The sequence below is a fragment of the Myotis myotis genome, unplaced genomic scaffold (assembly GCF_014108235.1).
Source record: "Myotis myotis isolate mMyoMyo1 unplaced genomic scaffold, mMyoMyo1.p scaffold_m19_p_6, whole genome shotgun sequence".
In the NCBI taxonomy this organism is placed as follows: Eukaryota; Metazoa; Chordata; class Mammalia; order Chiroptera; family Vespertilionidae; genus Myotis; species Myotis myotis.
In genome coordinates, this window is record NW_023416368.1 from 81926321 (window position 1) to 82050610 (window position 124290).

The 124290-nt window shown below is 49.0% G+C and overlaps 2 protein-coding genes and 1 long non-coding RNA gene across 18 annotated transcripts; all 3 read right to left on the reverse strand.

Annotated features, from left to right (window-relative positions):
- Window positions 1-889: 889 nt before the first annotated feature.
- Window positions 890-83792, reverse strand: MLLT1 (MLLT1 super elongation complex subunit). Of its 13 annotated transcripts, none has more exons than XM_036312725.1 (12): window positions 83571-83792; window positions 74497-74677; window positions 65551-65633; window positions 21081-21224; window positions 17369-17494; window positions 12997-13548; window positions 8900-8987; window positions 6972-7080; window positions 4451-4550; window positions 4118-4189; window positions 3851-3922; window positions 890-3608 (listed from the first exon to the last, which is right to left on the reverse strand). In XM_036312725.1, the coding sequence occupies exons 1-12, from the start codon at window positions 83580-83582 to the stop codon at window positions 3480-3482; spliced, it is 1668 nt and encodes a 555-aa protein (XP_036168618.1). In that variant the 5' UTR covers window positions 83583-83792; the 3' UTR covers window positions 890-3479. The 13 variants fall into 13 exon arrangements, 11 of the variants coding, with proteins under 11 accessions (XP_036168618.1, XP_036168619.1, XP_036168610.1 ...); XM_036312726.1 differs by lacking the exon at window positions 83571-83792 and adding an exon at window positions 82152-82687; XM_036312717.1 differs by lacking the exon at window positions 83571-83792 and adding an exon at window positions 81066-82088.
- Window positions 83793-90392: 6600 nt separating this feature from the next.
- On the reverse strand, window positions 90393-111959 carry ACER1 (alkaline ceramidase 1). 4 transcript variants are annotated; one of them, XM_036313949.1, is made up of 7 exons: window positions 111733-111887; window positions 108721-108880; window positions 97277-97391; window positions 97054-97195; window positions 96208-96345; window positions 91735-91872; window positions 90393-91476 (listed from the first exon to the last, which is right to left on the reverse strand). In XM_036313949.1, the coding sequence occupies exons 3-7, from the start codon at window positions 97353-97355 to the stop codon at window positions 91308-91310; spliced, it is 666 nt and encodes a 221-aa protein (XP_036169842.1). In that variant the 5' UTR covers window positions 97356-97391; window positions 108721-108880; window positions 111733-111887; the 3' UTR covers window positions 90393-91307. The 4 variants fall into 4 exon arrangements, with proteins under 4 accessions (XP_036169842.1, XP_036169840.1, XP_036169841.1 ...); XM_036313947.1 differs by lacking the exon at window positions 108721-108880 and having other exon boundaries at window positions 111733-111959; XM_036313948.1 differs by lacking the exons at window positions 108721-108880; window positions 111733-111887 and adding an exon at window positions 105783-105818.
- An 8147-nt stretch (window positions 111960-120106) lies between these two features.
- On the reverse strand, window positions 120107-123032 carry LOC118658424. The gene is made up of 2 exons (XR_004968315.1): window positions 122837-123032; window positions 120107-120249 (listed from the first exon to the last, which is right to left on the reverse strand). It is a non-coding gene; the product is annotated as an uncharacterized LOC118658424 (long non-coding RNA).
- Window positions 123033-124290: the final 1258 nt, after the last annotated feature.

Here is a 124290-nt window from a genome sequence, read left to right on the forward strand (position 1 = left end):
GGCCACTCGGTGCAGCTGCCGGCGGTGGGGGCAAGCCTGTGGCAGGGGCCGGCGGATGGGCCCGAGTCTGGCCACCTGGCCTCTAGTCTCTCACAGATGAGCCTTGTTTTCTCCTCTGAACCCTGGAGATGGGGCTCCTGGGCCCCCAGCGGCAAGGTGAGAGTGACATGATTGATGAGGGTGAACTCCTGGTCCAGGGGGCTGGGCTTGAGGTTGCTGGTGGGTGGGCCAGGAGCTACCTGACCCCTCATCCCTAAACAACATGCCAGATCAACGCAGACACAGGAGAGCCTCGGGACAAATGACTAGTGGCGCCATCACTTCTGCCAGCAGCTCGAGCCCATCCACTAGCAGTCTGACATCATTTACGATGAGACCCAGTGACCATGGCGGCCTCCTGCATGCCCCAACGGGACCGAGCCGGGCAAAACACACCATACACACACTAGCAGGTGGCAGCCCAGCATCCAGCAAAGGGTGTCTTTGCCCACATTTCCCCTCTGTCTAGCTTTCTATCATCCACCTAGCCATCCACCCACCCTTCCATATTCCCATCCATCCATCCATCTTCTGGAGTCAGGCTTGCTTTTTTAAACCCAAACCTTGCTGCCAGCATCCAAGGAAAGAACACAACATCAACAGCAAGACCCAAGACCAAGTTCTCTGCCATCTTGTCCCTCCTGGATTTCTGGTGGCACTATCTCTAGTCCTCCAGGAGGCCAACCTGCTCATCCTCGCCTGCTCCCTCCTGCTGCCTCCCAGGCTTGGCCCCAACCCTCTCAGCTCTTCCTGGCTCTAGAACAAGAAGAGGGGACAAACGGCCCCACGGTATTTGGTGTCTCCCCCACCCACCAACTCCAAAACAGGAGGAACCAAACAGACTCATAGGTCTGCTTTCCCATCTGACTTTATTTCACTTTGTTTTTCCTATAAAATTCCTCCATAATTTCACAATTTAACAAAAAAGTTTAAAATCCAGGACAGAAACAATCCTGTAACTTATTACAAACACAATTCTCCTTATTCCTTTTATCCAGGAGTTGGTCTCAGGCTGATAAGTGTCCTAGTTCCTAGTGAGACACAATCTTGGTAAAAACCCTGACGGGTAAGAAAGGTATTCGATACCTTTTGCTTTCAGGTGTTGGTTTACATTTTGTTCAGGAGACAGCAAAACACAGATTTGCACTGGGGGCAGGGGGCTTAACACTAAACACGCGGCAATCACAAAGTGCCTGCCCCTTCCTATGGAAGCGTCCCCAGAGCCCTTGTGGGCCCAGCTGCCAGGCAGCTGGGGGGTAAGTAGGGGAGCAGCTGGGAATGCTATGGTCAGAGCCCTGGCTACCTGGCATGTCCATCAGGTGGTCACGGGCCAGCACTGGGCCCAGAGCAGCTCCAGAGGACAGCACTGGAGGCCTTCTGGCCAGAGGAGGTAACTGAGAAATGGGTCGGTGCTTCCGAAGGCCCTGGAAACAGCAGAAAGGGCCAGATGCTGCTGACACTGAGGGTGCGCCAGAGAGCCGGGCTCCAAAGCAGAGGGCGGCCTTGGCAGCCGTGTGAAGCCTGCAGCCCTTTCCAGCAGATCCTCAGAAAGACTAGTGCCCTTGAGCTGAGGCTCCTGCCTGTGACCCCTGGCAGCCTCTGCACAGAGGGCCAGGGAGCTGCTGCCTTTCGAGCAGCCCACGTCAGCCAGTTCCTCCGTCCAATGTCTTGGAGTTTCCAGAGAAGAATGGCGCCCACGTTGGAGTATTGCTGGCCTGGCAGGAGAAGGGGATGGTGACAGCACGGGGCCTGCCACGCAGGCCTGACCTCTTCTCAATGCCTCAAGGCAGTGGGGTCAGGAGAGAATCTGAGTGAACAGCGAGGAGTCACGATGGTTTCCTGTAAAGTTCTCGGGCTTCCCCCGAGCGTTCTGGGGACCTCACCAGGAAGGCTGGAATTCATGGAAGCCTTGGAGGTGGGGATCACCCGGGAGTGTTCAAGGTCTGCCTGACAGACGGAATCGGAGCACAGACATGAGAATCAGGGGTCACAGGGAAGGGTCACCCACATCAGAACTCGGGAACCGGGGAGAGGGGCTGACAGTGGGCTGGAGAGAGGTGAGCCCATCTCTGGACCCCCAGTCCTTTTCCCCACATGTTGTTTAGGGCAAAAGTTGGGGGGAACTGGAGGAGCCTTGAGTCAAGGTCTGGGAGAATAGAGGCTGAGCAAACAGGCTATCAGGAGCCCCACCCAAGGTGGGCTGACTCCATAAGGGCATTCTGACCCTGGAAGGTGGGCCAGAGGGAGGAGGAACCGGCCTGGACCTTGGAGAATCTCAGGCCTTCGAGGAATTGAGTCTCGGGACTCTGGACGAGTGTGAACGGCAGGTGTCGGAGGGCTAAGCCCAAACGGAGAGAGACAGGAGTGCCCGGGAGGGCCTGCCACCGGCGGGGCCCAGGCAAGAGGAGCTGGCTCTGAGTCCTCACGCTCCTTGAAAATACTCCACAAACTATCGTCTTATTTGGCAAAAGCTCATTTTTTTCAAAGTTTGAAGACTCGATAACAGAGAGGAGGAAGAGGATCCTATGGAAGAAAGGAGAGGCCGAGGCCCGGGGCACCATTACAAGTGGTGGCCTGCAGCTGCTGGAGCTGGGAGGTCTGCTCCTGGAGACGGCTGTCAGTCTGACTAGGCGCCTGAGGACCTACTGCTCCATCGTAGTGTTCACAGGCCCGGACTGTGCCTTTTGAGTCCCAGGAGGAGGACGAGGCGCCCTGGTACCACTGAGGGGGATCCTCCCTGCGCTTGGAGAAAGCCAGTGGGCACTCCGGCTCGGCCTCTAGTCCAATGACAAGACCAGTGGAGACATCTTAACCTAAAGTCCCACCTTACCCCCACCCCCCACGTGCACTGCTGCCACAGAAATGCACACCCGGAAACCGCTCTGGTACCTACAGTGCACACATACATACATAACAGAGAGACAATATACAGCATGGAGCCCCAGCACAGTGAGAGCCACGAGCGGGGCTGCATCCGGCTCACATGGAGGACGAGCCAAGGCCTGGCCTGGAGCAGCTGGATCCTCTGAGGTCCTGGGGTGCGGTGTGTCTGAACCGTTTGGAGAGGCCTGGCCAGTGACACCCAGGCCCCACATCCCACCATGGAGCAGGGCTCCCACCGCCGGGCACATTTCTTCCCCTATACAGGAATGAGGCCCAGTGCTGCCTTCAACACAAGGGGAACCCAGGTGATGGCCCCTGAATATCAGGGAGCAGCAGCAGCGCCCGCCGGGCCCCCTCGGCCCCAGGGCTCCCGGTGAGCTGGTGGGGAGGGCAGGCCGGGAGCCAACGAGGAAAGTGCAGCTGGCCATGAGGGCCGAGGACAGGGCGGTCACTAAGGCAGTGCTGCGGGCGAGTGAGTCGAGAGAGAGAAAGGCAGGCGGGGTCCGGATGTGGCCTCCCGGGACCCCGATGATAGGGGCCCGGCATCTGGCCCAGGGTCATGTGGCCACGGCCTCCAGGTAGCTCTGCAGCTTACGCACGGTGGTCTCATCCAGGGAGAAGAGGTCAAAGTCAAAGGTGGTGTTGGTGACATTGAAGTGGCCAGTCTCCTCGATGAGGTTCACAATCTGGAAGGAGATGGCAAGGTGGCTTCAGGAGATAGGAGGTTGGGCTGGGATGACCCCCACCCTCCAGCAGACCCCCAAGGAAGAGGAGGAAGAGGAGGAGGAGAAGAAGGAGGCTCCTTGGGGATGCAGCCAGGGGTTCTAGCAGCCTGCAGGCCTTACAGGCACCCCCTGTCCCAGGGACTCATGTGTGATAACCTGTGTCCTCAGCAGAACCGAGGGCAGGGCGGGCTCCGTCCTAGTACCTGCTGCAGCACGTTGCGCTCCCGCAGGGCCATCAGCCTCCGGTGCAGCTCCACCAGTTCATCTGTGTAGGCCTGGGGGTGGCAGACAGGCACTCAGCAGGTGGTCTCAGCCCTTCCAACTGCCCAGCCCTGAGGAAGCCCATCACAGCTGGGGACCCAGGACAGAAGTTGGTCTGATGCTGCTGAGGCCAGCACCTCAGCACACCTGGGCTGACCCATCCAGTTGTGGAGCCCCGGGGTAACCCCCACCCCACCCGAGCCCTCCACCTTGTCATAGGTGCCCCTCTTGAGGATCTTCTCAGACTTGCTGCAGGATTCGGGGCTCCTCCGGCCTGACGCCTGCAGGACAAACCCAGGTCTGTGCTCTCAGCTCTTCCCCATGCCTCTTCCGCAGCCTCCAAAGGCTCTCCCACCTCCCCAGGCCCACCTGCCCTCCTTCCTCTGGCCTCCAACTCTAAGGGAAGCCCATCATGGGGAGCAGAGCCTCTCTCTGCCTGGGACCCGTGGACAACCCCAGGCCCAGGACCAATAATGGCCCGGCCCTCAGCCCTGCCTCTAGAACATGATGGCAACCTGCCCACCAATGCCCTCTGGACTCACCTTGCTGTTGGGTGGGGGTGGCTTCTTGGGGGCAGGGGGCTCTCGGCTGGGGAGGCAGGAGTCAGCACTGTTGTCACTGTCGCTATCACTGAAGCTCAACCTGAACAAGGAACACGATGCTCTGTCAGGCCTCCGCCACCCTGCTGCTGCAAGACCTATGCCTGACTCAGACTCACCTGACAATGGGACACCCCTCCCTGTGGGCAAAGAGGGCTGCCCCTAAACCTCACTTGTCTCTAGGCAGCCATTACAGACTTAAAAAAGAATGTGCCGAAGCCACCTTCAAAGGGCAAAAAACCCTGAGCCACAGGTGTGCACGCTAAGAGACACGTCCCCATGATGCAGGTCTCCCAGGGCCAGCACACCAGATGGGACACCCTGCAGCTGGAAGGATGGGGCATGGTGCTGGGTTCTGCTCCTTCACATGTCCTCCTGCTACTCCTGCGGCCAGGGGGCAGCCTGCACATGCACTGAAGGGAACACAGTTTCCACCTTAGCCTGAGCACTTTGGATGCCAGCCTTCCTCAGTGACATCGAGGTGTTCCCATCTGGGTGGAGCCCTTGGAGCCCTGAACACAATGTGTCTGGAGGTGGCTCAACCTCAAACCTCCTGGGAGGCAGGGCTCTGGGCGAGTCCTCAACCTCCGCCTCCATTTCCGCACCTGTAAAGTGAGGTCCCGGGAGGAGTGCACAGGGGAGGAGCGGACGCACAGCGACACATGGTCACCACTATCTTAGGAGGCAAGGGTGTGGTTAATAAAAGTGCAAACGCCCAGGCTGGCTGGAACTGGAAAGCCTCTCTTTAGAGTCATAATGCTCTCTCATGGTCTCAGTCTAGATAGCACAGGTTGGTTCAGTCCTTGCAGCTTTTTCCAGAATTTCTCACAGCACAGTGAGGGGCTGTAGAGGTAGCAAATTCCTCTCCAGCCCCGCCCCCTAGCTGGGAATGGCCTGCTCCTCTGGGGGCCTCCCTGGGGAGAGGCCCCCACTGGGATCCCAGTCCCTCACAGACATTGTGGGCTTGATCCAGCACAGAGGAGCCCGACAACTGCTCCTCCACATCTGCAGCACCGGAAGCCTGCCTGCCCCCTTCTGCCTAAGACACCTCACTGTGAAAGCAGTGCCAGGGACGCAGCGCGGAGCCTGGGCTTCAGGGGCTCCTGTCCTATTCCTCCCAAGGTCAAGGCTGTCCATTTACTCGGGTACACTTCTTCCACTGTCAGCAGCAGGCCTCGGGGCCTCTGCTCTCCTGGGACCCAGACCTCTCTCTCCCCCACTTCCCAGTTGAGTCACTCCAGTGGGGAAGGCAGGTGGTGACTCCTTGATGCCCAGGTGACACTACCACATCAGCCAGACCCAGGCTTGGCCCCACTGCTCTGCACACCCCCTCGCGTCCGCCTCTTCCCAGGTCCACCAGGGGCAGCTGGAGGCCATGCAGACTGTGGGCCTCCCCAGAGAGCAGAACAGGATGGAATGGGACTTGGCTAGCTCCTCCCAACCAGCTGCAGCGCCAATGCAAGGTCTGTGTGGCCCCTTCCCTGAAAACAGATGTCCGGCTCCCTCGGCATCCAGGGAAGCCTCACCCAGGCTTTCCATGTCTGTCCTGCAAAAGGACACTCAACGTGCCTCCACACAGTTGGTCCCTGCACCACTGCACCTGGTGTCCAGCAGGAGTCCACACCGAATGCTGTCAGCACCAAAGAGGCAGGAGCTGTGGCCGTTAATCCTGTCCTGGGAGACAGGCAGTCTCCTTGGGCCCCTCCCCAGCTAAGTCGCCACAAAGCCTCCACAGCCACACTCTCAGGATGATGGGCTTAATCAGCTAGACTGACACAGACTGCCTGCAATCACCTGTTAGGCGTCCCTGTGTTGGTGGGTGTAGACCGGGTGACTGGCCTGGCTTAATGAGTTGCTGAGTCCTGGAGGAGGTGCTGAATCTGGGCCCGACTGGGCTCCTTGACCCCTGTGTCTGCCCCTTCCTTGGGCCTGGAATCAGGTTGGCATTTGCTCTCAGCAAGAGGCTGAGAATGCATAGCCATCCTCAAAGGGCGCGCTCTAAGGGTCTGGGGGTGTCCACAGGACATTTCCCAGAGTCTGTCCTCACCTATGCCACACACGTAGGGAAGGGGAAAAGATCTCAAGACCCGAGAAGAGAGGAACCAGCCCACCCCCCACCCCAACCCCAACTCCTGCTTCAGAGCAGGGCTGGCCCTAGGGCTACTGGGCACAGCCTTTCCCCGCTTCTCAAATGGTGCCTGAACTTCTCCCCCTCAACATCCCACCCCTTCCTGCCAGGTAGCCCACACCTTTCTATGACAGGAGGAAGGAAGACCCCTCCACTTCAGATAACAGGAGAGACTGTGTGAGCCCCAGGCAGAGCGCTGTCCAGCAGGCTCTGATGCTTCCTCTGCTTGCGCCCCAGGAATACTTCTGTCCTAGCCTCACCTCCTCAAGGCCCCACAAGCCCAGTAGAGCTGCCAGGGTCCCCCACCTACCCCCCAACCCCCACTGGCCCGGGCACCTGGAATCCCTCCCTGCATTTGTCTTGCCGGCAGCCTCCTCGCCTGATGAAGAGTCATCTTCGTCGGACTCCTCAGATTGCAGGTCCTCCACCATGGAGCGCAGGGGTCCTGGGGAGGGTGGCAAGGAAGGGAGGAGAGATAAAGAAGGAGGGGTTTAGGACTCTGCCTGGGTCCCTGCAGGGTCCCCTCACTTCCAGGGCCACATGAGCTTATTGATACCACAATCCCCAAAAAAGCACCCACACAAATCCACGTAGAAGCCCCTCTGGCCATGTGGGGCCTACCACTCATCTCCAAAGACTGTCCCCAAGGCTACCCTCTACCTAAAGGACTCTCTGGCTTCCCCATACCCCTACCTTCCTGGCCCTGCTCGCAGGCCTCTGGACCCTGGCCTGAGGCAGAATCACAAGGCCCTTCCATTGCCAAAGCCAAAGAGCACCCTTCTTCTGCTCCCAGTGCTGAGATCAGAGCCTCTGCCTGGAGTCGGGACCAGCCAGCCTTGCCGGGAGGGCAAGGCAGCCAGAGCCTGGGGCCACAGGATGCCTCACCAGCCTGTGCCCCTACTCAGGCCTGCCCAGTGCCTCAACAACCCCCTCCGCTGTTCCCAGCCCACCGTCCTCCCCTTTCTCCAGAGCACCCGTTCCAGTCCCCTACAGAGGCATCTTTGGTTTATATTCCTGTTACCAAGGCAACAGAGGGACACAAAGCCCTCAATTACCTTGGTCACATGATCCCACTTCAGCAGATTCCCCCTCCCTTCCCCATAGATAAGAACGGTTGGAGAGAGTGTTCACTTCCTGCACCCATCCCCCAGGCCCCCTCAGGGACTGCATATCTACATTCCAGGTCAGAAATACCCGCCTCTCTCCCAATACACTCTCCTCCTCCAGCTTTCTGCAACCCAAGAAAAAGGACTCCAGGCTGTGTGGGGAGGAGACTGCCGGCCCAATCCACCAGAAGAATTGCTTCCGATTTGCGGGTGAGTAGCAGGGTCGGCAGGGCTGGCGGATTTCATGCCCCCTCTCACACCTGCGTCCTGCAGGCTGGGAGTGTCCAGGCACCTGAGGAAGGCCCTCCCTGATCTGGGACAGCCAAGTGGGTTTTATGCCCTCTCCCCCTACAAAAGCCTCTCCATTCGCAGGGGTCCTGCAGGGAAAGGGCAGAAATGCAGACTGCTGAGTGCCAGCCAGACCCACTGCAGGAGCAGAGCATTCCTGCCCTGATCCAGGAGCCGTCCTCTAATGGGACAGGGTGGGAGGGCTGGCAAAGGAACTGATGCCTGCCTCCCTCTGGGAGAGCTGGCGAGGAGGGAGTCTGGCTATGGATAGGGCCCAAATCAGAAAGGGGCTGCTCTCCACTGGCCCGCAGGCACCAGCACCTCATCAACACATCGCCAAGCCCTCATCATACAGACAGTGTGTCCTGAGGCTCAGGAGTAGGTCACCAGGAGTGACATATCCCACACCTGGCTAGCAGTCAGGTGAACTGTTTCTGCTGCTTTTCTTTTTATACACTTCCTGAAGTTCTACAACCTACGAATGTGGATATCTGGGAGCCCAGTCTGGGTAAGCAGTAGTATATTGAAGAAATGCGCCCAGGGTGTTCAGCTCAGGCCCACAGCTCTTGCCCTGCCCTCCATCCCTCACTTCCCTCACCCCAGCCTCCCCCATCGTCTCCACCTTCCCCTTCACTCTAGGCCCTCCTCATCACCCCCTCCCTGGGGGTAAGGCACCAATGGGTTTTTCTGGCAGTGGCAGCAGCTGAAGCTCAGGCATGGAGTGAGTCCCCATAGAAGTTACGTGAAACTGCTTGTAAGTCCCTGTGATTGGATAACAAACCTAGAACCCCACCAGCCAGGTGGAGTCAGAGGCTCTCCCCACAGTAGTAAGCCACAGAAACATCCTGTCTTTCCTTTGTCATCACCCACCTTGACTGTGGTTCTGAGATGGCTCAAAATCCGAATCTGAACTGGAGTCAGAGCTGGAGCTGGAGTTGGATGGGCTCGACTGGGCGGACTTCACCCCAAAACGGGGGTGGGGTGGGACAGTGGGGAGAGAAGACAAGAATAACCTTTCAGTCCAAGGAAAAGGAGTGGACAAGAAATGCGCCCTCGCAGCAATGACACCCAGCTGAGTCTTTCCCCAGATAGGCACTCAAAAGGTGACAAAGGTGCCAGGCTCACGGCACACGGGAGGACCCCTGCACACACTCCTGAGAACATGGCTTTCTGAGTCCGTAGGCACCCAGCCCCAGGACACCACCAGTTTGCATTTCAAATGCAATGGCCCATCTTTTCTCACTGAGGATCTTTAAATTTCTAGTAGTTCCAGGAGAAGCTCTCAACAAGTCACTGGTTTTCCCATGCACCTCAGCAGGAGGACAGGGAACCAAGCTGTCCATGAAAGGGGGCTGGGTGTTGGGGAGCACATCTGTTTGTGGGCCCTGCCTTCCTCCTATGAGGGCAAGAGCTGGCGATGGGCGCTGTGGCGCCACAGGGAACAGAGAAAAGATCTGGAACAGGAACAGTGAGTGCAGAGACCCAGCTTCTCATTCTGCCCCTTGTTTCCCCACAGCCAGTCCCAACGCTGAGTGATGATAAAAAGCTGTCTGCTTGTCTCCCTGCCCCGTGCTGCCATCACCCACCACGTGCCCTGAGGTAATGATGAATGTGCCACCTGACAAGCAGTAGGGGACAGGGTGGACTCAACCAGGTCACATCCCCCACTTCTTCTTTTTTTTTTTTTTTTTAATATATTTTATTGATTTTTTTACAGAGCGGAAGGGAGAGAGACAGAGAGCTAGAAACATCGATGAGAGAGAATCACCGATCAGCTGCCTCCTGCACATCTCCCACTGGGGATATGCCCGCAACCCAGGTACATGCCCTTGACCGGAATCGAACCTGGGACCTCAGTCCGCAGGCCGACGCTCTATCCACTGAGCCAAACTGGTTTCGGCTCCCACTTCTTCCTGCAACCTTCCACCCTAAGCCCTAGGACACATGAGGTAAGATGACTGGGGGTTGCACCTCCCTGGGTGTAAAGGAACTGGTCACTTCAGATCCCTTCAGGGAAGGGGCCTCTGGCCTTGCTGCATGGAGCACTAAGCTAGAACAGGGGCCTTAGTTTCTGCCAACAGGCAGTTCTGAAGGTGCACATAACAGAGCAAGCCATGGGTCTATGGCACAGACTCTGAAGGGCAGAAGGGCAAAGTTCACAGCTCCAAGAGTCTACCCTGGCCCAGAGCACCCCACACACCTAGGAGGCTGCCTCACCCCCAGCAAGCTGCCCTCAGGCTGGGGCTTGTCTAGCCCTCTTGCTTTGGGGAGGACCATCTGGAGGAACGGAACACCTTGAGCGCTGGGACCAGCCACCTCTGGGCACCTCCCCTTTTCAAGAGAAGGGACCAGGAAACAGGCAGAGGCACCTAACAGCATTTGCTTAGTCCTGCCATGTGTCATGTGAGAGGAAACCCTAGGAAAGGAGTCCCGGACCCCCAAGGGATCAGGAAAGTCCCTCCTGATGGTCTGGGGGGCTGAGGGCAGCTCCTAGGCTGCAGAGGGGACCTAGGAAGGCACAAGTCTTTGCTCACTCAATAGACTCAGAGAATAATCAGGCCACCTAGGGACAGAACACTGTCACCTGAAGAGTTAAGGGGCCTCTTCTTTAGAGTTTACCTCGGCCTAAACCACCTGCTCCAGGCATCTGCTGACAGCACCCCCCCCACCCCCACCCCCACACACATGCCTTCACATCGGAGAATCCTAGATTACCATCAACCACTGCCCACTGTGACAGACCAGTGTGACACCCCCAAATCTCAGCCATGGGCCTGCGGACAAGTGGCCCTCTAGCATTCAGACCTGAGTTCTTATTCTGGTTCAGGGGTCCTGGTTCTGACCCTGGGTTTGTCACCAACTGGCCAAGGCCGCCCTGGCTTTAAACCTCAGTTTCCCCCATCTGTAAAAGCTGCCTTGCAGCCCAGCCAGAGTGGCTCAGGGGGTAAGCATCAACCTATGAATGAAGAGGTCACGGTTTGATTCCTGGTCAGGGCACATGCCTGGGTTGTGGGCTCGATCCCTAGTGTGGGGCATGCAGGAGGCAGCCAATCAATGAATCTCTCATCATTGATGTTTCTATCTCTGAAATCATTAAAAAAATATTTTTTCTTTAAAAGCTGCCCTGCGGCCCCACATGGTGGCCAATGCCCATTGTGCCTCTGCCATCTGGGGCAGAGAATATGGACAGACCCCCTGGGCAGAGGACATGAGCAGCAGGTTCTGCAAGGCTGACACAAAAGCAGGGCCAAGGCAGGAGCTGGACCCAGGTGGCGGCCACCCAGTGTGTAGGCTCAGGGCTGCAGGATGGGGAAGTAGGAGCCATGAGAGGTGGCTCCAGCACCTGTGTGGGGTGAGGGGTGGCAAGCAAGTCCGCCAACTTCAGATGCACTGCCCCTTTTCTTTCCACACAAATCCAAGGGGCAGAAATAATTTCAGCCCAAAGGGCCTAGAGGTGTGCATCTGAAAGCCCACAAGGAGTCCTGAGTGCTGCTGATGAGTGCCGCTGCTCAGCCACATGCCATGTCCAGCAGGGGCCAGAGGGGCCAGTGGGCTCTCAGCACTCCTGGCCCCTAACTGAAAAGGACCCTGCGGGCCAAAGAGACCACAGAGAAGCAGTTGGAGGAGCTGGGGGCTTGGCCCAGGGACTCAGACAAGGAGTCCCTCAGCCCCTTCTCGGCTAAGCAGGAGGCGGCAACTCAGGTTCCCTGCAATGTCAGAGCTCTCTGTTGAGTACCCAAAGAACCTGCAGCAGCTGAGCAGGATACTGAAATGGCCCTGAATGGCCAGGAGGCTTCTAAATAAGAGATGTTCCAAGTCTGGCCACCTTAGTCTCATTGTCTCCTGGCTGTGAGGAGCGCTGGGTGTGCAGCATGATTGGTCCCATGTCCCTAAGCCAGTGGGTACAGTGACCCATGGACCAAATCGTCACCCCCAATGCTGTTGCCTCCAACGGAGTACCCCTGGAAGCCAAATGCTCATGACATGGTGTTGCTGACACAAAACAGCTCTAGCTTCATCTCCGGAGCCACTTTCAAAGCCCCAGTGGAGCCCCAGCAGCAATGCTGCAGGCAGACTTCAGCCTCTGGGAGTGAATGGAGATCTGGAAACAGCACAGGTCACCAGGCATGGGGGCGGTGCCTCAGGTAAGGGGGTCACTCCTCATTTATCCACCCATTCATCCATTCGACCATCACTCAGGCACCTGTTCTCTGACCACCAGATGCCAAACAGTCTCAGAGATGATATCACCCCCCAAGGCCCCAGTGAGGTCTGGCTACCCAGTCAGCAGTCTGGCTATGTGCTCCTCTGGGATTCAAGGGGTCTCTCACAGCCATCTTCAGAGAACCACCTGGAAACACTGTTGCAGGAGCCCAGAGCCTCTCACAGCGAGAGGGGTACTGGCCCATGCTTAGAAGACAAGTCTTGCTGATTCAAGATCCCTGTGTCTACACTGCATGAGCAGCAGCGGATGGGTGGCAGGGGTGGTGGGCCCTCGGACTCCAACGGCCATCTGGGAATGGAGCCAGCATTAAGCTTCCAGACCAACTATGTGGTGGCTGAGGAAGGGACAACAGTAAGACACAATCACCCACCCTGATCCCCAACTGGCCACCAAGACCCTGGGCCATGCAAGGGGCTTCCACGGTAAAGAGCTCGGAACCCAGGTACCAGACCATCATGTTCTACCAGAACCATCCTTCCTAAGCACCATTTCCACAGAGACCTCACAGTCAGGCTTTATCATCCTTGACAGAAGGGGAAACTGAGGCTTAGCGAGGTGCTCAGGTATGCCCAAAGCTACAAAGAGCAAGTGGGAGCTCTGGGGCTGAGATCCCAATCTCCCCGTCTAACGTTTGGGCTAACAAGGCTTTCGATGGCAAAAAGTCAGAAAAGCTGATAAGGACAGGGGGTTCAAAGAGCCAGAAAAGAGGATAAGGGATTGATGGGGCAAAGGGGCACCTCACCTCTGTCTTGAAGGAGGCCTCGTCCTCCGAGTTGGACTCCTCCACCTCTGGGGGCTTTTTGATCTCCCGGGGCTCATTCTCAGCCTTGATCTTCTCCACTTTGGTGCTGCCCTTGTCCTTGGCCGACTTTTTGTCCGAGAAGGAGGATGAGGTGCGGGGCGAAGTGCTAGGGGCGCTCCTGGACCCCTTGGAGCTGCTCTTCTTCTGCTTTTTGGCACTGGGCTTGGGTGAGTCAGTGGTAGCTGGCCGCTTGCTGGAAGACTTAGATGGTGGTGGTGGTGGGGGACCACCCTTGGGGGACAGGCTCTCCAGTTTGGTCTCCTTCAGGGCCATCTTAGGCTCCTTAAATGCAGCCTTGGGTGGCGGGGCCTTCTCCTCCTTGGGTGGCCGGCCCTCAACCAGCTTCCGTGAGGCATCCTTGGCACTCCGGGCCTGCTCACGCTCTGGCTCCTTGGAGGGGCCTTTGCTCTCCGAGTCTTTGCGGGGCCGCTCCCGGTGCTCCTTGGCTGTCTTATGGGCCTTGCAGGCCTTGCCGCTCTCCCTGCTGGCATCCTGCAATGTCGGGTGGGAAGGGAGAAAGACACAGTCAAACGGCATCTCAGGCCGCCCTGCTCCACTGCCCCTAACCCTTACAAAGTATAATCCACCTGGATTCAGACTCAGCTAGAGAAAATCTTCCAAAAAGCAAAGAAGTAAGGCAGCAGGTGAGATTTTTAAATGGAGCTGTCCCTTTAAACTACTAGGAAGTGTCAGCAGGTCCCAGGCGACTGCAGGCTAAGACTCCCCTCTGAATTGAACTGACATTCCCTGAGGGATTCAAGAACAACACAGTGAGTCAGGCAAAGAAAGACAGATACACAGACCCCCTCCAGCTCGGACACCTCGCAGCTCCCACTGGGGGCGCGAGCAGACAGGCCCCTTTCTGTCCCTACCACTAAGCCTCCTGCCTGGTCGCCCCAAAGCAGGGCGACCTGGCAGGCATAACGGTTCTTTGATCCACAGTCAGCACTCATTGAGTGGCTGCTGGGTTCAGGGCGCTGCACAGGACCAACGACTCCTGACAGAACTGAAGCCACCTGGACAGCTTTTCTATAATGTGTACAGTTCCTGGGAAACTCAGAGGGTTCAGGGTGGATCAGCCAGGTCATGGAACTCTGGCTAGGGACAGAGGCAGAAAGCAGCCCTGCTCCAGGCTGCTGGGAAAGCTGGGCCAGGGGACACCAACCCTGTGCGCCCACACTTCCTCTGAACAAGGGTAAGACCACCTACCTCGCCAGCGATGGTGCAGGGGCCTGGCTGACAGCAAGCATTCAATCATGGCGGCTGCAGCCACCCCACCAACAGCTAGCGTACCCTTTGGGTAGAAGCCTTGCCTGACACCTTGTTTGCTTCCTGCCTGTCAAACCCCTTCAACATCCCACATGTCCTGGGTTGCTTAACAGGTGCCCAGCTGCCAAGGGCTCTGCCCCCAACTCAGTCAGCCAGGTGCACAGTTGGGCTCAGCGGCTCTCCAGATCAAAGCTCACCAGGAAATCAACAGCAGCCAGACCCTGAGAGTGGCATGCACCACCCGAGGCAGCCACACTTTACCAGCTCACCCTATGTGCTAAGAGAATGGGTGAGCCAGCTAAATGCCTAGCAGCAGGGCCTCTACTTCCTGCTCTCCCAGCCCACCTGACAGACTCTCACAATAAAGAGCTACAAGGACAGGCGGCACAGTCTTGACCACCTCAGATAATACTTGTTCACTGTCTTCTTGCAAATCCATAACCCACATCAGTGTCAAAGGTTCAGGGACAGCCTTGTGTGGCCATAGGCTCCTGCTGCCTCCCTGGAGAAACATCAGCCCCTGTGCCCTGGACCTGGCTCTTCTGTCTCCAGGGCAATGGGAAGGGTACTCATAACACAAGCCCAAGCTGACCATCTAAAGGGGCATCTCCCTTGGGGCTGGTGTGTGGAATGGGGTCAGTCCCTGGGGACTCCTCTCTCCAACAATCGGCTCCCCTGAGGAGGGAGGCAAGAAGCAGACCTCATATGTGATACCAGCCACTTCTCGAAATATCTATACACACCCCAGGCTATAGGAGTCGGCCCCAGCCCGAACAGGCAGGGCAAAAGCACACTTAATAAACATCTGTCAAAGGCCTCAGCACAGTTCCCACCGGGTCCCCCAGACCTGGGGTTGGACAAGCCTCCACTGCCGCCCAGAGTCTGCCCAGCAAGTAGGGCCTTCCTAGCAGCGGCTCTTTACCTGGGGGTCTGCACAGGTGCTGGAGAGCAGGCTCCCTGAAACCACACGGAGTTCCGAGAGTAATGTGATCGTTCACAGTCACGCTCTCAAAGCCATCAATGAAGCGAAATGTCTAAGAACCAAGTTTTGGAGAAAGGTCATCCAGGCCAACTGTCTGATGTCAGACAGGGAGAAGCTACAGGTATGAAAGTCCAGGGATGCTGTGAGGTGGGGACTAAAAGGAATACCATCCTCAAAATATGAGCCTTCAGGAGCCCCACCGCTCTGCCCGGAGGCTCCATCCAACTCCTGCCTTCCATGCTATCCTCTGAGGAGACATGAGATGGGGACAGATCACCAGTGACCAATCTGCCTAGGGCTCCAAAAGCCAGACTCTCCAGCGGCCTCCAGGTTGGGGACCCTGACAAGCAAGGCCTTGCATGACCAAGCCCTTCCCTCTCAGTCTCCTCTGTCTGGAGCATGAGACCTGGCAATCAGACTCTTTGGGTCTAGGCAGCAGAGAACCAATCTGGGTGGTACAGCCAGTACCCAAAGGGAGGTCCTCATCTGGAGGAAGAGGTTAGCACACAGGTTCTACCCTCCTAGAAGAGCAGGTGAGGCTAACGGCTCAGAAGGGAGGACAACAGGCAGAGGGGGCTTGCAGCAGAGAAGAATCTGCCTTGTGCTGCCTGAGAAACCCACAAAAGAGCCCCCTAAAATATACCACCCATGTGGCTGAAGAAAGTTTCTGGGACACGGAGAGGTGGAGACCAGGGACCCTGCCTACAGGCCTCTGAGCCTAGCAGATATGCCCATCTGGCCTGGGAACTCCTGGGGTGGTCACAAAGACATTCCAGTGAGAGAGGACATGAGCAACTCCAACAGATGCAACTCCACTGGCCACCAGAGTGTCCTCACTACCTGCAGGGCATCTCTTCATGAGGTTTTGGTTGACAAATGACACATACAGAAGAAATGACAATTTCTACCCTTCCTAGGTTGCATGGACTTCCAGACAACTGAGTGGCTGAAAGAGAAACTGCCAAGATCTCTAGCAAGAAGTTCTCTTCCATTTGATGTCCATGAGGCTCAGGAACGATGGGCCAGAAGGTTGGCATGGGGACGACCTTCAGACTGCGCTCCATACTTAAGGGCTTAAGTCGGATGAGGATTTCAGAGACTCACTGGCCTGGGGAAAGTGCCAGAAAGACTCTGCCTGGGTAATGTCGCTCTCCTCCAGCACTGCTGATGAATAAGGCTGTAATTTGGCCTGAGAGTTCAAGCTGTCCCATGTGGGATGCCCCAGGCCCACAACACCCAACAGATGAATGAAACGAGAAAAATGCAAAGTTGAGAAGTGGATAAACTTGTGGGGTCGGTGGCAGAAAGACAAACAGCTGCCCTGAGAGCCAGATGAAACCTAGCCTCCGGGACACGGAGCTGTGTAGGCGGCTGCGGGGGAATGGGACGAACACTCAGGAGTTTATGTGTACATCATGACACCACCAGAAGGGCTCTGGCAGCCACTCCGGGACGATTCAGAGAGTGGTCTCAGGAAGACAGAATGCCACTCACCTGATGGGGCTGAGAGAGGATGATAAAGCGTTTCTTCTTAGGGAAAATCAGCTCGCTCACCCACATGATTCTACCTGGCTCTTCCCGCAAGTAAGCTTTCTCTGCGGAGGTTTGCCAAAGAAAAGCCAAACCTGGAACAGGCCCCGGAGAAAGCACCAGCCCTGATGGACGAAGTGTCCTGGCTGCACTCAGGAGACCCGAGAAGGTAGACAGTGATAGCTGCAGTGGACACTCTGTTCATGGCTCCCAACCATGTGAGACTAGCTTGGGGTTCTGTCTGAGTGGTCCTAAGCCCACTGACTCTGAGGGAGGAGGGAGGACAGGGCAGGCTCTCTGGCCTCAAGAGGAACAGGGTGAAGAGCCTATGATTACCAGGCTGTTCTATGCACCCCCGGAGGGGCCGACCCTTCTGACTAAGTGGCAGAGAGCAGCCACAGGGAGCACAGAGAGCTCCAAGAGAAAGATGCCAAGGGACCGAGCCCAGCTCTGCAGAGGGAGCACCCTGAGCCCAGGACCCTCTGCTGGGCCCCAGTGCTCCCATGTGACTGGGCCTTCCACCTCACTAACCTTGGAGCCGTGGGATGGTTTGGTCTTCTTGGGGTCAGAGAAGGCAGAGAGTGGAATTGTGGGTAACATGGGGTAGTCAGGACTGGGCCTGGACACCGTTTCTGCTCCTTCGGGCATTACCATCACCTAGTGATAAAGAAGAGACAGATGTTATCAATGAGCAAGGAGGCAAGCTGGAAATCCGATGGGTAAGAGGAAGTTGGCTTGTGGGAGTGCAGCTAGAGGTGTCCAAGCTTCCTTTTGGGGGAGGGAGCCAGGGAGAGCCTGAGCATCACTTTCCCAAAGAGTCCACGGCATTTCCTAAAGGTCTGGCTGCTGAGTGCTCAGAGCGAAGCAGGCTCGTGGTGGAGAGCAAAGAGAAGCAGGGTCCCAGGATGGCTGGGTCCAGGTGCAGTTGGCACAGTCTCGGGGAGGAGGGCACCATGCTAAAAGACTGGCACCAAGACTGGCAATTTGTGTGAGAAGCACAAGGAGGCAGCTGTGGCCAAAGCGGCCTGCATGCTGCAGTTAAGAAAGACCAGAAGCATAAAGGTGAGAAGCCAGGCAGACACCCCTCTGGGAAGGCATGTGGCGGAGAAAGCAACTTCTGTGGGACGTGTGTGTCATGACTTCACCGGGTCCCGCATCTCCTGGGGGAGCCTCACTCCTCCACTCTCAGGTGAATGAAGTTGACTGAAACAGGGAGCGAGTAGCGAAGCCAAGGCAAGAGGAAATTGCACGGGGGCAGGCCCAGTTCTCTGCCAAAGCCACCTCACTGGAGCCTGCAGGAGAGGGACACGAGCTCTGCCTTTGTTAACTACTAGGAGGAAGGATCTGGGCTCCTGCCAAGAGGTGCTCCTGGTAACACCTGCCCAGGTCCAGTGAGGCTCCTGTGGCACCTGCTGAAGGGAGAGAAAACCCGAGGGCAAGTTCTCAAAATATAGACACTGGAAGTTCACACTACCACTCAGAGGGAGCCTTCCAGATGGCAACAAAACAGAAGAAAAGAATAAAGATCATGGAAAGAAAGACAAACAGAAAGAAAGGAAGGGAAAGAGGGAAAGAGGGAAGGAGGGAGGGAGGGAGGGAGGGAGGGAGGGAGGGAGGGAGGGAGGGAGGGAGGAAGGGAGGAAGGAAGGAAGGAAGGAAGGATTGATTTAGCTTTAATAACCTTGAGCACCTAGGATTCTTGACAAGCTCAACCTTTCATCTGAGGAGGCTGATGTCATGCCCAGTCATGGTCACGGGGACACCGGGTTGAAAGGAGGGCAGCGGAGCCTTTCGTGCCGCTCCAGCCCCCACCCCGACTCTGAGGCAGTGAGGCCCGAGGCCAAGTTGCCCATCAGGGCCCGTCTCACTATAATCCAGCGCCCAGAACCTGCCTGGCCCGGGCCAGCATGGCTGAGGATCACCAGGTCTTGGGAAATAACCACACTCTAAGGCCAGCAAGGACAATGCACAAGGTTAGAGAAGCGACAGCCTAACCCGGGAGAACAGACAGGTCCCTCAGAGGTCTGAGTCCATTCCCTTGAAGACGGTGCCTTTTTCCTTTGTTTTCATTTCTCTTCTCTCCTTCACAGGAATATCCTATCCTGATGCTATGCCAAGACAATTTAGTGAAGGCCTTGCATCTTTCTCTCCTTCTTTAACAATCTTTCAGAAAAAAAAAGTTAAGTGAATAAATGAATCTACTTCCACCTGCAGGACGGGGCTTCATGAGGACGCATCTCACTCGATGGAAATACAGGTCCTCGCAGCTGACGGGGCAAAGGATGAAATACGATGCTGAGGGGGCAAGCGGGGCTGGCCTCTGGCCGTCTGGCCGCTCCGGCCACCACTGAGGAAGCATCTGACCCTCCCGTGAGGAACCACAGAGCTCACGGCCCCCGGAGGGCGATACAGAGACAGTTTTCACCAACTCACAGATCGCATGGTCCTCCCGTTCTTCCAGCAAATGTCAACACAGATGGGTCTGTGGTCATTTGCCGCCAGATGGTAAATGCCAGCCCCACTGGGAACTCTCCGAGCTCCAGACTGGCTGACACAAGGGCCACAACTCAGGTCTCGGGAGCAGCTGTCCCATAAAGCTCCCAGGCTGCTCCTAAGACCCGAGAACACTGTTCTGCTATCAGCCCAGAGCAAGCCCCAAAGGGCAAGAAAGAAAGTTCCTAACGAGACAACCAGCTCTCTGGGCAGCCCTCAGCAAGGATGAAAAGTGCCCCCAGAGACCACCACACAAGCACCCAAGGGCCTCCTCTCCCTTCCTCTCTCCTGGGCTGGCCCTTCCCCAACTGTAAGGCGGACCTGCCATCCCAACCTCTCTCCCTCAATGCTTCATGCCTCCTCCTCCTCCTCCCTTGCCCCTCCCGTTTTATAGGGTTAGATGATGCATAGTGAGCCTTCATCTCTTCAGAGCAAAGAAAACCTGATGCAGGGGGATGGTCCCTTGGTCCTGGAGCTCTCAGAGGCCCATGGAATGCTCACTGACTGAGTGTCTGTCTCCCCGAGATGTGACTTTAGAACCTTTGTGTTACACCTCAGGGAAATACTTTGGAAAATAAGGTAGAGAGGCAGAGCTGAAGAGGATGCTGAACCTGGAAACTCCTCCCCACTTCCTTGGTTCTTTTAGAACTCCCAGGCAAACTTCCAGACAAGTGTCTGTGTCAATAGATTCCAACGCCCCCTGTTCTGTTACTAACCTCCATTAGCAATCACATGCTAGGTCCAAATCCCAGACTAATCTTTTGTTAGGAACATGGAAGAAATTACTCAAATTTTCTGAAATAAATAAATAATTCCTTTCATTTTTTTAAATAAAAGACAACAACTAAATTAAATGAAGAGAAAAGGACTTCTCCCTAGGCCCAAAGAAATTCAGCCCAAACTCCTTGTATTCACTGGGGAGGTGGGCCTGGCACACACACACATACACACATTCTCTCATGACCTGAACCTGAATCCTCCACTGCAGGCACCGCTGGCAGCAAGGCAAATGTTCACTAACAGGTGGCTTTGGGATATCCTGTGTCCTCAGCCTGCCACCTCCCTCGGCACACACAGTCCAGCCTGCAGCCAAGCGTCTTGCCTCCTCCACAGCCAATCATCCATCAGCACCAAGCACCCCACCCCCATTCTCCAAGAGCTGACACATGCTCCTGGCACTCTGCCATCATACCAAGATCGCTGGCCACACGACTCACTTGAGACCTAAGTTCTGAGAGCTGACACCTTCATCTGGCCTCACAAGGACAGAACTGCCAGGTGGCATGCATCATCAAGGACCCTGCAGAGAGCCACTGCTATTTCCCCAGGTGATGGGGCTCCAGCACAGCCTTGCCAATCTGGTTAAAAGCTGGCTCCAGCGCCTCGCCACACTGACAGGCTGGTCTCACACCCATTCCTTCCCCCACCCTCTCCCTACTTTATGGAAGAAGATGCTAATTAATCACAGCCAACCAGGAAGCTACAGGAATAACTAGCAACTAGTTATTCCCAGCTGACAACATCCCAGCACAGACTCGGGATACCTGGGTCCTATCCAGTGCTGCCAGGTGCTACCTGTGCAACCTGCCCCTCTGAGTATCAGGTGCCCAGCCATAGGCTGAAGAGACATGCCTGAGAGAGCCCAAGGTGCCCCCAGCACCAAGTTCCCAGTTCAGGGAGCAGAGGTGGATCCATGACAGAGAAGATGCATCCGTTCGAGCAGGGGCAGGGCCTGCTCCGGCACACTCACCCCGCCAGCCATCAGGAGCTTGTACCGGAACTCAACGGTGGGGTTGTTGAAGGTAAGCTTCTCACAGCGCAGGTGGTTTACAGGCGGGTTGCCCTCCAGGTTCAGGAACAGGTCATAGGTGAAGCAAACCTTCCTTGGCTCCTCCTTAAAGAAAGAAAACAAGGAAGTCTGTTTCAGATGATGGACGAGACACAGCTACAGGACAGTGGTGAACGCCTGCTCCCCAGTGCCAGCCTGCCTTTCTTTTTTCTTTGCTTGGCCTCCACATCTCTCTGTGTGCCTACTTCTCATCCACCCAGTTACCCAAACTAACTTATCTTTGCAGAGGACCCAGCAAAGCAGTCTCCACAACAGAAGCAGAAATCATTAAGAATGATGCTTCTGGAGGGTTAATGGAAATATTCTTGCTGATGTCTTGTATAGCCCCTATGCACACACTGCCCCTTGAGCCCTCTCAGTACTGGCCAACAAATGGAGAAACCAGGGCTCAAAGACATACAGCTGCTAAGTGGCAGTGCTGAGACCTGATCGCAGGCTCTGAGGTCCATGATTCTACTACCCCACCCCTTACCCGGAAGGGAAATTTCTCCAAAGATATATAAATTGCCAAAAGCACCTAAAAAGATGTTCAAAGTCACTAATCATTAGGAAATTGCAAATCAAAATCAGACCACTAGGATGGCAATTGTTAAAAACAACAACCAGAAAATAAATGTTGGTGAGGAAAAACTGGATCCCTGCATTGCTAGTGAGGATGGAAAATGGTGCCATCACTTTGGAAAACTATCTGGGAAAATGTTAAAATAGAATACCTATTAGATGACGCATATATCTCTCCTAGATATATACCTATGATAAATGAAAACCTATATCCACACAAAAACTTGACATCTATGTCCATAGCAGCATGATTCACAACAGCCCAAACTGGAAACAACCCAGTGTTCGTCCACTGATGGATGAATGGATAAATACAAAGTGGTCCATCCAGACAATGGAATATTACTCAGCCATAAACAGGAGTAAAGCTCTGACACTTGCTACAATGTGGATGAAAGACGAAAACATGATACTCAGTGAGAGAATCCAGACACACAAGGCCACACAGTGTGATTCCATTTATATGAAATGTCCAGAACAGGCAAATCCAGAGACCGGGAGTGGATTTGTGAGTAGATTCCTTCCCAAATCAAAAATACTGTAATGTGCAGGGGGAAAGTCTCAGCACCTCTTTTCTTCCTGCCAACCTTGTGAGGCAATGCCTGGCCATGTGGCGTCAACCACGGGAGGACTGCAGAGAAAGCCAGGAGAGTCTCAGGTAGACAGCCTTGACACCACGGAGCCATTGGCCCAAGGTCATCAGTTGTCTCCCAATGACTTGCCAAGGAGGAGAAAGATGCTCTGTAGTAAGCCACTGTTATGCCCCTAAACATGGCAGGTGCCCCTCTGTCAGCACTACCCCATGCCCACCCTTAGGAATGCACTTGTCACAAAGGGCATGTCTCCCCACTAAACTGGGAAGCTGGTGGAGGCAGGAGCTCTGGGGATTCCTGTCTTACACTCCCACCCCACCCCCCACCCCCAGGTGCTGGCCCAGGGGAGGTACCCCATATTTGCCAAAAGAATGAAATTTGAGAAGGGCCTGACCCCTCATTGGGAGGGAGGGGAGGAGCCAAGAACAGCTCCTGGGCCCTGTGACAAACTTGGAGAATGGCTGAGTTGGTGAAGTCAAAAAGGGTCTAGGAGGTGGGGACAGCATCCTCTCTGAGAGCCCTGAGAGTCACATGGCAAGCTGAACGGGGAAGATGGAGAGGAGTGACAGCAGGTAACTGGAAAGAAGGGCCTCGGCTGTCACTGCAGGGTGTTGCATCCTGGGGTGGAGAGGTCCAAAGGTTAGGCTCAGGAAGAACAAACCCAGATCCATGTTCTGGGGAAAAAACAATATCCAGCCTTCAGGACAGCATGACTAGGAGCAGGGTTTGAAACTGGCAAATAAAGGGAGGAAAACTCAAGCACCTGCCCTGCCTCTCCATAGCGTAACCACACAGAAGATGAGAGGTGAGCTGCAGTTATGTTCCAGCTCCTGTGTGGATAAGGACTGACCCATCACGGTTCCATAACCCCTTGAGTCAGTAATTCAGGTGCTGCTGTCATCTGTTGCCCACATCACACACAGAGACCAACAGACGAGATTGATGCCACCTTCCCAGGCAGATCTCAACTGCAGACTCAAGTTCATAGCGACACAGAATACATAAAGCAGGTTGGTCGTGCTAAATAAACACCACAGGGACTGAAGCAGCAAAAAGCCAGTATCAAACCTACAGGACAAATGACCCAGTTTCCTCAACAAACTACAAAGAAAAAAAATGGTAGAGGGAGAATCTACAGATGAACAGACACAATGTGTGGATCCCTCTGGCTGGTGTGGCGCAGTGAATAGAGCGCTGGCCCTGGTCAGGGTATGCTAGGGAGAGAACCAATCAGTGTGTCTCTCTCACATCAATGTTTTTTTTCTCTCTCTCTCCCCCCTCCCTCGCTAAAAATTAATGAGAAAAATATCCTCGGGTGAGGATTAACAAAGAAAAGGACACTGGAAAAGGGTATTCTATGGCTCTGCCAAATACGGGAGCACCCCAAGGCTCAGAGGCAGACCTTCCTCTCCTCTTTGCCTTCCCTGACTGACCTCATGCTCAGCCACAGCTTTACCTTCTGGCTTCGTGGTAGGTCCATACTCTTCCTGGCTCCTCAGCCAGCCTCCCCCTCCTCATCTCCCTGGACCACCCATCACCTCCAGCTGGTTGTCCAGCTGCTTCCACTATGGCCCCCCTTTAATCCCCAAAGTTGAAACCATCTCTTGGCTCACTCCCAACCCACTTCTTCAAAACCTGCCAATGGTCTCCCTCTGAGCCTTGAGCAAAGGCCAAACCGTCACCACACCCAGTGCCGTCAGTCATCCCAGGTCACGCCTCCATCTTCTATTTCCCAATCTAGCTCTCCCCTGGATGGCACTCATCCCTTGACAAGCCTTCTCAGACCATTGTCCCCAATCACAGTGTGCAATTCTCCCTCATAAGTAGGACTAATCAAGGTCTGTTTTCTGTCCACCCAGTCCAATGAACTGTGAGCATTATGGACAAAGGGAGACTTTTTGTTTCCGATCAGTCTGGCAGTGACCAAGCACCTGTGTCTGTTCAATGTGCCCACATACTCATTACCCTACAAAAACTTAATGGGTACCTGCCATGTGTTCACAGCAGTGACGGGGATACTTGGGGTCTGAAGGTGAAGAGTCACCACACAGCAGTGATACTGACATGACACAGACTATATACTATACAACATCACACTGTGGAGCATTTACAGTGGCCAGGCACTTTTCCAACCACTTATTTTGTATGAATGTTTCACAGCCCAAAACAGGTGCTCTTACTGTCCCCATTTCACAGATGAAGAAACTGAAACAGGGGCAGTAATCTGCCTGGTGCCACGTGGCTGGTCAGTGGGGAGCCAAAATTCACTATGGGCAGGCAGTATTCTCTGGAATCCCTTAGGAGGATTTCCTGTCCACACAAACCAAACAGGTCAAGGCAACAGCTCAAAACAAGAGACCCGGAAGAGTTCTGTATGACTCCCCAGAGATGGGTGGCAGGGCAAAGCTGGGGGCAGCATCAGGGCCAGGGAGAGTCCTCCCTGAGAGACCAGCGTGTGCCCTGCAGCTGAGGTGTGGCTCAAAGCACCCTGGGAAAGGCTGACCGGAGCTCCCTCTGGACAAGCCGGAGAAGCCTCGGGACTTCCAGGAGGACAGCCCCTGGGAAACCATCCTCCAGAGAAAGTGGAGACATAGGCAACACCACAGCACCCCGGAGAGGCAGCAGAATACTCAGTGAGGAATGGCCACATTCAAAGTGTATTTAAAAAAAAAATATATTTTAATTGATTTTTTTTTTTTAGAGAGAGTGAGAAACATCAATAAGCTGCATTCTGTAAGTCACCCATTAGGGGTCAAGCAGGCAACGCAGGCAACCCAGGCATGTGCCCTAACTGGGAATCAAACCATCAACCCACTGGTGCATGGGATGACGCCCAGCCAACTGAGCCACCCCAGCCAAGGCAATAGGATGGGTCTTAATCCAATATGACTGGTGTCCTTATAAAAGGGAGAAATTTGGACACAGGCTCACACAGAGGAAGAAGACCTTGTGAAAAGGAAGGCAGAAACCAGGGTGACGCTTCTATAAGCCAAGAAACTCCAAAGACTGCCAGAGGGGCCGGCACTCCCAGAGAAACATCCTTAGTCCAGCCAGACCCCTACACATGCCACACTTTCAGCAAAGGCAGCTGAGGCCTGCCTCAACTGCTTTCAGACCAGGCTGTGGGCAGCCACCCACTCCCCAGGCCACTGGCTACAGGCCAGCATCTCTCTCTGACCTCAGCAAACTAAGATGCGGAGGAACTCGCTAAACTGGTGCTGGCTACCAAAGCCAGTGTACGTGCACCTGTCCTCAGTGTGTGGGGAGTCCAGACCATGAGAGCTCGCACAGGCCAGGCAAGCCCTGGCACGGGGCACATCAAGGCAAACGGGGCTGGCTGGGAGCTCCCAATGCTGCTCTCTCCACCACCTCAGAACCCCCCTCTATTCCCTGGGTCTGCCTCCAGGACCCTGCCCCTTGTGCAGCTAGCAGGGCTGACCCTGGAGGACCTCTGGGTTTACTACCCAACCCTGGGTGAAAATGGAAGAGTAACCGCAGACTGTGGGCAGTCCAGAAGCCTGGCTCCTCAGGAACCCTGTGGCTGTCTCCTCACCAGCTTAACCCTGCCCACACCTGTACCTGGAGCCTGTTTGACTTTCCTTTATGAGAGGCCCTGGGTTCATATATGCTGGGCTTTAAAAAAAAAAGTCAAACCTGAATCTGATCACAGCCCTGGGATATAATCATTAGTTTACAGGGCTTCTGCCAGCAACATCCCCATAGGACCAATAATACAGATTTTTATTTTATTTTTTTGTTAATCTTCACCCCAAATTTTTTTCCCATTGATTTTTTAGAGAAAGTGGAAGGGAGGGAAGGAGGAAAGAGAGAAACATCGATCTGAGAGAGACACATCGATTGGCTGCCTCCCGCACACACCCTGACCAGGGCCAGGGATTGAACCTGCAACCAGGTTTGTGCCCTTGACTGGGAATCGAATCCACGACCCTTTCATGTGTGGGTTGATGCTCTAACCCAGTGGTTCTCAACCTTCCTAATGCCGCGACTCTTTAATACAGTTCCTCATGTTGTGGTGACCCCCAACCATAAAATTATTTTCATTGCTACTTCATAACTGTAATTTTGCTACTGTTATGAATCATAATGTAAATATCTGATATGCAGGATGTATTTTCATTGTTACAAACTGAACATAATTAAAGCATAGTGATTAATCAGAAAAACAATATGTGTTTTCCGATGGTCATAGGCGACCCCTGTAAAAGGGTCGTTCGACCCCCAAAGGGGTCGTGACCCACAGGTTGAGAACCGCTGCTCTAACCACTAAGCGCACCAGCCAGGGTGATTTGGCTTTTTCTTTTTATATATATCTTTATTGATTTCAGAGAGGGAGAGAGAGATAGAAACATCAATCTCTCTCACATCAATGTTTCTCTTTTTCTGTCTCTCCCCCTCCCTTTCACTCTCTCAAAGAAAAAAATCAATGAAAAAATATTTTCTGGTGAGGATTAACCAAAAAAAAAAACATACTTGCATGTAGGACAACTCAGAAAAGTACAGTGAATGGATGGAATCTACTGATAAAAATGCTACACCACACAATACAATATACAGATGATGTATTATAGAATTGTACACCTGAAACCTATATAATTTTATTAACCAATGTCACCCTAAGAAACACAATAAAAAAGTTTTTAAATGCTACAAACACCATTTAGTTGCCATCAATTAGATATTAACTTGTTTTTAAAAAATCCAAATGCTGACATTATCCAGAAAAGTTTAATAGGTTTATTTATAACTGTTATAAAGTTGAACTACTAAAGTTTGCAAATCATTAGTTCAGTGGACTTGTGAATACATCCAGTTTTACTGAGCTCCAAGGTACCAGACCAGGCCTGTAACCATGAGGTTTCTTCACTCCTCCAGCAGAGGGTGTACTCTTGTGAGCGACTTTTGTAGCCAGTTGCTTTCTTGGTACTTTACCACTGGTTGATTAGCGGGCAGACTGCTTTGTAAGAGCCAGGGTAGAGAGACTTTCTTACTTCCTCCTTCAGCTGGAGTTTGGCAAGCTAGAGGCTGTGCTGGCCTTAGAGAGTGATGGTGGTGCAGCAGAGGCTGTGAACACCTCTGTATGCATTTTTAAGTTTTCTACATTAAATAAATTTAATATATATGCTTGGCTCCACCCCCAGCCTTTCTCAAGGTGCTGCATCTAGTACCTACCTACTACCTGCAGTGACTATCCTGGAAAGGGATGAAGGCACAGACAGGGCAAGTGCCCATCCCATCACAGAGCTCAGGCGAGGCCCAGTGGAGCCCTCCATCTCAAGTCCTTCTTGGCCACCTGCCCACTACCAGCACCACTTAGCCAACCCTCCCTAGGGCTAGGCACTATGGTACAGAGTTTACCTAGCACAAATTTCAACCTCACAAATTCTCACCATCCATCAGGAGAGGAAACTGAGGTTTAGTGGCATTTAATCACTTATCAAGGACACAGGGAACAAATGAAGGCCAGAACTGTGAGTACATGTGTCTTGGCCCCTGACATCATCCTGTGGATGCAGCCCTGACCCACACGGTGAGCCAAAGCCGAATGCTCCAGGGCAGCAAGAGAGAACTGCTCACCACCAGGTAGACAGTAAGGGAAGAAACACGGAAAAAATGTCCCAAACCAAACCCACTTTCAGGATTCAATGCTAAGAGCTCATGAACAAATGTTTGAGGAGGGTCACCAGGCAGCACTGCAGTAGTGAGAGCTAGAAAAGGAACAGGAAAAATTCTCAACAGGGAAGTTGGGGGAATCACAGTTGGTCTAGCCGAGGGAAGAGCTCTGCAGATGTCACGAAGAATGAGGTAGAGTTATATGTGCTGACACGGGAGAGTCCAGAGCTCTTTAGGTTAAAAATGTGCCCACATGCACACACATGCCACAGAACAAAATGTTTCTGGGAGGATTTACAACTAATGCTCACAGTGGTTACTTCAAGGAAGTGGGCTGGAGACAGGACTCCAATTCTTTGTAGTTAGAAGAAAAAGCTTCAAAAAGCCTAAGAAAAACAGTGCAATGTAAGCTGAAAACTGTGGGTTTTAGGGTCTGAGACCTCCTGGATGCCAAAGCAGCTCTGCCACCATCTCACTGGTCCATCTCCTCGAGCCTCAGTAAAGGAGAAAATAAAACCACCCATAGGGTTCCGGATGCATGAGAAAAGAAAGGAGAAAAAAACTAACTCTAGCTGGCAGGACGGCATGGGCAGCATCAGTCTGGGCTCTTACCACATCTGAATGACCTGCCAGGAAGGCCGGGGAAGCCTCAGAGCCGGCCAGGACCAGGTACAGTAAGAATAGTCACCACAGCACTGCGGGCACGGTGAGAGGCAAACCACTGAAAGAAGGGGCTGTCTCTAGAGGTCAATGGTGTAAGGAACATTTTCTTTTTCTACCTTTGAATTCTGAACAAAACAGTGACAGAGGGGCAGACTCTGGAGCTAAAGGTGCTCTTGCACTTACGGAGTCACCTTGAGTAGTTACATCACCTATTTGTGCCTCAGCTTCTTCACGTGCCAAGTGGAAAGAACAGAGCCCACCCACATATGAGTGCTCAAAAATGCTGGTCATCATTACACACGGACATGAAAAGAGCTCCAAGACAAGCTGCTACTGATGAGGGGAAGCTAACGGCACAACTATGGGTCTAACTGGAATTCCACTGCTGCCAAAAGACTTTACTTCGACACAGTGTAAAACGGAACCATTCTGGATGACAGACACCCCTTCACTTCTTGAGAGATCAAAAAGATTAGGGGGTGTAAAGGGATAGAAAAGGAAAAATCCTTTTTCTACTCTGCATGATTCAGTGTTACCTGAATTTATGGTAACCTGAATACATTCATGTACTGTTAAGCAATTAGAAATTAAAATAAGGCAGAAAGGCACACACTACATTTTGTTTTAAAGACCTTGTGTCATGAAAACAGATAAATACTTTTATGCTGAAAGCAATCTTCTGTTATCTGGAGTCTTCATTCAATGATTCATCCCCATTATAACACCAGAAAGAATGAGAATATAAATATAAATACACACATGAACTGGCACTCTGACAAAGAAACCTGGACCAAAACAGAAAAAAGGGAAGAAAGAATATGATGTCCCCAGGATGAGATCATGAAGCTCAAAGCCAAGGGGACCAGAGAATCATTAGTCTGCTCCTGAACCTCACTCCCCCTGCCCAGTCTAAGAGAGATCACCACTCCCACATCCTACGGTGGCTGTTAAACAAAGAGACACAACAGCCAGTTATGCAAAACATGGGACAACCTCTCTCAAATCCCAAGCTGAGGCAGTCTGAACCTGCAGCTTTGACCCCCACAAAAGTGAGGAGCTGGGATGATAGTGCCAAGCACCCCCACATTACTCCCTGCCCCACCTCTACTCAACTATATCCCTCCCTCACTTTGCGATGAATCAGTTATGTGATTCCCATCTTTATAGGAAAACACATAGATCAGTCAGGGGAGAAGTTCTCAGGGAAGTTGACTCCTTAACGGAGCAGACAGGAGTAGGGGTGGACCTGGCTCTCCCGGCCGGGGTGCCAGTGATCAATCAGCAGGGGTCAGGCTGCGCCTCCTCTCACACACATGTGCTCTTTCAAGACACTTCTCTTTGAGGCATCTCCAGACACTGACTGCCCTCTTGAAAATACAGATACTTTTAGGGTCCCACATCAAGAAACAGAAAGATGCTCCAGGGAAAGACAAACCAAGCCACATAGCTGGCCGCATTCATGTAGCTTGTCACAACTCGGCAGCCCCCTAACCTTTCCCTGGGTCTCCTCGCACAATGTCCCTTCTGTTCTGGCTCCTCGGCAATTCACCAGTGAGAGCAGGCCCTCTCAGCCACTCAACCAGCTGATTGTCCCTATGCAGGCTCCTTGGGGCAGGGCCGGCAGCTCCTCCACCCACGGACCCAGGGTGAGGGGACCAGACAATGGTGACTCCAGAGGGGCATGCTGAAGCGGGGTAATCTGGGTTCCCACTTAATCACTTGAGACCAGTTCTCACATACCAAGTCTCAATTTAAACCGAGGGTAAAGCCCACCCAGGCCCAACATAAGTGGGTTTTTACAGCACAGAGCCACTTCCATTCTAGTGGGTGGGGAGGGATGGAGGATTTGGTGGCCCTGGAACCTACCACATCATGTTGCCCGGCCTGCCACCCCTTGCCAAGCACAAGTCAGCAAGGATGTGTTCAAGAAGCTGCAACAGAGGGCTTGAGGCTGAGAAACCAGTGCTATTTTACAAAACTCTTTCAGACAAAACCCGCACAAACTTCCTAATAAAATGTACCAAAATATCCTTTCTGGGACTTTGGGCAGCAGCCTTTGAGTAAAGCCATGGGAAGTTAGTGAAGGTTAGAGCTCCCTGCCAACAATAGCTTGTTGTGGGAGGCGGGTGGAGGGCAGGGAGGATGTCTAATATTAGCGGCAAATAACCAAACTAAACTTCACATTTTGCCTTTTCTAAATATTGGGCTATCTCTTAAAGTCAGTGTGCACACTTGATATGTTTATTTCTTGTCCAAAGTGTGTTATTAGATTGACAGTACATCCTAAATGAAGGACGTTGCAGACCAGAGGAAATGGGGTTAAGGTCAGCTGCAGGGAATGGTCGAGCTGTGGGTTTGATATCAAAACATACCCAGGCCAGCATTCCTGCCCTAACAAACATCCACAGGCACAGGTGGCACTGCTGGCCAGAAGTGGGCATGACAACATCAGAGCAGATTTCTTCAGTTCCCATCCTATGATTGATTCTCTTTTCTCCTCTCAGTGTCGCCAATCACAAGCCGGAAACTCACAACTAAGGAGCAAGTATCTTTAATTTAATTGAAAAAGCAAAATTAGATTAGCTGCCTCACACCTGCTCACAATCAGCACCAAGCCCTCCAGGTCCACTCCAAAGGCCCCCACCCCCCACACTGACCCTGCTTCCTAACAGACACCAGAACGCAGTCAAGTACTTCCTATTTGGCAGCCACTGAATTACTTCCTGGAAAGGCTGGTCCAGTCTGCTTTGTAATGTGGCTGAGCTGCCACAAAACAATCTGGGACAGGCAGGAGAGGGCGCCTGGCTTGGGATTCTGAAGCCGTGACCACAAGATCCTATGCCCAAAGAGATAGATGAGTCCAGAGGGATCAAAGGCATCAACCCTTTATTGAGAGTCTAACAGCACATCCCTTCACCACACCTAGACTAAAAGGTCTTTTTAAAAAGCATGATCATGTCATCTCCCAGCTTAACTCTGATAACTCCCAATGCTGGTAATGAGTGGCTCTGCCAACCTCACCCGCCTGTCCCCTGCCCCTTTCAAGCCCTGATGTGCCTGACTCTTCACCTTCACACTCCGCAGCTTTCACCTGGAAGAAGGTCTGCGGCGTCCTCAGTGCCCAGATGACTTTTCCCCACACACAAGTCTCTGAGTAAACCTCGATTCCTAAGGGAAATCTTGGCCAATACCTCCCAACCCTTTCTAGCTGGGACCCCGTAATACGCGCAGCATCCACCACTGCTGCTTCAGTGCATGGATGACTTGTTCTGATGTAGCCATGTTCATGAATGCCTGGTTAGTACCTCTTACCCCTGTTGGTCTGGAAGCTCACAAGACATGGGACCATGTGCAATTTGATTCCCAGTGTGTCCTAGACCAGTGATGGCGAACCTTTTGAGCTCGGCGTGCCAGCATTTTGAAAAACCCTAACTTAACTCTAGTGCCGTGTCACATATAGAAATTTTTTGATATTTGCAACCATAGTAAAACAAAGACTTATATTTGTGATATTTATTTTATATATTTAAATACCATTTAACAAAGAAAAATCAACCAAAAAAATGAGTTCGCGTGTCACCTCTGACACGCGTGTCACAGGTTCGCCATCACTGTCCTAGACTCAGTAAATATCTGCTACATGAACCAATCAACAAAACTGCAGCAAAGGGAAGAAGAAAAGCCACTCCTCCTCTTCACTGTAAATAAACCAATTTTTCTAAAAAACTCTCAACAGCAAAGAATCAAAGACAGTGGCATCCCCCTACTAGAAACCATCTTCCCATCACAATTTCCTTCTTCCTCTTTAAACAGCTGTTTTGGTGTGAGCTCCCAGTGGATAGCAAACAAATTTATGGGCCTGGATGGGGTCTGGCAAAGGATTTTTAGATACAACACCAAAAAAACAAGCCATAAAAGAAAAAACAATGGTAAACTGTATTATCAAAATTCAAAACTCTTGCTGGGCAAAAGAGACTGTTGAGAAAATGAAAAGACAAGCCACAGACTTGGAGAAAATATTTGCAAATCAGATACTAAATAAAGAACTTTAAAAAATAAAACTCGAACAGTGAAAAAACTAATCCAATCTTTTTTAAAGGCAAAAATTCTGAAAAGGCATTTCACCAAAGAAACAACAAACAAAAACCTTGCAAAGATGCTCAGCGTCATCAGCCCTCAAGGAAATGCAAATCAAAACCTAATGACACTACTCATCTACCAGGATAGCTATAATCAGAAAGACAGAAAGTGTGGATGAAAAACTGTGGAGAAACTGGAACACTCATACATAACTGGTGGGAATGTAAAATGGTGCAGCCACTGTGGAAAACAGTATGGAAGTTTCTCAGAGTTAATCACAGGATTGCCAAAAGACCCAGCAATTCCACTTCTCAATATATGCCCAAGAGAAATGAAAACATACATCCACATGCACAAAAGCTTATACACAAAATAGCTATCAGGTGGAAACAAATCAAATGCCCATCAATTGATGAATAAATACATAATATGTGGTCTATAAAATATATTCATCCATAAAGAAGTGAAGTACTGACATATACCACAATGTGAATGAACCTTAAAAACATTACACCAGTTCTGGCCAGTGTGGCTCGGTTGGCTGAGCACTGTCTCAGGCACCAGGAGCGTTGTCCCGGTCAGGGCGCATACCCAGGTTGCCAACTTGATCCCCAGTAGGGGGTGTGCAGGAGACAGCCCATCCATGTTTCTCTCTCATTTACTTCCTCTCTCTTTCTCTCTAAAACAATCAATAAAAACATATTTATTAAAAAAAACAAACACCACACATTACACTAAATAAAAGAAGCCAGTCAAAAAAGGCCCATAGCATTTGATTCCATTTATATGAAACTAGAGGCCCAGTGCACGAAATTTGTGCGGGGGGGTAGGGGGGGCGGCGGGGGTGTGTGTCCCTCAGCCCAGCCTGCACCCTTCCAATCTGGGACCCCTCGAGGGATGTCTGACTGCCCGGTGGGATCAGGCCTAAACGGGCAGTCGGACATCACTCTCACAATCCAGGACTGCTGACTCCCAACTGCTCGCCTGCCTGATTGCCCCTAACTGCTTCTGCCTGCCAGCCTGATCACCCCCTAACCACTCCCCTGCCAGCCTGATCGATGACTAACTGCTCCCCTGCCAGCCCAATTGCCCCTAACTACCCTCCCCTGCAGGCCTGATTGCCCCCAACTGCCCTCCCTTGCAGGCCATCTTGTGTCCACATGGGGGCACCCATCTTTGACCACTTGGGGGCGGCCATCTTGTGCGTTGGAGTGATAGTCAATTTGCATATTACTATTTTATTAGATAGGACTAGAGGCCCGGTGCACAAAAATTTGTGCACTCGGGGGGAAAGGGGGGGGTCCCTCAGCCCGGCCTGTGCCCACTCGCAGTCTGGGACCCCTTGGGAGATAACGACCTGCTGGCTTAGGCCCGCTCCCGGGTGGCAGAGGGCAGGCCCAATCCCTAGGTGCAGCCCCTGGTTGGGCTCAGAGCAGGGCTGATTGGGGAGTTGGGGCGCCGCCCCTGTCATGCACAGAGCAGGGCGGATCGAGAGGTTGCGTTGCCACCCTCAGTCACGCTCAGGGTAGGGCCGATTGGGGGGTTGGGGCACCGCCCCGTCACACTCAAGGCAGGGTCGATGGGCAGGTTGCGGTGCCACCCCGTCTTGCACAGAGCAGGGCCAATCAGGGGGTTGGGGCGCTGCCCCCTGTCACTCACAGAGCAGGTCCCATCAGGGGGGTGCTCCGTACCCTGTCATGCACAGAGCAGGGTCGATCAGGGGGTTGGGGAGCTCCCCCCTGTCACGCACAGAGCAGGGCTGATAGGGGAGTTGGGGCACCGTCCCCTGTCACACACAGAGTAGGGCCAATAGGGGAGTTGGGGCACCACCCCCTGTCACACACAGAGCAGGGCGGATCAGGGGGTTGGGGCACCGCACCCTGTCACACTCAGGGCAGGGCCGATGGGGAGGTTATGGCTCTACCCCATCACACACAGAGCAGGGCCCGTGGGGAGCGGTTGGGGCGTCGCCCTCTATCACCCACAGAGCAGGGCCAATCAGGGGTTGGGGCGCCGCCACTCTCACACTCAGGGCAGGGCCGATGGGGAGATTATGGCTCTACCCCGTCACACACAGAGCAGGGCCCGTGTGGGGAGGGGGGTTGGGGCGCCGCACCCTGTCACACACAGAGCAGGGCCGATCAGGGGGTTGGGGCGCCCCACCCTGTCACACACAGAGCCGCAGGACGATCAGGGGGTTGGGGAGCTCCCCCCATCAGGCACAGAGCAGGGCTGATCAGGGGGTTGGGGGGCCTTCCCCTGTCACGAACAGAGCAGGGCGGATAGGGTGGTTGTGGCCCCACCCCCTGTCACACACAGAGCCGCAGGGCGATCAGGGTGTTTGGGTGCTGCCCCCTGTCACGCTGATCCCGGTGCCGGGAGGCCTCTCGGCTCCGCTGATCCCGGTGCTGGGAGGCATATTACCCTTTTACTATATACGATAGAGGCCTGGTGCACTGGTGGGGGCCGGCTGGTTTGCCCTGAAGGGTGTCCTGGATCAGGGTGGGGGTCCCCACTGGGGTGCCTGGCCAGCCTGGATGAGGGGATGATGGCTGTTTGCAGCTGGTCACACACCCTTCAGGGTGGGGGTCCCCACTGGGGTGCCTGGCCAGTCTGGGTGAGGGGCTGAGGGCTGTTTTCAGGCTGGTGGGTGACTGAAGCTCCCAACCGCTCCTTTTTTTCTTTTTTTTTTAATTCTGGGCCAGCTTTAGCTCTGGCTCCAGCTCTTAGGCCTCCCACTGCTGAAAGCAGGTTTCTGGCCTTTGTTTACCTTCTGTATTTGAAACAATGTTGCGATCCTGCTGGCTGAAGCCCGGCGACTAAAGCAGGTTTCTGGGGTTTTGTTTAGCTTCTATATTTGTAACATAGTTACTTAGAGTTGCAGCTCAGAGGCCTGCAGCTGCAGGCGGGGAACGTTGGAGTCCTCCGTCACTGAAGCAAGCAAGCCTCATGTTAGTTTCAAGCTGCCTGGCTGCCGGCCACCATCTTGGCTGGCAGTTAATTTGCATATCGCCCTGATTAGCCAATGGGAAGGGTAGCGGTCGTACGCTAATTACCATGTTTCTCTTTTATTAGATAGGATGTCCAGAACAGGCCAATCCACAGAGACAGAAAGTAGGTTAGTAGTTGCCAGGGACTGGGGGAGGGGAATGAAGCGTGACTGCTAATGGGGACATGGCTTCTTTTAGAAAACATTCTAGAATTAGTGGTGATGGTTGTACAAATCTGAATATACTAAAAAACAATGAAATGTATACTTTAAATGGACTAATTATATGGAATATAAATTATATCTCAATAAAGTTATTTTTTTAATATATTTTATTGATTTTTTACAGAGAGAAAGGGAGAGGGATAGAAAGATAGAAACATTGATGAGAGAAAAACATCGATCAGCTGCCTCCTGCACACTCCCTACTGGGTATGTGCCCGCAACCAAGGTACATGCCCTTGACCAGAATCGAACCTGGGACCCGAGTCCACCGGCCAATGCTTTATCCACTGAGCCAAACCGGTTAGGGCTAAAGTTATTTTTTAAAAAGAGATATACAGCCTGGCCAATGTGGCTCAGTAGTTGAGTGTTGACCTATGAACCAGGAGGTCAGGATTCAATTCCTGGTCAGGGCACATGCCCAGTTGCTGGCTCAATCCCCAGTAGGGGTCGTGCAGGAGGCAGCAGATCAATGGTTCTCTCTCTGAAATCAATAAAAACTTTTTTTTTAAGAGGGAGATACGATTACATACTCATTAGAAAGGCAAAAAGAAAACAAATAACTTTATAACATGTTGATTAGAATGCAAGAGCATCCATTTTTTTAATTTTTTAATCCTTACCCGAGGACATTTTTTCCATTGATTTTTTTAGAAAGAGTGGAAGGGAGAGGGAGAGACAGAGAGGAACACCAATGTGAGGGAGACACATCTATTGGTTGTCCCACACACGCTGTGTGTCCCACACAGGGCCTGGAATCTGCAACTGAGGTACATGCCCTTGACCAGAATCGAACCCGGGACCCTTTGGTCCACAGACCGACACTCTATCCACTTAACCAAACCTGCTAGGGCAAGAGCATCTAGAACCCACTTCTGCTGGGGATAATGTAAAGGGGTATAGCCACTTAAGAAAATTGTCGGGCAGTTTCTTATAAAGTTAAATATACCTGTCCTGTAAGACCCAACAATCCCACTCCCTGGTATTATCTGCAAACTTACATTCATAAAATATCTGTATGCAAATGTTTAGGACAACTTCACTCATAATGACCAACATGAGGAAGCACCCAGGTGTCCTTCCCCAGCAAACAAAGTACAGTGCATACAGACAAGGACAAATGAACTGTCCGAACATGCCAACAATGGGGGTGCATCTTAAGTCCATCCTGCTCAGTGAAAGAAACTAGACACAAAGGACTGTACGTTGTGTGAGTCTATTTATATGACATTCTGGAAGAGGCAAGACTACAGGGATGGAAAACAGATGAGTGGTTTTAAGGGACTGAGGGTGGTAGGAGGAGCTAACTTCAAAGGGGCTGCATAAGGGGTTTGCGGGGGATGGTACTGTTCTGTACGGTACTGTCATGGTACAAGCATGAATGTCAAACCCAGAGGAAATTTCACTGAACACAAACTAAAATAATAATAACCAGATGGGTGGGGGTAGGGGACTCAAGATGGGCTAAAAACTGTGACTAATGCATGTAACTATAATATAAATGTATGACATACCACAACCATACAGGTGGAGGAAAAGTATCACAGATAACATTGTAATGAAGGGTTTTAATTAGACACTGAAAGGCCAAAGAAAAAAGAATGACATGCACTCGAGCTGGTCAAATCATTTGTCACAGGAGTGTGAGTACTGGTTAGCAATTCTGAAACTACTTTCCAGGTAACTAGTGTTAAACAAATAAGCAAATATACTGTGGATAATGAGAGCTTGGTTTCTTCTTTCAGAGAAAGCACTTAAACAATGGAGGAATGGCAGAATGAATTCAGCGGTGCTGGTCTAGAGCTGAAGGCATCAGTATGAAGTGATGTTTATTTTTATATACAGACAGACAGGGAAATAAACAGGGGGCAGTTATTATATACGCATACCTTTCCCACCTCTGTCATATGAGGGTGATTAAATGCAGTGACACCCCAGGAGCAATGAACACACTTTGTTCCCATATCTTGGCTTTCAAATACCATCTATACCTCCCTGACCGGTTTGGCTCAGTGGATAGAGCGTCAGCCTGTGGACTGAAGGGTCCCAGGTTCGATTCCAGTCCAGGGCATGTACCTTGGTTGCGGGCACATCCCCAGTGGGGGGCGTGCGGGGGGCAGCTGATGAATGTTTCTCTCTCATCGATGTTTCTAGCTCTCTATCCCTCTACCTTCCTCTCTGTAAAAAATCAACAAATACCATCTGTACTAATAAAAGGGTAACATGCTAATTAGACCAGGAGACCTTCTGGACATCCTTCCGGACAAAGCCATGGTGGCGGGGCCGAGGCAGAGGCGGTTAGGGGAGATCAGGCCAGCAGGGGAGGGCAGTTGGGGGTGATCAGGCCGGCAGGCAGAGTGGTTAGGGGTGATCAGGCAGGCAGGCCGCTGAGTGGTTAGGAGCCAATGGTCCCGGATTGCGAGAGAGATATCCGACTGCCGGTTTAGTGGGATTGGGCCTAAACTGGCAGTCGGACATCCCCTAAGGGGTCCCAGATTGGAGAGGGTGCAGGCCGGGCTGAGGGACAATACCCCCCCCACATGCACGAATTTTGTGCACCGGGCCAGTAGTCCTTTATAATAAAAGGCTAATACGCAAATTGACAAAACAGTGGAATGACCGGTTGCTATGATGCACACTGACCACCTGGAAGCAGATGCTCAATGCAGGAGCTGCCCCCTGGTGGTCAGTGTGCTCCTGCAGGGGGAGCACCACTCAGTCAGAAGCCCTGAGCTGGGTTCAGGGCTGGTGAGTGCAGTGGTGGTGGTGGGAGCCTCTCCTGCCTCCGCAGCAGCGCTACGGATGTCCGAATGCCATCAGTCAGACATCCCCTGAGGGCTCCCGGGCTGCAAGAGAGCCCAGGCCAAGCTGAGGAGTCCACTTGAGTGCATGAATATCATGCACCAGGCCTCTAGTTCTACAATAAAAGGGACCAGGACTCCTTGGAGAAATGGCTGATTCTAGGGCTGGGGCAGAGGAAAACTAAGATGAGCCTGAAGTACCCTTTGGTGCCAGAAAGTGAAGAAGCACCCAAAAAACCATGGGAACATGATGAAAAGGCACAGGGACCAACTTAAGGAAGATCCTGCCCATCAGAGTGAGAATAATTTGAACAACAAAATAAATAACAATAGGACTGGATTATAATCCAAAGGAAAAAGCACATACAAATATCCATGAATACAAATAAATGACTGAATAAATAAGTGGGGAAGAAGAGACAGCCTTCCTTCTTTCAGGGAAATCCTCATTAATAAATGTAGAAGGAATGACGGAAATAAAAGTCATTACAGAACAACAATAATGGATGCTAAACTAGTGGATAAAACATGAAAAATAAACAGGAGATATGCACAGTCTCAAACCATCTCCCCCGCAATGGATATTAGCTACCTGGGTGGTTCTAACTATGTCTACCTGGATGTGGGGATTAACTTCTCCCATAGAGTGTGGGCTGGACTTGAGTGACTCACTTCTAACAATATAGAAAAAGACAAATAGTAATTTTGCAGTGGAAAAACCTGGGAGATACCTTCTTAACCTAAAGATCAAGATTAACATCCCCAGTAATAAGTTAAGTTAGTATCAGTCCACACTGATGTGATGAGAGGGGCTCTTAAGCACTGTGCTTGCCTTACTAAAATAAAATCTACAACCTCAGTCTAATTGTGAGAAAAACACCAGACAAACCCAAAGTGGGAGGCATTCTACAAAATGTCTGACTAGCATATTTCAAAACTATCAAGGTCATGAAAGAAAAAGGAAGACTGAGAAACTGTCCAAGATTGAAGGAGGTAAAACAGACATGACAGCTAAAGGCAATGGAGGCTTCTGGAGTGGATTCTAGAACAGAACAAACATTTGTAGGAAATGGGGAAGTCCAAGTAATGTTTGTTCACAGTAAATATTGTACCAGTGTTAATTTCTTCATTTTGACCATGGGCCGTAGTCATATAAAGTGTTTACATTAGGGAAGCAAGATGTGGGGAATAAGAGCACTCTGTATAATCTTTGCAACTCTTCTGTGTTTCTAAAATTATTTCAAAATTCAAAGTTAGAAAGAAACCATGACTATGAAACAGTCCATACTTGGTTGGGTTACTAGAAGATCTTTATGTACATCTGGAACAATCTAGATCTGTGAATCTACTTCTTTCTCCGACTCTAAATTTTGTGGAACCTAAATACATAAAGTCTTTCTGATAAAATCTAGTGGTTAAATTGAGATATGCAGTAAGTGTAACACACATATATACCATTGCAAAGACTTGGTATAAAAAAAAGAATGTAAAATAGCTGGAAAATTAAAAAATACTGATTACATGCGGAAATCATATTATTTTGGATATATTGGGTCAAATAAGTTATATTATTAAGATTAGTTTCACCGTATCTTTTGGCCTTTTTAAATGTGGCTTGCATATTTCTAGTAGACAGCGAGGATATAGGATGTAAGTCACTGTTGAAACGAAGGGAGGAGGGAGGAGGGAGGAGGGAGGAGGGAGGAGGGAGGAGGGAGGAGGGAGGAGGGAGGAGGGAGGAGGGAGGAGGGAGGAGGGAGGAGGAGGGAGGAGGGAGGAAGGAGGAAGGAGGAAGGAGGAGGGAGGAAGGAGGAGGGAGGAAGAAGGAAGAAGAAAAAGAAGAAAGAAGGGCTTCAAATACCTCTTGCCAAATCCAGGACAATGAGCAGATATACAGAAAGCATTTCAGCACGACTCCATTCACTTGATCAGTCGTACTATACCTGGGAACCAATTTACTCATCCTGGACACACTGCCTTGTCTTGGGGAAGCACTAGTATGCTCTCCCAGACCACAACCAATGAATGCCCAGTTCACGTTCTAGAGCAGCGGTTCTCAACCTGTGGGTCGCAACCCCTTTGGGGGTCGAACGACACTTTCACAGGGGTCGCCTAAGACCATCGGAAAACACATAAAGTGGAACATTATCCATATACACTGAGTGGCCAGATTATTATGACCGGCCAGATTATTATAACCACCCCATAAGTACTTCGTTGGGCCACCTTTTGCCTTCAATACTGCGGCGATTCTTTGTGGCATTGACTCCACAAGATGTTGAAAGGTGATGCGAGGAATCTGACACCATGCCTGATGAATAGCACTGTCCAGTTCTGTGAGATTTGATGGTTGTGGAACCAGCTGCCTGATGGCTCTTTTAACTTCGTCCCACAAATGCTCAATTGGAATGAGATCTTGTGATTGTGGGGGCCACCTAAGCAAAGTCAAGTCTCCCTCATGTTCTTTTTTTTTTTTAAATATATTTTATTGATTTTTTACAGAGAGGAAGGGAGAGAGATAGTTAGAAACATCGATGAGAAAGAAACATCGATCAGCTGCCTCCTGCACATCTCCCACTGGGGCTATGCCCGCAACCCAGGTACATGCCCTTGACCGGAATCGAACCTGGGACCTTTCAGTCCGCAGGCCGACGCTCTATCCACTGAGCCAAACCGGTTTCGGCTCCCTCATGTTCTTGAAACCACTCCTGCACAATACAAGCACCGTGGCATGGCGCATTGTCTTGTTGGAAGAAGCCAACTCCATTGGGATATACCATCAACATGATAGGATGAACTTGATCAGCAACGATTCTTAGGTATGTTGTGCTATTCAGACATTTATAATGATCTGTCCCTCTAGCAACTTCAGTGCGAAATTATAGCTAATTTGCCTACAAACGTCTGGTGGTCATAATAATCTGGCCACACAGTGTATAAAAAGAGCCAGGGGCCGTCACATCCAAAACAACCGAATGGATGACCGAACAGGCTGAGTGGGGTGACAAGGCCGGCAGGGGAGTTAGTGAGGGACGACCAAACGACTGAACAGCAGGCTGCGTGGGGCAACCAGGCCAGCAGGAGGGGCAGTAAGGGGTGACCAGGCCAGCAGGGAGGGTAGTTGGGGGTGACCAGGCTGGCAGGAGGGGAATTTGGGGGCAACCCTGCTGGCAGGGGGGGGGGGGCAGTTAGGGGTCAACCAGGTTGGCAGGAGGGGCAGTTGGGGTGACCAGCCTGGCAGATTGGTCAGTTATGGGCGATCAGGTCGGCAGGCAGAGGTGGTTAGGGTAATCAGGCTGGCAAGGGAGCCAGTTAGGGGCGATGAGGCAGGCAGGCAGGCAGGTGAGCAGTTAGGAGCCAGTGGTTCTGGATTTTGAGAGGGTTGTCCGACTGCCAGTTTAGGCCGGATCCTAAACTGGCAGTCGGACATCCCCCAAGGGGTCCCAGATTGGAGAGGGTGCAGGCTGGGCTGAGGGGACCCCCATCCTGTGCATGAATTTTGAGCACTGGGCCTCTAGTCTATACTAATAAAGGGGTAATATGCTAATTAGACTGGGAGACCAGCCGGGGAGGGCAGTTGGGGGCCATGAGGCCAGCAGGGGTGAGAAGGCCAGCAGGGGGGCAGTTGGGGGCAAGCAGGCCAGCAGGTAGAGTGGTTAGAGGCAACTGGGCAGTCAGGCAGGTGAGTAGTTAGGAGCCAGCAGTCCCGGATTGTGAGAGGGATGCCCAAGTGCTGTGGGATCGGGCCTAAGCCAGCAGTCCCGGATTGTGAGAGGGATGCCCAAGTGCTGTGGGATCGGGCCTAAGCCAGCAGTCGGACATCCCCCGAGGGGTCCCAGATTGGACAGGGTGCAGGCCAGGATGAGGGACAACACCCCCACTCCCCCCCCCCCCGTGCACAAATTTCATGCACCGGGCCACTAGTTCAGTCATAAAAGGGAATGAAGTCTGACTCACTCTACAGTGTAGATGAACTCATAAACAGTTATACTAAGGGAAAGAAGCCAGACACAAAAGATCACATCAGAAACAATTGCTTAGTGGGTACAAAATTTCCTTTGGAGTAAAGAAAGTATTTTTTTAATATATATTTTTTATTAATTTCAGAGAGGAAGGGAGGGAGAGAAATAGAAACATCAATGAGAATCATCGGTTGGCTGCCTCCTGCATGCCTCCTACTGGGGATCAAGCTCTCAACCCAGGCATGTGCCCTTGACCAGAATCGAACCCGAGACACTTCAGTCTGCAGGCCAACACTCTATCAACTGAGCCAAACCAGCCAGGGCTAAAGAAAATATTTTGAAACTAGAGAATGGTGGGAATGGTGGTCATTGTACAACAATGTGAATATACACAAAATGCCGCTGAATTGTTCAATGAAAAATAATTTTATGCAATGTGAATTTTACCTCATTTTTTAAAAGTGGGGGTTGACTTACATACTGGTTGTTGTCAAGTTTCCTGACAGACAATAGCTGCTCCCTCCAAAATCAATTTGGTTCATCCATTTAGTCACTCATTCAACAAATATTTACCAAGTGCCACCTCTTGAACTAAAGGCCAGTATCACAGAGAACAAAACTGACAAGAGTTGTGCTCTCAAGAGCTTACATTCTAACAATAGAGCAAACATTAAACCAGTAAACACAAGTCCATTTAAGTACAATTGTTACTGTAGGCAGCAGCCCTAGTCGGTGTGCCAGGGATTCTCCCACATTGGCCAAGATGGCTCACGGAGGACGTTCTTGCAGCAAAAGTTAGAAAGATGAATGGACACAGATTAAAAATGGCAACAGAGTAAGTGGATGCTACACAGACATACTCCCAACTCCAAACTGGGATTACAACTAAAATACAGAAAAACTTACTGAATAATCACAGAAGGCTTGCTAGAGAGAACCCTGATAACCAAGGACCAAAAGTGGAGACTGCATAAAGGCTGTTAGGAGAGGCGGAGGCAAGAAAGGGCTGGCTAAGGACCCACAGACAGCAGCTGAAGTTCCAGAGAGATATATATCAGCTGTGGGGGTTGCCACTGAGAACTCTGGGGTGTAATTCCCAAGCTGGGCCCCCCAGCAGAAAGCACTAGAACTGAGAAGGGCACCCACATAATATTTGGCTGTGTAAGGCAGCGGGATAGCTATCAGTGAGAAACGGCTAGAAATTCAACCCTCTAAAAGGGCCAACACATAAAATTCCCTGTAGAGCCACCCATCTTGTGCTCTGACAGAGGAACAGCAGAATGGACTGGAGCTGGGTGAGCAGAAGCCAGGATCAAGGGCTCTAGGGTCAGAGCTCAGAAGGCAGACACCCCAGTTTCCTGTGCTGAGCCATTCCCTCATGCTGAGGAGGTAATCTTTCCCACCCTATTGGAAAACAGCTTGACCCTTACTAAACTTGAGATTAACAATTAGCCTCCAGGCAGAAACAATTATCCCACCCTGTTGAAAAAAACTCTTGCCACACCTGTGGATGATTGCCTGAGGGCAGATCAAGAGGAATCTTATCAGTCTGCAGCCAGAGGTGGTCTCTGGAGGCTTTGAGTCTTAGCCTGATCTAATCAGTCAGAAACAGCATTTGACACTGTCCTGTACTAGAGATTGAGAGCCAAAGCAGATTTACCTAATACATAGTCACAAACCCAAACAGGCAGCCAAAATGAGGAAACAAAGAAACAACTCAAAAATGAAAGAATAAGAGAATTCTCCAGAAGAGATAAATGAAACAGAGATAAGAAACTTATCTGAAACAGACTTCAGAATGATAGTAAAGATGCTCAACAGCATGAGAAAAGGTATAGTAACTATGAAAAAAGAACAGTCAGAAATAAAGAATGATAGAGCACAAATAAAGAACACATTGGAAGTAACACACAGCAGATTAGGGGAAGCTCAGGACTGAATCAGTGAATTAGAGCAGCGGTTGCCAGTCTTTTGGACCTCACGGACCAACAGTGGTCCATGGACTACCGGTTGGCGACCACTGAATTAGAAGACAGTGTTGAAAAAATCAATCAGAGAACCAAGAAGAAAAAACAATTACAAAACAGGAGGACAGCTTAAGGGAGCTGTGGGACAAATGAAACGAAACAATATTCGAATAGCAGATGAGCCAGAAGAGACAGAAAGGGAAAATGGGACAGAGAACATGCTTGAAGAAATAATGGCTGAAAACTTCCCTAACCTGGTAAAACAAAAAGTCACACAAGTACAGAAGGCATAGAGAACCCTAAGCAAGAAGAACCCAAATAGGCCCATGCTGAGACACATCATAATTAAAACAACAAAAATTAAAGACAAATAGAGAATCTTAAAAGTAGCAAGAGAAAAGCAAATTGTTACCTACAAAGATGAATGGACAGGGACCAAGTGTGCCAAAAGCTAGAAAGATGAATGGCCGAGTCAGTGTGGCTCAGTGGTTGAGTGTCAACCTATGAACCAGGAGGTCACATTTGATTCCTGATAAGGGCACATCCCTGGGTTGTCGGCTCAATCCCAAATAGGGGGCCTGCAGGAGGCAGCTTATCAATGATTCTCTCTCATTGTTGATGTTTCTATCTCTCCCTCTCTCTTAAACCAATAAAAGCATATTAATAAAAAAGAGAGATATATGGATGGGGCCTGAGCAGGCTGGAAGCTAGCAAGATAATTGAATAGGAAAAAAACCCTCCCCTCCTGCCCTGGCTGGCTCAGTTGGTTGGAGTGTCATCCCACACACCAAAAGGTTGCGCGTTTGATTCCTGGTCAGGGCACATACCTAGGTTGTGGGTTTCATCCCTAAATCTGGGTACATATGGGAGGCAACCAATTGATGTTACTCTCTTTCTCTTTCTCTCTCAAATAAACTAAAAAAACATATTCTCAGGTGAGAATTTTTAAGAAAGTGTTCCCTTCCCTATCCCTAAGAAGGGGAGATAATCTTTGACAAGTGAGTCCATAGTTCTCCCAGGTTGTGGCACCTGAATAAACCTCTTTCCTTTTGCACCAGCACTTGTCTCATGAGTTTGGCTTTCATTGCAACAGGCAGCAGACCCTGCGTTTTTAAGGACCCAGGTTGGGGTCCCAGCTGCCTGTGGCAGGCTCATCCTGGGAGCGGGACCGTGGGAACTTCCCAGTAACTGCCATGAGCTTTCCTAGGGGTATTTTCCTAAACTCCTTCTCAAGGCATCCGCTGCCTGAATCACTTGGCTGGTGAAAGGAAATGGGTTTCTGGGGAGCAGATGGATTCCAAGACTGGTTAAGCCAAACCAGCATGCAAACTGGAGGTCCTTTATCCCTGCCACTTGGTCGTTGTGCCACCTGGCGTTATGCCACTTGGGTCCAGTTAGGACCATTTGTGGTACCAGTTGGTAAGGGTATCCTAGGCTATCCTGACGCTTAGGCTTCGAGCCACTTAGGCTTTGTGCCACTTTGGCTTGGTGCCATTTAGATAGGGCTAGGACCACTTGCAGCATTGGTTGCCAGGAGATAAGTCATAGGACTTGCTTTTGAGTGCTCATTTGAAATAAAGGAATTATGGGTCTAAGTTTTGTTCATATGTTCCCATTTTGTCTGGGGTTTTTCTATGGTTATGGTTTTGGGTTGGTACTTTTGTGCTATCAGGGTTGTTCTGTTTTGACTCTTGAAAGGAGCCCACTGGGCCAAATTTTAGCAGATTGGTCCATGTACAGCTATAATCCAATGACTAAGAAGGAACTGATTTTCTATTTTCACACTGCTTGGCCTATGTATATGTTAGACCCGTGGTCAGCAAACTGCAGCTCTCAAGCCACATGCAGCTCTTTGGCCTTTTGAGTGTGGCTCTTCCTAGGCCTTAGGAGTACCCTAATCCTATATAATAAAGAGCTAATATGCTAATTAGACCAAACAGCAGAACGACCATCCAGATGACCTTCCGGACGAAGCCAGGGCTGCAAGGGCCCGCCAGGCATCCCTTGAGGAGTCCCAGATGAAGAGGGTGCAGGCTGGGCTGAAGGACGGACACACACACACACACACACACACACACCCATGCACGAATTTCGTGCACCAGATCTCTAGTTAAGTTAATAACAATGTACCTACCTATATAGTTTAAGTTAAAAAAATTTGGCTCTCGACAGAACCTGGCTGGAGATCCTGGCTAGAACCTGGCTAGAGAACTTGGCTAGGTGCTGATCAACTGAATGCTGTCTCCATGTCATTCCTTCTTCACCGACTCCGTCCACACCTTTGGAAATCCCTGGACCTGCTGGGGTTGGACCCCAACAGATGGCGCCCGAACAGGGACCTTTAGCCAAACCAGAGGGCACAGCTGACTCTTCCCTGGACACCGACACCACCATCGAGTGCGGTCCTGATGGACCCTTTGATGCAGCCCTTCAACTTGCTGACGCTTTGGGAAGCCCATCGCCAATGACACCGCCCGCTAGCCAGATCAACAAGGACAACCAAACCACCGACTTAAGGATAGCTGAAATCCCTTGACTGAAGAGGCCAGCAACCTTCTACAGGAACAAGACTCCTTGTGCACTCCATCCACTATGTTTATAGCTATGCTCGCTATCATTGCTTGTCAGTCTTCTTCCGAGTCTTAAACAACCCAATCCGAGAGGTGGCTGCTGATTTACATGCGCTATCATTTAAAAAATAAAAAAGGGGGAATTTGTTGGAAGCCGGTCCATCCTTGCTGCTTGACACAGTCGCTGCAGGGAAGAAACATCTGCACAGCATATGTTTCAAGGGACCTGGTGTATATGGCATACTGTTCTTAATATGTTTGCTCCCCTTCTTGGCGCTATGTGTTTTAACCAAGGTCACCTCTCCAAGAAAGGTTGTTTCCCCAGGTAGGGATTTTTCCCTGAAGTTAGGGAGGAAATAAAACCCCTTAAGTAAGTGCCAGGTAGGTAATTAATCATTTTATTTTATTTTTTTTGTAACAATCATATGTTACTTTTATTTTTAATTTCTTTATTGGTTAAGGTATTGCAAATGTGTCCTCATCCCCCCATTGACCCCCAACCTTCGCCCCCCTCCCGAAAGCTACATAATCTTTACTCCCTGGAACGGAGATAAGAAACGCCCTAACCTTTGGAATAGAAATTGATAGGATTAAAATCAACTGGTATAAATAGAGATGTAACAAGACAATAAAACACAGAGCCTGGCTGGAGATCCTGGCTAGAACCTGGCTAGAGAACCTGGCTAGGCTGCTGATCAACTGAAATTTAAAAAAAGAAAAGAAAATTGGCTCTCAAAATGAATTTCAATCGTTGTACTGCTGATATTTGGCTCTGTTGACTAATGAGTTTGCCGACCATTGCGTTAGACTATGAAGAAAAATAACCCCTTAGTGATTTCCTAAATTACTACACTATCATACAGTTGGAATTGCTTTGCCTACGTTCATGAAAATAGGACAAAATCTTTTATGTCTAGGCGTTTACGTCTTTAAACAATAAGGATTTGGCAAAGAAAAGGAACAAACTAATGATACAGAGAAGGGAATTGGCTTCAAAACTCCTCCCCTAGCACTGCAGGTGTGGCTCAGTAGTTGAATGTCGACCTATGAACTAAGAGGTGGCTGGTTCGATTCTTGGTCAAGGCACACACCTGGGTTGCTGGCTCGATCCCCAGTAGGTGGTATGCAAGAGGCAGCCCATTAATGATTCTCTTTCATCACTGATGTTTTTCTCTCTCTCTTCCTCTCTCCCTCTCTCTAAAATCAATAAAAATATTTAAAATAGAAACTCCTCCATAATAAAAAGACACAGGAAGAAAAGGAAAATGAGGAAATGCGCCTCTTTAATGCCCTGAACCTGGAGGACCCAGGATTAGCAGCAGGAAAATTTCACCCCACTACCATCCACACTGCTGGATAACCTTGAAATAGGGCCCAGAGGGATGACAGCCCCACCCCTCTATGATGAGGGAATGGTCTCCCCCTAGAAGACCCACAGGGCACCCAATATGGCCAGGGAGCACCCGTATCCAGAGCGGGACAATTCCCTTTGAGGTAATATCCTATAGGCGAAATAAACTAGAAAGGCCAGTCCACTGGCCATTACTTGGCCCATACTTCATTTTCTACTTGAGATTTACTGAACTGGGAAAATTCCAACCCCTCATATAGGGATGATCCTGAGAAAATGACAGATCTTAACACCTCAATTTTTGCCACTCACAATCCAAACTGGGAAGATGTGCAGGCTCTCCTTAACATCCTGATCACGGCAGATGAAAGGTGGCTAGCTATATATGATGCTAATGAAGAGGTTCATTGTCTCCATCAAGAGAATCCTAACAGGACTCCCCCTAACCCAGCCAGGGGCATTCCCTTGACAGAGCCCAGTGGGACCTGAATAGCAGGGACCTAGCTTTCCTAGAATATTACAAAAGTGCATATTGGAAGGGCTGAAGAAAGGGGTGCCTAAACAAAAGAACTTGAATATGATACAGGCAGTTCAACAGAAACCAAATGAAGATCCTTCTGAAGTTTTAGAAAGGATCAGGCCTATCAAAAGCACGGTGATGCTGACCCACACGCACCAGAAAATGTCCGGGTGGTAAATATGACTTTTATTGGGCAAAGTGCCCTAGATATCAGAAGGAAGCTCCAACATTTAGACTGGGTGTTGGATATGAATCCCTCCCAGCTGGTGGACATAGCCTTTAAAGTTTACCATGCCCGGGAAACAAGGAAATTAAAGTAGACCACCGTTTTTTTAAGAAACGGTGCGGGGAAACTAGAAGGAAAGACGGGACCCGAAATGAAAAGAGAAAGACCCACTAGGCATCAATCAATGTGCCTACTGCAAAAAGGAAGGCCACTGGAGAGAGGACTGCCTGAAACTCAAAAAGAAACAGAAACAGGATAGATGCCCTGACCAAGAATATTGGAAAGAAATAACAAATCAGTATTAAGGGAGAAAAAAGATGGCGGCTGGCAGGACGGAAGTGAGGGATAGGAAGTGAGTGAGTGAGGGGATTAAAGGAGAGTGTGTGGATGGGATATGTGTGTTGTGTGTGTGATTGAGGGAGGGACAGTGAAATCCGGCAGGAGCAGCAGAGGCTGGCAGACCAGGCTCTCTGGGACAGGGAGAGACTACCACCTGTGGACACTCCCCAGACTGCCGGACTTGGGTATGGAGCCCACGCCATCTTAAAGGGGAGAGTGGCCTCTTCTAGGAACTCATCAGCACCACCACCCAGACAGGCCTTGGACACTGCCCGCAACCCAGCAGCCACTCCAGCCAAAATCCTGCAGCCACACCGCAGACTCGCAGATCCTGGGATCTCCACCTCCAAAGGAGCACAGCGCCCGCAGCAGTAAGTGCAGCCTCCCCCTCCCCAGCGGCAGACCTCTAACATCGCATTCGCGCATCTCCAGTGCGCAGGTCTCCAAAGCGCAGGTCTCCGAGGCACACCACTCACTCCATAGACTTCTCTTGGGAGTCACTATAAGCCCCAGGTGGGTGTGATTTTGTACAGACACAGGTGCACTGCCCCCCAGTAGAAATTCTGAATTCCCTCTGCCTGAATAACTGCCACACACATCCAGTTGCGACTTCAGTGCCAGGGCCCTTCAGCGCCAGGGCACCTCAGTGCATCAGAGCTCAGTGCCTGGCAAAGACTCTGCCACAGTTACTCATTCCCCCTGAGCCCATCTATCCACAGGGCACTTTGGGAAGCCGCAGTGAGCCTCCACTGGGTCCGATCCCGGACAAATAGGGACGCACTCCCTGGGCAGTAGAAATTCTGAACCCACCCATCCTGGATACCAGCCCAAAGACGCCTCTATTAAGCGTGCCAGGGCCCTTCAGAGTGCTTCAGTGCGCCTGCGCTAGCAAACTCACTGCAGGTGCTCCTGTGTGCCACCACCCGGGAACGCACGCCTATCCACCACAGGTGCATTAGCAAAAACTGAGTTTCACCACCCCAAAGATGCAGAACTCTGGACACTACAGTTGCATACTTTTCCAGCATGCAGGTCTCCCAAGACCACCGCTCCACAGGCAGCCATGGGGCCCCACTGTAAGCCCCGCTGGACATGCACTTAAACAAACAGGGGTGCACTGCTGGGCTGCAGAAACACTGAATTCCCTCTTCTGGGATACCTGCCCAAAGACACTGCAATCCAGTGGCTTCAGTGCCAGGGCCCTTCAGAGTGTGTCAGTACACCCTGCTGGCAAATACACCACAGGTGCCCCTGTGAACTGCTGCTGGGATCGAGTGTATCCAACCACAGAGGGAGCAGCAAAAGCTGAGTCTGCCCACCCTGCAACTAGAGAACTCTGGACACCACAGTCACGCCTTTCCAGAACGCAGGTCTCCTGAGCCCCACCACCCCAATACACAGTTCCTGGGTGCCACTGTGAGTCCCCGCTGGGCACACGTGATTTCAACCAAGGGCGCAAGACAGCAAAAATTGGAACACCCCCTCCACGGCTGCTGACTTCTAGACACCTCAGTTGCGCCTTTCCAGCTCACAGGCCTACATCAAGAGAACCCAAATAGCTCAAGTAGGGAGCTACACTAGACTACCAAGCCCAGGAGACCTGAGAGGTCACACCAGTAGCACCACACCCTAAAGAAACTGGGTAGCAAAGCAATCGGAACTACAATTAAAACAGTACAGCAAAACATGGGAAGACAAAAAAGCAATCCACAAAGGAAAGAAAAAGAGAAATCACCAGAAAGGGAGTTAAATGAAACTGAGGCTACTAACTTATCAGAGAAAGAATTCAGAGTAATGGTGATAAGGATGCTCAAACGGCTGGATGACAAATGCACACAACTCAATGAGAATTATAAGGAGCTGAATGAGCATGTCACCAACATGAAAAGGAACCAAGAGGAAATGAAGAACGACATAGCTGCAATAAAGAACACAATGGGCCGAAACCGGTTTGGCTCAGTGGATGGAGCGTCGGCCTGCGGACTGAAGGGTCCCGGGTTCGATTCCGGTCAAGGGCATGTACCTTGGTTGCGGGCATATCCCCAGTGGGAGATGTGCAGGAGGCAGCTGATCGATGTTTCTCTCTCATCGATGTTTCTAACTCTCTATCTCTCTCCCTTCCTCTCTGTAAGAAATCAATAAAATATATTAAAAAAAAAAAAAAAAAAGAACACAATGGAAGGCTTAAACAGCAGACTAGAAGAGGCTGAGGACCACATCAGCGAATTAGAAGACAAGGTAGGAAAAAAACACACAAACACAGGAGCAACTGGAAGAAAAACTTAAAAGCAAGAGGAGAGCCTAAGGGAGCTTTGGGACAATGCAAAATGGAACAACATTCGCTTAATAGGGATACCAGAAGGAGAGGAGGAGAAGCAAGGAATAGAAAACCTGTTTGAAGAAATAATGACAGAAAACTTTCCTGATACTGGCAAGAAAAAAACTACACAAGTCCAAGAAGCACACAGAGTGCCAAACAAGATAAACCCCAAAAGACCAAAACCAAGACACATCATAATTAAATTGGCAAACACCAATGACAAAGTAAGAATCTTAGAGGCTGCAAGAGAGAGACAGAAAGTTACCTACAAGAGATCTCCTATTAGAATATCATCTGACTTCTCCACAGAAACACACCAGGCAAGAAGGGATTGGAATGAAATATACAAAGTGATGCAAAGCAAGGGAATGAATCCAAGAATACTATACCCAGAAAGGCTATCATTCAAAATTGAAGGTGGAATCAGGAGCTACACAGACAAAAAAGGGCTAAGAGAGTTTATTACCACCAAGCCAGCAATGCAAGAAATGCTAAAGGGACTGCTGTAAAAAGAAGAAACAGAAAGACAAGAACACAAACATTAATAATAAAAATGACCACAAACAAGTACTTTCAATAATAACATTAAATGTAAATAGATTAAATGCTCCAATCAAAAGACACAGGGTAGCTAAATGGATAAGAAAACATGACCCATATATTTGTTGTCTGCAAGAGACCCACCTCAGAACAAAGGATTCACACAGACTGAGAGTGAAGGGATGGAAAAAAAATTTTCAGGCAAATGGAAATGAGAAAAAAGCTGGGGTTTCGATACTTATATCTGACAAAATAGACCTCAAAGTAAAGGCCATAACACAGTGGTTCTCAACCTTCCAAATGCCACGACCCTTTAATACAGTTCATGTTGTGGTGACCCCCAACTGTAAAATTATTTTCGTTGCTACTTCATAACTGTAATTTTGCTACTATTATGAATCATAATGTAAATATCTGATATGCAGGATGTATTTTCATTATTACAAATTGAACATAATTAAAGCCTAGTGATTAATCACAAAAACAGTATGTAATTATATATGTGTTTTCCGATGGTCTTAGGCAAGCCCTATGAAAGGGTTGTTCGACCCCCAAAGGGGTCGCGACCCACAGGTTGAGAACCGTTGGACTAGAGTAGGCCTTCCTTCCCCTGGCTGCTGGCACCGGCTTCCCTCTTACACCCAGGACCTGGGCTTCCCTCGCAGCTCTGGCTTCGTTCAGAAGGTCGTCTGGAAGGATGTCCAGTCTAATTAGCATATCACGCTTTTATTATTATAGATGTTCAAGTTACAAGATAACATGTTTTAAGACTATTAAGTTTAAACCAGGGAAGTTGATTCATTCTTTTACTCTCTACAAGTTCTGAATAGCAACAATGGAACTAATCTGCTTTACAAGCATCTTACTGAACTAGAATAAGAGGGAAATTTAACAACAACAAAATATTGTCCCAGTCCTGTAGCACTTTTTATTTAACAACTAGAGGCCCAGTGCACAAAAAATTGTGCACTCGGGGGGGGGGGGGGGAGGTGGTCCCTCAGCCCGGCCTGTGCCCTCTCACAGTCTGGGACCCCAAGGGGGATGTCCACCTGCTGGCTTAGGCCTGCTCCCCGGGGGATCGGGCCTAAGCTGGCAGTCAGACATCCTTAGCACTAGTGAGGAGGCGGAAGAAGCTCCCGCCACCACCACTGTGCTGGCAGCCGTCAGCCTGGCTTGTGGTTGAGCAGAGCTCCCCATGTGGGAGTGCACTGACCACCAGGGGGCAGCTCCTGCATTGAGCGTCTGCCCCTTGGTGGTCAGTGTGTGTCATAGTGACCAGTCATTCCCAGTCATTCTGCTATTAGTGTCAATTTGCATATTACCCTTTTATTATATAGGATATTCATATAATTCTTATCCTCTCCCTCTACTTTATACTTATATATATTGCAAAAGTGAAAAGGAGATTATTGGTATTTCCTCTGCACTTGGCATTAGGATTTGTAATTTTCCCCTCATGCCCTTGTTGGTTGCCTAGTTCTTAGAATCAGCAGGCCCTTAATTAATTGCAGCTTCACGGGGTATCTAATTATCTGAGACCACGATTGCTGAATGGTTCTTTAGAAATTAGCCAAGACCCAAATCAAACACAAGTTCTATTTATGATTTTAAAAAATTTGTTACTGGACTGATGTCGGACAACAAAGATGGTGACAGGAACCAGCAATTACTGGGAAAATGTCAGGAAACAGTCTCGACAGCTGTAAAATGAACTTGACCTGAAACTAGTTTCCTTCAGTAAACTGTGTACGAGTTACAGTGACAGCAGTGCCCGAGATGGAAAACACGACAGGTATAGGAAAAACCATCTTGAAAACATTCCTGGAGAAATTCTGCAACAAAACTGGGACCGACTCTGTGGAATTACTTCAGCCTAACTGTCCTCTTCAATAAGAAACTTAAGGCCATGAGGATCAAGATCCACTCTGCATTCTTTTTTTTTTCTTTTCAATTTGCATTCTGAAGTGTTTTGTTTGTTGCTCAGGTTGAAGCATGTCATGATGAATAAACTCAGTGATGAGTAAAAAAAAATAATAAGAATATCTAAATAAATAAATAATTTGTTATTGAAGCCATAGTGCTAGTACCTTCATATGAGAATAAGAACACAAGGGATACCTCATATATATCCAAATGAATACACTGGATTTCAGAAAATACATGTTACACACATGACCTTGAATTTACACTATTATGAAAGCCAGAAGAACAGTGTTCATTATGATGATGTATAATAAAAATGAATCACTACTCTTTGGGAAAGTTTTTGAAGCAAAAATGAAACTTCTTTAAACTTCCTCCCCCCAAAATAAATAAATAAAACACAGCAAACATTTCTATTATATATATACAGGGTGTATATATATATATATATATATATATATATATATATATATATATTTTTTTTTTTTTCAAAGAAAGATTATTTTTAGTGCTACTTTCAGAGGTTTAGGACTTCTGCTTTGGAAATCTGCAGCCTGCTAGGGGAGACCAAAAAAGTATTTCCTTTTGCAAAGTATTGTATGTGTAAATACTTATCACTATAAAATGTGTAGAATGGATAACATGAAATACATAATAAAAATATTGCATTTTTATTTTAAAATTATTATGAAAAATAAAGTTTTAACTTTAAGTTTTTAAAACAGTATCTCTGGGATATGCTATTATTAATATCTAGAAAAATCACAAGGATAATGTAAAATATAATAAATAACAATAGCTGTGGGGGAAAAAAATTCAACCCTTACCTAACACCATATCCAAAAATTAACTCAAAATGAACCAAACATCTAACCATAGGAGCTAAAACTGTAAAGCTCTTCAAAGAAAACGTAGGTCAAAGGCTTCATGACACTGAATTTGGTAATGATTTCCTGGATATGACATAGGCAATGCACAGGCAAGAAAAATACATAGGCAAAATGAACTTCATGAAAATTAAAAACTTTTATGCATCAAAGGACATGATTAACAGTGAAAAGGCAACCTGCAAAATGGGAGAAAATATTTACAAAATACACCTGATAACGAATTAATATCTAGAATATGGAGATAACTCTTCAATAACCAAAAAAACAACAATTCAAAAACAGTCAAAGAACTTGAATAGATATTTCTCCAAAGAATGCGGCCGATAAGCACACTAATAAAAAGATGCTCCCTAATTATTAAAGAACTGTAAATCAAAACCACAATGACATACTTATCTCACACATTATTATGGATAGTATCAAAAAAGAGAAAACAATTGTTGACAAGAACGTGGAGAAATTAGGCCCCTTGGGCACTGTTAGTAACAATGGAAAATATTACAGCTTCTGTGAAAAACAGCATAGTGGTTCCTCAAAAATTAAAAATAGATTTATCAGAGAAACCAAGATGGCGGCATAGGTAAACACCTGAAATTGCTGCCTCACACAACCACTTCAAAAATACAACTAAAAGACAAAACAGACCTCATTCAGAACCACAGGAAGGCTGGCTGAGTGGAAATTCTACAACTAGAAGGAAAGAGAAAAGCACACTAAGACTCAGAGGAGGTGCGGAAGTAAAGTGCAGAGGTACGGAGGCTCGAGCGCATGCGGAAAGGGGCTGGCAATGGAGGACGCCGGTGTCTTTTGCAATCGGGAGGGAGGCACAAGCTCCTGACGACCTGACTCCAGTTCCGGGTGAGTCTCTGGGGACCCAGACTCATACGGGGAAAAACTGGACTGTCTGGCAGCGGGCAGAACTCGAGGGCGGCTTTCTCTCAGAGTTCCTTGCAGCGATTACCAGGACACTGAGACCCGGGACCTCTTAGGGCAGGACTGGGGATCAGCCATAGCTGTTTGCTCCGCCCTGTTGATTCCCTGAGACCCTGCCCCACCCAAGCTGTGCACAGAGGCTTTTGCATATGAATGGCTGGCCCTTTGAGATCTAAAATTACCTAACAAACTGCAGCTGGGTCAGAGAGACCCAGAACTTCCAAAAGAAGGTCCAAGGCTCCACAGCAGCTTGCACTGCTTCACAGCTGGGCCTCATCTGGGCACCTCCAAAACCCAAACAAGGAAGAGGAACCTGCAGAATCCTCCGTAGCTCCTGCTGGGTAGCCTCAGGCAGAGGCTAAGTTAGCACCTCCTTAGAGATCCAAGAGCCTGTGTACCCAGTGGTCAGATTGGGACCATCCAGATTACAACTCCTCAGATCCATAAGGGACACACTCAGGGGGCAGACTCAGTGAGCACCAAAGCCCCATTGAAGCAAGTCTTGCCCCATAAGGGTGTCTTCAGCACAGAAGTTCTCCCACTGCAGACACAGCTGATTCTCACAGCCAATTGGCCTGAAGGTCAATTCCTCCCAGTGATACCTACAACAATCAAGGCTTAACTACAACCAGACTGTGCACACAGCCCACAAAGGGGTGCACCAAGAGTATCCACCCCAGGTAATTGGGGAGGCTGATCCACTGGGCCCTATAGGACACCTAGCACAGAAAGCCACTCTATCAACACAGGGAAGCATAAAAAATGCGGAGACAAAGAAACAGATCACAAATGACAGAAATGGAGGAAAGCAAATGACTGGATATAGAGTTCAAAAACACAGTTATAAGATTTTTCAAGAATTTTCTAGAAACCGCTGATAAATTTAGTGAGACCCCCCGAGGATATGAAAAAAGACCAACTAGAAATTAAGCATACACTGACTGAAATAAAGAATAATATACAGAGATCCAACAGCAGACAAGAGGATCCCAAGAATCAAGTCAAAGATTTGAAATACGAAGAAGTAAAAAACACCCAACCAGAAAAGCAAAAAGAAAAAAGAATCCAAAAATATCAAGATAGTGTAAGAAGCCTCTGGGACAGCTTCAAGCATCCTAACATCCGAATTATAGGGGTGCCAGAAGAAGAGAGAGAGCAAGATATTGAAAACCTATTTGAAGAAATAATGACAGAAAACCTCCCCTATCTGGTGAAAGATATAGACTTACAAGTCCAGGAAGCGCAGAGAACCCCAAACAAAAGGAATCCAAAGAGGACCACACCAAGACACATCATCATTAAAATGCCAAGAGCAAAAGACAAAGAGAAAATCTTAAAAGCAGCAAGAGAAAAAAAGTCAGTTACCTACAAGGGAGTACCCATACGATTGTCAGCTGATTTCTCAACAGAAACTATGCAGGCCAGAAGGGAGTGGCAAGAAATATTCAAAGTGATGAATAGCAAGAACCTACAACCAAGATTACTTTATCCAGCAAAGCAATCATTCAGAATTGAAGGTCAGATAAAGAGCTTCACTGATAAGAAAAAGCTAAAGGAGTTCATCACCACCAAACCAGTATTATATGAAATGCTGAAAGGTATTCTTTAAGAAGAGGAAGAAGAAGAAAAAAGTAAAGATAAAAATTATGAACAACAAATACATAGCTATCAACAAATGAATCTAAAAATCAAGTGAATAAAAAATCTAATGAACAGAGTAAACTGGTGAGTATAATAGAATCATGGGCATAGAAAGGGAGTGGACTGACAATTCTTGGGGGGGAAAGGGTTGCGGGGATGCAGGAAGAGACTGGACAAAAATCGTACACCTACGGATGAGGACAGTGGGGGGGTAAGGGCAGAGGGTGGGGTGGGAACTGGGTGGAGGGGAGCTATGGGGGGAAAAAAGAGGAACAACTGTAATAATCTGAACAATAAAGATTTATTTTTAAAAAAATAGATTTACCAGACAACCTAGCAAATAAACTTCTCAGTATATGCCCAAAAGAATTGAAAGCAGGGGTCTCAAGGAAATAATCTGTTTACTCATGATCATACCAGCATTATTCACAGTATCGAAAACAGTGGTTCTCAACCTGTAGGTTGCGACCCCTTTGGGGATCGAACAACCCATTCACAGGGGTCGCCTAAGACCATCAGAAAACACATATGTAATTACATATTGTTTTTGTGATTAATCACTATGCTTTAATTATGTTTAACTTGTAACAATGAAACTGGGGGTCACCACAACATGAGGAACTGTATTAAAGGGTCGCGGCATTTGTCCTAGCCAGCTTGGCTCAGTGGATAGAGTGTCAGCCTGCGGACTGAAAGGTCCCAGGTTCGATTCCGGCTAAGGGCACAAGCCTGGGTTGCAGGCTCAATCGCCAGTGCAGGGCGTGCAGGAAGCAGCCAATCAATGATTCTCTCTCATCATTGATGTTTCTATCTCTCTCTCTCATTCTCCCTTCCTCTCTGAAGTCAATAAATAAATATGTTTGGGTTTATTTTTTTTTTTTTAAAAAAAAGGGTTGCGGCATTAGGAAGGTTGAGAACCACTGATCTAACACATGGAAGCAACCCAAGTGTCCAGGATAGTTGGATGGATATGCAAATGTGGTGCATCCACACCATGGAATATTATTCAGCCTTAAAAAGGAATGAAGCATTGATATACACTACAACATAGATGAGCCTCCATACCCACCAGTATGGCTATAACACAACAAAAAACAGGAAAATTACAAGCACTGAGAAGGACGCAGAAAAATAGGAACCCTCAGATACTGCTGGTGGGAACATGAAATGGTGCAGCAAATTACCATCTGACCCGGCTATTCCACTCCGAGGTATCCACACAAAAGAACTGAAAACGACCTCAAACACATACTAGTACATGCACAGATATGTTCATAGCAGCACCTTTCATAGCAGCAAGTAGGTGGTACAGCTGATCTTCATAATTCCTGGATCCCACTAAATTTTATTGATAACCTAAACCAGCACTCGTGGTTTCCACACTCACAGACAAACATTGTGGTGAAAACTTTGAGTCGCCCAACAAACTCATTCCCCACTCAGACTTCTTATTTCAGCTCTCAGACTGTAAACAAGTGTCCTAGTATATTTTGTGCCACTGTTTTTTCTACTGTTGTGCTTTTTGTTGGTGATTTTGCTAGCTGAAAAGCATAGTGCTGAAGTGCTGTCAACAGTTCCTAAGCACAGGAAGGCTGTAACATGCCTTACAAAGAAAATACATTTTTTTATATAAGCTTGGTTCAAGCATGAATTATAGTGCTGTTGGCTGAGTTCGATGTTAATGAATCAACAATGTATATTAAGTAAGGTGCCTTTAAACAAACACACACACACACAACACAGGTTATGCACTGATCAATTAATGAAAACACTGTGACTAGAGCAGTGGTTCTCAACCTTCCTAATGCCTCGACCTTTAATACAGTTACTCATGTTGTGGTGACCCCCAATTTCACTGTTACAAATTGAACATAATTAAAGCATAGTGATTAATCACAAAAACAATATGTAATTATATATGTGTTTTCCGATGGTCTTAGGCGACCCCTGTGAAAGGGTCGTTCGACCCCCAAAGGGATCGCGACCCACAGGTTGAGAACCGCTGGACTAGAGGCTTGCAGGAAACTAACCCCAAATTCCCCCTTGTAACAATAGTCGTTTTCACTAATCCCATGTACTTGGTGACTTTACAGAATATAACTGAGTATTAATTTTTGTTTTTAATATATTTTATTGATTTTTTACAGAGAGGAAGGGAGAGGGATAGAGAGTTAGAAACATCGATGAGAGAGAAACATGGATCAGCTGCCTCCTGCACACTCCCTACTGGGGATGTGCCCGCAACCAAGGTACATGCCCTTGACCGGAATCGAACCTGGGACCCTTGAGTCTGCAGGCCGACGCTCTATCCACTGAGCCAAACCGGCTAGGGCACTATTCTGAGTATTAGAATTAACTGTGTATCTATGCAACAGAATGTTACCCAGCCATAAACAGGAATGAAGCCCTGATACCTACTATAACATGGCTGAACCTCGGAAACATTACACTAAGTGAAAGAAGTCAGACACAACAGGACACATGTTGTATGATTATTTTTACATGAAATGTCTAGAACAGGTAAATCCATAGAACAGAAAGCAGATCACAGGTTGCCAGAAGGTGGGAGTGGGGAGAATAGGGAGACGAAAATTTTGAAACCAGAGGCAGTGGTTGCATATCATCATGAGGCACTAAATGCCAATGAACTGTACACTTTAAAATGGTTAACTATGTTACGTGAATTTCACCTCAATCATTTTTTTATAATTATGGTCTCATAGAAAAGTATCTGGTCTCTGTCTCCATTTCCTGCGACAGAGATAAACCCTTGGAATTTCCTGAGTGACAGGGATAACTGGAGCATCGTTTGTTGTAATGAGGTGACTTCTGGTGGGCCCCTAGACAGCCTTGGGATTGGGCTGGTCCCCAGAAAGACTAAGCAATTAGAAGCTCAGAACTTTCAGCCCCATCTTCAACCTCTGGGGAGAAAGAAGAGCTGGGAATTGAGTTAATCACCAATGGCCAATGATCTAATCAATCGTGTCTGCATAATGAAGCCTCTATAAAAAACCCCTAAACAACAGGGTTCGGAGAATTTCCAGGGAGGTGAACATGTGCAATGCTGGGAGGGTGGTGTACCTGGAAGCTCTGTATCCCTACACCATACCTTGCCCCATTCATCTCTTCCATCTGGCTGTTCCTGAATTGTATCCCCTATAATAAATGATAACAGTAAGTAAAATGTTTATCAGAGTTTTGTGAGCTGTTCTAGCAAATTATAAAACTTTAGGAGGGACTCATGGGAACCCTTAATTTGTAGAAGTGGAGGCATTTCTGTGGGGCTGAGCCCTTACCCTGTAGGGTCTGCGGTAACTCTAGGCAGATGGCATGAAAGGTAAATGAACTGCTGGACACCACCAGTGCCTAGAGAATCAAAGAATTGGAAAAGCGGTGCTGGAAAAGGCAGCGTGCATTTGGTTTTAGAAGGAAAACAAAAGCTTTCACTTGGTGTCAGAAGTAGCAAGCAGAGTAAAAACAGTTTAATGATGCTCAAATGTTATTTTTGTAATCAAAGCCCCACCCTCATTTTTTTCCCTTGGGGGAAAGGAGTGGTTATCTCTAAAAGAGCGTCCTGCCAACAGGTCAAACGTTGTCCTTATGTAAGTTCTAGTGCCAAACATCATGTAAAATAGAATTCCTTCCTCTCACTGTCGATGCCACCTTCAGGAGCTAATGTGGTTAAACACATCTCACGCTTACATGAGAGAACCGCCTGAGTCTGCGAAAGCACCTTTTCTGTCCTGGGTGTAGAGCTACCCTGTTCACCAGAGAAGCCAGTCATCTTTCTTCATCTCTGGGACCTCAACCTCCACTGGGCCTGGAAGCCTCCAAGGCTGCTTTGTCCACTCACCTCTCTTACCCAGATTTACTGGAAAGAGGCAAAAACACTTCAGCAGCAACAATAGCACAAAACTAATGAAATGCATATGTGCAGGGTACTGGGCCCAGGACCTCACTGTCCATCTCTCTGTGAATCTTCTTAACAGCCTTGAGAAGCCGACACAATTAGGAAGTCCATCTCATGGAGGGACTGAGGCCCAGAGAAGTAACCTGTGCAGAGCCACTTCCACTTCAAAAATCCACTTACCTTACATACAGCAGAGGACTAAGTCATGGCTGAAAACCAAATGCAACCATTGCCTACATCAGGGTAGAAAAATCACCAGTGGATCCATTCATGATGACCCTGTTTCCAACACTACTCCAAACCTGTACAAGCTACTTTTGCAATGAACCACCATTCACTTTTCCACAACTCTCTGATCTTTACAAAACTTCCAAAGCAGGAACCCACAATTAGACATCTGCAAAACACAATACATAAAATCATACTGTCCCTGTCACCCAGAAGTCACCAAAAACCAGAATCCATGAACAGCTGTTGCTCTAGGTCAAGCATGTCTCAGGTGTGCATATAGGACTACATACTCTGCTGGTTCAAATCCCAACTCCGCAACTTACTGTGTGGCCTCGAGCCTGTGACTGAGTATCCAGGAGCCTCTTCTTCCATAGAATGGGGACATCACCTTGCTCCAGGGCTTGTTTGGAGACAAGTACCCACTTAGCACAGTGAGCTAAAAACCCACTTAGTAACTCCACTGTATCCCAGACCCCTTGTGTGCGCAGAGTCCATCTCTGAGGACAAAACCACCATCAGGAATAGAGGACTCCGGCGAGCAGCCGGCAGAGCACAGTGTCCAACATCCTGAGAGAAGATGCTGCAATTCTGAGAATAGGCCCACAGTGGCAGTCTGGCTACACAGCCTCTATAGGAACTGGTCAGACAAGTAGACCTAGGAACGTGACCTTTTTTTGTTACAGAAAAACCAGTCATCCACCAACAACAGGGTTCAAATGAAAAACACATGCTGAAATCTGAAAAACCTACACCTAAAATGGGAAAATTCTGCTGTATTAAATTACAACTAAAAAACTGGACCAGAACAAAAATCCTTAACCCAAAACCAGTTGCTGCCATGACTGCTGGATGCTCAGGTTGATAAGATGCACACATGCTCCTTCTGAAGAGCAGCACCTCAGGGCCTCACAAAGGAAAGAGGCAATTAAAGAGAAGCACGGGGTCCTTCACTGCCTGTGGAAGACATGAGCACGCACGCACGCACCCAGCACTCCTAAGTAAGCAAGCCCAAAGAATCTGAAAGATCAGGACACCCTCGGAGAGGTCCTCTGCCCCTCAATGCCCCAGTGTATGTGAGGACGCTGTACCTAGCAGGGACAAGTCCTATGGTCAGAGACCCACCTGTTCCCTTCCCTACTGGGACAGGAACATAGGGGTAGAACACCTCAGGGACTCAGTATAGGAATGGCCCTGAAGTCTGGATGACAAAACCCAGGAAAGCACTCCTCAGGTAAGGATTGAGAGGAGCTGCCCCAAAGAGTCACCACTTCCCTAGGTGCCCCTTTTGAGGGAGAACCTGGGTGCCTCCCCACCATCCACATGAGAGGTCTGAGGTACTAAGTGGCTGCAGAAGCCACCACAGGGAAAGGTCCTGGCTGAGCAGAAACACCACCTGCCTCATCTCTCTCCATTCTCTCTGGAAAATCTGAAGATCAGCAAAGATCCCCTGTGCCAGGAGAAGGGGCACTAAGACCAACTGGCTACCTCTGTGTACTGCCCAGCTTCAGCATGGCACCCCACACCCCTGGGGACAGCAGGAGCCTCCCAGCAGACCCCTGGGCCTCACAAAGAAACAGGGACAGCGGGAAATCGAGTGGACACCATCAGGGCCCTAGTGAACACTGCCAGAGGCCAGGTGACTGCAAACATGCCTTCAGGAGGGAGAGAAAGGACTGCGTGTCGGGGACCAGACAAGTCACCCAAGGGCACACAAAAGCTCGCTGATATGTGGGACCCAAAACTGCTTCTAAGCCTCAAAGGAGTTGAATTGAAACCCAGAGATGAGCTTAGCTAGCTTCAAGGATTCCATCACCACTGCCCGCCCCTAGAGTGCCAATGTACAGGACTGTTGGCGTTTACTGCAGATGGACTGTCTCTTGAACCACCCAGGGGGTACTTTCATCATCCCTTTCCACAGGGAACTGGAGAGGCTGGTGACACCTGTACCAGGACTGAGTCCTCTGCATCAGTTCTCCTGCCTCCACACGCCCTTGCCTGGCCTCCCTAATCAGGTCCTTGGAAGAATATCCCCAAAGGGTGCAGCATCTCCTCTGCACCTCCTCCAGACGCCCTGCTGAAAGTTAGGGCACAGCCTTTTCCTGGCACAGACAGGTTGGGCTCTGCTCTCAAGGGTGGCCGGTCACCAGGACTCTCAGGCCTTGCTTCCACGAAAGCCTTGGTGGCCCAGGCTTCTGAGAAGTGGCCCCCAGATGGTCGCAGAGTTGACTCCCACTTTGCTGCACTTGTTGAAATGCCCCTCAGCTCCCAGTGGGGCAGCACACCTGAGTGCCATCCCCAGAGGTCCTTGACACCAGGTGGTTTGCAGCACAGCCAGGCATGAAAAAAGAACTCATTAAGGAAGTGGTGGCATCCACAGGCCTCACAGGGAGATATCCTCCCTGAAAGACAGAGGAGCTGCCTGCAGCCAGTCCAGCTGTGCTTATGAAAAAGCACCCAACCACGGCCAAACTACCTCCAAGCCAGGAAAGGTGTCTGTGAGAAGGAGCAGAAGGAAGTTGCAGGAAAGCTCTTTAATTGTAATTATTAGGCTTTAAAAAAACCTAAAACTATAGTCTGAATCTGTCCCCCCCAAATTCACTTGTTGAAATCCTAACCCCCAAAGGTGATGGTGTTGGGAGGTGGGGGCCTCTGGGAGGTGATTTTGTCCTAAGGGTGGAGCCCCCATGAATGGGTTTAGTGCCCTTATAAAAGAGACTCCTAAGGGCTCTCACCCCTTCTTCCATGTAAGGACACAGAAAGAAGTCTGTAACTGGGAAGAGGTGCCGGCACTTGATCTTGGACTTCTAGCCTCCAGAACTGTGAGCAATAAACTTCTGTTGTTTATAAGCCACCCAGTCTGTGGTATTTTGTTATACCATCCCAAATGGACTAATAGTTATCAATATATATTCACTGTAAATGTTTATAAAATATACATGAAGGAAAAGAAAAACACCTTATAATCCTACCACCCACATTACCTGTTAACATTTTTAATGTATACAGTAATTCTTTTTTCCTATTTCCTATATTGTGTATATTGGCTGGGAAAGTCCTTGCTTTTTCATTCAATAATATTAAAAACTTCCCTCCCCCACCCAGATCATCAAAGAGTCTATTCAGGAGATATACCATAACTTTAACCAATCGCCTACTGTCAGACATTTAGATAATTTCCAGATCTTTGCACTAATCACAGTCCAGTACTAAGCCTCTAGAACCATCCACAAATCTAGCCATCATGGAATGTCGCTGCTGACTTAGGGAATGCATGCACTTTCAGGTGATCCCGGAGAGGTCACAAACACTTGCACTCCCAACTGCCGTTGGTGCCCATTTTCCCAGCCCCCATCTCCCACTGGAGAGGCAGAAACCCTTCAAAACCAGGGCTTTAGTGTGAACACCTCCGCTAACAGTAATCCCAGCATTCCCTCAGCGCTGTGTCACTGATTCTACTTCCTCTTTTGTGAAATGTACATGCTTCCTGTTGCCACTTCCGGGATCCTACCTTGTTTTTGAAGTGCACCTCGATGGGCATGATGAAGCCAGCGTAACCCGACTCCTCCACTTTGTATGGGGGCTCCTTACACACTAAAAAGAAAGGGAAAAGGCATCTGTCAGCTTCCTGATCATTCAAAGGCCTCACCACCAGCAGCAGTAGGCCCGCCACGTTCTGCGCCTCCTCTCTGGGGCTCACTGGCCCCGCCAGAGCATGGCTTTTCAGCAAGCCAGTTTCCCCTGTGAGTAATGAATCCTGTGCCTAATTCCATGCCAAAGAGGTCATGGGGAATCAAAGGAGCAGAACAGAAGAAAGGTGACCCTGATATGCCATGGTGGGAGAGTGGGAAAGGACATGAGACTAGCTAAGGCAGAGCAGCCAGTGCTGGCTACAGGTCACACAAGTTCAACTGACTCAGGGCAGTCAGTATGACATGTATGAAGTGGGAGACCCCATGGGTCCCTGGTCTCCCAGGGAAGATAGTGCACACTACAGCATCTACCTGTCTCCACCGCTCCCTCAAACACGTGAACTGATGTCCAGAGGAGATGGCCTGGTCTCAGCTGGGATTCTCTCCTGGGTCCATTTGAGCACCTAACAAAAGCATTCCCAACTGTCCGAGTGATGTGAACAGAGATTCATTAACCCCAGGAATTTTTTTTAAGTTGAAACTAGAAGAACAGCAATGTACAAGTAAAAGAGTCTCCCACAATCTCACCCTCCAGAATGTACTGACAATGTTTTGACATATATGCTGTCATTATGCAAGAAACATGAAAATATTGTTCTCCCACTTTTAAGGAAAAAAAAATCAGAACAGTACAGATTAAATCACCCCTGTCCTCCACCTCTCTGTCCCCAGAGGCAACCATTACTGGGAACAGGAAAAATCCTGCCAATTGTTAAAACCTTTATACACCTATATCTGTATCAGTCAGATAATTCTTAAGTAGGCCAGAAATTGCTTTAAAAAAGTATATGGAATAAAATGAAACATGAGTCTTTTAAATTAAAACACTAAGACTTTTTAAAAAATATATCTTTTTTCAGCTCTCAAATATCCTATCTAATATCATGTATCTCAAATATCTCATCTATCCAAAGAAAACTGGCAAGCAGGGTGGGCTTGAAGTCATTAGTGACCCTCCACAGCAGGGCTGGTCAGACAGCCTTGTTTGGACCTCAGTCTACAAACCCCAGGGGAGCAGGGGACGGGCTTGTGGCTCAGGCCTGGGAAACCTTGCTGGCCCCAGAGATGGGAGCCGTCCTGGGTGACCTAGGCCCCGAATCTCTATTCCAGCTAGTCCACTTCTGTTCCTTGGATATCCTCCATGGATGCTGGATGGGCACCTCAAATATAGCCTGCCCCAAATCACCTATTCATACCCTCCTAAACCTACACCTCCTCCAGGGTCTCACAGCTCAGAACACAGGCTGTCCACCACTCACCCAAGGACTGAGGACCGAGACTCTCCCTCTCCCACAGATCACCTCTGCCAAGCTCTACGAGCTCCACCTTCATACTGCTCTGCAACGCACCCTCCATGCCTGGCACTCTGTGTGGGTCACTACCCAGTGACTCACTAGCCATCCTGCCTCAGGCTCACTCCTGAGCATCCTCTGCAAACCTGACTGTCCCATGATGGCTCCCCGACTTCGAGCCCCTCAAGGGGGACTGTGGGGCAGTGCATCACTTCCAGCCTCATCTCTTCCCAGCCCAAACTCAGGTCCTAAGATTTAGTCCCGCTGAAACTCTCAGATCACTTCCTCCAGGACCCCTGCTCTGAGCCCCAACCCCATTTCCAGGTCATGGTTCCCTCCCACAGGCCTCCAGCATCCTGTGTCACTCAATCACAGGACTTCCATGTTTACTCTGCCACCTTTCTCAATCCTTATATCAGCTCTATTTCACTTACTGTCACATGCCCAGGGCCAGGACCAGAGCCAAACCTTTCAAAAACATTCAATAAAAATGGGAAATAGCTGTAATACTATCAACAATAAAAAATATATTTAAAAATTTTTTTCAACAAGAATCTGTCAGATACTGCTGAGAGAACCACATGCCACGCTCCTTCAGGTTCTGCACCAAAGTAAAGGGATGGACCAGGAGCAAAAATTAAACTGGACTGGGAGGCCAGGTCATGGCCTGCCTCTCTCTGAACCTCTGGACCCTGTTTAAGAGAACTGAGAGAGCAAGTAGAGTCTCTCCAGCTGCATGAAAGCTGGCTGCCTAATGCTCTGCCCAATCCCACCAACCATAAGCCCCTGTAGTCTAGCACGGGGGTGGGCACCTGGCAGGCACCCAAATACTTGTTAAATTAATCTGAATCCAAGGAGGAAATGAAAGTAGAGCAGAGAGGAAGGGTGGCCTGTCTTCAGTGCACAATAGCCTACAGCAGAGGAACAGATGAAATGCATAGGCAAGGCAGTGGTCTGCAGTTCTGCTCCCAACTCCACCCTCCACCCCCAGTCTAACTCCCGTCCACCATCAAGGTCCAAGTCAGGGCCCACTTCCTTGCGAGGCCTGACCTGGCTTCCCTTAGTCTCTGACTTCCAGGTCACCTACTTCTTCTGAGGGTAGTTATCTTTTTAAGAGTACATGTTATGCCCTGGCTGCTGTGGCTCAGCTGTTTGAGTGTCATTCCATGCACCAAAAGATTGATTTGTTTCCCAGTCAGGGCACATGCCTAGTTCGTGGGTTCAGTCCCCAGAGGGGGGTGTGCAGGAGGCAGTTGAACAATGTTTCGCTCTCACATTGATGTTTCTCTCTCCCTCCCCCTTCCTCTCTCTCTAATATTTTTTAAAAGATTATATGTCACATCTTATCTCCATGTTTCTACCAGACTACAAACCTTTTAAAGGAAGAGATGTGTGGGTTTCTCAACATCTCTCCAAAGGCCTATCACATGACAGGCACTGCGAGGCTGAAAAACATCTATCCTTTCAGAATTGGGAAAAAGAGAGACCAAGCAGATGCCCACGGAAACCAAAGTGAGACAAATTTGATAGGAAATAAAGACAGTAAAGAGGGGAGGGAGGTGATGTAAGCTATGGAGAAATTTCTGGAAAGAAAAAAGTGAATGAGACCATGCTGGGCAAGGAGACAGGAAAAGGAAGCTGCGGCCCAGAACATACCATGGGGCACTGCAGGGTAGGCAAAAGTCCCACTGATGCCAGATCCCCAAAAGGCAAGGGGTGTGGCACCTACAGATTCAGTAAAGGGCAGGAGAAGCTGGAGAGGGGAAGGGAGGAAGACAGGGAGTGACTGCTAATGATGGGCAAGAAGTTTGTTTACTTGTGGGATGATGAAAATGTTCTGGAATGAGAGTGGTGATGGTTGCACAACTTATGAATACACTAAAAGCACTGAACTATACACATTAAAAGGATGAATTTTATCATGTGTGACTTTTATTTTAGTAAAGCAGTTATTAAAAAAAAAAAAAGCCAACATAGAGGCTGTACTTGAACAACGGCCCTGGGATTCATCCTGCCACCCACCACCACTCCAGGCCCAGCAGTTTCAAGCTTCCCTATGGGGAAATCCTGGTGATTCCATGCCTCAGGAGAAGAGTCAACTGTCTGGAAGAAGCTAAAGCCTACAGTATACAAACTGGACCCAGAGTAGAGCCCTTCTCGTTTAGGAAAACACTGCGGGTTTGAGTCCCAGTCGGGGCACATACCTAGTTGTAGGTCTGATCCCCGATCGGAATGCGTACTGGAAGCAATCTATCGATCTTTCTTTCTCTCTCTCTCTCTCTCTCTCTCATCAAATTTTTTTTTAAATGTCCTCAGGTGAGAATTTTAAAGAAATGTTTGAAGCATCATCCCTGGTTCGATGTCTCACTTTCACATCTCTCCCTATCCCTCTTCCTCTCTCTAAAAAATCAATTTAAAATATTTTTAAAAACAAGAAGCTGGAGTCATTGTCCTCAGGTCTAAAATATGCCCCCAAACAAAAATAATTTTAAAAGGGAAAATGAGGGAATAAGATAGGGCTTTTAGTACAAATATAGTACTGATCATTTTTTTAATTCCATGCAAAGACTAAAGCTAAGGAAATTTCCTAGAATGTAGAGCAAAAAAACATGTTTCTTAAAAGAAAAAGGTGAGACATGAAGAAACAATTCAGAAGGTCAAACAAATGCTAACAGCAGCTAATATTTATAAAGCACCTACTGTGTGCCAGGTACTATTATCAGCACTTGACACATATTAATTCATTTAATCCTTACAACAACCTTGAGGCAGATACAATTGTTTCCATTTTATAGATAAAATATTTACACATAGAGAAGTAATAACCATCCTAGAAAGAGAAAACAGATAAAATACATAGATGAAAAGAAATAATCAAAGATAAAAAAAAACTTTCTGGAGCTAAATGAAGGACATCACAGAAAAAAACAAAACAAAAACAAAAAAAACCCCTCAGAACCAATATCTTAAAAAGTAGCTTAAATGCTTCTAGAGAAAAAACAGGTCATTTACAATAAAACAAGAACCTAACTGCATCAGACTTTTCTGAAGACTACAAAGCAAATACTTGCAAAGCTCTAAACGATAGTAATTCTCAAACTAGAATTTTATACTCAGCCACACTAGCACCCCAGTGTGAGAACAGAATAATGGTACTTTCAAACATACTAGGAGTCAAAAAGTTCACTTCCCACTTACCTTTCTTGGGAAATGTCCTAAGTCAGTGGTCGGCAAACTGCAGCTGGCGAACCACATGCGGCTCTGTGGCCCCTTGAGTGTGGCTCTTCCACAAAATACCACATGGGTGCGCATGTACAGTGTGATTGAAACTTCGTGGCCCATGCACAGAAGTCGGTATTTTGTGGAAGAGCCACACTCAAGGGGCCAAAGAGCCGCATGTGGCTCGCAAGCCGCAGTTTGCTGACCACTGTCCTAAGTAATCAATCTCTTGGGATATTACTTGTGAAATTACTCCAGAAAAACAAAACAAAATGTAAGGTAACAAATAAATCCGCTCAGGAGAACAGTAAAGGAACATCCCAGCGGGGTGACTAGAGAGGTGGCTTTGAGAGGAGCCAGCCCTTATTAGAGGAAGGAAGACAGAGAGAACCAGAATGAAATATTCAGGGCGGGAAAAATCCATTGACTAAATGAAATGATTGAGGATAGAAAAAAGTGGAGGTATGATGAAGACACAATGCAATGGGAGAAAAGGGAGAAGCAAAGGGGTATTCAAAAAGTTAGGGCCCAAACATGAAGCAAAAGACCCAGGACTGAATTTTAACCAAGAATGATAAAGAAAGAACCCATCTGCCTTGACATTACCTTGAGTGTTCTTCTGTGAGTGACCCAGAGTTCAGACAGAATGAATGAAAACCTGGCATCCTGACTAGCCCAACAGTGAACAAAGTCAATAAAGTCAATACTGCTTACTGATTTCCAGCTTTTAGTCAATTTCTGTACCCGGTGAAAGTCTCAGTTTGAGTTCAACAACTTTAACAACGTCAAGGAGGGGTGCTAAGATTCAAAGAAAGACAGGGGTGCTCATGTCCTTCTCTTCCTAAGCAGAAAGTCAAAAACTGACAGAAGCTGGCAGCGCCTACCTAATCCTTTCAGCACCAAGGAGATAGCAGCAAACTGAGGCAGGACACAACTCAGATGAACAAGGTAAGTAATATAAATATGTTAAAACGGTACTAAAGAGAAAAATAAAATAGAAAAAAAGGACAGGAGCATGTGGCTATTTAGGTGTTTTGAACAAAGACTGTGAGTTAGACCTGGCAGCCAGAGGACTTGTTTAAAATGGGTGACAGGGAGCCTTTGTGGAGAATCCAAAAGGTAAGCAGGTATGCTCATTATTTAAAGTCACAAGGACAATCACCACAAAATGAATCACTTAACCATAAAACATTTAGAGCAGATAATGAATAAAAGGAGTTGGGAGTTTAGTATAAAGGCTAGCTTTTCATGCTGGTTAATTAGTATTTTTTAAATTTGAAAATCAAGAATTAAGAAGCCAATTCACTTCCACTAACTTAAAGTATTCAGGAAGAACACAATCAAGAAAAAACTAGAAAGACTGGCCCTGGGGCAATGTGAACAGTGATGGCCCAAGAAATGGAAACTTCCCACCAGGCACGTTCCTATTATGTGTATTTATCTGATTTAAAGATATTTTTTTAAAGTACATAACGTATAATTTCAGAGCCAAGAGTCCTGTAAGAAACTCATTCACTCTTTTTAATCTTCACCCAAGGATATTTTTCCACTGATTTTTAGAAAGAGTGGAAGAGAGAGGGAAAGACAGAGAGAAATATCGATGTGAGAGAAACACATCGATTGGTTGCCTCCTGCATGCGCCCTGATCAGGGCCCTGACCAGGGGGAGCCTGCAACAAGGTACATGCCCTTGACCGGATCGAACCTGGGACCCTTTAGTACGCAGGCCAATGCTCTATCCTCTGAGCCAAACCAGCTAGGGCCTCATTGACTCTTTAAACCAGGGGTCCTCAAACTACGGCCTGCGGGCCACATGCAAATACAAATATTGTATTTGTTCCCGTTTTGTTTTTTCACTTCAAAATAAGATATGTGCAGTGTGCATAGGAATTTGTTCATAGTTTTTTTTAAACTATAGTCCGGGCCTCCAACGGTCTGAGGGACAGTGAACTGGCCCCCCGTTTAAAAAGTTTGAGGACCCCTGCTTTAACCTGTTCCATTTTTCATTGACAACTGGCAGAGTATAATCCAATCAAGTTTTGTTCAACACAATAAATAGCCAACCAGACATTTACTATTTCACACAGTGTGAGTAGACTTGGCAAACACCATTCAACTACTAATTTAAGTTCTACCCACTAACTGACACTAAGAAAGTGGAACTCACTCATCACCCATTTTCTTGGAGCTTGGAACTCAGAGACTATGCTGCTTCCACATGACCATAAGTGGGATACGGGGCCTCCTGAACCTCAGTTTCCACATCTACCTGGCAGGAATTCTGGGACGTACCATGTTGCAGGGCTGTCATGAGCACAGCACACAGACCAGTGAGTGCTTGACAAATGCAGACCACTATTAATATTACTTCTAGTAGCTGCTTGGTTACTGACCCTGTAGGGGCAAAAATGAACTAGTTTAAAGGTGAATGGATATAATCATCCTGAGTCCACTGGGAGAAAAGGAAGAGGACAAGCGAGGGAGATGGTGAAAGAGCTGGAGTGGAAGCTGCTAGGGAAACAAGGCGGGCCCAACTCACAGGAAAAAGGCAGCCAGTTTCTACTCTGCTGTTAAAGCTCAACAGCGGCCCTAGAGGACTCCCAAATAAATGGGCATGGCCGGGTGCCAAAACAAACAGGCAGCGCTACCACGCAGGCCCCCAGGCCAGTGTGTGAACCACTGCTTTAAGTACAGGCAGCTTACCTGGCCCACTGGAGGCTGTTTCCCCATCTGTAAAGGAGAGCTATGGGGAGAATGAGTCAAGGCCCTGCAGGAACCCTAGCTGGTTTGGCTCAGTGGGCAGAGCGTTGGCCTGTGGACTGAAGGGTCCCGGGTTCGATTCCAGTCAAGGGCACATGCCTGGATTGCAGGTTGATCCCCAATAAGGGGCATGTAGGAGGCAGCCAATCGATGATTCTCTCTCATCATTGATGTTTCTATCTCTCTCTCCCTCTCCCTTTCTCTCTGAAATCAATAAAAATATAAAACAAACAAACGACCCTGCAGGAAGTGCTTGATAGTGCCATGTATTATTATTATTATTATTATTATTATTAATAGGTGCTTTACAGGTATCTGCTGTCAGTAACATGTCTGCTCTCCTACAAGCAGCTCAGAGAGAAAGGAGAGAAAAGATTCGGGAAAAGAGAAATGAAGGAAAGAAACAACTGAACGCTGACGGAAGAAACCAGAAGAAAAAGAAATGACTACCATGCCAGTAGGAATCTCAGGTTGCCTTCCCTTCTTAACCAGAAGTTTCTGCTTCTGTAACGTAAGTCAGCTACTTGCTGACCCAGGCCCAGACCCAGATCTGTCCAAGCTGGCTTCCGGCTCAGGCCTGGGCACCTAAACCCTGTCCTGCAAGGAGAGGGGTCAGCAGTGCAGCAGTGGCTTCCCAACCCTGAAGCACTTTGCTAGCAAAAAGTCCTTCATGCCTTCATCGACACATCCATTCAAGAAATATTTACTGGGCCCCTGTGACATGCCAGGCTTCACAATGGGGACTCAGTGATGAGAAGAGCAAACATGGCCCCACAGAGCTCATAAGATGGCTACCAACTATGTTCCTAAGATCCCCGTCAAATTCCCCAGGAAGTGTTCTCTGATCCCCTTCTCTCTGCCCTGTCAGACTGCCAGGTCACAGGAAATCCGAATCTTCGTGGAAAACGCGAATGAGGCGCTTGTGCTCATCAAACAACAGTCTGAGAGGTGACACAGAGACTTATGACACAGGAAAGGAAGACATAAGAAACAAGACAGTGGTGAAATGAGCACCTTTTATGCTTTGTCCCCCCTCACAAGTATCATGAGTTCTTAAAATGGCATCTCTCATCAAATGTAGGCCCAATAAGCAATTCCTGATTACTCACCAAGTGGGTGTAAACCACCCATTCCCACCCACTGGCCACTGACTATGTTTTCTCTGGAGACTTCTCAGAGCCTGAGTCTAAATAATGACATGAGACACAGTCATCAGTTCCTTTGGGTTTTCCCTACTATGAACTCCATAGCAAAGGAGCAGAAGGGAGGGAGGGGGACCTTTACAGGGTCAAAGAAGGACCAAGTGCTGGCCGGTAAACTTCTCACTGGCATGCCGAGGGGTGCAAGCTAGAACCTCAGAGTGTGAGCCCGCCGCCCCTGGAGAGAAGGTGAACACCAGCCTTGCAAGGAGTGACGCAAATTGGTTAGTGTTGTAGGCACTAGATCCTGTGGGGCTGCCTGGCTGGGCGGGGAGGGGGAGCCAGGGGCCACTCACCACGCTTGGGCTTGGGGAAGCTGTCATGCAGCCAAAAGACCACCTTCTCCACGAAGTGCTGGATGTCACATTGCTCGGGGCCGCGGACGAACACCATCCAATCATGTGTGAACCCCTCCGTGGTGGGCTTCTTGCGCAGTTGGGCCCGGTGTCCCAGCTCTAACTTGACCTGGACAGTGCACTGGTGGGAGAAAGAGGTGGGCATGGGGTCAGCACAAAGCCCAGAGCAGGAGACTGCCAACTGTCCATGAGGACCAGGTACTGTGTGCCTGTTTTACACATCTCCTCCCCTCAGCAAGCCCAAGCCATGGCTACGGTTCCTCTCTAACCTCCCCCTCACCTGCAGTTCCCTCTGCCTTATGTGCTCCACCCCTAATCCTCCCCATGACAGGCTCCTTTCTGTCCCTGAGGTCTCGACTGGACTGCCCACCTAATATGAAACCACCCACCACCATCCCCATCACTCTGTCACATCATGTTTTAGCATTTTTCACTATCAAAAGGCATCTTACTAAAGGTTTGTTTACTCGCTCTAACATTGGCTCCTCGGGGATGGCTCCTTGTACAGAGTTGCCATCCCTAAGGTCTCCCAGAATATACTGATACAAGAAGTACGATATGCCCTGGCCAGTTTGCTAAATGGTTAGAGCGCCAGCCTATAGACCGAGGGTCTCGGGTTTGACTCCCCGTCAAGGTAATGTACCTCAGGAACCAATCAATGTGTCTCACATTGATGTTTCTCTCTCTCCCCCTGCCCCTCCCTTTCACTCTCTCTAAAAATCAATGGAAAAAATATCCTCAAGAGAGGATTAAAAAAAAAAGGCCCTGACCAGTTTGGCTCAGTGAATAGAGTGTTGGCCTGCAGACTCAAGGGTCCCAGGTTCAATTCCAGTCAAGGGCATGTACCTTGGTTGCAGGCATATCCCCAGTGGGGGTTGTGCAGGAGGCAGCTGATCAATGTTTCTCTCTCATCAATGTTTCTGACTCTCTATCCCTCTCCCTTCCTCTCTTTAAAAAAAAAAATCAATAAAAGTATATTTAAAAAAAAAAAGAAGAAGTGCGATTACCTCCTTTTACAGATGAGAAACCCAAAGCTCCAAGAGTGCGCTGCTAAGTAGCACACACAGGGGGGCCCAGTTGGTAGGGAACAGGGCCCAGACTCAAATCCAGGTGTGCGTCCCCAAGGGCCTGTTCCTGTAGCCACTCTGCCAGCTTGCCTCCCTGGTCAAGCCTCCCACGCTCCTTAATTAATGCATTTTCATTCTCCCTTGTCCTACAGAATGCCTCCTGGAGAACAGAGACCGAGTCATCCACACAAATGGTGGCTCCATTTTTTTGTTAATCCTCACCCGAGGATATTCTTTTTCCATTGATTTTCAGAGAGTGGAAGGGAGGGGGAGAAGAGAGAGACATAAATGTGACAGAGACACATCGATTGGTTGCCTCCCACACTCACCCCAACCGGAGCCTAGGGATACAGCCTGCAACCGAGGTACATGCCCTTGACCAGAATCGAATCCTCACCGACTAAGCAGGCCAACACTCTAACCACTGCGCCAAACCAGCTAGGGCTGGTGGCTCAGTTTTAAGAGCAGAATGGTGAGAATGGAGGGGTGAGGTTGAAGCCATCTGGGGACAGGTCCCAGGTGGACCTGCAGCCCCAGTAGTCAGGCTCCATTCATTATGCTCACGTCTGTCACTCTGCCCTGAAACATAAGGCAGCTCATGCTGGTTCCACTCCACTGGATACAAAGCCACAAAACCTCGAAGCACTGGCAACATCTTGGGGGAGGGTGGGTGTCAAAACACTGCCAGGGAACCAACTGTAAACAGCCATCTCCTCAGTAAGAGCCTCCCCAGACCTCCCATAGATACAGCTCGACACCTAGTATCAAATGCAGGAATGATACAAAGAAGCAGAGGCCAAGTGCACACTTGCTCCTAAGTGCTGAGATAATCAGGAGCAAGTCGTGGGTGTGTGGATGCCACACTCCCCAAACAAAGCTCCCCTGTGATGGGCTTCCCTGCTCTCCCTTGACCAGAAATCTCCCCCTGTTCACTATCTACCCTCCTTTCCACCCAACCCACTGATGACGTGTCCCTTTGGCCACAGTTCCTCTGTACCTGCCTCTTCTCGGCAATTCAGCAACCCGTTCAGTCCTCCCTCCCTCTTCACTTTCTTCTCACTGCTCAGTCTCTGCGATGAAAGCAGGGCAGACAGACAGATCCTATCTCTCACTGTTTCACAACTTTCCACGGCTCACCGCACCCTCAGAATGAAGTCCAAATGCCTCAGCACACTGGCAGTCTCCCACCTGTGTTTCTTCAAGTCTGAGATGCTCATTATTTTTCACTTTTTAACCCTTCTGAGGTCAGAGTGTATTGTGCAGTCCATGTATAAGTCACACACCACAGCACCACCAAGACCCACACATGCAAACACACAAAGAAGCTGTTACTAAGTCTGTGGTGTGCCCGAAAGGCTTGGAACTGAGGAAACACAGAAAATGCACACCACTTCCGATCCAGCTTAGTAGGATGCTAGCATCCCAGAACACATGCAGAATGCCTACTCCTGTCTGTCTCTGCTCCTTCAAGTCTGCAGCCTGTGTCCTACTCATTTCCCTGCTGATCGAATTCCACTCATCCCTTAAACCCCAGCTTAAGAGCTACTTTCTCCAGAGCGCTTTCCGATTGCTGTGTGCCCGCTTGGTCCTGCTGCTACTCCTGGGCTGTTCACTGCTGCCTCCCCAGGACTACATCTCAACCGTCCTTCTAACCTCTATCTTGGAATCACGGTACATGAGGCATCAACTATACTTAATGAATCAAACTAGAAGGCCTTCCTAGATCAATGAGTTCTAAGTGGTGCTTTCCAAGAGGAAGAGCCAATAAGAACTGTGTTAAGAATTAAAGGATGGTCCCGATATACAGAAGACCTAACAGAAGCTCTGGGTAACTCATGAGCAGCTGTAAAAACAGGGTAGGAGTTCCCCTGACACAGAACAGTCCCTGAGGGGCTCCTTGGGAAACGAGCAAGGAGGGCCTGGGCAATCTGTGCAGTCGGGGCTGAAGGCAGAAAAGAAACAAGTCCACATGAAGGCAACCAGAGGGTGTGGCTAAAAAACGAGGGTAAGTCGAGCCTGAAATGGGAGAACTCACAAGACCTCAGGGTGGACAGAGGAGGAGAGCAAAGGAGGCTCAAATAACTCTGAGACCCAGGTAGCTGGGATGCTCCTGGGATGGTGGGAGGGAGTATTGGGCCTATTCAAGTGGAAATACCTCACCTAAAGCTAGAGAGAAGGGGCCACACATCTGGATAAACATGTAATGCTCAAATCAACCATAAGCATCTGTCTGCACAGTGCCGCACATGGACAACATTAAACATAAACAAACCCAAGCAATATTTACATTATCCCGAAAGGCTGTAATCACCATCTGCATGTCCATGTGTGTAAGAAACTCTGCCTTTCTCTCCCACCTGCTTCCACACTGAGAAATCGGGAGACAATCCCTGGACTGTTGGGAGGGTTACTGGTGGAAAACTAAATACATACAATCATAACAATAATTTACTGGCAAACAACTTTTTGTTCTTTGGAGTTAACTCCTGCGTAATGAGATACCTCCTCAGATTCTGTTATTCACCAATCCAGCTGCCTTCCCAGCATTTCTGATTATGCGGGGTTCCTACCCAGGGCACACGATCAGCAAAGCAGTTATTGTGAAAGAATAGAGGCCACAGTTCCATCAGAAAGGGGAAAATGGAAGCACCAAAAATACACTCCACAGGCCAAAGTAAACAAACAGGAAGGTTCTGAAGCAGCGGTAGGTCATCTCTGTAGCTGGCAGGCCATGCCCAAAGCTTGCTGGGCAGCGGCATCTGTGCCCTAGAGGCTGGCATAAACTCAGCCTCCACACCCCCAGGTTCAAGGTACCAATAACTGCAATACAGTGATGCACTCAGGAGAGGATCACTTCCCTGAATGCTGGAATCTTCTAAAAAATAAAGATGGTGGAATAACACAGATTGTGGGCTATTATACATATGACTCACTGATTCAGTAAGACATTCAAGCGACACTGAACTGGAGGCAAGCAAGAAGCTGAGCCCTGGCCAACTACCCTGACTTGTCAAGTCATAATAATTTATTAATATGGCTAAGCCAATTTCACTTCCAAGGATTCTGCTCCTCCTTTCCTTACTCTTCCTGGACTCCTTCCCTGTCCATTAGAACCAAATAATTGAAGCAAATTAGCTATTTCTCTAGGAAGGGTAGCTGGCTAAAGGGGTTAACTGTTGGTTAGGGAAACCTGCCTGGGAATGAAGAACCTCACTGTTCAGCTGCATGGAGGCCCTTTATGGGACCTCCAGAGTGGGTAGCTGGAAGTGGCTCTGTAGGGCTCTGGAGTTCTAACCTAGCTTCAGTTACTGCCATGTCCCAGCATCTTGGGGACCACTTTGCCACCCACTCCCCCAACAAAAACCTGGAACAAAGGGGAATATTTCATCCCAAAACCTGTGGATGAAGATGGCGCAGCACACGGGCTCCAAGGGCTGTCTGGGGACAGTTCACCATGGGCAGAGGGCCTCAGCGGGCACTGCCGTCTCTCCAGGCCAACTGGCAGAGGGCACTTGGAAAACAAGGCCAAACTCCTAAGTCCTACAAGCCAGGCAAACAGATCCTGGCTCTCCAGGGATTTCACTGGAGCACAGAGCCCCCCACCCCCAGGGGGACTTGAATGGCCTCCACCTGGCAAAGAGAAAGAGCCAACCTGGTCCCAACAGCTCCACTCCTTCAATGACCTTTCTTTGTCGGATCCTTTCTGTACCTTGTGAACCCTGCCCTCAGCCTGAGCCCCAGAAGGCAGTTCTTCAGCAACAAATTTATCTGTAAGATTTTCCCTGATTTCTGGTGGGAATTCTCAACAGATGCCCTTTCCTCTGGGAATTCACTTTACTGAGTGGCATAATTAAGCCTGGAGTTTGGCTACAACGTCTAAGTCCCACAGATGTGACAATCCACTCCCCTCCCAGAAAGATAAAGCACCCAAGAGCATTTCCCCTCAGCAGTCAGGATTGATTTTGCCAGGTCTAACTGGACCCAGCAGATCACTGGCAATATGGTCCACACTTACAAGAAATGGGAAAAAGTACTGGTCACATGAAGTGGCAGTGACACAAGACCAAATAAAATACTCTTCGCAGAACTCCCTCCAGACCCAGTGGGGGGCTCTCAGAAGCAGCCACAAATGAATGTGAAAAAGACAGAAAATGAAGGATGGCCCTTGGTGACAATCCTCTCCAGAGGAGGGCAGCCTGCCCAGAGGGGGAAAGAACCAAGCTGCATGGGACACTAGTCTTCTAACTGCTGGTACACTGGGGGACAGCAGCCAGCACCTGCACCCCTCTTTTGACTCTGTCCAGCCTTGTCCCTTTCACCAGGGGGGTAAGGTTAATGATAAAGGGATGAGAGGGAGCTCAATGAGTGCTCTCTGGAAACTCTCTAAGTGTGCAGACCATGTGGATATGCAAATAAACCTACAATCCTTAGTTTTCAGGTTCCTGGGAAGACAGACGCTCACCAGCCCTCCAGGAAGGCTGGGACAGGGTATATATTACATATGCAGGAGATGCCTGCAGACATGTAGACGGCAGGGTGTCGCCAAAGTTCTCTAGGGAGCAGTTCGGGGAATTTTTTTTAAACACTACAAACTCAATACTAAAGGCAACTGTGGCCAGGGTAGGTGGGCCTGGTTACAAGGAGCTGATAACTAGTTACTTTTATTTAACGAACAGTTAGCAAAGCTTATTCAAAATTGTGTTTCATGGACATAAAGGGAAATAAGACTCGGGTCCCCCCCTCAAGTACTTTACAACATAGTTAACTTCAGGACAGAAACTTGGCATGCTGACTTTCCAACCGGTAGTTTCAGACCTGGATGGGAGAAAATCCAGTCACTCGTGTCAGTGCTCTGAACAATTCCAAGCATTTCTCTGCAAGGTCTCGGTAAAGGAGACCTACCTAAGAATGCCACTAAGGCCTGACTCCTTTGGGGGCCTCCCAGAGCCTGCATTTACACATCTGTAAAATGGGCCATCACCGTTAGAAACAAACCTCCCCTTCCGGAACAACAGAGTATGGTCACAAGCAATTGTTCCCAATTTCAAACTCAAGAGAGAACCATTTGAAGAATCAGCATTAACTCAACTGTGATTCAATGGGTTGGCCATCCACCCTCGGTGCCATGCCCAGTGCTTCTGTGAAGAAAGGACACCGTGGTCCTCTGGAGAACAGAATCACCCAGACACTGACACCAGTTCTAGTTCCCCAGGCAGCCCTTCCCCATCCTCCCAGCATCTGCTTGGCCTTTAACTACGCCTGTTCCTTCCCTACCATCCTTGGAGATGAATCACACACCTAATGAGCAAAGATCTGCCCCCCCCCCCCCCGCCTCCTCCCAAAGTACATGGCCTCTTCCCCCCTAAAAAACACACAAAAACCAAATCCCACAGACATCGGACGTGTTAAGTACAGGCTTGGAAACATAAAGACTTTGCCTACCCATGGGGAAAGATTTTGATGCTGAGAAGTTGGGTGCCCAGAGCAAAATGCAGCATTGCCTTTCTTAGCTGGGTTGGAACTTCTAGAGAACACAACAGGAAAGTAAAGAGAAGCAAAGACTCCCAAAGCTGGCGGCCCTTCAGGAAAAATCCTGTTGTCCCTCATCAGGCAGAGGCACTTACAGGTCTGGGGCATCCTGGGAGAAAAAGGCAAGGCTGAGGCTGCGGGATCAAAGCCTTTACCATACACCAGAAGTCGCTCTGGGACACTGACCGTCAACTTGCCACTTGCCGACGTGGGTAGGCTCCCAAATTTGCATGAAAACACACCAGGATGGAGAATCAGTCTACGGGTGACACATCCTTTCCTTTAGGATCAGTTTCACTTGCAAATACTGCTGCAAGGATCTAGACCAGCACGGTCCAACGGACCTTTCTGCCATCTCTCCATGCTGCCCAGTGAGGGGGCTGACAGGTCAGCGGTAGACTCACTGGGCACTGAAAATGTGACTGAAGCACTGATTTTTTTTCATTTTGGTTTATTTAACAAGCCACAGGTGCTGGTGGCCAGTGCTGGGCAATACGGATCTCACTCTCTCGAGTGTGTTCAACAGTCCACTCGGTCTCACCATTCCACTTACATACATGACAACCGTCCAGGGGGAATGGACACTCTTGGGCCTAAGACATCTTCCCGGGGAACCAGCATGTCAGGCAAGAGGCAAGAGTGACATTCTACACCCATGCAGTGCCCAACAAGCCCTTTCCAGAGGTGGGCTTTGTTGAAAGTGGACACTGAAGGTATATTTTGTTTTGTTTATAACTCCATATGAACTGAAGGCAACAAGCTCTGTACCTTCAAGGGGACTGAATTCACACTACACTGTAGAACTCCACTATTCAACTGTGATACTCTTCCTTCCCTCTGAAAAGAAAGGTAGTAACACCAAAACCACAAGGGAAATCACAGTGAGAGGGTGCCACAAACACAAGCCTCAACGATCCTGTGCCACCACGGCGGCCAGGATGGGCAGGGGAGAGGTCTCCTGCCCTACACCCCAGAAACCTCAGAGACACAGCGCCTTACCAGACTGAGCCGCCTCAGTGGCGCCAGCAGCCAGGGACGCCTCAACCTGCCCTCGATAATGGCAGAGATTTCAGCTGCCACCCCCACAGCCCCACTACGCCTTTCCTGGCCTCAGGGCCCTGGAAGCCAGGGACAGCAGTGGAGGATGAAGAAATAAATGATCCAAAAAGGCCTCAGGTTCACCAGAACTGACAGGACTGGCTGTTTCCAGAAGGAAGGGAGGGGGGCCATGGGGAGAGTTTACAGAAGTTAGGGAACCACCCGGGGCTTGGAGCAAGGCTCCTGGGGAAGACGGGGAAAGTGAGGTGTGCTGGGAGGGCACTGGCGGAGTCACAGCATCAGGCTGGGGAATGGTGGAACACAGCGCAAGACTGAAAGTAAAGAGAGAGGCCCAGGGGTTCCGGGGAGACTGCAGGTCTGTTAAGGGAGGCTGGAGGAACCATACTGATGAGAGAGATCTGGGTTGGGGGACAGGGTGGGGAAGGGTAAACCAGGGTTCCAGGATCAAAGAGGGCCCAAGCAGCGGGAGAGGCGTTTGGTGCCTGAGGGGCGGGGGCGGGCGGGTCTAAGAGAAGAGGGTCTGAAGGTGAGACAGCCCCTAAGGCACTGGGGACTCGGGGAGTGAGCAGGGCCTGAAAGCAGAGGGAGCGAGACAGCAGATCCTTAAGGCAAAGGCACCTGAAGAAGCAACCTCAGGCCCAAAGGGGGGTCATTCAACGCAGGCCTGGGTCCTTGTGGGCAAAGACCCAGGTCCTGGCCAGGCTTTGAGGACCGATGGACACTCGGGCTGAGGCAGGAGCAGGATCAGAGGGGAGAGGGCTCAGGCCTCGAAGACGATGAGCGGTATGAAGGCTTAGGGTTCGAGGAAGGAGCCGGCTGCAAACCAAGGTCCCAGGGTTCTGGGGGGACTCAAACCCAGGCCACAGTTTAAGGGAGAGAACGGGCAGCAGGTTGGGGACTCGAGGAGCTTGAGGGGACTCGGGGCCAAGGGCCCAGAAGGGAAAGGAGACTCAGGCCAGCCCAAAGGAGAAAGGGGGTACAGGCTGGATCCGAGGAACCTGAGCGGTCCCCAGGGCGCTTGTGGGGACTCTGGGCTGCGTTCCCGAGGGGCGCCCCAGAGGGTTCTTGGCCGCACAGGGGTCCCAACGGGCGTCCCGGAGGCTCTGGGCGAGGCCTGCCCGGATCCCCGGGAGGGTCCCAGGCGCTCCAGCCAGGCCCGGGTCGCGGATGGGGGAGGGGCGCCCCTGCCCCACATAAAGGCTCGGGGAGCGGCAGGCGCGCACAAAGCGGGGCGGGCGGGCGCCGGGAGGGGGCGGGGAGGCCGGGACCCAGGAGGGCCGGGCAGCCAAACGGAGGGAGGGAGGAAGGGGGCCGGGCGGACGGCGCGGGCTGCGCTGGGGCGGCGCGGCCGCTCCTCACCTGATTGTCCATGGCTGCCGCCCAGCCCCGCCCCCGGGCCCCGCGTCGCTCGCCGCCTCCGCTGCCGCCGCTCAACGCCTCCCCGCCGCCCTCATTGTCTGTCAGGCGCCGCCGCCGCCGCCGCTCCCGACCGCCCGCCCGCCCGCCAGCCCCGCGGAACCGGAAACCACCGCCAGTACGGGTCGCGCACCGACCCCGGGCCCCCGCCGCCGACTCGGGGCCCGCCGCTCCAACTGACGGCCGCCTGGACCAATCAACAGCACGGAAGGCCGCTCGTGGGGCGGGTCTTCCGGCCTGGCGCGGGCCGGCCGGGCGGCTCTCGGAGGGACGAAGTCCTCAGCCAATGGGAGGCCAGGACCGGAGAAGCGGGAGGAGGCGGGGAGGGAGGCGCGAGGCGAGTCCGCTGGAGAGAACGCGAGGTGTGCGCCGCACGTGGAGGGGGGCGGGGGCGGGACGGGCGCGCCGCGCCTGCGCACTGTGGCCCGAAGGGGGCGCTGCCTGGTGCCGGGAACCTCCCGGGCCAGAATCTCCCCAGGCTGGAGATGTGGTGTCGGTTTCCAGCTCTGGGGAGGGAGCCCCAGGGACATTTTTGTTTCCTGGTCGCGTGCCGCTACTACGTGATGGAATGAACTCTGAAACCCATTAATTTTCCTATCTTTGATCTGCACTGTGGCAAGCGTAGACAAATGGTTTCTGCCCCTAAGTCTCAGTTTGCACATCTGTAAAATGGGGTCAATAAAAAAAAATGGGGACAATCATAGTATGGCGTGATACTAGTTGATGCTAATTTGGATGATGCAAATTGGAAATCGTGCTGCATTAAAATGATCAAGAGGGTCTCAATTTAACCCTCCAAAAACAATTTTGAACTTATCTATGATCCTATAATGTCACAGCTACTTGTAAATTATATTTAGATTGGATATAGACACGTCCCTCCATCTTTTTCACGATATTGTAAGCCACTTGCCTCTCGGACATTACTAGTATTAGGACTTCTGCCTGCGATTTGGGGAGCCTTGTGCGGTTATTTAAATTCCTTTTTATAATTAAAAATCGATTTAGGGTTCTGTTTGTTCATTTGTGGGAGTTTTTCCTTCCACTTCTCATTTAAATGTCAAAGTATTCATTAGGTGGTATGGCTGGTACTTTGCGCTGAAGAACATGGGGGAAAAATCAATAACGTTGGATTGTCATGAAGTCCAGAAAAAAACTCTGAATATCAGATTGCTATCATAATAACACTATACCTTTTAAACTAAGGCAGGGTGTGCTGGGGGTGAGTGAAATGGAGATCATGCTGAGAAAAAAGCACTAGCTACTTTAGTGTTGATACAACTTTAATGGTTTAACATCCTATAACCGGATGTAAATTGATCAGTGGGTCTATGTGGTCCTTGAACCAGCATGCTCAGCATCACCTGGGAACTTTGTTAGAAACGCCAATTCTGGTCTCCCTATATTTATGGACTCAGAAACTCTGCGTGTGTGGCAACACCCAGAGGTTTGGTTTAACAAGTTCTGCAGATGATTCTGACACTTAACTTTCAAAACCACTGCTCCAGGTAAAGAGACAAAAATGAGACAGGTAGCAATTTGTCTCTTAAGGAAGCTTGCAATGAAGAACCTTTAAGCTACAATTGTTGCAAAGAGTCACCTTTTTTAAAGTTCAGACGGGGATACTAATTTGCAGACTGGGTTAAAAATCACTGAACTCCACTTAATAACACTTTTTGTTGTTACTGTATCTAGTTTCATGGTTATTTTTGATGTGTAACAAATGACTTCTTAAAAGTGACACAATGTTTCCTATCTACATCAGTGTAAGCAAAGAAAAACATAAAGCAAATAGTAATTTGAGCATATGGTAGAATGCATGATTGATACATGTTATCTCGATGTTACAAATGCTGAAATTGATACATAGAGGGAGCTATAAGTGGACCCAAGTCCCACAGCTAAAAAGTAACATTTTGAACGCAGGGAGTCTAGCTTCCGACCTCAGACCTACTACTACGTTGTGTCTCTATCGCCCCCTAGCGGTCAGGTTTATTAGCAGCCAGAGAGAGGACTTGGCATTTACTCCCCTTTCACCTTGTGTAGATGGTTCAGCCCACGGAGATTTTTTTTCTTTTTAAATGCAGCATGTTCCCTGTACCTCTCAGATTCTTGCCAGCCACAAATGTACTCAGCACAGTTTCCTGCCAGCCACAAATGTACACACAGCCACTCATAGCAATATTGAATATGACCAAGCAGAGCCCAGTGGCTGGTTGGAGACCTACCTAAGATTAACTTCAACTTAGAACACCTTAACTGTCACAGTGGGGCTTTGGGCCCTCAGCCCATAGGCCATGGAGAGCTATGAATGGTTTTGGAGCCAATCCAAACTATGTGCAACAAGGTATTTCCCCCAGAAAAGGACAGTACACTAAACATTGCAATTTTTCTCTCTCTTAGTATCATTCTCCCTTTTTCCTGGCAACAATCCCTGATCTGGGGGCTCTTCCCAGGACCAATATGAGCCTATAAGGCATCTTTGTAGGAATATTTTAAAAAAAAAATTATTGATGTCAGATAGGAAAGGAGAGGAAGAGAGAGAGGAACATCAAAGATGACAGAGAATCATTGATTTGCTGCCTTCTGCATGCCCCCAACTGGGGATCAAGTCTGCAACCCAAGCATGTGCCCTGACCAGGAATTGAACCGCGATCTCCTGGTTCATAGATCGACACTCAATGTCTGGGCCACACCAGCCAGGCTGAATTTTTAAATTGCAGCCCTCCTAGGAGAATGCCAAGTCAAGAAGGCTTGAGGGAGGGCTTCAGCCCCCACATCCCGCTTTCAAACAGGAAGGAGGAATGAGGCTCTTACCCTCTCATGCCCCCCAAATTCCCCTCCTCTTACCACAAGAAAGCATGTGGCCAGTCAAGCACTAGCCAATCAAAGGACTACATCCCTCTGGCTACCAGGATTTTTTTTTGGGGGGGGAGAGGGTTTGGGGGGGCCATGATCTAAGACCAGTACAGAATGGCTCTGGGAGCTTTATTAAATCTTAATTGAGGTAAAAATCACATAACATAAACCTAACCATTAACCATATCAAAATGTACAATTCAGCGGCATTTAGAACATTCACAATGTTGTACAGCCTCCACCTGTATCTAGTTCTAAAACATATTCTTCACCCCAAAAGGAAATCCTGTACCTTTTAGCAGTCACTCCCCACTCCCTCCTCTCAGCCTAACTACCACTAATCTGCTTTTTGTCTCTATGAATTTGTCTATTTCTGGACATATGAATGGAATCATACCATAGGTGATCTTTTGTGTCTGGCTTCTCTCACTGAGCATCATATTTTCATGGTTTATTCATGTTGTAGTTTGTGTCAGCGTTTCACTCCTTTTTATAGCAAAACTAGAGACCCAATGCACAAAATTTGTGCAAGGGCCTTGGCCCTGGTCCCCACCTGCTGCTGCCGCTGCCGAGGGCCTCTGCCGTGGCCCCTGCCCACTGCAGCTTTGTCCGGAAAGAAGGATGTCCAGACTAATTAACATATTACACTTTTATTATTATAAATAGTACTAGTGGCCCAGTGCACAAAATTCATGCGGGGAGGGGTCCCTCAGCCCAGCCTACACCATCTCCAATCGAGGACCCCTTGGGGGATGTCTGACTGCCTGTTTAGGCCCAATTCCACAGGGATCAGGCCTAAACCAGCAGTCGGACATCCCTCTCGCAATCTGGGACCACTGGTTCCTAACTGCTCGCCTGCTTGCCTGATTGTCCCTAATTGCCTCTGCCTACCTGATCACCCCTAACTGCCCTCTCCTTCTGGCCTGATCTCGCCCCCAACTTTCCTCCCCTGCTGGCATGATCTCACCCCTAATTGCTCTCCCCTGCTGGCCTGATTGCCCCCAACTGCCCTCCCCTGCAGGCCTGATCTCACCAACTGCCCTCGCCTGCTGGCCTGATTGCCCCTAACCCCCTGCTGGCCTGATCTTGCCCCCAACTGCTCTCCCCTGCTGTTCTGATCGCCCCTAACTGCCTCTGCCTTGGCCCCACCACCCTGGCTTTGTCCAGAAGGAAGTCGGATGTCCGGAAGATGGTCAGTCGACCCGGTCTAATTAGCATATTACCCTTTTATTAGTATAGATAGATTATATAGGATAGGATTGCTTAAATGGGGGGGGGAACCTTTTTCAGCAGGAGGAGATGCAGACAGGAGGAGATGCAGACAAAAATACATAATCTCTATATCTGGACTGATAGCCAGCCATATGCACTATACTGCCAAACCAGTCATTAAAAAATTGAACCACTTTCTTACACCTTACACCAAACAGCTGTTGCCCTTAAACACCTCCTCAGCCCCCACCTTAGGTTCTGCCTTAGAAGTTCACCCAGGGCGCCTTCCCCTGTCATGCACAGAGCAGGGCGGATCGGGAGGTTGCGATGCCACCCTCAGTCATGCTCAGGGTAGGGCCGATTGGGGGGTTGGGGCACCGCCCCCTGTCACACTCAAGGCAGGGTCGATGGGGAGGTTGGGGCGCCACCCCGTCATGCACAGAGCAGGGCCAATCAGGGGGTTGGGGCGCTGCCCCCTGTCATGCACAGAGCAGGGCCCATCAGGGGGTTGGGGAGCTCTGCCCTGTCACTCACAGAGTAGGGCCTATAGGGGAGTTGGGGCACCGTCCCCTGTCACACAGAGCAGGGCGGATCAGGGGGTTGGGGCGCTGCCCTCTATCACCCACAGAGCAGGGCCGATCAGGGGATTGGGGTGCCGCCACTCTCACACTCAGGGCAGGGCCAATGGGGAGGTTATGGCTCTACCCTGTCACACACAGAGCAGGGCCCGTTGCGGGGGGGGGGGGGGAGTTGGGGTGCCGCACGCTATCACACAGCCGTAGGGCGATCAGGGGGTTGGGGAGCTCCCCCCTATCAGGCACAGAGCAGGGCTGATCAGGGGGTTGGGGCGCCGCCACTGTCACACACAGAGCAGGGCCTGTGGGGGGGGGGGTGCGGGGGGCGCCGCACCCTGTCACACACAGAGCAGGGCCGATCAGGGGGTTGGGGAGCTCCCCCCATCAGGCACAGAGCAGGGCTGATCAGGGGGTTGGGGTGCCTTCCCCTGTCACGAACAGAGCAGGGCGGATAGGGCGGTTGTGGCCCTGCCCCCTATCACACACAGAGCCGCAGGGCGATCGGGGGTTTGGGCGCTGCCCCCTGTCATGCTGATCCCGGTGCCAGGAGGCCTTGCGGCTCCGCTGATCCCGGTGCTGGGAGGCATATTACCCTTTTACTATATAGGATAGAGGCCTGGTGCATGGGTGGGGGCCGGCTGGTTTGCCCTGAAGGGTGTCCTGGATCAGGGTGGGGGTCCCACTGGGGTGCCTGGCCAGCCTGGGTGAGGGGATGATGGCTGTTTGCAGCTGGTCACACACCCTTCAGGGTGGGGGTCCCCACTGGGGTGACTGGCCAGTCTGGGTGAGGGGCTGAGGGCTGTTTTCAGGCTGGCGGGTGACTGAAGCTCCCAACTGCTCTTTTTTTTCTTTTTTTTCTTTTATTCTGGGCCAGCTTTGGCTCTGACTCCAGCTCTGAGGCCTCTGCTGCTGAAAGCAGGTATCTGGTTTATTTGTGTTCTATAATCGAAACACTGTATCAACTCCAGCTCTGAGATCCCAGCTCGGCTTGCTGAAAGCAGGTTTCTGGGGTTTTGTTTAGCTTCTATATTTGTAACTATGTTTCAAACTGCAAGCTCAGAGGCCGGCAGGCAGGCGGGGAACGTTGGTTTCCTCCGTCACTGAAGCAAGCAAGCCTCATGTTAGTTTCAAGCTGCCTGGCTGCTGGCCGCCATCTTGGCTGGCAGTTAATTTGCATATCGCCCTAATTAGCCAATGGAAAGGGTAGCGGTCGTATGCTAATTACCGTTTCTCTTTTATTAGATAGGATGTGTCTCCTCATTAGAGCAGGGACTTTGTATGTCTTTGTTGCCTTATGTCCCCAGGGACTGGCATAAGACATATAGTAGAAGATGTATATTTGTTGAAGAGATAAATGAGTGAATGAATGAATAGGTGGGATGATTGGAAGAATGGTGGGATGATTTGGATAGATAAATGAATAGACAAATGGATGGCTAAATATGGACAGATGAATAATCCTATCTAATAAAGAGGGAATATGCTAACTGACCCTTGCTGTCGCAAAGATGGCAGCACCCACAGCCAATAAGGAGGGAATATGCTGACTGTCCCACCCTCAAAGATGGCGGCGCTCCCAGCCACAAGATGGTGGTGCCCAGTCCCCTCAGCCACACACCTGCCTCGGGAGTCCCCTAGCCCCCTTAGCCCCCAGCCACCCAGGGCCAAATTGAGGCACAGGCAAGCCTCAGATGGTGGCTTCCCAGTTGCCCAGGGCTGGCCGAGGCAGTGGCAACAGCAGAGGTGTGATGGGGGCATCGCCTTCCCCTGATCACTGGGTCGCCTCCCACCCCTGAGGGCTCGTGGACTATGAGAGGGGGCAGGCTAGGCTGAGGGACACACCTCCCCTGCCGTGCATGAATTTCATGCACCGGGCCTCTAGTGGATAAATAATTGGATAAATGGATGGATGAAAGGGTGATTGAATGATTTGGATGGATAAATGAATAGACAAATGGATGGCTAAATATAAATGGGTGGGTTAATAGAGGAGAGGGATAGATAGTTAAATAAATGGATAGAAGGATAATAGGGGATGAATGAATGGATAAGTGGATGGATGAATGGATGTTTCAATGAATGATTCAATGGATGATGGATAGATGAAGAAATTAAAGGATGAGTATATGGATAGATGTTTATCAGACTCCAAGCTAAGCACTTTACATGTCTTCTCCTGTTTTATCCACACAGACATTTCATGAAGGAAGGAATATTTCCACTTTATAGACAAGGGGTTTGAACTTCAGATGTAGGGAAAATCACATCCCCCAGATGATACAACTAGGAAATGGTGGGGCAGGATTCAAACTTAGGTCTCCTAACTCCACGCCCTGTGCTCTTAACCACAATGAAATACATATTCCCCTTCTCTCCTTGCTTTGAGAGCCTACACTGGCCACCCCTGCTCCCCTCCGTGCCCCACAGCATCCAGATTGCCCATCCAGGTGTCCATGTTGCTCTGCTGTCAACCAGTGGGATGGCCACACTGTCCATGTGTGAGCGTGTGTGGAGACCTGCAAGGTCTCTGCATGCATGAGGGTGGAATGAGGTTACCAGAAAACATGTCCATTCTTAAGGGTGGCGCCTAAGTACCAAGGACAGTGCAAGGCCAAAGTCAGGTCCAAAGAGTCTGGTAGTGACTGCCACTATGAGTAAGCTGCAAGTGGCCCAAGCCCCAGTAGAGGTCATCCCAGTAGAAGCCATGTAATCATAGCAGCTGGTCTTCCAGTCCCTCCAGGTTGTGTGACAACAGGGTGGCAGTGAACACAAGCATGAGGAGGAGATGAAAGAGAACAGGGCAGGTCAGGAAGGGGAGCTGTGCCTGGCAGCCCTGCAGGGTCATCAGTCTGCTGCTCAGAGAAGTCTTGATGTCCATCCCCTGCCTTGGAGTGGGGTCATGCAGGACAAGGAGGATGAGGAAAGGGAGCTGGAGGAAGAACTGCGTGTGTTTCTCAGACTCCCGATCTAAGCCTCTCTCCTCAAGACACAGGTGAGTTGGCTGGTGGTTGGGGAGTCCAGAGACCGGCAGACTTCAGCAGTTCTTGTGGTCACCACTGATTTCCACGTAGGGCAGCCCCACAGGCCACGTGTCCCGAGGCCAGTAGCGGACTTTGAGGGTTTGGTTTGGCATCTCATACCTGGCATCCACCAAGGCCATGGTGACCATGCCATAAGGGAAGGTGATGCTGATGAACAAATGCCTGTGGGAAGCAGGGAGAGGGTAGTGAGGGTGCAGAGTGTCCCTGGGGCAAGGTGGATGTCCCCAGCCCCACCTGGGTCCTGATCATCCAGAGGAACCTTCTGGAACTCACCCCGATTGCCACCAGTTGCCCCCTGCCCCCAAACACACAAGACCCAGTATTGGTGCCATCCCTTTATGTCCCCAGGCTGATGCCCCACGCTCTGATATCTGAGATTTTTCTGGTTCTGGGGCCCCGGCCCACAGGGTAGGTGCTTACCAGATGCTGTGCATGTAGGAGAAATTAATCTGCTGCCAGAAACTGCAAAGGAAGCGGTCACTGATCCAGCTGGTCAATGCAAAAGCCCACAAAACCACGGAGACCTCAATGAGATGTCGAAGCTCCTTATTACTGGTCCTAGGGAGGGCGGAAGGGAGATGAGAGCCTGACTGTGGAGTCTGCAGGGGCTGATGGGAAATTCCTCCACCAAGGAGGTGAGGCTGGGAAGAGGGAAAGATCCAGGGTGCCAGGGGGAGGGGCCTCATCTGTGTTTATGACTAACGTTTGCAGAGCACTTACAGGATGTCAAGTGCAGTCAACAAGTCCTCTGGGTAGAAACTTAGTCCTCACAACAATGCTAATATTCCCATCTCGTAAAATGGTGAGAAAACTGAAACCCATGAGATTAAGTTATGCCCCAGCCCCGCCACCACGGTTACTAGGGGCAGAGCTGGGGTCTGAACCAAGGTTGTCAGATTGCAGAAATGTTCTTTTTTTAAGATCTGTTTTTTATTAATTTCAGAGAGAGGAAGAAAGAGAGAGAGATAAACATCAATGATGAGAGCGAATCATCAATTGGCTGCCTCCTGCACACCCTCTCCTGGGGATCAAGCCCGCAACCCAGGCATGTGCCCTGACCAGGAATCAAACCATGACCTCCTGGTTCATGGGTTGGCACTCAACCACTGAGCCACGCCAGCCAGGCTGATTGCAGAATTCTTAACCAACAAGCCTTTCTGTGTTTGTGCATTTGTGTGTGGGGGTGTGGGGGTGTGCATCTGTGAGTCAGTGCTTGAAAATTCTTCTCTGGGTGGCTGTAAGAATGTGTGTGTCCGTGAGTGGGAGGGTGATTCTCTGACGGCCATGTCCTGGGACAACTCAGGAAGAGAATCTGTTTCCCTGATGGCAGCGCTAACCCAGTGTCCCTTAGCAAAGAGCGTATCGGGGATTAATAAGGCAGAGACTCCTTTGTGGTTAAAGTCACAGGCCCTGCCCGCTGGCCTAAAGTGAGACAGTTTGAACAACAGAAAGCATAATGAGTAAGAACTGGTGAGATCTGAATAAAGTCCGTGGTCTCAATAACAGTATTGTCCCATTGTCAATTCCCTCCTTTGGAAGTTGTACTGAGGTCACATAAGATGCTGCCACTGGCAGCGGGGGTGGGGGGTGGGGGGCCTGGAGGAAGCTGGAGGAAGGGTACATAGGACTCTGTACTGTTTTTGCAATTCACTATGAGTCCATAATTGTTTCAAAATAAAAAGTAAAAAATGTAGCAAAGTGACCCAAATGGGTTAAAACACTTCAGAAATGTAAACATCCTTGATTTCATAACAACAAAACTTAGAAACAAAACCAACTTCATTGGGCCCTGCTAGAGACTTGGGGCTAAGGCACCGAATCATCACTCTCAGAAATAATGGGAAAGGATCAATGGTCTCTCCTGTCTTCTCTGTTCAAACTCTCTATTTCAAGGTTGATGCGGGAAAGCTTTTAATGCAGCGGTTCTCAACCTGTGGGTTGCGACCCCTTTGGTGGTCGAACGACCCTTTCACAGGGGTCACCTAAGACCATCCTGCATGTCAGATATTTACATTACAATTCATAACAGTAGAAACATTACAGTTATGAAGTAGCAACGAAAATAATTTTATGGTTGGGTCACAACATGAGGAACTGTATTTCAAGGGCCAGAAGGTTGAGAACCGCTGCTTTAATGGAAGAACTCCAGCTAATCAATGCAGAGGGAATAGTAGAATCTGCAAACCACCCTTTTGCACCCCCTAATGAGATCATGGATGGAGGCAGGGGCATCAGTGGCTGCTGGAGTCATTGGGTGACAGGTCAGTGGAAAGCTTCCTAATACAGGTGGCATCATTCGAATCCCCGAATCCACCTCAACAGCACTAAATGTGCGGTGCCCACTCATTGGGCAGTCCTAATGGGAGGGCACAAGGAGCACCCAGCATTGCACATGAAATATCCTGGCCTAAAAAATGTAAACCTGAGCCCTGAGTGGGAGCTCAGTTGGCTAGAGCATTGTCCCGAGTGCTGAGATGGTGGGTTCGATCCCGGTCAGGGCACATACAAGAATCGACCCACGGCCCTAACTGGTGTGGTTCCATTGGTCGGGTGTCTCCCCTGCACAGAGCACAGGCCTGAGTTGCAGGCTCGATCCCAGGGAGGGGTGTGCAGGAGGCAGCCGGTCGATGTTTCACTCTCATATCGATGTCTCTCTCTCTCCCTCTTCCTTCCTCTCTCTCTCTAAAAATCAATAAAAAATATATTTTTTAAAAAAGAATCAACCAACGAATGAATAAATAAGTGGAACAACAAATCGATGTTTTTCTCTCTCTCCTTAAAATCAATAAATGAAAAATGTTAACCTGAATCTAGATCTAACTATTAATTTGCAGGAAATACAAAAGATAAGGAAACACATTGAAAGATGCCATAGGAAGCGGTCAGTCAAATCCAGAATGTGGGATGTTCTATAGGCAAATGACCGAGGGGTGTTATTAATAGACATGAGCAAAAGGAGATGGGCTGGGGGGGGGGGGGGGGGGGGGGGGGCTGATATGAAATAAAGGCCAAAGGTTTGGATCCTGACTTAAATAAGACCAGGTGTAAGAAGCATCTTTGAGAAACTGAGCAAACATCGATGAGAACTGGGTACTGGATACTTTTTTAAGAAAGTCTCATTAATTTTGTTAGAAGGGTGTGTGCCATATCTCCATTTGTCCCTCTAGAATTTCCCTACCCTTCCTCACTCTGCCCTATGACCTGGAGGCTGGAGGGGGCAGTGCTGGGTTGTGTGGATCAAATCCAGAGTTTCCTTATCTTTGGGCTTCCAGTTGGGTTGGCCAATAGGGAGCCCCAGCAAGAAACCAAAGGGTGAGGGAGGGTCCTGTTAGGTCTATTTCAGAGGTCCCTCTCTGTGGGGTTGGCTCAGGCTGGCTGCAGCCGGCAACTGGAAGTCACAGCTCTTGCCAAGGAGACCTTGCGGGCTCTCTCCTTCCAGATTCTTTCCATCAGCCCCTCCCATGACCCCTCGCCCCAGATCTCCTGATGGTCATAGAATCTCACTCTTATTAGCACAGGGGTTTTAAATGATTCCTAGTGATTTCCCTACACCCTGCCCTCTCCTTTGTAAATTACCCTTTCGTTCAAGTCTCCTCAAATGGCCCCATTTGAGAGTTTCTTCTCTGTCCTAGCAAGACATAGTATGGTGTTAAAAAGTAAGAATTCGGGTTTGGCTCAGTGGATAGAGCGTCGGCCTGCGGACTGAAAGGTCCCGGGTTCGATTTCGGTCAAGGGCATGTACCTGGGTTGTGGGCACTTCCCCAGGAGGCAGCTGATTGATGTTTCTCTTTCATCGATGTTTCTAACTCTCTATCTCTCTCTCTTCCTCTCTGTAAAAAATCAATAAAATATATTTTTAAAAAAACAAAACAAAAAAAACCACCCCTCAAACCCAAGGTCCCAGCTCGGGGCTCTCCCTCTTAGGAGCATGTCTCTGCCTTTCCCTCCCCCCACCCTAAAAAAAAAAAAAAAAAGTAAGAATTCTTGCCCAGCCGATGTGGCTCAGTGGTTGAGCGTCAACCTATGAAACAGGAGGTCACGGTTTGACTCCTGGTCAGGACACATGCAGGGATTGCGGGCTCAATCCCCAGTGGGGGGCGTGCAGGAAGTAGCTGGTGGATGATTCTCTCTCATCATTGATGTTTCTATCTCTTCCTCTCCCTTCCTTTCTGAAATCAATTAAAAATACATTTTTTAAAAAAGTAATCATTCTTTCTTGGGAGAGTGAAATCCTGAAAAGTCAGTGAGTGTCCTGATATGAAATCTGACGGGGAATATATAACACAGGTTGGCAAAATGTTGATGGTTGTTGGGGCTGGTTAGTGGGCACATGGAGGTTGATGGTGCAACATCTCCAGTTATATACATGTTGAGGGATTCATAAGAAAAAAGGACAAGCTCTGCAGTCAGACAGCCTTAGGTCCAAATCCTGGCCCCGCCCCTTGTTAGTGGATGGTCTTGAGCATGGAGTCAACAAGAACTCAGTGCCTGGCCCTGGCTGGTGTTGCTCAGTGGCTAGAGTGTCGGCTCAAACACCGAAGAGTCATGAGTTCAATTCCTGGTCAAGGGCATGTATCTGGGTTGAAGGTTCGGGGTGAGTATGGGAGGCAACAACTATGTGTCTCTCTCACGTAGATGTTTTTCTCCCCATCTCCCTCTCTCTCTTCCTCCCTCCCTCTCTTCCACTCTGTCTAAAAATTAATGGAAAAAATATCCTTGGATAAGGATTAACCAAAAAAAAAAACACCAACAAAAGAACTTTATGCCTTGTAAGTGTGTATGTGTGCGTGGTCGTGAGGGGCGGAGGGCGGGGGGAGATGGGTGAGGGGCGAGAGGGTGGCTCTGGAGGGGGGATGGGAGCCACCCTCCTGGGCACCTGCAGTTACCACCCACTTCTTGTACTCCTGGAACACGATGTAGAGGATATGCACGGCGATGCTGTTGAGGGCATATGCGTTCACCGTAGGCCTCAGGAAGGACAGGAAGGTACTGACCATGGTGGCGATGAAAACCAGGCAGATAAACTGGGGCCTGGAGGGAGAAAGGCTCAGCTGTGAGGTGGCTGGAAAGGGTCCTTGGGAGGGGGTTGAGCAGGTCACATGGAGATCTTGTGGCAGAGGTGGGTGAGAAAAGGGGAGGGGTTCCAAGGAGCCCAACTGAGCTCAGAGACAGGTCTTGGAACTCCCAGATGGGCTCAGCAGAGGATCTCAGGGCCCAGGTGAGTCAGTGAAGGGTGCCAGGGCCCAGGTGAGGTCAGGCAAGGAATTCAGGGAGGGCCCAGGTGGGATTAAGGAAAGAAATGCAGGGTCTCAGAAGCTATCACCTGAGGGGTCTTAGAAGGCTCAGAAGAGTCAAGCAGGGTCAGGAGAGAATTTCAGAGGGGTCTCAGGTCAAGAGGGAGGATCATACATAACATTTCTGGGAACCCAGTTGATAGACTCAGGGGATAGTTCCCAGGGGCCCAGGTAAGCTTAGGGATGGGTCCTAAGACACCCCCCGCCCCCAGGTGAGCTCAGATAGGGTCTAGAGAAGGTCCCAGGCTATCTGGGGAGGAATTCTAAGAGTTCCAAGTCCACTTAGAGGGGTGGCTTGGGAGCCCAGTTAAGGCAGGCAGGGTCAGGACAAAGTTCTGGTGTAGTCAGGGGAGGGATTTTGAGGGCCACCACAGGGCTCAGGGAGGGGACACAAGAGCCCAGGTGGGCTCTAACAGAATCACCAGAGGGCCAGCCCCCATCCCACCTGTTTTCCCCTAGGAAGGTGGGAAAGTAGCAGCGGGGCATCCATATGCTGTAGCCACCAGCCAGCAACCACAGAATAGAGATCTCGTCCAGCAGTTGGCCCAGGAAGCTGAGCGTCATGTGGAAGTACATGGAGAACAGGCCTGGAGCAAGAGACAAAGGCAGGTGGTCAAGGAGGTGTTCCTTCCCACTCCCCTGGCCCCACTGTCACAGGCCCCACCTACCTATGACCATGAAGAGGACACAGAGGGCATAAATGGAGCGGGAGCGTTTCTGGGCATAGGGGTGCATCAGGAACATCATGAGAGGCCCAAAGATGAAGAAGGTGACATTGCTGAACTGGAGAAGAGGAGGACATGGGGAGGGGGTGTCAGACAAGGGAGGCAGAGGAGGGCTGGCCCTCTGTTAAAACCCTCAGTCATTAGCCAGTTGGTCACCTATCTCCTTTCAGGCAATGAATCAACCCAGAGTTTGTCAAGTCCTTCAGCTCATCTTTACAGTCAGTGGGTCATCAGTAGATCCATAACTCCATCCATTATCCTATGGATTCATTTGTTCATTCAATGGGTGTGGCAAAGACTATCTACTAACATTCTACCTACATTCTCCCCCCTTTCCTTTTAAGAATAGTATCCCAAGTTTTAGCTAGGCGCACAGCTACTCAGCTCAAGACTACATTTCCCAGTCTTCCTTGCAATACACGGTGCCCTTGTGACCTGGTGTGGCAAATGAGATAGGAATGTAAATGAATCTATTACTTTCAGGTCAGTTCCTAATAAGCAGCTTAAGGCTTGCATTCCACTTCCTGTGGACCAAAATGCATCTGAACCTGTGTCTTAAGTTATGTGCACCCCCTTTCTTCCTTGCTAAATAAACCTGAATTATGTTCAAGCATCTGGAGGACAAACTTTCAGGGAAGCAGGATTTGGCCCCAAGGAATGGATCACTCCCATTGCCTGCCAATGGTATTTATTGAGGAATAAATGTGTGATATAATTCAGGCCATTAAACATGATGGAAGTTCTGATGAAGGACTTCTGGGAAAATTCTCTTTACTGAAATCAGGCCCAGGGAAAAGGACTTAGGACATTATTGTGATATTTAAGATGTGGCAGCTTCTTTGCAACCATGAGGAAACTAGGCTAAAAGCAAAAACAGATACTTGAGAATAGTAGTTCTCAAACTTTTTGGTCTCAAGACCCTCTTACATTCTTAAACATTATTTTTTTTTAATATATTTTTATTGATTTTTTACAGAGAGGAAGGGAGAGGAATAGAGAGTCAGAAACATCGATGAGAGACAAACATCAACCAGCTGCCTCCTGCACACCCCGCACTGGGGATGTGCCCGCAACCAAGGTACATGCCCTTGACCAGAATCGAACCTGGGACCCTTCAGTCCGCAGGCCGACGCTCTATCCACTGAGCCAAGCCGGTCCTGGCCTTAAACATTATTGAGGACCACAAAGGCCTTCTGCTTATGGGAGTTACATCTATCAAGACTGACTATATTAGAAATTGAATCTAAGAATATTTCAAAATATCTTACTACACAAGCATACATTCCCTTGGCCATCAGAGAGATGATGCCATCATACATCATGTGGCCACTGAAAGATTCCATTGTATCCTTGTGAAATCATCAAAGTGAAAAGAAAGCAAATAATATCTCCACATTATTATGAAAATAATTTAGACTTCAAGGAATTTCTAAAAGGGCGTATGGGACCCCAGGGAGTCCCCAGACAATATTTTGAGAAACACTTCTCTAGAGATATCAGAGCAGAAAGATGAAAAGATCCAAGAGGCCTGATGATGTTGAGCTGCTGAGTTAAGCTATTCCAGAACCATTTACATCAGAACTTCTATTTAAATAATAAGAAGAAGATATTGTTCTTTCTGTTTAAGCTGCTTTTAATTGGGTGTTTCATTTGAAACCAAAGCTTTCCAGTTCATGGGCTTTAGGATCGAAGTAACATGGAATTGGATTCATGCTACCTCACTAATTGTGGGGCCTTGAGAAAGCAACTTCAATGCCCTAGCCCTTTATCTCTATACTAGAGGCCTGGTGCATGAAATTCATGCACTTGGGGGGGGGCCCTCAGCCCTTAGGGGATGTCTGATGGCTTAGGCTCGCTCCCCATGGGGAGCCAGCAATCGGACATCCTTAGCGCTTCCACGGAGGTGGGAGAGGCTTCCGCCATCGCCACTGCACTCAGCAGCCATGAGCCTGGCTTCTGGCTGAGCGGCGCTCCCCTTGTGGGAGTGCACTGACCACCAGGAGGCAGCTCCTGCGTTGAGCATCTGCCCCCTGGTGGTCAATACGTGTCATAACGACTGGTTGCACGGCCTTAGCATGTCATTAGCATATTATGCTTTGATTGATTGGATGGCCGGACAACCAGACACTTAGCTATTAGGCTTTTATTATATAGGATTTGTGACATATGCACAATGTCACCTGCCTCTTCATGCTGTTGATCCAAATGTCCCCACTAGCCTCCTATGAGTACAATTAAGGTCACAAGAATATTTGCACCAGAATTTCAATGACTCAAAAATCCCTAAGTCTGACACAGGACTTCAAAAGTCTCCCCCAGGTAGATTGGGGCCACAGTGAGTATCTCACATGAGCTCAGAAACAAGTGTTCTCGTGGTTTTCTTGACCCGCCAATTTGAGGTCAGCCATCTAGCTTGCTCAATTATACCCTTGCCTCCCTGAAAACTCTTCCTCTTGTAAAGGTCTTCTCCGTTGTCTGTGTCCCATCTTAGTGAAGGAGCTGTGCCCTGTTAACTAGGGTGCTCTGTTATTTTTTCAGAACTCTGGTCTTGAGGATAATGACTCAAGAATACAGAGCACAGTGGTGGGTGGGGGGAAACTCATTCACCTGATACAATGTCACCATCTATGAGCCTAGGGCCTGGGAGCCTATAAAGGTTCCCAAGGGAGGCGTCCTCCTGATTCCTGGGAAGCCCACGCTCTCCTTGGGTCTCGGTGGAGCCAGCTCAAAGGTCACGAGTGGAGGACCCAGCGTTGGCAAACTGGTTTCCAAGCCCTTGGTCCCACCCACATGCTTGTTTTCTATGCCAAGGTCTCTTGTGCCTATGAATGGACAAGGTCCCACACACCTCTGGGACAGGCCCCGGTTCACAATGGCAACCCTAGAACAGATACACACTTGCCTTGTCTGTATCACGACATCCCACCCCACTGCAGCAGACACCTATCCCAAAAAGGGCCAATCAGATTTTCTCTTTTGGGAATTTAAAACCTGAGGCAGGCACAGAGCCTGGGAGTTACCAAAATTGAGTCGCACAGTTGACAGCTCTATCAAGGCCTTGGGATATTGTCATGATGTTTAAGATACGGGAGCCACCTTGCTACCAAGGAGGAGATGAGGCGGAGAATAAAAACAGACACACAAGGGTAGTATTTCCCCTTCTGCTGGATCCTTCAGTCCTGCACTAGGCCCCAGCCCTCCTAAGCAACTCATCTGTCCTTTTTCTAAAATATCGCAGTATTTTTCTAATGCATTCTCTCTTTTTTGATTGTTTGTTTGATTCTTTGGTTTTGTTTTTTGCTTTAGCTAGTTTTTTATTGCTTACATCCAACAGAACTATCACCATTAGTATATTAGCTAGGCTTCTTTGGTAGCAAGCAACAGAAAATGATTCTGGTAAACTTACATTATAAATATTACGTGTGTGTGGGTGTGGGGTGGGGTGTATAGTTACCTACTTAATTGATTCATTCATTCATTTATTATGTGGAGTTCAATAATCAAAGGAATTGCAGAGACAAGGAAAACCAGAAACCAGAACAGCTCTGACCCTTGAATGGACAATCTCTTCAGGGGCAACGTTGGGCATGAATGAAAACAACTATGTTCAGTCTTTATGTCCAAGCCCAAGATTCAAATTTTGGAGAGTGTAGCCTGGGCCACATCCCACCCTTGGCCAGAGGAGAGGGAGGACCTTGCTGGACCTTCCATCGAGACCATAAGCAGTAGGGGAGGAGCAGCTGGTTGTCTAAGGGGAAATGGGGCCAGGGATAGCAAATGAGAAATTTTAAAGCCTCCCTTTAAAATACATCTGTCATGCCCTAACCGGTTTGGCTCAGTGGACAGAGCGTCGGCCTGCGGATGCAAGGGTCCCAGGTTCGATTCCGGCCAAGGGCGTGTACCTTGGTTTCAGGCACATCCCCAGTAGTGGGTGTGCAGGAGGCAGCTGATTGATGTTTCTCTCTCATCGATGTTTCTAACTCTCTATCCCAGGGGTGGGCAAACTTTTTGACTCAAGGGCCACAATGGGTTCTTAAACTGGACCGGAGGGCCGGAACAAAAGCATGGATGGAGTGTTTGTGTGAACTAATATAAATTCAAAGTAAACATCATTACATAAAAGGGTACGGTCTTTTTTTTTTTTTTAGTTTTATTCATTTCAAACGGGCCGGATCCGGCCCGCGGGCCGTAGTTTGCTCACGGCTGCTCTATCCTCTCCCTTCCTCTCTGTAAAAAAAATTAATAAAATATATTTTTAAAAATAAAATAAAATACATCTGTCACTTTAAACCAGGGGTCCTCAAACTACGGCCCGTGGGCCACATGCAAATACAAATATTGTATTTGTTCCCGTTTTGTTTTTTTACTTCAAAATAAGATATGTGCAGTGTGCATAGGAATTTGTTCATAGTTTTTTTTTAAACTATAGTCCGGCCCTCCAACGGTCTGAGGGACAGTGAACTGGCCCCCTGTTTAAAAAGTTTGAGGACCCCTGCTTTAAACTCTAAAAATAAAATAAATAAAACACATCTGTGACTCCCATAATTAATATCCAAGCTTTTAAACTTGGCTTATAAACTCTCTCCATTACTCATTTATTTGTTCCACCTTCAACTTTATAATCCTGGTGGAAGGAATAACTCAGTTCCTTCGAAAGAGCCATACTTACTCTTACCTCTTACCTCCAGGAGTTTGCATGTGCTGTTCCCACTGCCTGGAACACTGCTCTCCACTCACCACCACCCCCTTGCCAGGCCAACTTCTACTTCATCTGTCGCCTGGGTATCACTTTCTCCTACGGACTTCCCACCCCCCCAAGGCAGGATTAGGTGGCCTTCCTTTGTGCCCATTGCTGTCCCACTTCCTAACACTTGTCCAGCTGCCCTGGAACTGTCTGGCTCTTCTGCTAAACCTGGTTTTGATTACACAGGCTGTGTCTTCTCTATCTCTACTCCCCATTGTAACCTCGGGGACCAGGCTACAGTAGGTACTCAATCAGTATTTCTTTTTGACCAGACCTCAAGATAGATTCAGGTGGATCACCCATCATATGCATGACAACACTTGACAGAGGGTCTTGCATCTAGAAAGTTCTGGATAGAAGGCGCTAGGACTGTTACTTTCTCATCGTTTGACCACACGCCTTTGCAGAGATTGTTTTGAATCCTTGCACACACCCCAAAGTCCAGCATTCTAGTTCTTCTTTGGCAATGAGAAAAGCAAACCTCAGAGACTTCCCTGAGGTTGCACAGCTCCAGAAGACTCTGAAACTTGATTGGCCCCTGCCTTGCAAGACAAGAGGACAAGGCCAGTGGTAGTGATAAAGAGGGGGCTCCCCTGCTTGAAGAAATAGCAAGGGCCGCTGCTATTGTTGTTGCAGGAGATGGTAATAACAAGTTTATTAGTGGTGTAGCTGCTCCACACTCAGAGGCTGGCAGAACCGAGGCAGGCGTTTTAAATGGTGCCCAGTGTGTGGAATGAGGTGGAGCCTCTGACTAATGAGCGACAGCTGGCTCTGGAACCTCTGATAGCATCGAAATGCCAGGGTCTCCTCCCTGCCTCCTGGGGCTGGGTCCCCATGTTTCCCAACCACTGGCCCCACCCAGACTCGACAAGGCAGGGGAGGCACCAATCTGGGATTGTGCCCAGAGCCAGCCTCGCCCTCAGCTCTGGACACACCTGAGCTGAACTCCCTGGGTCCCAGGCCCAGCAGGTGATTTCTCATTCATTCATTCATTCATCCATCCATCCATCCATTCATTTGCTCAACAACCAACCATTCCTTCAGTACCTACTATGTGCTCAAGGACCTTAGCAGTATCTGAAAACAAAGGCCCTGCCTTCACAACGGGTATCCAGCCAGGGTTTGAAGGCCATTCTGTGCTCCAACTTCCTCCTCTCCCTCTGAGTGCCACGGTGAGGATTAGGCAGCTGAGTGCCACCGGAATTTGGCTGTTTTGTTCACTACTTTGACATGCCTCCTCCCCCCCCCCTACCCCACCCCCACCCCCGTGTCTAGAATAGTGCCTGGCACACCCAGGAGGTGCTCAGTAAATTTCTGTAGATGATAATTGTGGGAACCCCAATCAGAGTACCCCGGATGCTCAAGGCCAACTTGCCGAAGGAAAATAACACAGCAGTTTGACTGTATGCACTGCGCAGGCACACCTTTCTATAGCCCAAATATTGATATCATTCTTTGGCAAGAAGCCTCTTTTGTCCAAGTTCGTATGAAAATGTATTGTTGGCCAGCCGGTGCACGGCTGCTTTATAGGGCTACTCTGAAGAACTGTTTTCTCTGGTGGCTCCTGGTTAGCAAGGGCTACTTAGTCTACACCCACCGGCCGAGAGTTTGACACGCTTGGTCTCTCCTATATGCCTATGACTACTCATATCTTCTTCCAATACCCAGCGTACATGGGGGTACAGCCCCTAGCAGAGAAAGAGCTATACTTCGATAATGACACATGCCAACATACATGTGAAAATGCCTACATGTGCCTGGCACAGGTGCTGTCACGGTTGTGCACAATGTGTTGCTAGCGTGTTTGCTCTTTTATTACCCAGTCCCCAGCAGGGTGTCTGGTAAACAGATGTGGCCGGTTACCTTAGGCATGGAAGAAGGAAAAGAGAGGTCAAGGGAGGGAGGAAAAGAAGGAAGAGAGGAAGAAAGAAGTGGGAGAATAAGGGAGGGAGAAGGAGAGGAAGGAAAGGAAGAGAAGGAGGAAGAGAGAGCTTGACTTGAATTGACTCCCTGCCTCAGCATCTCATTTACCCCAACCACCCTGGGCTGAGCCCGCAGCCCCTACAACCACCCTCTCCTCCCCCATCCCCACTAACAGCTTCTCTGCAAATCACTGTTTCCCTGGAGGAGCCCATGATTCATTCTTATCACCTTCATTGTCTATGCCACACACACACTGGACTGTGACTTCTGTGGGGACAAGAAACACATTTTATCCTCAGCTGTGTCCCCAACACCTCGCACGCTGGGCACCCAATAGACACTCAAGAAAAGTTTGTTGAATCAATCAAATCAATGAACGTGGCCAAGACCCCCCACTTGTCCTAACCTCCCATAGCCAGACTCCCGCCACCCCCACCTGGCACTGTGACCTGTCCAGAACCCTGTCTACATCCACTTAACAGGTGCGCACAAATGTTGGTGCTAGGTGGGGCCGGAGCAGTAGCACCAGCCGAGCCACAATCCCTCCCAGCCTGGGACTTACTCGCAGGAATTCAGATGCACACAATTAATTGTTAATGACTCAGTAACTGGGTGGCCTTGCAGAGCTGTAGTTAAGTGAGAGACTCTGGGACCAGGTGACCTGGGTTTCACAATGGGACTTCTAACATTTGCAACTTTCGTGCATTGGCAATTAATGCTGTGCAACCCTGGGAAGGAAACATAACCTCTCTGAGCCTTTATTTACCCATCTGCCAAATGGGAGCATAAGAGTACCTACTTCATGGAATTATGATGATTAAATAAAATTAATAAACATCAGCGCTGGCTGGGTGGCTCAGTTGGTTGGAGTATTGTCACATACACCAAAAAAGGTTGTGTGTTTGATTCCTGCTTGGGGTACATAGAGGAGGCAACTGACCCATGTTTCTCTTTCACATCAATGTTTCTCTTTTTCTCTCTCTCTCTAAAAATCAATAAAAACATATCCTTGATGAGGATTTAAAAAAAAAAAAAAGCCCTAGCCAGTTTGCTCAGTAGATAGAGCATTGGCCTGTGGACTTAAGGGTCCCAGGTTTGATTCCAGTCAAGGGCACATGCCCGGATTGTGTGCTAGATCCCCAGTAGGGGGCGTGCAGGAGGCATCCGATCAATGATTCTCTCTCATCATTGATGTTTCTATTTCTCTTGCCCTCTCCCTTCCTCTCTGAAATCAATAAAAATATATATATTTTTAAAAATTAAGAAACATCAATATAATTAACACATCAATACTTTTGCATCTCTGCATTATGTTTACCTGAAATAATAATAGCTTCGATTTATTTAGTAATTAGGATGCACCAGAGACTGTGAGGTTTTTTAATCTCTGTTTTTAAATTGAGCTACTATTCACATACTATCAAATTCATTCTTTTAAAGTGTAAAGCCAGTGGGTCTTAGTCTATTCACAAGATTGTTATTATCACTATCTAATTTCAGAACACTGCCTCACCTCCCAAAAGAATACCCATCCCCATTAGCAGTCACTCCCATCCTCCTCCCCCAGCCCCTGACACCCACTGACCCACTTCCTGTCTCTGGATGTGCCTGTTCTGGACATGTCACGTGAATGGAATCACACACGGTGTGGCCTTTGTGTCTGGCTTCTCTCACTGAGCATCGTGTATTCAAGGTCCAACACATTGCAGTGAGTGTTGGCGCGTCCCTCCTTGCCATGGCTGAGTCATAGTCTGTGGCATGGATGGACCACATTGCATTTACCCAAGTTGAGCTGATGGGCATCTGGGTTGTCTAGTGAGTGCCTGCTTCATCCTCTCCATGGTTGCATGAGTTAAGTACGGTCGGCACCCCACCGTGGTCTCTTCTTTGAAGATGTGCCCGGTGAACATTTGCTGAGTAAATGAATGAGTGCGTTTTCCTTCCCTAGCACATACCACCATTCTGAACCCTTAACTTCTGTTTATTGTCTGTCTCCTCCTTCCCCCAGCACTGCAGCCCCAGGAGGGCAGGCATCATTGTCTGCTTTGATCACCGCTGTGTCCCCAGAGCCTGAAACAGTGCCTGGCTCAATCAATTATTGTTGAATGATGAGCAATATAAGGGGGTGTTGTCTCCTTGAATCAGATCCCTCCCCGCAGGAGGCCAGCAGGGTGGGGATCACAAATGCCTGTTTTTCGGAAGGACAAAAGAGGTCCAGAGGGAACTATCAAGTCTGGGCCCTGGATGTGTCATGAGCATGAATACCAGTTTCGTGTGTGTAATTATTCAATTAATGGCGTCTGTCCTCCCTGAGGGCAGGGACCATGCCCTTGTGGGTTTAAGCAGGGCCTGGCAGACCGGAGGTGCCCAAAATTAATTGCTTTTGTTGTGAATGTTAATGAGGAAAAAGGCAGAGAAGGGGGGGTGTGGTTTAGAGCTCATGGGACCTCCTAGTCACAGCCAGTGGCTCAGAGAGGGGGCAAGTCTCCTGCCTGAGTCACACAGCATTCAGGGAAGACAGGGACTGGAATCACCACATGGCAGAGGCCAGCGGCAGGGGAGAGGAGGTGGGACAGCTGTTGGGGGTGCAGGCGCTGCAGTCTACATCCACTACACTCCCTTCCTGCTCTGATCCCCCCTCTCTTTGAGACCCGCTCCCACAGTCCTACTCACTCCCAGCTCCCTGCCTTTGCCTATGCAGGTCCCTCACCAGCCACGGCACCCCTTGGTTTTATATCCAAGCATCTGAGAGGGAGTTTTCTGGAGATCCCTTCAGAAAGGAGAGGGTGAGATTCAGAGCTTCCGGAGCTTTGGCAGGATCCTAAGGAAAACTTCAGCAGCACAGCCGCCTCTGGGAGCTGGGAGGCCTTGAAACTTCTTCCCACTTTACTTGAAACTCTCCTAAGATGTCAGCAGCCCAGAAGGAGGCCACATCTGGAGGCCGCCAAACCCAAATAAGCAGGTGCAAACTGGAGCAGCCTACACCTTGACTTCTGCCCCAGCCCCTCCTACACTCCTGACCCGTTCCTGTTACATATACTTTATGGCTCTCCTGGCTGTCTGTGAAATCGACCAGGTGCCCTGCCGCCCCCACATCATTGCCTCTCCCGTGCCCACAAGCCACCCATGGCTGCCCAGTGTCCTCACAACAGAACACACACTCCTCTGCCAGGCCTTCTTGAGTTAGCCCTGGAAACTTCACCAGCCCTTTCTCTCATCCTTCGTCCCTCCTCCCCCCTCCCCCACAGGCAGCCTGGGCTCTGGTTCAAGCCACCGCTGTTCTCTCACCTCAAGACCTTTTCAGATGCTATTCCCTTTGCTCCATATGCCTTGAGAGCATTTACTCATTCTTTTTTTAAAAATATTTTTTTATTTATTTCAGAGAGGAAGGAAGAGGGAAAGAAATATAGAAACATCAATGATGAGAGAGAATCATTGATGGTCTGCCTCCTGCATGCCCTCCACTGAGGATTGAGCCTGCAACCCAGGCATGTGCCCTGACTGGGAATCGAACCATGGCCTCCTGGTTCATAGGTTGATGCTCCATCACTGAACCAAACCAGCCGGGTTCATTCTTTAAGCATTGAGGTTCCCTCCCCATTCAGCAAGTGGAGGCCTCATACCCATCCCCATGGCTCCCCACCAACTCAATTCTGGCTCCTGTTTCTCCCTTTGCCACAAACTAACCATGGGGCTGGGGACTCATTTCTAATTCTGAATCCCCCGCCACATCCTGGGACATTGAGCCTCTCTAGGACCCCAGGATCACCCAGCACAGGTTGGTTTGGAGCTGTTTTTGTTGTTGTTGTTGTTAATCCTCATCCGAGAATAATTTTCCATTGATTTTTTTTTTTTTTTAGAGAGAGACTGGAGGGGAGGGAAAGAAGGAGGGAGGGAGGGAGAGAGATGGAGAGAAACACTGATGTGAGAGAAACACATTAATTGGTTGCCTCCGGCACGCACCCCCACTGGGCTGGGGATTGAACCTGCAACCAGGTATATGCCCTTGACCGGGAATCGAATCCACAACACTTTGGTGCTTGGGCCAAGGCTCTAACCACTGTGAACACACCGGCTAGGGTGGTTTACAGCATTTTTGTTGAATGAATGAGTGACTCCATCAGTGAATACAAATACATTTCAAACATTCCAACCCAGTACTCAAAACAGTCATCTTCATCTCTGCCCATATTCTAGCCACAGAAACATACTTTTCCCTTTCCCAAACTGGCCAGCCCCTCTTTTACTTCCAGGACTAGTCCACCCATTTCCTGTCTTCTGTTCTCTTATTCCTGGCTCCTACCCAACTTGGCAAGCTCCTATTCATCTTCAAAACCCAACTCTTCAGTGCCCTCCCCGCTGAAGCCTCCCAGCACCTGGACTGAGTCCTCTGGTGCTTCCTTCTTCCACACGCTGGTCCTGGGGGCTGGGGGCTGCCGCACCGCAGGCTCAAAGCTCCTTGTAAGCAGAGCAGCAAGAAAGCACAAGATTCTTCAGGGATCACTGTTTTCCGACTATGCGTTCTGACTCGTGAGTGGAACATGGTGAAATCCATGTGACCACATTTTTGAAAATTTCTGCTGCATATTTTGTCTTTAATTTACATACCTAGCTCAAAAACATGCTTTCAAGCAGTTGCGCAGTATTTCGGCAGAATGTATTCAGCCCTACAGAGTGGTGAGAATATTATGGCTCCCTTTTTATTTATCCATTTACTCACTGCAATTACGATGACTCAGCGATGACTTTGTACATAAATCTCACCACCAAGTTGTCTCTTTGGTTAAAGTTCCTAGAGGTACGACGTCGGCATCAAGGGGGTGGGGGCTGTTTGTAAATTCATGTCCCAACACAGTTAGTTGTTAGTTTCCCACAGGAAGCTGCAAAAGATGAGTGTGCCACGCTCACTGTGAAATGAACTCATTTTTTTTGAGAGGCCAAAACCGAAAAGTATCTTGTTTTCTATTTGACTGGGGTTTTTTGTTTGTTTGTTTTTTATGTAACTACTAGAGGCCAGTGCACAAAATTGCACAAGACCCAGATTCCCTGCACTGTGGGACCCAGACCCCACCCCCACCCCCGCGCCGCGGGACCCAGATTCCGCCGCACCGGTGGGACCCCAGGCTCCGCCATGCCACTGCGGGCAGGACCCCAGACTCCACTGCGCCGCCGCGGGTGGGATCCATCAATGCACCTCCTGGTGACCGGTTGTTTGGTCGTTCCAGCATTCCGGCCACTGGCTTTTTATATATATAGATATCAGAGGTTGGAGAACTACAGCCCCTGTGCCAAGTTCAGCCCACTGTCTTGTCTTGTGTGGTCGATGAGCTAATAATAATACTGACATTTTTTAAAGGCCAAAAAATTAAAAGAATTATATGAAATTCACATTTGGGCATCCACAAATAAACTTTTATTGGCACGCAGCCACACTCCCTTGTTGACCTCTGGCCTGGAGCTGCTTCCCAGCCACAGTGGTTGAGTTGAGTCATTTCTACAGAGATCACGTGGCCCCCACAGCCACAATTATCAACAAGCCAGCTTTACAACAGAAGTTTGCTGACCCCTGAACTATATGATTTATTAGCTATAGTGACGGGTTTGAGAACCTTGGGTTTGGGGAAACCCTTTAGAATAGAACTCAGTTCCTCTGCCCTACCCTTTCTGCCAGAGCCTTTTTCTTTTTTTTAATCCTTACTCAAGGATATTTTTCCGTTGATTTTTTAGAGAGAGTGGAAGAGAGAGGGAGAAACAGAGAAAAATATTGATGTGAGAGAAAAATATCGACTGGTTGCCTCCTGCACGAGCCCCGACCAGGGCCCCGGGCTGGGGAGGAGCCTGCCACTGAGGTATGTGCCCTTGACTGGAATCAAACCCAGGACCCTTCGGTCCACAGGCTTGTGCTCTATCCACTGAGCCAAACCGGACAGGGCCAGAGGCTGGCTGAGAGAAGTAAAAAACCCAAGTGTGCTCCCACCAGGGAAAGGTGAGCACTGCTTTGTGAAACATCTGTTTCTGTTTGATAAGAATCTGGAAATGCCAGTCCCGGTGATATTGGTGTAGAAATCTCCTCGGAATGCGTTTGAGACCTGCAGCCTCGGCGAGTACCCACGGGTTGCTTAATGCTCTGCATTTAGAGACGGGCTAAAGGAGGATGCTGTGGGGAGACGTTTGCAGGAGAGCGCGGCTAGACCCAGGCACAGCCCACACCCAGCCAGCCCTCTCCGGTGCCTTCTGTGGGGTGGGCTCCCCAGGGAACAGTCTGGGCTGCAGGGACTGCCAGGGAATGCAGAGAGGAGGGTTCCAGAAGCCCAAACCCTCCTCTGGTCTGCAGGGATCAGCGCGGTCAGCCCCTCCCATTTTCCAGGTGAGGGTACTGAGTGCTAGAAAGGGCAGAATCTCTGACCAGGAGGAACAAGAACCCAGAAGACCCTCCAGGGGTCTCAAACTCCCATCTCCCAGCCCCGAGAAGCAAGGAGGTCAGAGCTAACAGAGTCAGAGCAGCGTGACCATCCTGGGGCTGAGCGCCCCTCCCCCACCTGCCAAGAAACTCTCCTAGTCCCGCCAAGTTCTGATCTGGCTCTAAGAGCCGGGGTGGTCCTGGGTGTATCCTCAACCTCCCCGAAGGCCCGTTTCCTCACCTGGAGAATGGGATTAACTCCCTATACCAGCGATGGTGAGCCTTTTGAGCTCGGCGTGTCAGCATTTTGAAAAACCCTAACTTAACTCTGGTGCCACATATAGAAATTTTTTGATATTTGCAACCATAGTAAAACAAAGACTTATATTTTTGATATTTATTTTATATATTTAAATGCCATTTAACAAAGAAAAATCAACCAAAAAATGAGTTCGCATGTCCCCTCTGACACGCGTGTCATAGGTTCGCCATCACTGCCCTATACGATACGTGGTGCCGAACTCCCAGGTCACTGTGGAGATTAAACGAGTGTGCCTGTCCGATGTTTAATACGATGCCTGGCACCTGGGAAGCACTTGACAAAGGCCATTGCCTTGCTCACCATTCACTGACCACCTACTATGTGTTACCCACCATCCCAGGAACTCCAGGAAGGCAAGCACCCTGCCTCGTTCACTGTGTCGTCCGCAGCTCTCCACACAAGGACAGCACAGACGCACGTCTCCTTGACTGCTCACATCTTTCAGGCTTTGGTCAAATGCCATTACCATCCAAGATGTGGGGGCCCTTCCGGTGTGGGGCTGCCCGCAACTGAGGGGTCTCCTGGGACAGGGGACCCCAATGCTGAAGCCAGGACAGTCCCCAGCAAACTAGGATGAGTTGGTTACCCTGGGCTGGGGATGCAGCTGAGAATAAAGCAGCCATAGTCACCTCCTTCAGGCAGCCCTCCCTGACCCTCCCGTCCCTGCTGGTTTTAGGGGCCACCTCTGGGCACCCACCCCTGGAAGCTGCTCGTGGGTCCCCCATGACAGCACCATCACCCCGGGTTGTGAATGCCTGGAGTCCCTCTTTTCTGGGTCACGGCTGCCTTTCCAAAGCCTATCACAGAGCCCGACGCCAAATAAAGGCAAGTCATGAACGACAGCCAGTGCTCCCCGCCCGGCACAGGAGCACACCGAGGCCCAGAGAGGCGGACTGCTCAGACAGGATTCCCCAGCGAGGACGTGGAGGCGCCAGGCTTTGAACCCCGGTCTGGTGAGACTCTGCCCCCCCCAACACCACCCCCAGTGCTGCTGCCCAGCTGGCCCTCACCGTGTTGTAGAACTCGGCCACCAGCTCCGAATGCTGGAAGTTGCTCTCGCACCAATCCACCTCGGAGCTCTGGTAGGCGAAGATGCTGGGCATGGTGACGCAGCGCCCGCTGCACGCTGGCTGTGTCTGGCAGAGAGGAGCCTGCGAGCCTAGTAGGGCTGGGCTCAGGTGAGGCGGGGAGAGGACAGCCTGGTGCTCCACAGCACGCTGGGAGGAAAAACCTGCTGAGCCGCTCCCCAGTTGCACCAGGGCCGCCTGGCAGTGCGGTGGCGGCTGCCCTGGGCATAAGCAGAGGGGCTGGCACGGTCTAGGCAGGGAGGGAGTGGGTGGGATGGCAGGCCCCTCCTCGCCCACTAGGAATGAGAGTGGGGACTGTGTTTTTACCCAACAGTAATTTAAAATAATCATCATCATAATGAGCCCACTGAGATGAGTGCCTTTGATAACCCCACTGTACAGAGAGGCAAATTGAGGCAGAGAGAGCAAAGTCACTTGACGAGGGCACGCGAGGTGGTAACACCGAGATGTGAAAACAGGCTGGCTGAGTCCAGAGCCCAGGCTCTTAACCATCAGGTTTTACGACCTCATGCCATCAAAGCTCCTCGCTGCTGTTTCCCCGCATCAGAGGCAAACAGCTGCACGCCCAGCCAGTACGCTCAGCCCAGCTCCCTTGCTGTATGTGGCCTTGCCCAACCATTTCTCCTTTGGGAGCCTCAGTTTTCCTGTCTGTGCCATCAGAGGTTGGGCTGGATTTTTTATATATTTTTATTGATTTCAGAGAGGAAGAGAGAGAGAGAGATGAGAATCATTGATTGGCTGCCTCCTGCACACTCTACACTGGGGATCGAGCCCGCATGTGCCCTGACCTGGAATCAAACCGTGACCTCACTGTTCATAGCTCAACGCTCAACCACTGAGCCACTCTGGCCAGGCTGAGGTTGGGCTGGATTGAAGCCACTTTTCTTGGGCAGTCAAGACCTCATATGCCTACAGTGTCACAAATTCCACCAGGGGCCACCTTCAAAACCCCAGTCATCCTAGTTTGCTGGGGACTATCCTGGTTTCAGCACTGTAAGCCCCATGTCCCAGGAGACCCCTCCGTTCTGGGCATACCAGGTATGGGGGTCCTTGGTCCTGGCTTCCAGTGGCTGTGGAAAGCTATGGTTTTAGAGTCAGACAAGACCAGAGTTTGAATTCTGAGTTCTTAAGCTGTGTGACCTTGGGTAAGTGAATTCACCTCTCTGTGCCTCATTTTGCTGGTCTGTAATATGGGAAGAATGGTGATAGACCCAACAATTACAAAGGTCACAGAACTAAAACAGGTTAGGGCTTAGCTCACTGCCTGGCTTGGAGTGTGCCTCACAATAAATGGTAATAAGTTTTCTTATTGTAGCTGGTTTTAAACTTTAAGGCAACCTTACAGAATAATAACAATAAGGGCACACTTTTACCAACTACTTACCAGTGCCAGGCTCTTTTCTAAGTGCTCAATATTCAGTATGATCTCATTTAATGTTCTAGCATTAAATGTTCTCTCTAAGAGAGCTACAGTTATCCCCAGGTCACTAGGAGGAAACTGAAGCCCAGAGAAGTTAAGCAATTTAGCCAGGGTCACACAGCTGGAAAGTGAGAGTGGGTCAGGCGATTTCACCTCTCTGAGCCTCAGTTTCCTCACCTGTAATATGGGAATAATTATAGTACCTCCTGCTGTGAAGCTTTAATGAGCTGACACAGCGTTTCCCTAGGAAGATAATTTTTGGTGATGCGTGGACCTGCATTTAGAATCATTAAACTGTGTGACAAGTAGTCCACTGCCTTTTCAAGTCTCAATAGTTTGAGGAGAGCGGCTCAGTTGGTACTAATACATGTTTTTGTCTCTTGACACTTAATCCCTGTGCTTGATAAAAAGCCCTTCAGTAAGTAACAGTATCCTGCTGGAATCCTGAGACATCGTTTACATTGTACTTATTTTTAAATAAGCCTGTCCAGTGGCTGGCCATATCTACTGTCATTCATGGCAGGACTACAAAGTTTCTTATAAAAAATAAATTGATATCTGAGTCACGGCACCAAAAACAAACAAACAAACAAAAATTGATTTTGCCTGGCCGGTGTGGCTTAGTGGTTGAGTGTCAACCTATGAACCAGGAGGTCATGGTTTGATTCCTTGTCAGGGCACATGCCCAGATTTCAGGCTCTGTTTCTAGTAGAAGGCATGCAGGAGGCAGCCGATCAATGATTCTCTCTCATCATTGATGTTTCTCTCCCTCTCCCTCTCCCTTCCTCTCTGAAATCAATAAAAATATTTTTAAAAAAATAAAAAGTAGCCATAGCCAGTTTGGCTCAATGGATAGAGCGTCGCCTGTGGACTGAAGGGTGTCAGGTTTGATTTCGGTCAAGGGCATATGCCTGAGTTGTGGGCCCAATCCCCAGTGGAGGGTGTGTAGGAGGCAGCCAATCAATGATTTTCTCTGATCATTGCTGTTTCTCTCTCTCTCCCTCTCCCTTCCTCACTGAAATCAATAAAAATACTTTTTTTTAGCCCTGGCCGGTTTGGCTCAGTGGATAGAGCGTCGGCCTGCAGACTGAAGGGTCTCAGGTTCGATTCCAGTTAAGGGCATGTACCTTGGTTGCAGGCACATCCCCAGTGGAGGGGAGGGGGGGAACTCTCTGTTCCTCTCCCTTCCTCTCTATAAAAAATCAATAAAATATATATTTTTTAAAATACTTTTTTTTTAAAAAAGCTATAAAAATAAATTGATTTAAGCTTTATAATTTTAGAGGTGGTTACATAAATCTATACATGCTTGCATAGAGATGCACACAAATGAATGTAAAAGCTGTTGAAATCTGAATAAAGTCTGTAGCTCATGTCAATGTAAATTTCCTGATTTTGAAACTGTACAGTTACATAAGATGCACCATCAGAGGAAAATGAGTAGAGGGTGCACAGATCTCTCTGCACAATTCTGGCAACCTCTTGTGAGGATAGTTATTCCAAAAACAGTTTCTTGAAGTAACTGATTTAGATTTTTAATTGTCAGGTGAATATATCAACAAAATGTGGAATGTCCATACACTGGAATATTATTCACCCTTCAAAAGGAAGGAAATTCTGATGCCTGCTACAACATGGATAAACCTTGAGAACATTATGTTCAGTGAAATAAACCAGTCACAAAAAGACACATACTGTGTGATTCCATTTACATGAGGAACTTGGAGTCATCAGATTCATTGAGACAGAAAGTAGATGGTGGGTGCCAGACGCTGGGGAGTTAGTGTTCGGTTTCATTTGGGGATGATGAGAAAGTTCTGTGGTAGGACGGTGGGGATGGTTGTACAACAGTGTGAACGTACCTAATGTCACTGAGCGGTAAATTTAAATATTATTAGGATGACACATGTCATGTTATGTATGTTTTATCACAATTTTAAAGAGCAATTGATTTGGTTCTTAAAGGGAGTTTTAATTTAAAAAAAAAATCTTAGGTAAACAATAAGAGTTCAAGTGGGAGGTGGGGATAGGAAAATCCTGAGGGCGGTCTGTGAAGGTCAAAAACGTAGGCACTCCTGAGGTTGTGCAAGCTGCGGGCTCGGCCCAGAGCTGGTGCTGAATGAAAAGAGGCTGATGTTGTTGTTGTTGATGATGATGTTGATGTTATCTACAAAGTGCCAAACACTTCCAAGTTCACGCTCTGCCAGGTGCCCAGAGAGCCTCATTCTTTTTTTTTTTTAAATATATTTTATTGATTTTTTACAGAGAGGAAGGGAGTGGGATAGAGAGTTAGAAATATCAATGAGAGAGAAGCATCGATCAGCTGCCTCCTGCACACCCCCTACTGGGGATGTGCCTGCAACCAAGGTACCTGCCCTTGACCAGAATCAAACCCGGGACCCTTCAGTCCCCAGGCCGACGCTCTATCCAGTGAGCCAAACCGGCTAGGGCAGTGGTCGGCAAACTCATTAGTCAACAGAGCCAAATATCAACAGTACAACAATTGAAATTTCTTTTGAGAACCAAATTTTTTAAACTTAAACTATATAAGTAGGTACATTGTTATTAAATGAATTAGGGTACTCCTAAGGCTTAGGAAGAGCCACACTCAAGGGGCCAAAGAGCCGAATGTGGCTCGCGAGCCACAGTTTGCTGACCACGGGGTATGGCAAGAGAGAGCCACCTTTTTGAGACCCCCTGGTGAAACACGGTATCAGTTCTGAAGATGAGAGAAGGTTCCCAGAACCTGAATTAAAAGCTCAACCTGACTCTGCATTCCCCAGAGCAAGGACAACCCCACCCTTTAGCCATAGCCCTGGCCCCCAAGCCAGGTGGGCCAGGAGAGCACACATTCACCCCCATCCACCCCCGCCCAACTGGAAGCAGGGCGCCAGACTCCTTCCCCTGGAAGGGGCCATGAGGAGATGGACCATTTGGCCTCTGAGGTCCTTTCCTACTCAAATCCAGGGCAGGGCACAGCTGCCAGGATCTGGCTCTTCTGGACTCTGTATAGAGAGTTACACAGCAGAAAGCAAGGTAGTGACAGGTGCCCACGCCCAGCCCAGCCTGCAGAGTTTGGGAAATCGCCCTGCATAGAGCTGACTAGGGAAATAGGACAGCCAAACAGGTGTGTGGGTGCTGAGACGATGCTCTCCCTCTGCTAGGGGAAGACAGGAGGTGAGAGAGCAGGTGCCCAGAGGCAGAGCCAGGGAGGAGGGGTGTTCTCATGGCTGCTGTAACAAATTAGCACAAACAGTGGCTTACATCAACACACATTTATTATCTTACAGTTCTGGGGGTCAAGAGTTTGAAATTAGTATCACGGGGCTAAAATCAAGGTGTCAACAGGGCTGCTTCCTGTTGGAGGCTCCAGGAGAGAATTCATTCCTTGCCTGTTCCAGCTTCAGGTTGCCTGCATTCTTTGGCTCAGGGCCCCTTTCTCCATCTCTACAGTTCATAGTCTCCCTTCTGATCCCATCATCACAACTCCTTTCCTCTGATGTTGACCCTAGTTCTGCAAAATGTTAGTGACTGGTAATTTGGGTGAAAGATATATAGAATTTTGCTGTATTCTTCTTGCAACTTTTCTGTTGCAATTAAAATATTTCAACATGAAAAGTTAAAAAAAATGTTGGCTAATAAAAAGTGTTGGTAAGTGCCCTGGCTGGTTTGGCTCAGTGGATAGAACGTCGTCGGCCTGCGAAGAGTCCCAGGTTCAATTCCGGACAAGGGCACATACCTTGGTCGCAGGCTCCTCCCCAGCCCAGGCCCTGGTCTTGGGTGCATGCAGGAGGCAACTGATGGATGTTTTTTCCTCTCACATCAACATTTCTCTCTGTCTCTCCCTCTCCCTTCCACTCTCTAAAAATCAATGGAAAAATATCCTCAGGTGAGGATTAAAAAATTTAAAAAAGTGTTGGTGAGGATGAGAAACAAGGAAACTTCCATCCCTTACTGGTGGAAATGTGAAATGGTCAAGGAGAGAATTTTGGAAAACAATTTACACTAGCTGGTGTATTACTGGGCAGGGAAGGTTGATTGCACGAATAGGAAAACAGCACATCTAAACGTCTGAAGAGTAAAAGTTGATTTCTCACATAAGCAAAGTCCATCGATGTGTGTGTCTTCCGTGGAAGGCTGTCCGTCAAGTGGTCCAGGCTCCTTCCATCCTGTGATGCCTCCATTCTGAACACGTAACCCCCACCCCCAATTTGTGGCTTCTACCACCAACAAGAATCTTCCGAGGAAAGAAGAGGTATGGCACACTGCATCTTTAAATACCTCAGTCCAGAAGGACTCGCCTTCCTTCGGTGTACTTTCTATTGGTCAAAAAGGGTCACGTGACCCCAATTTAGACGCAAAGGTAGCTGGGAAATGTAGTCTCTGGATGAGTAACTGCTCCTCAGCTGTACCCTCCAGAAAGGAAGCGAGTCTTTGTGACAAAGTGGGTTGCCTCTGCCACATCCAGGAAAGTTGCAAATGACCATGTCCTGCACTGGGAACTCTCCTCCCAGACTTACATCCCCTGAGAAACTCTCAGAGGTGGACACAGGATTCATGTACAAGATTATTCAGAACAGCCTTGCTCGTCATAGCAAGACCCTGGAGTCACCTTGAATATACCTGAGTCGTAGATTTGATAAATAAATGATGATGCATTCATTCAATGGAATGAATGTAAATAAATGGACAGTGGGGACACGCAATAATGTGAATGACTCTCATCAAGATAATGCTGGACCAAAAAAGAAAAGAAAAGGAAAGGAAAGGAAAGGGGAAAGGAAAGGAAAGAAGTCACAAAACAGTATGTTTGTTTATAGGATGATTAAAAAAAAACCCAAAAACCCAGCAGGCTACATTTAACGAATGGTACTTAGGCAGGGCTGACACTCAGCAGTCACGCACCTGTATAATATATCAGCTATTAAAATGCAGCAACACTGGTTGGTAACTAGCTGCTCTACAAACCTCCCCCACCCAGTGTGATTCCTGGCCACCCTGGCCTTGTCCCTATGATGTCACAGATTTCACAATCCAGCAGCTAAAGAGTCAGGATCTGGTAAATATTTTTTATATTGCCTTTGGTTTAGAGAGGCATGCATATGTGGGGGGGGGGCGGGGGGATGCTTTAAAAAAAGGGTGGAGGGGTGGGTGAGTTGGAAGAGGGCACGGAGGGGATAAATGATGATGGGGAAAATAAAATAAAATGTTTTAAAGAAAGAAGAGGAAAGAAGTGCTGGACACCAAATCCAGAAGGGTGGTCCTCCCGGTGGGAGGCCCAGGGGAGAGGATGCACTTAGAGTCTCACGGGAGTCGTTGGGTCAGTGTGCTTCCTTCCGGTTTACCTCCCGATGCACTGGGAGAGCAGAGGGAAGATGTCATTAAACCCCCTGAGGAGCCCCCTCAGAGATGTGGGAACTGCTTCTGCTTCAGCCACATCCCCAGGTGGCCTCAGAGTTTCAAGAAATCCATTGCAATTGCCTCCAAACAAGCTTAACTCAGTCATTTGGAGAAGCTGTTACCGAATAAAGTGCAGGGTACCCAGTAAAATTTGAATTTCATGTAAGATAAACAATGAATAATTTTCAGCATAAGTGTGTTCTAAATATTGCACAGGATCAACTTACACTGATTCTTTTTTTTGCTCATATATCTGAAATTCAAATGAAAACGGGCATCCTGTATTTTTATTTGCTCAATCCAGCAACCCTAATTCGGAAGCGTCTCCTCACCAGAACCCCTGCCCCGTTCCTATCTCCAGTAAGAGAGTTCTGTATATGGATCATCAAGCTCAGTGGTTCTCCACCAAGGGCAATGCTGCCCCCCAGGGGACACTTTGTGATGCCTGGGGACATTTTTTATTCTCATAACTCAGGGGATGGGAATGATACTGGCACTGAATGGGTAGAGACCAGAGATGCTGCTCAACTTCCTCCAATGCACAGGACAGACCCCCATAAGCAAGAATGATCTGGCCCCAAATGTCAATAGTGCCAGGACTAGGAAACCCTGGTCTCTATGGACACTGAAGTCACTAAGAATTATGACCAGAGAAGTTTTCCAGAAAAGAAAAATTAACCAGGAGGTAAAGTAGTGGAGGACTGAGACAGCCTGACCTGAGATTGGTAGAGGAAGCAGTGAGGGTAGCAGAGAGTATTATCTGACAATCTAGATCAGCGGTTCTCAACCTCTGGGTCGCGACCCCTTTGGCGGTCGAACGACCCTTTCACAGGGGTCGCCTAAGACCATCCTGCATATCAGATATTTACATTATGATTCATAACAGTAGCAACATCACAGTTATGAAGTAGCAACGAAAATAATTTTATGATTGGGTCACAACATGAGGAAATGTATTTAAAGGGCCAGAAGGTTGAGAACCACTGACCTAGATCAAAGCTGTAGTTTTAGAGCAAGGACACCTGCCTCACCCCAGGAGGCAAAAGAGTGTGAGGAGTTAGGAGGAAAAATAGCCGCAACCTAAGAGCTTAAAGTCCTCAGGAGAGAGCCAGGCTTCTGCTGGGGAGAGAAGGTAAAGAGAAAGTTCTGAGAAGAAATTGAGAATGTAGGAAATTTTGCTTGGGAAGGACTGTGACTTCCTGAGGGCACAGCTAAAGTATTTCAAGATTTGAGGTGGCTCATTAAAGGAAGAAAGGCACACCATTTACTGGAAGAAGATACCCGCAAAACATAGATCTGACAAATGACTTATTGCCAGAATCTAAGAAGAAGACAAACAAAATGGCAAAGGGTTTAGAAGAGACACTTTGCAAAAGAAGATAAAGAAATGGCCAAAAGGCACATGAAAGATGCTTAAAATCATTAGTCATTGGGAAAATAAACAGTAAACCGCAATGAGACACCACTACACACCCACTGGAAGAACGAAGATTTTAAAACAATAACCTGTCTGTACAAAGTGATGCTGAGGAGGTGGAGCGACTGGACCTCTCAGACACTGCTGGCAGTTTCTTCCAAAGTTAAAGATGCATCTTCTACATGGTCCAGCCAATCAACATCTGGTATTTATCCAAGAGAAGCAAAAATGTACACTCTCATGCACTGCTTTATTTATAACAACTCCAGACTGCAAACAACCCAAATGCCCATCAACTGGTGAATGGATAAACCTGGTACATCCATACACTGGAATATTATTCAGCAATGAGGAGGAACAAATCAAAGAATATACACACAACACTGGTGAATCTCAAAAACATTATGCTGAATGAAAGAAGCTAGTCACAGCCCGCCAGCGACGCTCAGTGGTTGTGCGACGTCCTGTGAACCAGGAGGTCACGGTTCTATTCCCAGTCAGGGCACATGTCCAGATTGCTGGGCACAATCCCCAGCAGGGGAGAGGGGGGAGCGTGCAGGAGGCAGCCGACCAGTGATTCTCTCTCATCATTTTCTTTAAATATAGTTCTTTATTGATTTCAGAGAGGAAGGGAGAAGGAGAGAGAAATAGAAACATCAATGATGAGAGAGAATCACTGATCAGCTGCCTCCTGCACACCCCCCACTGGGGATCGAGCCTGCAACCCAGGCATGTGCCCTTGTCCGGAATCGAACCCGGGACCCTTCAGTCCACAGGCCGACACTCTATCCACTGAGCCAAGCCGGCTAGGGCTCTCTCTCATCATTGATGTTTCTATCTCTCTCTCCCTCTCCCTTCCTCTAGAAAAAGAGAGAGAGAGAGAGAGAGAGAGAGAGAGAGAGAGAGAGAGAGAGAGAGAAGAAAGAAAAAAGAAAGGAAGAGCCGAAACCGGTTTGGCTCAGTGGATAGAGCGTCGGCCTGCGGACTGAAGGGTCCCGGGTTCGATTCCATTCGGGGGCATGTGCCTGGGTTGCGGGCACATCCCCAGTGGGAGATGTGCAGGAGGCGGCTGATCGATGTTTCTCTCTCATCGATGTTTCTGACTCTCTGTCTCTCTCCCTTCCTCTCTGTAACAAATCAATAAAATATATTTAAAAAAAAAAAAAAAGAAGAAAGGAAGAAAGGAAGGAAGGGAGGGAGGGAGGGAGGAGGGAGGGAGGGAGGGAGGGAGGAAGGAAGGAAGAAAGAAAGGAAGGAAGAAAGAAAGAGAAAGCTAGTCACATACTGCATTATTCCATTTATACAAAATTCTAGTAAAGGGAACTCTAATCTAAGGTGATAGAAATCAGATAAATGGTTGCTTGGGGATGAGGATGGGATGGGGACTGACTATAAAGGGACCCAAGAGATCTTCTGGAGTGACATAAATGTTCTCTATCTTGATTGGGGAAGTGGTTACATGGATTTCTCAAATTGCACACTTAAAATAGTTACATTTTATTATATGCATGCTAGACTTCAATATAATTGACTTTAAAACAAGTTGGGCCCTGTTGGTTTGGCTCAGTGGTAAGAGCATCTGCCGAGGACTGAAGAAGGGCCCTGGGTTCGATTCTCGTGAAGGGCATGTACCTCTGTTGCAGGGTCCATCCCTGGGCAAGTGTAGGAGGCAACTAATAGATGTTTCTCTCTCTGTGTCTTTCCCCCTCCCTTCCACTCTGAAAATCAATGGAAAAAATAGCCTCCGGTAAGGATTACACACACACACACACACACACACACACACACACACACACACAACAAACAAACAAAAAAAAACCAAGTTGGACAGAGAAGGAAGAAGGGGGAAATATAGAGGTATACAGAGTTGTGGGGTTTTGGTGATGAAGTCCTGGGCTCCTTGTGAAATTGGCAAAAATGGGTCAGGGGTCCAATGGGCTTAGGTGATGGTTCCACAGATGATTGTGTAGCTGGTATATACACATGAATGATTAAAGTTTAGAAAGCCTCATGGTTTCCCAACACTTTTTATTGTGTTCCTTCCCTGAACACTGAATGGTAAGAGGTTTGGCCTACCAGATAGACTGCATTTTTTGAGCATGTGCACACATGCGTGTGTGTGTGTGTGTGTGTGTGTGTGTGTGTGTGTGTGTGTGTAGGGGGTGAAGTGACAGAGAGAGGCTTTTATGAAGCATCCAATCACTTGCCCAGAAGAGAATTCTCCACATTCGTTTGGCAGGTGAGGAAACTGCAGCTATGAGAGGTTTGGATCTTCACCCAAGGTGCCAGGGACTAAGAGGTGGAATTGAGATTGAACCCAGGACTCTCCCTCCCCTGCTTTACCACTCCTTAACTATTCATAATTATCACTAAATACTAATTTAATACTTTCCAATTTAAAGATTTAAATCACCTTTATTCCTATGATAAACATGAGACATGATTTCCATTAAAAAATAAATAAAAATAAAATAAAATAAAAAAGGAATGCTACTGGCATCTAGCGGGTAGAGGCCAGGGATGCTGCTCAACGTCCTACACTGCACAAGACAGCCCCCACCACAAAGAACTATTCAATCCCAAATGTTAATAGTGCCAAGGCGGAGAAACTCTGCCCTAAACTAACTCATCACCTTCCCCCAAAACCTACATCCCCATATCAATAAAAAACACCTCCAGTTACCCAATGCCTCCAGCCAGAAACCTTTGAACCTCCCCTCTCGCTCACTCCCCATATTCAAACCATTCCTGAATTAATTAGATAATAGTAGGTGCCATAATGAACAAACCTTAAAATATTTGATGACTCAAACATGATTGAAGTTTGTTGCTCGCTCATCTAAAATCCAAAATGAATGTTCCTATTTGGTAGGCGGCTCCCTTCCCGGGCTCCTTCTGTGGTTCCATCATCTCTATCAGGTCACTGCATTCAGCTGCCAGAGCTGGTGTAAGGAGAAAGAGAGTGGAGAAGTCACACTTGCTTCCTAGACGCCTTAAATTGGAAGCATCACATATTATTTCCTTGCTAGGTTCATTGGTGAAAACATAGCACATGGCTCCCTAGATGCAAGGGATGCTGGGGAATGTAGTCCCTGAATGGAAGGGTGTGGTGACCACCCTCCAAGAGGGCCTGGATGTCCACCCTCTTTTGTAGTCCCCTGCCCCACAGTGAATTATGGTTAGCTTGTGGAACCACTAGGATGCTGTGAAAATGACAATGTCTGACTTCCAAAGCCGGGTCATATAAGACATTACAGCTTCCACTTTGCTATCTTGAATCATTTGCTCTAGGGAAGCCAGACGCCATGTTGTGAGGACACTCAATTAGTCAAGAGGTCCACTTGGGGTCGAACTGAAGCCTCCTGACAATAGCGAGCCATCCAACTTGTCCCGCCTTCAAATTGCTAGCCATGTGAGTGAGTCATCTTGGAAGTGGATCCTTCATCTCTCGTTAAGCCTGACAGCACCACTGGCCTGGCTGACATTCTGACCCCAACTTTATGAAAGACCTCAAGTCAGAACACCTAACCCACAGAAGCTATGTGAGATCATGTTTATTGTTACGATAATACTTAATGTTCTTGTTGTAAGCTAATAAATTATGGGGTTATTTGTTACATAACAATAGGTAGCTGCTACAAAGGAGAAGCATGACTTTTAGAGAAGAATTTGTCCTGCACTCTCAAGCTCTCTCTGTTCCACTTTCTGAACATTCACAAATCTCTAGAGCAGCGGTTCTCAGCCTGTGGGTCGCGACCCCTTTGGCGGTCGAACGACCCTTTCACAGAGGTCGCCCAAGACCATCCTGCATATCACATATTTACATTATGATTCATAACAGTAGCAACATTACAGTTATGAAGTAGCAACGAAAATAATTTTATGGTTGGGTCACAACATGAGGAACTGTATTTAAAGGGCCAGAAGGTTGAGAACCACTGCTCTAGATCCTCCCTCACACTGACTCCACATTTCTCTTCTGAATGGCTACACCTGCCCTGTCACTGGTCCCCCTTTGTAGAGATATTTGTCATGTGTTGTTGTTATTGGTGTTGGCTTTCCAGCATTCAATCATTTCATTTCTTTGGGGGATGGGGACTTTATTGCCTGCGGCAGTGTCCACCATGGTAGCAGTGCTGTCCAGAGCTGGCTGTGACCTCCTAGCCAAATTTCCCCTAATGCTCAGTCTCTGGAACCTCTGCCTACTTTTTCCAAGGTGGGTTTTTCAGACTCCCACCCAAAC

What these genes read in the sequence shown, in the direction of transcription:
- ACER1 (XM_036313947.1), bottom strand. Translation starts at nt 111,825, where the DNA reads ATGCCCAGCATCTTCGCCTACCAGAGCTCCGAGGTGGATTGGTGCGAG. An exon ending in TGTCCTCTTCATGGTCATAG is followed by an intron (nt 97,196 to 97,276) that starts GTAGGTGGGGCC and finishes CTCTTGCTCCAG; the next exon opens with GCCTGTTCTCCATGTACTTC. An exon ending in TCCTACATGCACAGCATCTG is followed by an intron (nt 91,477 to 91,734) that starts GTAAGCACCTAC and finishes TGCTTCCCACAG; the next exon opens with GCATTTGTTCATCAGCATCA.
- MLLT1 (XM_036312717.1), bottom strand. Translation starts at nt 81,260, where the DNA reads ATGCCCCAGACCTGTAAGTGCCTCTGCCTGATGAGGGACAACAGGATT. An exon ending in AACCATCCCACGGCTCCAAG is followed by an intron (nt 13,549 to 17,368) that starts GTTAGTGAGGTG and finishes CCGACATTGCAG; the next exon opens with GATGCCAGCAGGGAGAGCGG. An exon ending in AATGCAGGGAGGGATTCCAG is followed by an intron (nt 4,551 to 6,971) that starts GTGCCCGGGCCA and finishes TTCCTTGTTCAG; the next exon opens with GTTGAGCTTCAGTGATAGCG.